Source organism: Urocitellus parryii, chromosome 13 (genome assembly GCF_045843805.1).
Source record: "Urocitellus parryii isolate mUroPar1 chromosome 13, mUroPar1.hap1, whole genome shotgun sequence".
Lineage (NCBI taxonomy): Eukaryota > Metazoa > Chordata > Mammalia > Rodentia > Sciuridae > Urocitellus > Urocitellus parryii.
The window spans coordinates 70,820,259-70,964,437 of NC_135543.1; the positions used below are offsets into that span (position 1 = coordinate 70,820,259).

The 144,179-nt window shown below is 48.9% G+C and overlaps 1 protein-coding gene across 1 annotated transcript; it reads right to left on the bottom strand.

Annotated features, from left to right (window-relative positions):
* Positions 1 to 24,250: 24,250 nt before the first annotated feature.
* On the bottom strand, positions 24,251 to 96,104 carry Ror2 (receptor tyrosine kinase like orphan receptor 2). Its single transcript, XM_077792218.1, has 10 exons — positions 96,086 to 96,104; positions 95,344 to 95,481; positions 68,953 to 69,030; positions 49,581 to 49,868; positions 48,676 to 48,706; positions 33,937 to 34,064; positions 31,988 to 32,302; positions 29,993 to 30,238; positions 26,995 to 27,197; positions 24,251 to 25,835 (listed from the first exon to the last, which is right to left on the bottom strand). The coding sequence occupies exons 1-10, from the start codon at positions 96,102 to 96,104 to the stop codon at positions 24,390 to 24,392; spliced, it is 2,892 nt and encodes a 963-aa protein (XP_077648344.1). The 3' UTR covers positions 24,251 to 24,389.
* Between the last annotated feature and the right edge of the window lie 48,075 nt (positions 96,105 to 144,179).

A 144,179-nucleotide genomic window follows, 5' to 3' on the forward strand; every position in this document is an offset into this window, starting at 1 on the left:
AAAAAAAAAAACTAGGTTCTCAACCTGACATAATGTATTTGCACACATTGGACAACTTAAAATGTAAAACTAAAATATTACAAATAGAATATACTGGTTCTAAAACGTGTTTAGATAAATCAACCAATAGATGAAATAGCCTGGAAACAGACTTCTTCATATGTCATACGTACCAACGATGGTGTGTCACGGAAGTGGCACTGTATGAATTGAGAAACCAACTGTTATTAAATGGTGCTGGACAAATTGGTTGTCTTATAGAAAATTAGGTACAATACAGTTATTTTCCTACCCCACACCAGGCACACAAGAAAGTATTCTAAATGGATCAAAAACCTAACTGGGAAAAGCAGACCTTAAGAATTTTATAAGAGCCGGCATGGTGGCGCACACCTGTGATCCAGCGGCTCAGGAGGCTGAGGCAGGAGGATCACGAGTTCACAGACAGCCTCAGCAACAGAGAGGCACCAAGTAACTCAGTGACACCCTGTCTCTAAATAAAATACTAAAGGGGACGTGGCTCAGTGGTTAAGGGCCCCTGGGTTCAATCCCTGGTAGCAAAATAAATATGTATAAATAATATATGAAAATATTGTTGGGTACTTACAGAACATCAAATAGGGAAAGAATTGTTGAATAAGACACAAAGCATCATGGAACACATGATCAATCCTACTTTAAAAAAAGATGATGTAAGACAGATATTATAAGCAAAGTTAAAAATCAAGCAACGTATTTATTACAAAAGTTATTCATATATTTCTAATTCATCTGGTCAACTAAGATTCGGATCCAGAATATGTAAAGATTTCCTGTAGAACAATTAAAAAGTGATTAACCACTCAGCATGAATGGGCCAAAGATATGGAGACTCAATTCAGGGGATAAACAACAACACCCAGAGGGCCTGACGTGCCTTTTCAAAGGATCCACCTCTTCTCAGTAATCAAGAAAGTGCAAATTATCCATTCATCTATTGAAGGGCATCTAGGCTGGTTCCACAGTCTTGCTATCGTGAATTGAGCTGCTATGAACATCGATGTAGCAGTGTCCCTGTAGCATGCTCTTGTTAGGGCTTTAGGGAAATGGATGGCATTAGAGCAGATTATGCTAAGTGAAGCTAGTCAATCTTTAAAAAACAAATACCAAATGACTCCTTTGATATAAGGGGAGGAAATAAGGACAGGGTAGGGACGAAGAGCTTGTGACGAAGATTTACATTAACAGGGTTGAGAGGTGGGAGGGAAAGGAAGTGAGAAGGGAAATCGCATGGAAATGGAAGGCGATCCTCAGGGTTATACAAAATGCCATATAAGAGGAAAGAAGGGGTAAGACAAGATAATACAAATGGAAGAAATGATCTACAGTAGAAGGGGTAGAGAGAGAAAAGGGGAGGGGAGGGGAGGGGAGGGGGGATAGTAGACAATAGGACAGACAGCAGAATACATCAGACACTAGAAAGGCAATATGTCAATCAATGGAAGGGTAACTGATGTGATACAGCAATTTGTATACGGGGTAAAAGCGGGAGTTCATAATCCACGTGAATCAACCGTGTAATATGATGTATTGAGAACTATGTGATGTTTTGAACGACCAATAAAAAAAAAAAAAAAAGAAAGTGCAAATTAACACCAAATTCAGAACACATTTTAGAATTTCTTTGAGGTGCCCTTCCACACACAGCAGACTGGCCGAGGTGGAGTCTTGCAGGCTAGAGAACGCGAGGAGGTGTGGGGTGGAATCTGTCCCACTCCAGGCTGAAGTCGCCCCTGGGTTCTGGTAAAGCATGGCTTCCGGTCACCACCCTCTACCTGTCGCCCTCAGAGCAGGCCGGTGCCCAGGTGGTGCCCCTCAGCATCTTGTCCTGAGTCCCAGCAGGGACCCACGTCCTGGGGAAGGTCAGTGACCCCAAGGGCTCAGGGCAGACGCTGGGGATGGAACTGGGAAGAAGAATGGATGGAGGAGAGCGCGGTGGGCCTCGGGGGCAGCCTCACCCCTCACAGGCTCCTTCCTCCCCTGCACCTCCGCAGAGAGGAGAGATGCTTCCGTTTGTAAAGAAGAGAAAACACTGGCCCACAGGAACCCCGGGACACAAACCCGGGACACACACAGGAAGATACGGTTGGCTTCAGGGGAGGGGGAGGCCGGACCACAGAACACCCCTTTCCACAGTCAGAAAAGCTGGTTTGCTTGGATGATGGAAGGATGATCTGCAGATGATACGGTTCATGTGCAAAGAGTCAGAAGGGTCCGGAGGAGACGTGGACAGCTGTGGAATCATCCCTGAGTGGAGATCTAGAACATTCCCTCCCCTCAGAAAGCTCCCTCCCCACCCCGACCCCGACAACTTCTCATCCGCCCTGGGACCTCACAGTTGTGCCCCTTCTAGAACGTCACACAAGCAGAGCTGCACAGGGCGTGCATGGTCTGTGTGTGTGCACACACAAGAGCATGCACATATGTCCGTGTGCACACACGTGTGTGCACTGTGGTACTTGTATGTGTGAGGTCCCTCAGGGGGAATGCATGTGTGTGCACATGTGTGTACTGTGGCATGACGCACACATGTGCATGCATGCCTCTGTACATGTGTACGTGTTCCGCCCCACACTTCAGTCCTACCCGCTGGTTTGGTCCTTTGGCGTCAACAGGCCTGTACCCATGGAGGTCCACAGGGTTGAGGTCAGACCTCAGGAAGAGCCAGGCTCTGAAGGGGGAAGAAGCCCCTCAGCAGTCCTCCAGGCAGCCATGTTGCCCACTCCCCCTGGAAAGGCCCAGGGTCCCAGGTTAGGGAGGGGGCAGCAGCGGGAAGGGACAGGAGTGCTTGGGAGCTCTGCCAATGACACGATTCCATTTTTTAATGTTAATTTGTTACACATGACAGCAGAATGCACTATATTCATATCACACACATAGGGCACAGTTTTCATGTCTCTGGTGGAACACAAAGTAGAGCCACCTCCTTCATGTGTTCATACATGTACCTAGGGCGGTGATGACCGTCGCATTCCACCGACTTTCCTACCTGCCTCTCCCTCCCCTTCCCCTTCCCCTATCGAGAGTTCATTTACTCCCCCCACACCACCATGTTTTGAATCAGCATCCTCAAATCAGAGAAGTCATTCGGCGTGTGGTTTTTCAGGATTGGCTAATTTCACCTACCATTATCTCCTCCAGCTCTGTCCATTTACCTGCAAATACCATGGTTTTATTCTCTTTTAATGCTGAGTAAAACTCCATTATGTTTATATGCCATATTCTCTTTATCCACTCATCCACTGAAGGGCATCTAGGTTGGCTCCACAGTTTAGCTATTGTGAATTGTGCTGCTATAAACACTGATGTGGCTGTGTCCCTGTAGTAGGCTGTTTTTAAGTCCTTTGGGTATAGGATGAGGAGTGGGATACCTGGGTCAAACGGTGGTTCCATCCCCAGTTTCCCAAGGAATCTCCATCCTGCTTCCCATATTGGCTGCACCAACCTGCAGTCCCACCAGCGAGGTCTGAGTGTGCCTTTTCCCCACATCCTCGCCAACACTTGATGTTGTTTGCATTCTTGACAGCTGCCATTCAACTGAAGTGAGATGAAATCCTAGAGTAGTTTTGATTTGCATTTCTGTGATTGCTAGAGATGTTGAACATTTTTTCATGTATTTGTTAATTGATTGTAGGGAGAAATACGAGTCCCTGAGGCCAGGGCTGGGAGATGAGGAGGCAGACACAAAGCCACTTTTCTCAGCCACGGAGGACAAAACCATCTCCCTGTCATCGTCACACGGCATTCGCCCTTTAATCCACGTTTTGAATCATTACTTCACCATTTCTTGATATTATTATTTTTCAATTTCAAACATATTGAAGAGTTAAAAAAAGAACAGTCCTTTAGCGTCATCGGCAGATTAACAAATTTTGATAGTTTATAATAATTTTTATCTTATTTCTCGTAAAAAAAGTATGCAGGAATCTATAAAATTCCTTTCCCAGCGGCCCCGCACCACACACCATTTCCCTCCCTCCCTCCAGGGCAGCACCTGGGAGTTATTGTTCCAGAACATGCTTCTATTCTGTGACTATACATGTAAGTTCCCATGACAGGCCGAGTTTCCGGCACTTATATAAATGCTATCATATTGCATGTATCTTCTGTAAATTGCTTTCTTTTGTCAACATTACTGTTTTGAGACTAATTTATTTTAATATTTCAACAATTTGAAATCCAGTTCATTTGTTTCCATGGTTGTGGTAGATAGTAGCTTCCATAATATGAATAAATCACAAATTATCCATCCAGTCTCCTAAATTATACATTGAGGTGCTTGGATGTTTTGCTAATAGTCCATCCATCATCACTGAGTTCCTTTTAGGTGCCAGGAAAAGTTCTGGGTGTTATATCAGTGGGGGGAAATAAAAAGAAAGGAAAGCCCCTGGCCCCTGTGTAGTGTGGGTGGAAACAGAGACCAGCCAGATGGGGGAAGACAGAGGCAATTCATCCAGAGCCTGCTCCGGTGAGGACTTGGGTATCTGCATTTAGCAAACACCCAAGGCAGGCAGAGGAGTGGGAGAGCTTTGTTGGCACTATTCACAAGAAATTCACTATTCACTAAGATCTCAAACCAGCCCAGGTGCCCATCAACAGATGAATGGATGAAGAAGATATGGTACATGTCCACACTGGAGTATCACTGAGCCATGAAGAAGAATGAAGTACTGTCATTTGCAGCAAAATGAATGGATCTGGAGGATGATATGTTAAGTGAGATAAGCACGACACAGACAGACAAGAGCTGCAAGTTCTCTATCATGTAGAAACTGAAAAATCAGTGGGCCTGAAGGTAGAGTGGTGAGACTATTGGGAAGGGTGGGGAGTATGGGAAAAGAGTGGTTGGATATGACGGGTACCACACTGAACCCCATTCATATGGACAATTGATGCATGTTAATGAAGTTATTTTTAAAAACGACTTCAGTGTGACCACTGTGAAGAGGCTAGTGTAGGGGAGATCCCTCCAAGAGGGGCAGGGGATGAGCCAGGGAGCCACTAATGTCTTTATGGGAGGAGATGATGAAGGCCTGTGCTGGGAGACGGCAGCGGGGTTGTGGAAGTGGACGGATTTGTAGCAGAATGAACACGACCTAATGAGACAAGGACGGAGATGCCAGGATCAAAGATGGTACCCGGAGCCACACGGGTAGAGTAGACATTGGCGAGACTCACGGAAACGGGAAACCAAGAGGAGAAGGAGTTTTGGTCAGACTCAAAAGGGGTCACCTTTCCAGGAGACATTTGTAAGTTGGGGGAACAGTGGGACACCCAGGTGGCCATGGTCCGAGGGAACAGTGGGACACCCAGGTGGCCATGGTCCGAGGGAACAGTGGGACACCCAGGTGGCCATGGTCCGAGGGAACAGTGGGACACCCAGGTGGCCATGGTCCGAGGGCACTTGGCTCTCTGAGTCTGGACGTTAAGAATGGATTGGGGATTGCTAGAGGGATGGAGAACTTACTCCTTCTGTCTTGGGCTCTGCCGCTCTGTTGCTGACTCAACCTAAGGTGATTCCTGGCATGAACTCACTGTCTTATCAGAAGCTTCTGGAGCTCCCCATTTCAGAGATCACTTCCAGGGGTCAGGACCAGAGGGAGAGCTTTCGTCTCAGCGTTTCTGGCACGCTCTTCACGGTCTGGACTCACTTGGGCACATGCCCACCCTGGACTGATGTCCCTGTGACCAGGGGCTGGACGCACTGACTGGCTCAGCCCAGGTCACAGGTCCATCCCTGGAGCCACGTGGTGAGAGCCGGCTTCTGCAGAACCCCAGGGGTTTCTAACTGAAACCGAAGGAAGTTGGGAAGGAAATGTTGGGGGTGGATGCTGGGGAGAATGTCAACGATTACCCCCTAAAACGGAGCTCGGGAGAGAGGGCAGGAGGAGCTTCCACCTCCAACTCCTTTCCACTCCCTCTAGAATGAGACCCAGCAGCGGGTCTTATGAAATCTGAGGTTCTATCAGGGTGGTCTTAGTCCATTTGAGCTTCTATCCTGGAGTAATTTATCATCAACAGCAATTCATCTCAAAGTTCTGGAGTCTGGGAAGTCTCAGGCCAAGGTGCCAGAGGAGTGCAAAGTCCAGAATCAAGATGCTGCCCTCCTTCTGTGCCCTCACATGGCAGAAGGGCAGAGGGGCAAACAGGTCTCTCACGTCTCCTTTGAGGAGCACTGATCCCCGTCCTGAGAGCCCTCCCCTCACTGTCCAGGCACCTCTCACCCCTCCCTCAACACCTCTGCACGGGGAGTGAGTTTCCACATGTGAACGGAGGTGGGCACAGTCACCCCAGGGCAGGTCTCCAGGAGGAAGGAAGCTCAGCTGGGATGGTTGCTCAGGAACCAGCAGCAGAGGGGGCCTGGCCTGGCCTTTGAGACTGCAGCAGAGCAGGCTGCAGACCTGAGAGCCCAGCTGCAGAGCCCAGCTGCAGAGCCCAGCTGCAGAGCCCAGCTGCAGAGACCAGCCGCCACCCTGGGGAAGGTTGCACCAGCAGTCTCCTGTCTCTGGGAGGGTCTGCGGGAGGCTGCCCAGGCCCACTCCGGGAGGGGGTTTCCCAGAGAGCTGCAAAGCCCCGTCACTGCTCCTGGGCCAGGGCTGCGACATTCACCAGGGAGACCCCCGGAGCTGGGCAGGTCCTGTGTCTGCTTCAGGTCGTTGGCTGCCACCCACAAGCCCAGGAACTTCTCTGCCTCTCACCGTGTACAGGTCCGTTGTGGTTTCAAGAGTCTTCAGCTTTCCCTGGTGGCTGGTTGTACGCAGCTAGGAGACAGAAGGGAGAGGACAACCGCTTTGCCACCAGAGGGAGCAACCCAAGAAGCAGGGCTCCCACTTGGGCAGATGGAGTTGGGGGTCGGACGGACCTTCACCTGCAGCAGCCTAAGGGGAGTTCCTGAGGGGCTTCACCAACCGCACAACCAACTCCCGCGAGCGTCCTGGTTCCCCAATTCAACGCACAGAGGGGACCCTGGGGAGCTTTGTTCAGACCTTCTACGGAAGGTCAAGATACCGAATATCTCCAGACATAAAGCCAGAATATAAAGAAAAAGAGATTTGAAGGACCGACCCAAGAATGTGGAGCATAATGACAAAAAAGGCGATTTTACAAGAAGCAAAAGGGAAATACAGAGAAGAGGTCATTAAGTAAATAAGAAAAATTTTGCAAATTGGAAGGACTGGCTTTATATTAGGCCAACACTGATTATATGTGTGTGTGTATATCTATCTATCTATATGTTTCTATAATCTATATCTATCTATATCTCTATATCTATCTATCTATCTATATATATATATTTTTTTTTTTTAATTTTACTGTGGTGCTGGGGAGCAAACCAAGGGCCTTGCACATGCTGAGGTCACACTTTACCACTGAGCTACATCCCCAGCCCCAAAACCACATCTTTAAAAGACACATGTTTAGAGTTTATAGGTTGAAGTTCCCCACCAAATATAGATTTATAGGTTTAAATTCCCCACCAAATTCATCAAGTCCTGACCTCCCGGACCTCAGAAAGAGATCTTATTTGAAAAGAGGTTTGTTGCCGATATAATTTGTTAAGATAAATTCCCTAGGGAGTAGGGTGGGCCCTGATGTGATATGATGCCTTTATAAAAAGGGGAAATCCAGACATAGAGGCAGCGAGGGGAGACACTGTGAGGATCGGGGAAGATCCCCAAGCCAGGCAGAATCCCTCAGAGCCTAGCCAGAACCAGCCTGCCAACACCTGGATCTCAGAACTCCAGCCTCCAGAACAGTGTGAGAACAGACTTCTGTTGTTGACCCCCAGTCTGTGGCATTTCCCTGGAGTGACCCTGGAAAACCAGCACCCTGCCACAGCATGACGGAATTCCTGAATTAATGGTGCAAAGAGAAAATTTTCAGACGCATGTTAATAGGAAAAATTGATTTTTTAAAGAAAAACTATAGAGTGAGAGTGTGCTGGATCTTCCCGTCAGGTGTAGGGCGAGCCCTTGGACAGATGGGTCCCTCCCAGAGAAGCCTCCTAGCTCCAGGATTCCTAAACAGGGCTGGACCCCAGGGCTCAGTGCCCAGGGCTCTTCTAGGAAGACACATTCACTCCCTTTGCTCCCGTGGTGACACCTCATCCACCTTGGAACATCGCCTATGTGCTGAACACTCCCAAATGTAGCCTTCTAGCCCAAACTTTAGGCTGAATTTTAGACCTTCGTTGTCACCTCCAGTTAGATATCCAACAGACACCTCTCTCTAGGCCTTAGAAACAGAGGGGGAGACAACTGAGGTGCACTAACTTGGAAAATGAGAGTGAAACAGGGACAGAGTCGGTCCTATTATGTTTTCCGTGGCTATAATAAAATTCCTGAGGTTAGGTAATTTATAAAGAATGGAGGTTTGTTTAGCTTGTGTTTCTAAAAGTCCAAGAGCGTGGTGCTAACATCTGCTCAGCATCTGGTGAGGGCTTTTTTGCTGCCTCATAGCATACTGGAGGGCATCACATAATTCATGTTTGTCTTCTTCTTTTACAAAGCCACTAAGGCCATCAGGGCAGTCCTACCTACAATGACCTCATCTCACCCTAATTACCTCCTAAAGGCTCCGCCTCCAAATATCATTAACATAGGAACCTTCAGATTGCATTCAAATCCTGGCAGAGGGAGAACAAGTGGAGAGACTTGTGTGACTGAGCTGGAGCCACGTGGGTCCAGGCACGATTGGTTGACACTAGTGTGTGAACTGCAGGATCCTGGGCAAGTCTACGTAGAGAGGAGACAGCCGTCTCCCGGGTCAGAGTTTCACCCCACCAGGTGTTACACCCCTGCACCGATGGGCTGTGTCTGTGCGCCTCCATCTTTACAGTGAACCCGGCTCTGGAGTGGGCACGAGGGGACAGACTCTCAGGTGGGCTTGGGGGAGCTAGCTTCTGCACCTGGAAAGACCCAACCCAGAGGGTCCTCTGGACCGTGGCGAGGTAAGGACCAGTGGCTCAGGGCTTAACATGACTCACTCCCCAGCTCTCATCCTCCCCATCTCAGTCCACCGCCACCATCCTTGACAGATTCTGTCAGCTCAGCTGGTTCTTTCAGTTAGACTGTCCAAAAATCCCCTCAGAACAGTGGTTGGAAACGCACACACTCACTCCTTTACCCGTGAGTCTGGGGTACTCTGGGTTCGGGGTCTCCTGCTCCATTGAAGTCACCTGGCCACGGAGGCTGAGGTCACTGCCAGTGTCCAAGGACTGGACTGACCCAGGGCCTCAGCCTTCACTCTCCCATACTCCTCCAAGCTGGAAGGAGGAAGGGTCTCCCCATCCACATAACTGCATCGATTTTTTAAAAAATGATTGCTTCCACTTGAAGGTGAATGCAATGACCTTCCAGAATTTTGTAATCGGCAAGTACAAATCTGCCTTTAAGAACATCAGGAGAGTTCTTTGTATTTTAAAATAAAACATCACCCTATTGTGGTAAGATTAAAGGGTTTAGTCTGATTTGGTGAATTTGGACAAATGCGTACGTCTATGGGACCGTCACCCACACTCGAGCTACATACCCTCCATTGTCCCCACGTCTCCATCTGCATTCCCACCCCCAGCTCCACACTCTAGACCTGTGCTTCCTGCTCCAGAACATCATGGAATCATACCATTTCCCCTGTGTTCTATTTGGCTGGCTTCACTCAACATGTTTTAAGGCTGGTGTGTGTGTGTGTGTGTGTGTGTGTGTGTGTGTGTGTGTTGCTCCTTTTTATTGCTGAGTAGTGTTCCCTTGCGTGGACGTACCACAGTTTGTTTTCTCTTCCCCTATTGGTAGACACCTGTGGTTGGTTCTCACGATCCACCCCTGGGAATAAAGCTGCTCTGAACATTCCTGTACCACTCTGCAGTTAAGTGTTTTAACTTCTCTTGGTTAAAACCCTAGTAGTGGAACTTCTGGGTCACCTGATAGGGTGTACACAGGCAGGATGTGAAAGTCCTGCTTCTCACCTCCTTGGGAACCTGACTGCATACAGCTCTGCCCTGACTCTGTCCTCTAAGGCTGATAAGAGTCTTGCTATTTCCTCTGGGTCTAACCAGGACAGGGTCATTTTCTTTATGTCCAGCCCCGTGTCTAGAGTCAGGACAGGCCCCTCAATAAGCATTCCCAGAATCCCACGCATGGTAAGGAGCTACTGACTGATCTGATTGTGTCAACTCCTTTTTGGAAAATACGATTTACAAATCATAACTGATTTTCAGCCTGGGAAATACCCGTGGATTTCTTCTTTTATGACTTTTACTTTATAGCCTTCTCTGCTTTTCTTGCTCAGGTAACACTAACATTTAAAAAATACCCACTACCCTGATAACTTTTAAAAACTGGAGAAGTTAAACTTTCAAAACCATTTAATTTCTAAAAGTTAAATTAAAAAGAAAACTGGATTTAACTTCTAAAAGTTAAATTTAATAAACTTAATGGCAGTGGGGAGAGAGAGGTTTGTTCTAATTACCTAATGTGCATGCTATCTGGGAGAACTGTACCTAAGATCTTCAGCAAGCTTCCAGAGCACAATTTAACTCTTTCCTTTTCTCCCCATACCAGGTCTGGTTACCCATGATCTCTTCTAAAATCAAGTTTCTAAAAGGCTCCTTCATTACAAAATGCTGGGCCTAGCGCTTCTGTGTTACTCGGGGCTTCCTAATACAACATTGTAAAGAACTGTGATAAGTGTGGTGATAAGACTGATGGTGTGTGATCTGTGCTTCTTAATCACATAAATCTCCCATTTTGGCCTTTAAAACCCAGTGGTACAGCATTTTAAAAAGCAGTAAGCAAGCTGACTCCACTTTCAGAGTAATAGGATCATAAGATTCATTTTCGGTTAGTGGGTGGGTTTCCAGTTAAATTAATATCAAGTAATTGACAGAAAAAAAATGAACCCAAATCTCCAGAAACACGAAGCGAATCCTGCTGGCTCCTGCGCCCTGGGGACCTGCCCTGCGCAGACGCCCTGGGCCGGGGACAGCGGCTCCAGGGTCCCAGGATGGGGGCCAGGATGCGGTGACGTCACGGTTTCTGAGGCTGGGACCAGTCCCGGAGCCAGCAGGTGGAGGGCGCTCGAGGGTCTCCACCCCTGGACCCTGGAAAGGGTCCCTTGGCCCCTCAGATGCCCCAGGACCAGGTTGGAGAGTGCCCGCACCCCATCCCTGAGACCCTGCACCCCGCGCCCTGAGCAGGGCCAGTCCCTGTTGTCCAGACGGACCCCTGCACTTCACCCTCAGAAACGAGTCCAGTTCCCCCGCTGCCCTCGCCCTCCAACCGGAGTCCCCACCCACCTCATTCCTCTGCGCCCCGCAGGAGGCTCACCGCCAGCCCAGGGCCACCCAGCAGAGCCGCAGCCCTGGCCCTGCCTCCTGGTGGTCAGCCACCCCCGGGCTGAATCAGGGCATGGCCCCTGGACAGGTCACCACACTGGTCTAAACCCGGCTTCGCCCTGAAGGACGCGCTGGGTGGTTTGATTGTCCTGAGCCCCCGCTTCTCCGGCTGAACAACGGGAAGGTGCCCCTCCCGGTGAGGATGTGAGAGGCTGGGGTCCGGTTCCTGTAATTCCCGCAGAGTGGCTGGAGCGGCCTGGGTCTGTCCTCACTGACCCTCCCCTGTGTGCTCCTTCCTTAGACTTGGGAGCTGTGGGAGGGGTGGTGGCCACCAGTGGTTGAAAGGCATGTCCCCTCCTCAAAACTGACCTGATGGCTTCAGTGATGAGAAACTCAGAGGAGCTGAGCATCTTCTCCAGGGTCACCGTCTGGGTCCGAAAGGAAAAGAAGAAAGAGGAGGAGACCGAGAACCACGCAGCCCTCTGACTTCGTCATGGAAACTGAGAAACACGACAAAGAAAAATAAGGCAGGGTCCACAACTCCAAATTCTCCTCTGCCCAAAGAAAGACAGAATGACAGACTCCAAGGGCACAGCCACTTTCCATTTGTCCTTGTTCTTTGGTGTCAAGTGCCCGTCCAGGTTGAAGGTGGTTCTGGGGAAAGAGGCCCCCAAGCCAGGCCAGGGCAGTTCCCACCCCACATGAACGGTGGAATAATGGCCCCAGGACAGGGGAGTGGCTAGGGTTTGGATCTAGAAATGCCCCCCTAAAAGCTTTTCTTTGACTGCAGAGGTGGGGCTTTAGGCTGCCAGGAGAGCCCTATCAGTAGGTTAGTTCTCATGGACGAATAATCTGATCTACAGGGGGGTAACTGCAGGCAGCTTATGCCTGGGGGAGTCAGGTCACTGGGCTGCATGCCCTGAACTTTATCTTCTCCCTGGGTCCTCACCCCCTCACCCCCTCTCCCTCTCCCTCTCTCTCTTCCTCTTGGCTGCCATGAGCTGAGTAGCTTTCCTCCACTCTGCCCTTCGGCCATGACGTCTGCCTTACCTCAAGCTCAGAGCAATGAAACCAGCCAGCGTAGACTGACCTCTGAAACCGTGAGCCCAATAGACCTTTCCTGGCTGAAGCCATTCGCGCCTGGTGTCTGGTCACAGAGTGAACAACACAGGGGTCTTAGGCCTCCATTAGTCTGATTTTCTCATTGGTTAGGAAATGAAGGAAGTCGCTCCTTTTTCTTGTTTTTTCCCCAATTTTATTGAGGTGTAATTGACAAGTAAAATTCATATACACTTAAAGGAGCGTGTCTTAAGACTGATTTCTGTGGCTACTAACAGAATACCAGAGACAAAGGAGGTTCACTTAGCTCACGGTTCTGGGGATTCAAGGGCCCACATCTGATGATGTGGCTGACTCCCTGTGGCGCAGGGTATCTAAGCACAGGGATTGTGTGTTTGTGTACACGTGTGCACACACCTGTGTTTGTGTGTATGTGTGTCCCCTTTGGTGTCTCGCCCTCTTACAAAGCCACAGGATTCAATCATGGCGTCCCCACCCTGACAACCTTATCTCACCCTAACCACAGGCTCCATCTGTAAACACCACGGTCCGTCACCATGAGACTTAAACTCTGGCATGAGCTTCTGTGGGCAGGGGAAGACCAAGCCATAGTCAAAGGCAACAGGGTACCATGTGGTTTTTGATAAACACACACACACACTGAAGTGGTCACCGCAATTAAACTAACGCACACATCTGCCATCTCACGTAGAGTGTGGTGGGAACACGCAAGACCTGTGCTCTCAGCCAGTTCCAAGGGCACAGCAGGAGTACGTACCCTCACCATGAGGCACACCGGGTCTCCAGCACGTATTCACCATATCGCTAAAAGTTGTGGTTTTGACCACCTTTCCATCCACTGCCCCATTCCTGCCAACCTGGTACCTTTTGCCCTCTGCTGCTGAGTTCAACATCTTTAGATGCTACGTTTACCTGAAACCCGGCAGTGTGTGTCTGCTGTGCCTGGATTGTTTCACTTCGTGTGTTTTCCAGCTTCATCCAGGTTGTCAGAGATGGCAGGATTCCCCCCTTTTAAGGCTGACTGGTACTATTCTGTCATGTGTGTGTCATGTGTGGAGCGTGTGTCACCTCTGGCCACCCTTCGGGCTGCATGCAGGTGTGGAGGAGGGAGAAGGAAGCACGCATGCATTTTAGGGGGCTTTCTTGTCTTGGTCCTTGCCCAGACTCTATGTATTTTCTCTTGATTTCTTCCTCCATTTTGCTGGGACACATCCTGAAGGGACCTCTTAGGAAGGGTAGGTGGGGACCAAGGTCTGGATCCTTGCTACCTTCTGTCCTGACCCTGACTGAGGGGCCTTTAGACACCAGCAGGACCCCCAGGTGGGGATCACGGGTGACATCCTCACTCCGTCCTCACCAGCTTGTCCCTCTGGCCCCACATTGAAACACCCCGTCCCACAAGCCACAGCCTGCAAGTCACCAGCCCGTCCTCCGTTCCTCCTTCTTCATGGAGTGTCTACTCTCTGCCAAGGGCCTTCAGTGAACACAAGAGGGAGGCGCTCCTCCCAGAGGACGGCCCTTCTCAGTGGTCCACCCTCTCAGTGGTCCATTGAGATTATTAATTCATGAAATGAATAAATTCACAGATAAAACTAGGGTCCCCACGACCCAGTCTCCCCAAAGCCCTACCTCTGGACATTGCTGCCTTGGGGACCGAGTCTTCAAGGTAGGGACATTTTGGAGAAATTCCAGACCCAAATCATAACGTATCCCTCCCCTTTAGTTGGTGACCATCTTTCTGGCTGTGAACTCCAACTGCTTTCAGGGAAGGAGAGAGGCAGGGTTCTCTTTGGACAGACTGATTCGAATCCATTTCCTCACTTCCACCTGGAGGTCCGTGGCCAGAGGGAGTGTGGCAGCGGGTCTGCAGTCCAGCTGCACTTGGGGAGGGCTCTCAGCTCCATCTAGAGGATGCTAAGGTCCCGGCACAGTTGATCATGGGTCCAGACTGACTCCCGGTCTCCCAGGCTCAGCCAGACCACTCACCGCTGATTGCTTTCTCCCACTCTGTATGATGCTGCGTTTCTCACCTCACCAACTAGAACTTCCTTTTTCAAGGCTGTGTTATATGTGATAGTGAAAGCCTGTGCCTTCTGTTGTGTTATTCTCTTGCACAAGTGAGCCTGTGACTGTAACCTGCACATCTCTGTTACCAGGTCAAGGGGGTGAGGAGCCCCATGTAGGCGAAGGAAGGCAGGCAACTTTGAGGACACCTCTCCAGATGGTTCTTAATCTCCATGATTTTTTGAGGGATCTTGGTTGACTAAAAGGACTGGCTTCCCTTATGGGAATTTTTTAACTACCCACCTGGGCCAAGGAATTCCTCTCACTGTGGGGGTTGTAGCCTACACGGAGGCTCCTCACCCCCTTGACCTGGTAACAAATGAGCATCGTGGCACGGTGGGACGCACCTCCCTGTGTGTCTGTCTGTTCTCTGCCAAGTCCCCTGCGCAGAGCGACCCCAGGCTCCCAGTGGGCAAAGATTGGCATTTATCACCCCAAGTAATCTAATCGTGTCACACGGGAGCAGCTTGGAGAGGGTCCTGTTGGGATGTTTGCATTGGGAATTGAGCATTTCACCCACAATTAAACCCATAAGTGCTGTTCTCAACAACCGCATTAGCCACAGCGCATTAAAAACAGGGCTTTCCTAATAAGCACTCTGGTTTTCTGGTACCTATCAGGAAGAGATGGGTCTTTGTATATGTGAGGTTGTTTTAACAAAAGACTTCCCCCAAGGGATCATCAAGTTAATGAAATTTATTAAGAGATACCTCGAGTGTAATGAATATGCATATTTCTAGGAACTACATAATAAACGAAGCACTTACCAGATCACTTTCCCTCATAAAATAAACACGGTCCATGGGATTGGGTCGGAAAGAAGTGTCACATTCATGTTGTGCTAATGGAATCCACATGGAAAAACGATCTTAAGTCACTGGAAGTTCCCTCTAATTGAATAATAGTTAAAATGTAAAGAACATTTACCTGAGGGGGGTGCAAAGGACAAGCGTGTTCCTGGTCTCCTGAGACACGGGTCTTACCCATGGTGCCTGCGCAGCCTGAGCCTGTGACCCTCCGGGCACGCGGGCTCCAGCAGAGAGCAGATGTGAGCACGTGGACAGGAGAGCACCAGGAGACAGAGGTAGAAGTGAACCCAAAATATCGATAGTTATTTCAAAGAAGTTGAGCACAGCTCGGTTTCCCGTTCAGACAGGGGATGGTTCCTGCTTTACACAGCGCTGTGTCACAAGTGTGGCTTGATGGTGGCTTCTTACCAACACCCGGCACCACCCTGTCCACCGCTGAGACTGAAGCCAGTTAAGGTGACGTAGGCCTGTCATCCCAGCTACTCGGGAGGCTGAGAGGCAGGAGGATCACAAGTCCATTGAAAACTCAGTGAGACTCTGTCTCAGAAAGTAAAAAGGGCTGGGGCGGGGGCTCAGTGGTAGAGCACTGGCTTGGCATGCAGAAGCCCTGGGTCCAATCCCTAGGACCCCAGAGAAGAAAGTCCATGATTTGCCATGGGTCAGCCAATTTCTTCTAGGAATCTACCCCAAAGAAATGAGTTAGACTACACAGGAGTCCAGGGGTCTGCACTGAGCCGCTGCACCGGACCCTAGCTGACCAAAAATGGAGTCACTTGTGCTAAAGCGCCACACCGCCATGGTGTCACCTCACCTTGCAAGGAAACAGAAGAGTGAGGGGTGATAGACAAATCCTCAGACCAGCCAGCTTTAGCTGGAATGGTAAGTTCTTCTGTTCGACTCTTTGCCAAGAAGCAAACTTAGAAAGGACCAATCCCTTTTTGTTCCCTTTTCTGACTTCTTCAGCCCTCTTCTGCCTACGAAGCCAAACTTCTCAGTTCAGCTCATGGGAACACTCATCTACTTAGAATGAGTTGTTATTCAATTCTAGAATCACAAATAAAAGTAAATTAGACATTTATATTGTTTGATATATTTTACCTTTTGACAAATGAAAACTGGCTTCCACCTATGGACAGATGCAAGTTTCCTTGGCAGCTTTATTTATAACAGCCCTAAAATGGAAAAATCCACAAGTCCACCAATGGGTGAAATGGTACAGATTGTGGTATATCCATACAATGGAATACTATTCAGTCATGAGTCTCTAACACGTGTACCACATGGATGAACCTTGAAAATATTTTGCTAAGTTAAAGAAGCCAGATGGAAAATACTGTATCTTCTGTAATTCTATTGATGTGAAACATTGGAAAAGGCAAATCCAAAGAGAGAAAGAGCAGAGTAGACTGCCCTGAGCTGACATGAAGAGTAATTTTTTGGTACCAGGGATTGAACCTGGGGGTGCCTAACTACTGAGACCTTTTTGTATTTTATTTAGAGACAGAGTATTACACTGTTGCTCAAGGACTTGCTAAATTGCTGAGACTTGCTTTGAACTCCAGATCCTCCTGCCTCAGGCTTCTGAACCACTGGGATTATAAGCAGGCACCACTGTGTCCAACACATGAAGAATCTATGTGAGAAGTTGAGAATGCTCTAAAATTAGATTGGGAAGGAGGCTGCACAATAGGTAGGTTTACTTAAAATCAATGAATTGTGCATTTAGAATGAGTGAATTTTACAGAAGTAAATTAGTCATGGCTTAGTCTTTAACACAACCAGTAGAAATTCATGATCCCACGGATCTTAATCCTGTGGGTGACCAGGCGTAGGAAGTGTGAGGTGTTGCCCGTAAGAGAAGCCCAGCTGGAATCATGCACACCCACCCGTCGGGACCCATGGCCCTCTCTCTGCAGGGCTGAACACCTGGCTATTCCCACCTGTAAGCCACTCAGGTACTAGTTAATTTAGAGCCCTGGCTGGGGTCAGTCTTTGTCTTTTTTTATGGGAGAAACTCTGTCTAACAAATTGAGAATGGGTATCAGGGAGCCAAGGATGGGAAATCCAATAAACATTCCAGGCAATTTCCGTGTTAGTGTGTTGGCACCTATAGCCTAACTTGAATTATTTTGCATATCCCAAAGTCATGGTGGCTTTTCTTATCAATATTCTGCGATTCCACGTGCCTGTTAGTTTGGAGAGATAGGATTTCCCCAAAAGAAGTAGCTTCAGTGTGGTTTTCCAGTAAAGGTCACAACATGGTGGTGAGGATGTGGGGAAAGGCACACTCCTACCTTGTTGGTGGGACTGAAAATGGGTGCAACGACTCTGGAGAGCAGTATGGAGATTCCTCAGAAAACTTGGAATGGAGCCACCATTGGACCCAGCTCTCCTACTCCTCGGTTTAAACCCTGTTATGGTTTGGATGGGAGGTGTCTCCCAAAGGCTCATGTGTAAGACAATGTGAGAAGGTTTAGAGGAGAAATGATTGGGTTAGGGTAGCCTTAACCCAGACAGTGACTTAATCACTGATGGGATTCACAGAGTGGTAACTGGAGGCAGGTGGGGTGTGGCTGGATTTTTTGGGCTATGGAGTGTATATTTTGTCTGGAGAGTGGAGTCTGTCTGCTTCTAGGTCATCATGTGAGCTGCTTCTCTCTGCCACACTCTTCCTCCATGATGTCCTGCCTGCCCTGAACCCAGAGAATGGAGCCTGCTGTCTGTGGATTGAGACCTCTGAAACCCTGAGCCTTTCTTCCTCTACAGTTATTCTGGTTGGTTCTTTTAGTTAAAGCAGCCAAAAAGCTAACTAAAACATACCCCAAAGACTTAAAATCAGCCTACTACAGTGATGCAGCCACATCAATATTTATAGCAGCTCAACTCACAATAGCTAAACTATGGAACCAACCTAGATGCCCTTCGACAGAAGAATGGATAAAGAAAATGTAGTATATACACACAACGGAATATCACTCAGCCATAAAGAAGAATGAAATCATGGCCTTTGCCAGTAAATGGATGGAACTGGGGACTCTCATGCTAAGTGAAATGAACCAATCCCCAAGAACCAAAGGCTGAAAGTTTTCTCCGATATGTGGATGCTAATTCACAATGGGTCTGGGGCGGGTAGGGAGGAATAAAAGCACTTGGGATTAGACAAAGGAGACTGAAGGGAAGGGAGGGGGAATGGGCATAGGAAAGACAGTGGAAGGGTCAGACATTACTATCCCATGTGCTTATGTGACACCATGACCATGTCATTCTACATTATGTACAGCCACAAGAGTGAGAAGTCGTACTCCACCTGGGTATGATATATCAAAATGCATTCTACCCTCATGTATAATTAATAAGAACAAATGAAAATAAAAAGAAATAACAAAAGACTCCAACAGGATGAAGAGATAATCAAAATGCAGTTGAAAGAAACGACCAAAAAAATTTTTAAAACTCTTGGAAAGCAAAGCCACATGATGGACAGTGGGATACCAGGAAACGGCCACACAGATGAGGTCACAGGCGTGGAGAGCGTGGGTGACATGGGTACGTCCTTCTAGCACAGGGCTGGCACGTCTGGGCCACAGGAGCCAGAGAGGCAGGCTGACTGCTTCCTTCCACAGTGTGGGCCTCCTTTCCCTTGCAGATGACCGGTTCTCACTGAGAGCCATGCGCTGGCATCATCTGGAGGTGGACCGTGGACCGCAGCAGCAGATGGACAGGCTACAGGCCATCCTGGAGTGGGGTGTTGCTGTTGCCGCCCTGGGGATGCCGTTCCAGTCTTTGGGGATGCTGTTCCAGTCTTTGGGGTTAAAGAAATGCTTCTGGAGTTTCAAAGAAATGCTCCTTTCTGTTGGTCTCTCCCCTGGGTTCTAGAAGATTCCCCAAGGGCCTTCCAATGCCCAAGGGATGGTTTTGTGTGTCTCTCTGCCTCAGGGTGACATTTTCACTAAAACCTCAGACTACGGAAGAGAGTGAATAAAACAACGAGTTGAAAATTCTAACCTGGCCTGACTTCATAAAAGTGTCCCTTCAAGGTGAGTCTTGTGGCCCCAGGACCCTTGGCCAGCAGGTGGTCAGGTGTGGGGACACCTGGCCTGCAGGTGAGGCTTGCTCCAGGGCTGAGGGACCTGGCCCACTCCATCAGGGCAGCGGTGTGTGCTGGCCGACCCCCTGGAGGGGTGTGCATGACGGCTCACACCACTACTCACCAGCAAGTCCACCTCCAGGAACCCTCAAACAGAAACAGGCTTGTCACTGGGCGGTCGAAGACAGCAGCAGGGGGACGTCACACAAACGTCTGGCTGCCAGCGATGGGTTAAAGCAAGTAAGGCCCCCGCCTGCCATGGAGCACTCGGGGCCAGAGTGCCTCCCACTGACATCTGGAGGTACTGGCTTGTCTCTGCCTAGGGAAACGCTGGGCAGATCCCTAAGAAATCAGCAACAGCGACTACTTCAAGGTGGAAGGTGGAGGGAAGGCTAGGGAATGAGCGACAGAGATTCCTGAATGACAGGAATGTATCTGCTATTCACTAAGTGAATGAAAGGAAACTGAAAAAGAAACATCGTACTGTAAAAACACTACTGTCCTAATTTTAAATATGTGGCAATGAGGCTTGTGGCCTGGCTGTCACCAGGTCGGCCAAAATTCAAGGGGATACAGCATTACTCTGATTTCCCAGGCTGACTACCGAGCACCCAGTAATTTTGAATATTTAAGGTCTCTGTGACTTTGGGGAATGATGAGGGGGCTGTAGCTGGACGTGGAGAGATGCCACTTGGGAGTGATACCCTTGACACAGCTCCCTTTTGGAAGTTCACCTCAAAGGGAACAAACATGCACCTGGAACTAATGCCTGGGTTTGTTTCCAACATGATCACAAAACCACTAACGGTCCCCAAGTGGCTACCAACATGAGTATGTGAGTAGATTCACTTGCTGGGGGTGTAGCTCAGTGGTGAGCGCTGGCCTAGCAGGTGTGAGGCCCCGGGTTCCGTCCCTAATACCCACCTCCCCCCAAAAAGAAAGAAAATTTCTTTATAGTGTGGCAACTGTGGATAAGAATAGTGTATTGCATATTTTAAAAAGCCAGAAGGATTTGGGAAGTTATTACCATAAAGAGAAATGATAAATGTTTGAGGAGTTAAATGTTTAACCTGATCTAAACACTCCCCAACATACGTATGTGTGAAACGTCACGTGGTACTCCGTCAATACGTAGGATCATTGTGTGATGTATAAAAGAGTAAAAATAAAATTAAAAAATGAAGTGAGTGGATCTCACCATGAGATCACACCATAGGATTTTCCTGAGTCGGTGGGAAGCTCTTGTGACTACAGGGTAGTCACACACCCTAAGTCAGTACATTAAATTCTGTGCAGTGTGACGACAAGGCTGTCTCAATAATTGCTGTTTATCACAAAATCTCATGGGCGCACAAGGTATACGTGGTGTCCGATGCCTCGATTTAAAACTCAATTACAAGCCGGACATGAGTTGCAAGCCTGTGATCTCGGGAGGCTGAGGCAGGAGGCTTGAGAGTTTAAGCCAGTCTCAGCAATGGAGAGGCATGAAGCCATCCAGTGAGACCTGGTCTCTAAATAAAATATAAAGTAGAGCTGGGGATATTGCTCAGTGGTTGAGTGCCCCTGAGTTCAAGCCCTGATACCCCCCCCAAAAAAAACCCCTCAATTACAAGCAAGTAACTCAACAGCTGTGAAAACTTCCCTCTTTTGTGGGGACAAACCTGTTACATTTACTTGAATCATGCAGCTCAACTCTAGAGTCGATGGCTCTGGCGTGTCCCCACTAAGCCACCGTTGTTCAGTCACATCTAAAGATGTCGCGCACTGTTACATTTGGAGTGAGCAGGAGGAGATGTTCTATTGGCATCCCCCACTCCCCAGGAAAAAAACCTGCCCAGTTCCCACTGCTGTCGCTCTACCGTGCTGTCAGAAGCCGGGAGCACCCGGTTAATGTTTGGGGACAGTCAAGGCTGGCCAAAGTGGCACGGAGCCTTGTTTTCTGGCTTTGCTTGTGGAAAAGCAACGGAAGGGCTGATTCCCATTTTTCAACCTCAGGTCTGCACTGAACAGTCAACCCTCCAGGTGAATCAAGTCAGATCAGAGGAAATGAGAAGTCCCTCCATTTAACCCCAGGTCCCTTCCCTATGTAGGGCCAAGGGAGGGCCTCTGAGGGGATGGTTCTGATTCTTAGCCCAGTCGGATTTATTTCCTTCCATCCTGATCTTAGGACGAACAAGAAGACACGGGATTCACTCATTTGTGTGTGGGTGAGTCTGTGACCTGTATCGTGCTGGACCAGCAGAGCAAGGTCAGGACACGGTTCCCCGACGCGGCTCTGTGACATTTGGGGAAACTGCAGAAGCGGGGGGCCTTCTGACCCCCTCCTGCCCCTCTCCCCTGGAGCAAGCCCTGGAATTCCATGGGCTTCCTCTGGAGCAGGTCCTAGGATCCTCATTCCAGAGCAGAGATGCCCCACCCCGCATCCCTGGGCGGAAGGAGCGTCTTCATCTCTGAAGGCACCGAGAAGAATCTAACAGATAGGCCTCGCGAAGTCCCCCCAGTTCATTACCATTGGGTCCTACCCAGGGACCATTCTGACCCAGCAGGACAGCCCTGCCGATGTCCACTGCATTAATTTTAGCATAAAACACCATCTCTCCCTACTGTCTTGGGTCTTCTTTTCTGAAGGCTTCGGGGTCACATAAAACTCCTACCAAATAAACGGTCTGCTTTCCTCTTGCTGATCTGGGTTTTCTTGCAGAGGCCTCAGGCATAAGCCTTGCTCTGGGGGAGGAAGATCTTATCACAGTAGGAGAAACCTTAAGGTCAAAATGATTCAAGAGGCTGGACACCCTGGCACGAGGGATCTGCACTAAGAGAAGGAGTTTGTTGTTAAAAGTGTTTTTTATTCCCCCTAGTGAGCTCTCGTCCTCACCCAGACTGGTGTACAACCCCTGGGATCCATGCACCTCGCCAGACTGAGTCAATCTGACTGTAGGCTGTGAAGGAGAATGAGGGTGGAATTCACCTTCTGAGATGCGCTCCTTGTCCCCTGAATGTGTCCTGAGGTGCAAGGATCCTCTGCCTCAGGAGTTCTCAGTGTGAGACGGCATCCTAGGCCCCTCATCAGAAATGCACATTTGGGGGCCACCGAGTCCTGCCGGGTCAGAATGGACACAGGGAAGGCAGTGACCACTCTGCCAAAAGATCTGCAGAGCACCAGCTGCAGATTAAGCCTACCCTGAGCAGGCGCCCAGCTCTGCTTCCCCTCTCCCACTCCAACAGACGGGGAGGAGCTCTACGAAAATGTCAAGGTCAAGGGCCCAGCACGGTGGCAGCGTGCTGGCTGCCAGAATCACCTCCACGGTAGGGCCCTGGTTCCATAGCCCCTGCTTGACAGGGAGCCCTGGGGCCACTGGCCTGCAGAGGTGTCTTCTGGCCCAGCTCACTGCACCCAGCTGCACTGCAGATGGAAGAGGGGGCGGAGAGCCCCAGGCTCACCCCCTTCCCCACGGTCCTTCCCATATCCCAGCCCTGTGTGGGGGCCCGGAAAATGTCAGATTCCAGGTCGAAAAACGTCAGGGGCCAGTTCAAAACCAACGACCATCATCATCTTCACATCATCTGCTACTGATTCACACTTGAGCTCTCAACAGAAGCAGCAGGAGGAAAAACCAACTTGAAGGTACTGGAGGCTGGGAAGAGGGGTGGGTGAGCACGTGCTGTAGGCACGTGTTCAAATATCCCACTGAACCTCACCAACGTGCACAATGAACACATGGTGATCGAAAATTAATTTAAAAAGAAATGGAATTGATTTCCATCGGTTCTCTATGCTGCGACTACACGGGCTTTAGCATGGAGTCGCCGGTCCTAGGTGAACCTCCCAAATCCACAGAAAGGGCCCAGAGAATCACCCCACGTTTCCTCCATTCTGCAGGCACCTCACACAGCCCTCTCCTTCCAGCCTGGAAGAGCGCAGCCGAAGGTTCTGTTTCACTTTATTGGATACACCACGGTGTGGGATTTACAGACAGAGCAACGATGATGCCGGAGAGAGACAGCGTGCCTGCTGGCCTTTGGTTCTCGGGGTTCTGAAATGAATGGACCTCGCTTCCACATAGTACAACAAGCATCCCAAAGTGGATCATGTAAACAGTTAAATTACTAAGTCATGATTCAAGCTCAAAATACTTCCATGAAAACGGCATACAAAAAAAAAAAAACATATAAATTACATTTAAGGTCTGTACATGATTCTTAAAAAAAAAAAAAAAAAACAATACTGCGTTCTGTACAATATTGCTTCCTTTTGAACATTCTAAACCCAAGAAATATTTTCCCTTGAATTCCAGCAGAGTGGGCAAAATACACATGCAATATAATTAAAGCCATTTCACAAAAATACAGGATTGTGTGGGGTTCTATAAAGGCACATTTTGCTTGAACATCGGGGGCTCCCATTTCAGCAGCCCCTGTTTCTTGGGACCCTGGGAGGTGGCAGTGTGCTGTCCTGCTCATCTCTGGCTGGGAGGCAGCAGGGAGAAAGGGCGCTCCCTCCATCCTTGAACCAGCAGGCTGGCGGGTGAGAATCTCAGAGCCCGAGGTACACCTGCCACCCCTTCACAGGCCTGTCCTCCCCACATTTCTAAGACGTGATCCACATTCCATACGGAGTGAAGACCTTGCTGTGTTTCTGCAGGGACTGCGCAGCTCACTGGTGATGGAGCACCAGGATGAGTGCAGGCAGAACAGGGCTCACTGTGTGTCCTGCTCCTGAAGAGGTCACACTACTGGGGCCCCTGCCCAGCTCAGGCACAGGTGTGGCCTCCAGACAAACAGGAGGACCCAGAGGCAGCTCTGAGCGCAGAGAATGGACAAGACAGGTGCAGGATTTTCGGTCACTGAGTCTGCAAACCAGCCCTCCCGTGCCCGGGCCCTGGTGATCACTGTGGTCTGTGATCTCTCAAAGGGGGTCGGAGTCCCTGTGGGGTCACAGTGGGGTCTCATCTCCTGGTGCCTGGGCCCTGTGTGCCCCTCAGGCTTCCAGCTGAACTTGTGCTTCGTCCATCTGCAGAGCGTCATTGTCCCCGAGGAGCTCCGTCTCTGGGACAGAGCCATCTTCTTCCTCCTCTGCCTCCTGCACGGGGCTCTGGACCACGTCTTCCGGGACGTTCTGAGCCTCCTCGGTGCCCTCCGAGAGCAGAGCGGCCCTGTCTGCCACGGAGGTGTTGGAGGGGGCCGTAGTGACGTAGCCTGTGCTGGTGGAGCCGCTGCCACTGTGGTGTGAGCTGGGCTTGGGGACCATCTGAGGGGGCACCTGCTGTGGAGCCATTTGCATAGGGATCTGGACCGGGTAGAAGTTGGGCAGGTACGCCCCATAGGCGGGCACTGGCTGGTAGCCGTTGACGGGGATGTAGAGCTGGGGCGGGGGCACCATGGGTCTGATCTGGCCCTTCATGGGGATGAACTGGGGCTGGGGGAAGGGCTGGGCCTTCTGCTTGGGGCCCAGGTAGCGGGCGTTGCTCACATTGCTCACGGGGCTGGTGCTCAGGGAGCTGGTCTGCGTGGTGTTGCTGGCCCCCGAGGTCTGCGCCGAGCTGTTGTAGTTGGACAGGTTGCCCCAGGCCCGCAGCCGGCTGTGGATGTCCTTGAAGCGCGGTCGCCGGCTGGGGAACTCGTTCCAGCACTCGATCATGAGGGCATAGACCCAGGCAGGGCAGTCGTCCGGGCAGGGCAGCACCTGCCGGTTGCGGATCATCTCCACCACGTCCTGGTTGGAGTAGCCACAGTAGGGCTGCAGGCCGTAGCTGAAGACCTCCCACAGGACCACGCCGTAGGACCAGATGTCCGAGTCGATGGAGAACTTGCCGTACATGATCGCCTCGGGGGACATCCAACGGATGGGCAGCGGCGAGTTCCCCGTCAGCTTGTAGTAGTCGGCAGAGTACACCTCGCGGAAGAGGCCCAGGTCCGAGATCTTCACGTTCAGCTTGTCGTACACCAGCACGTTGCGGGTGGCCAGGTCCTTGTGCACCACGTGGTGGCCCGACAGATACTCCATCCCGGCGGCGACCTGCGCCACGACGTGCACGAAGTCGGGGGGCTCCAGGGCCGACTTCACCGTGCGGTCGTCATCGGTGCTGCCCACGTCCGAGTGGGGCGAGCGCATGACCAGGAACTCGTGGAGGTCGCCGTGCGAGCAGTAGCTGAAGATCATGCTGAGGGGCTGGTCCTTGGTCACCAGGCCCAGCAGGCAGACGACGTTGGGGTGCTGCAGCCGAGCCCGCAGCAGGGCCTCGTGCCTGAACTCCTCCCGGAGCGGGCCCTCGGCTTTGTCCTTCAGCGTCTTGATGGCCACCACCTGGGTCTGCTCCCCCTGGGTGGGCCCAAACAGATGGCCTTTGTAGACCTTGCCAAACCGGTCCTCCCCCAGCTCCTCCATGAACCTCACCGAGGACAGGCTAATCTCCTTGAGTTTGGCCTGTCAAAAAAGAAAAGCCCCCAATCAAACTTTTTTGGCCATGGCCAACGTCAGAGGAGGAGCAGGGAGAGCGGGAGGGGTCAGAAGCATCCCTTGTGCCACCGTCACCTTGCAGAGGACCCCCTGGTCCTAACTGTCCTGCACGTGGCCACCCACAATGTGCTCTGATGCAGGCTGTCCCAGTCCTCCCACGGCCCCAACCCGTCTGCCTATCAGAATGTGACATGTGACCAAGGTGCTGCTGCAGACCTCCCTCCACCCCCACGTGTGTGTGCACACGTGTGTGTCTGCACGGACTCACACTCAGACACATGTCCCGCAACCGCGCCTGAGCACCAGCTCTCCCACAGCCGCCCTGGACTCTCCCCGTGGGCTGCCTCCACATCCCTCCTGTGTGTGGCCACACCACAGCAAGATCCTCCTCGGCTCCAGCCCCCGGCCGATCCTCAGCACCTCCCTGGCTGAAGAGGTGGGTGAGCCCACTCTCCCTGAGCACCTCGGAGGGCCCTTCCAAGTTGGGGGGACAGCGCTCCCCAGAGCTTGAGACGAAGGTGAACCCCCGCAGGAAGGCGGGCAGGGCGGGCACCTGCTTGGCACCTGCTGCATTTCAGAATTTCCCACCTGCCTCCCTTTCATTTAAGAACATTCAGGGCGGGGACCGTCTCTCAGAGGTGGCTGGTCCCTCCTGCCCCCATGAAAAGACTGGTGTTCTCTGCCTCCCCCAGAACCAATGCAGCAAGACCAACCGGAATGGAAACTGGGTCCCAGGCCCTTAAAAATGCCACCGGCAGCCTCAAATTGTGGAACTGTTTTTTTTTTTTTTTTCCTTTTTCTTAGGTCACCCTGTAGACAGAGTTGAGGCTCCTGAGCAGCCAAGACTGTTTGCTGGGCCACACAAGGGGCCCTGGTCTAGTTGTGGGGGAGAAGCTGTGCACTTCATATTGAGTGAATTCCAAATATGCCTGCCATTCATTTTCTAAAGTCACACACACACACACACACACACACACACACACCGATGTATTTTAGAGAAAAAAAATAGCAAGATAAAATTGTGTGCTGTGTACGGAGGAAATGAAGAAACCGGGGTCTCCCAGGTGACCCACCCTGGAGGACACAGCCTCAAAAAGCTGCCTTGTTAGAAGACAGAAGCAAAGACCTGTTTGTGCTGGTTGATGAGCGGCATCTCCACGTCCTGGCTCGGCGAGGCCATCAGCTGCCGGCGCTGAGGGGTGGACGTGGATGCTTTCTGTTTATTGCGGCACATGCAGACCAGGAAGAAGAGGCAGGCGATGACCAAGGGGATGGCGATGCTGGGCACCAAGATGTACAGAATGCCCATCTTGCTGCTGTGTCGGGGACCTGCGAGTGAGAAAGAGGCTTTGGTGACTCCTGAGAAAACATCCCCCTTTCAGTTCAGTTCTCCACCAACCGCCCAGGCAAAGCACGTGGACGATCCAATAAATCACACAGAGGAGCAAAGCTGTACACCACACCTTAAAAAATATACGTGGCTCATCCTACTGTGGAGACCACCACAGACCACCCCCACAGGGAAGCAAACACTTCTTTCCTGGTGCTTTGGACACCGTGGGAACAGGTATTGGGCAGGATCACATTTGTCACCAAGGTCTCCTCCCCTCCTGATTTGGGTGAGATTTAGGAAAGACATCTGATGTCCTTGACCATGGTGGGTCAAACTTGGCTCAAACGTGGGACTAGAAACGACCTTTTCCTCCTTCAGTATTTTGATTTTTTGAACATTTTTGTATCATGTTAACATTGCCTTTTAGAATACTACTTAAAATGCATTTGATTTAAAAGACCAAGGGAAATCCAGGAATTTGCCCAATACAATATGCAAAAAGGGTAAAGGAATTCTTGAAAAACAGGGGGTACCAACAGTAGGAAGCTTTCAACGACCTTCTGCTTTTCTTTCCCGGTGAAAAGCAGCGCTTTGTCTCCCCCTACAGGGTTTATGGGAAGTGGCAGCGGGGCCCACAGGAGCCAGGCTGCAAGACCACTGGAAGCAGGGGATGGGTCCTGGGGGCTGGGTGTCCTGGGGTTGCTGGCCCAGCCCTCCAGCCCAGCACCTCCTCTGGCCCTTCAAGGCTACTGCATTTAAGAGCCTGTGGCCTGACTGAAGAAGGCTGAGCCCTTCCCTGTATGTGATGAAAGGTGGGCTCTCTCGAGGTACTTCCCTCTATCCCCAGGGAACTATGTGGTCCTATGTTTACCCCTTGGCTTGGTAAATGACTACCCCACACTTGAACAGCTCTATGACCAGGGGCAATGAGCTCCCCATTGGAAGAAAACAAAAAATTTCTGGTCAACATGATCTATGAAAAAATTGATTGGGTCTCAAAATGAGTAGTCTCGTGCTCTCTTAGGAAAAGTCACCATGTCCCAAACCTAGTCTCATCTGTGCCCTCCAAATAAGACAAAAATCAAATAAAGTGAAAGTCAAAACTCTCTTCTGTCCCCACCCAGCAATTTCCCCCACCCCTAAAGTGTCCAGGAGGCAGATGTTGCCGAAGCCTCAGGGCCCATGAACATTAGATTCCAGTTTGTTTTCCATTATTAGGATGAGGAGTGCAAGCTGTCCCTCATGCCAAAATCAGGAGCAAGAACTCTGTCATTGCAATTACATGATCATCTGCCTTGTGAAGATCTTTTAAAAATTACCAACACAACACCTGCTTATTGGGGAAAAAGTGGACTGCAGAAATGTGGCATTAAAAAGTAAATATTCCTAGTAGCCCTGTTCATGTTGATGCTATTAAAAGCTATCATATTGTTAATAGGTTAATACTCCATTTATTATGTATATTTTAATTTCAACCACGTGATACCACTGACATTTAACTATTCTGATATCCAGGAACAGTAGTTTCATATGGTGTTTTACATGAGACCAGACTTCATTTTAAATTGAATTATGTCACCTGTATTTTCCTGCTCCTGGTTTTGGAACAGAATCAAATATTTTGGACAGGTCCGTGGGTTCTTTTATAGCTGTGTACTACTCCCCAATATGGATGCACTTCCACTATCCCATGCAACCTCCTTCTGATAAATTAGTCTATTTTGCATTTAGCTCTCGGGAGTGTTTCTGCAAGAAATATCCTTGCATTTCTGCCTTGTAAATGCAGCTACCTCTGCAACATAAGATTCCAGTAATTGCCAGATCAAACAATGTGCCTATTTTTCTTAATGGGCACTAATAACGTCCTTCCTTGCAGGAAATAGATTTAAAGGGCTGTATCAGGGTTGAGCTCCTGGTATGTTCATTCTAACAGTTTATTCCTACTATGAACACACATTCCTGAAGAGGCGTCTGAGCTGCTCAGCAAAAGCCATGATAAATCTGGAGCCACCGAATCACAGCTTCAAAACCGTGATGGATAAATACTCACAGGTACTCGCTCCTCGGTAGGGTGGGAGTACCTGGGCTTCACAGGAGGGGGTGTCCAGGCACAGGGGAGCCTTAGCTGCTCCACAGATTGACCTGTCCTTCTGCAAGATCCCACAGTCTCCCACCAACCCACCAACTCCGGATCCCAGCTGAGTTCAGTTACTCCACTACCAAAATGTGCACCATTGAAACTCAGAGACAATGACCGCGGAAGTTCCACCATTGACTACACAATCTTTTCCTATTTTTTATGTAGCAGAGATGCTCAGAGGGAACGTTAAGAGACCATGGATTCTATTTTCTCCTTATTCTACCAGTTCTGTGCGTGAAAGCTCAGAAGCAGGGGAAAAGCCCAAAAGATGGGAGTGGGGGACCGGGGGTGGGGGGCAGCATCTTTCTTTATATTGTGTGATAATGTCCGTGGAGGGACAGCGATGCCAGCTGAATTCCAGGACTGGATCCAGGTAAAGGGATGGAGGAAGGGTCCAGAATGCAAACAGTAGCTGCCACTGTGAGCTGAACTTATGGGCCACTTGCACGACATTCTCCAGACTTCTCCCATTTTAAGACACCCCATAAGGATCTGATTTGATGTCACAACCAGCATCAGTTTAGTTTAAAACAATCACAATGGTGAAGATGGGGCTCTGTGGTCCCCTCTGTCCGGAGGCAAGACAGAACATTCTCATCACAGGTGAACTCAACAGTCAACATTTTAAAAAAAGAGAGAGAGAATACATACTACACGAGGGTACGTCACACAGTTCCATGCGTACGTTTTTATTCTGCGTAAAGCACCAGGGGCCTTCCATCTGGCCTCCGGGGTTGCGGCAGTAGGCATGCCCCCCTCCGAGCTCGGGGAAGTCTGCGCTGGACAGGTGGTGGCTGTGGGGGTGCTGCAGGGCCCAGGGCTGGCACTGGTGCCCCGACTTGGTGGTGCTGGCTGTCCCTCTGTAGTCTGAGCCCGAGCCGTTGTAGCACTGATGATCTGAGAGAGGCAGACGCATTAGGAGGCGCGAACACCCGGGGAACTGGCCCACCCTGGGGGTACAGGGTTCACCTCCTTCAACTATTTATTTCAGGAAGGAACAAACCCACTTGGCCGGCATGAGCCCAAATGGGAATTTCCAAAAGACCAAAGGATTTTACATATCGTCCAAGAAAAGCAGCATTAAAAATAAGGACTCAATAAAGTCTTAAGCCCATAAATGAAATTGAGGGCACCTTAGGGACATATGTGAAGGAAAGCTGTCAGAAGTTACTCCGCGGCCCCGAAACCACCTTTGGAAATGTCAACACCCACCTCATTCACACTCATACTAAAAGCAGAATTGAACTGTACAAATCCCAGCGGCTCTGGAGGCTGAGGCAGGAGGATCGCAAGTTCAAAGCCAGCCTCAGCCACGGTGAGGTGCTAAACAACTTAACGAGACCCTGTCTCTAAATAAAATACAAAGTCGTGCTTGAGTGCTCCCAGGTTCAACCCCTGGTACAAAAAAAAAAAAAAAAAAAAAAACTATACAAGCAGCGAGGACAAATCCTAGGCCTGGCCCTGCAACCTGGAGACCACCTCCACCACCCAGGGAGAAGCCAGGCTCGGCCACGGTGAGAACAGTGTCTATGGAGGAGCCAGAGCTAAGGATGTGCGTTTGTTGAACATTTACCCAGTGTTTATCTCATGCCCTCTTCTAAGATTTAATTATTAACTCGCCTAATCTTCATTCCAGCCGCACAAGGTCAGAGCTATTGCCCTCATGGAATATGAGGAAACAGGAGTCTAAGCAACTCCCTCAGGTCACACTGGAAGCCCCGTGGCCAGGAGTTATGAGGGACATGCTGGACCCTGAGGCCAGGCCCTACCTGCCTTGGCAAGGCACCCCGTGCACTTCTGGAAACCCCAGGAGAGGGGGTCTCACCTCTCACGGGGACAACCCTGACGTTCTCGGGGACGTCGGCAGAACTCCCTGTCCCGTGCCTTCTTCCCTGACTGGCCTTGCCGCCTGCCAGGGCCTACTACATACCCGGAGAACACAGGCTGCTCTGCTGCCAGGAAAGGGAGTGGGGAGCAGGGCTTTGTCCTCTACAGACCCCGAGGGGCCACACACACCCAGCCCCAGGTTCAGAAGAATCAAGTGCCCCACTCCGCAGCTGAGGTCCTGTACTGCAGGGGAAGGTGGCTGGGAAGGTGGGAGACCGTCCCTATTCCCTTTTGTAGTGACACAGAGCTTCTGGGTCCTTCTGAGCCCCCACCATGCATCATCTCCACGTCTCCAACTTGTGTGAGGCTGAGAAACCTTCAGGTTTCCGGGCACTGGGCTTCAGAGGTCCGGAGAGAGGGCTGGAGCCCACCTTTTCCCCAAGATGCTGTGGACCATCACAGAAGCTGGGAGGCTGGGCCTCTCCTCAACCTCCCTGCAGGTTTCCATGGCAGAAACCTGGGTCACTCCCCATCTGGAGACAGGAAATCCCAAGCTCCAGGGAGTAAAGGGACTTAGCTCCAGTCCCCCAAGATGGACAGCATTCAAGCAGGGTGTGGATCTGGGTCTGAATGACTTCAAATCCCCAGCTCTTTACCACCAGGTGGCTGCCCTGTGGGATGGGGGACTGGACAGAGAGGCTCTGGATGCTGTGCCCTGCTTCAGCAAGGCAGATGGGGCCCCTGGGCAACAGGCCAGCTCAGAGCCCCCATCTCACGCCCACACACCGCCCCTCTCTGCTCCCGGGGTGGGGCACTCACAGCGGCCCAGCCTCTCCGCCGGGATGCCGATGCGCATGCAGTTGGCTGCGTCCGGGCTCTCGGGCAGGGGCAGGGCCTCGCACTTGGGCAGCTGCAGCCGCATGAGGATGAGCGGGTTGGAGCGCGCGATCGTGTACTCCTGGCGGCACAGGTCGCTCTCCAGGACCTCGCACTCGTCGCGGCACAGCTCCCGCGGCTTGGGTGCCCTGGAGCGGGCGTCGCACAGCGGGAACACGAAGTGGCAGAAGGACGGAATGGCGAACTGCGAGCACTGGTCTGACAGGTGCGTGGAGGTCCCGATCATGGTGAAGGCCGCTGCGGAGAGCGAGGCCCGAGTGAGCGACGGTGGGGGGCTGCACCCCAACCCCCCCCCTGAGCCCGTGTTCTGCACCTGGACACCCTGCCTGCACCCAGCTCCCTGACCTTCGTCCCCAGGTGGCCACTGCGGAGACGCGAGGCCAAGGCCCGAGTGAGCGACGGTGGGGGGCTGCACCCCCACCCCCTCTGAGCCCGCGTTCTGCACCTGGACACCTGCCTGCACCCAGCTCCCTGACCTTCGTCCCCAGGTGGCCGCTGCGGAGACGCGAGGCCCGAGTGAGCGACGGTGAGGGGGCTGCACCCCCAACCCCCCCTGAGCCCGTTTTCTGCACCTGGACACCTGCCTGCACACAGCTCCCTAACCTTCGTCCCTAGGTGGCCCCTGCCATCTGTCCCTCTTCCCCAGGCACCAATCCCTCCAACCCCAGGTGAGAGAAGGAAGGGAATAAATGGGGCCTGGGTGGCTGGGCTTGTGTCCCCACCCTGCTTTCACCTAGGAAAGATTGGTCTATATAAATGACCTGGACAGCTGAAGACAGCGCCCTTTGCCTTCACACCGTGTGGAGACTGTGCCCTCCAACACCGGGAGAGAACTGAGAAGACGGAAGTTAGTCTCTGGGGCCCCCCAGCTCCAGGACTTTTACCTGAAGTGCCATCTGTAGCCAGCAGGTGGCGTTGCTGCCACCCACTTATTCTTGGAAGACCCCCCCGCCCCCCCCAGGGCACCAGCAGCCTGTTCAGGACCTTTGTCAACCTGTGATTGAGGCCTCTCAGTCCTTCTGAGCCCATTCAGTCAAGTGATTGGCTGAGACCCCACTCGGTGGGGTGAAAATGCTCACAGAGCCTATACAAGGGGCCAGGAGGAGGCTGGCAGAGAACGTGATTCCCTATAACCCATTTTAGTTCTGTGACATAACTCAGTGTCCACAGTCCTAGTGCCCCGTATCTGCACAGCTTGGGGACCAGAAGTATTTTGGTTTGGGGATGTTTTCAGATTCTGGAGTATTTGCATACACACAAAGAGACGTCCAGAGGAAACCCAATTTTAAACATAAAATTCACCCACATACACATAGCCTGAAAGCAATTCTGCAAAATATTTTTAATAATTTTGTGCACAAAACAGTTTGTGTGCCCTGAATCATCAAAAGTTAGGTTTGGAATTTTCCACTTGTGTCATGTGGGTGCTCAGAAAGTTTCAGGTGTTGGAGTATTTTGGATTTTGGATTTTTGGATCAGGGATGCTCAGGTTGACAGATAAGAGGTGGTGGGACCTCTAAGAGATGGGGCTTAGTCCAAGGTAGTTCTCTTAGGATTCTGCTTAGATCTCTCTTGTCATAAAAGAACAAGCCTGGGCCCCCTGGGCTGTTCTGGCTTCCTGTTATATATGTGCTCTCATCATGTGATGAAGCCAAGGGGAACTCATCAGAGCTGGAATCATGCACTTTAGACTTTCAGCCTCTGAATCCGTGAGCTACACAGACCTCTTTCCTTTATAGTACCCAGCCAGCGAGAAAAAAGAGAGATTCACTCTCTGAGCCATGAACAATAAAATGTACAAGTGGCAGCTGCCTGCAGAAGGATGACCTTCAAGGGCTTCATGTCTCATGAGAAACGTCTGGGGCTCCTACCTGTGATTCGGTTTTCAATCTCCCCCTGCATCTGGAGAGAGTCCACATAAATGGTCCGGTTCCCAATAAAACGTGCACAGGCGATTCCCCGGTAAGGCTGGCAGAATCCGTCCTCCTGGTAGTCATCCCTGGTGAAAGCACACAAGGTCCGTAAGCGCAGCAGGAGATATCAAACATTCCCAATGATTTGATTTTTAAATCCAGCATCTTACAATCCAAGAATTTTGCCCTTTAGTATTTACCCAGAGCTGAAAACTTAGAAGTCCACACAAAAACTCACATGAATATTTACAGCAGCTTTGTTCAAAATTGCTAAAACTTGGAGAAAACTAAGATGCACTTCAGGAGGTAACTGGACAAACAGAAATGGATGCACCCAGACAGTGGAATAGTATTCAGCGCTAACATGAAATGAGCTATTGAGCCACACGAAGGGAGGAAATTGAAATGCACATTACTGGTGAAAGGAACCAATCTGGAAAGGCTACATACTGTGTGATCCCCACTATATGACACCCTGGAGATGCAGAAGTCTGAAATCAGTAAAAAGACCACTGGTCGCCAGAGGTAAAGTGGGGGGACGGGCAAAGGCATGCAGAAGACTTTTAGGGCAGAGAAACTATTGCCAATTATCGTGGTCATCACGGGGGTCAAAATCCATAGAAGGTAAAACACAAAGAGTGACCCTGAATGTAGAGCAGAGTCCAGTTCACAATGATGTATCAACTGTAATTAATAGGGGAGACTGTGGGGAGGGTGAGGGGAGAGAACAGGAAACTCTCTGACTTTCTGTTCAGCATTTCTGTCCACCTGAAAGAGCTCTCAAATTAATCTCTTAATTAAGAACAAAACCCAAACACCGTGGCATTGTTAAAGGAGTGTGGGACGCAGGAGTGCTCCTTAATGGTGAGACGCGGCTGGGCAGGTGGTTCTGCATAAACACATAAATGCACCTCTGGATAGATCTTCCAAACAAAAGTGAAACAAAGAAACTATAGAACTCAATAATACAATCAATAACTTAAACTTAACTGACATATATCATCCTTCAATGAGCAAATAAATTTTCTTCTCATCAGCACCTGGATCCTTCTCTAAAATAGACCAGGTATTATGCCACAAAGCAACTCTTAGCAAATACAAAAGAGTAGAGATACTACCCTGCATTGTATCAGACCACAGTGGAATGAAATCAGAAATCAGTGATAAAATACAAAAAAAAAGCAACTCTAACACCTGGAGACTAAATAATATGCTATGAAATAAACAATAAATTGCAAAAGGTATCCAGGAAGAGATTAAAATATTCTTGGAGGTAAATGAGAACACTGATATAACATTGAAATCTCGAGAATGCGAACCATTCAGAGTGGCTCCCACACTCTAGGACACTATGAAGGCAGTTCTAAGAGGAAAGTTCATTGCATGGAGTTCACTCTTTCAAAGAAGAAAAAGTCAATAAATAAATGATTTAACATTACATCTCAAACCCTAGAAAAAGAAGAACAAATCAACCCCAAAACAGTCGAAGACAGGAAACAATTAAAATCAGAGCTGAAATCAATGAAATCGAAACAAAGAAAATTTGAAAAAATTGACAAAACAAAAAGTTGGTTCTTTGAAAAAATAAATTAAATTGATCAGGGTTATACATAAGGACTTATAAGAGGAAAGGAGGGGTAAGACAAGATAATACAAATCGAAGAAATGATGTACAGTAGAAGGGGTAGAGAGAGAAAAGGGGAGGGGAGGGGAGGGGAGGGGAGGGGGGATAGTAGAGAATAGGACAGACAGCAGAATACATCAGACACTAGAAAGGCAATTTGTCAATCAATGGAAGGGTAACTGATGTGATTCAGCAATCTGTATATGGGGTATAATTGGGAGTTCATAACCCACTTGAATCAAATTGTGAAATATGATGTATTAAGAACTATGTAATGTTTTGAACGACCAACAATAAAAAAAATAAAATAAAATAAATTAAATTGATAAACCATTAGCCATGCTAATGAAGAGAAGGAGAACGAAAACTCAAATCACTAACATCCATGATAAAAAAAGGAAATAACATGATGGACACTACAGAAATACATAAGACACTTGGAAATTACTTGGAAAATTTGTACTCCAGTAAAATAGAAAATACCAAAGACATCAACGAATTTCTAGAGGCATATGATATACTAAATCAGAATGACATACACAATTTAAACAGATCCATTTCAAGCAAGGAAACAGAGGATACCATCGGAAGCCTACCAACCAAGAAAAGCCCAGGACTAGATGGACACACAGCTGAGTTCTACAAGACCTTTAAAGAATGACTAACACCAATACTCCTCAAATTATCTCATGAAATAGAAAAAGAGGGAGCACTTCCAAACACATTCTATGAAACCAATATCACCCTGATTCCAAAACCAGACAAAGACACATCAAAAAAAAAAAAAAAGAAAGAAAGAAAACTTCAGACCAATATCTACAATGAATATAGATGCAAAAAATTTCAATAAAATTCTGGCAAATCGAATACAAAAACATATCTGAAATATAGTCACCATCCCAGAGATGGGAGGTAGGTTAAACATAGGAAATCAATAGATGTAATTCATCACATCAATAGACTCAAAGATAAAAATCCTAGGATCATCTTAATAGATGCAGAGAAAGAATTTTACAAAATACAGCACCCCTTCATGTTCAAAATACTAGAAAAACTATGGATATCAGGAACACATCTCAACACTGTAAAAGCTATCCATGTTAAGCCCCAGGCCAACATCATTCTAAAAGGAGAAAAATTGAAAGCATTCCCTTTAAAAAAATGGGAACAGGACAGGGATGCCCTCTTTCAACGCTTCTATTTAACAGAGTTCTTGAAACTCTAGCCAGAACAATTAGACAAACAAAAGAAATTAAAGGGATACAGATAGGGAAAGAAGAACTCAAATCATCACTATGTGCTGACAATATGATTCCATAACTAGAAGAACTAAAAAATTCCCCCAGAAATCTTATAGAATAAATGAATTCAGCAAAATAGCAGGATATAAAATTAACACCCATAAATCAAAGACATTTCTGTTCATCATTGACAAATTCTCAGAAAAGAGAAACTAGGAAAATCACCTCATTTACAATAGCCTCAAAAAAAAAAAAACTTGGGAATCAATGAAAGACCTCTACAATGAAAACCATAGAATGCTAAAGAAAGAAATTATAGAAGATCTTAGAAGATGGGAAGATCTACCTTGTTCTTGGATAGGCAGAATTAATATTGTCAAAATGACCCTACTACCAAAAGCACTGTACATTGATTCAGTGCAATCCCAATCAAAATCCCAATAACATTTCTCATAGAAATAGAAAAAGTAACCATGAAATCCATCTGGAAAAATAAGAGATGCAGAATAGCCAAAGCAGTCCTTAGCAAGAAGAGCTTGGAAGCAGGTGGCATCATTATACCAGGTCTTTCCAGTGCCTCACACCTGCCAGGCAAGCACCCTACCACTGAGCCACAACCCCAGCCCCATCTGCCCAACATTTCTACGTTGGTACTGAGCACCACAATAAGAAAAATGTGACAGGTCAGTAAGTAGGTAGGTTGATGATAGGTATTTAGATAGACTTAGGTGATAGATAAATGGCATATAGTTTAGAAAGGAAGATATAAATCTGTCTTTAGTCATAGACAATATCATCATTTACTCAGACTTTTCCAAGGGATATATTTAAAAATAAGTACACCTAATATGGATTTTGCAAGGCCACAGGATAAGTTCAATCTACAAGAAGCGATAGCATATTTATGAGAGCAAGAATTTTCAAATACAATTTATATACCCTTGTACCTATATATTTATATATATAAATTTCATTTGCAAACTGATATTTTAATGTTACTGCAGGTCATATGTATATACACACACATGCATTATGTATATAATATACACAAAGAACTTGCAATAACATTAAAAGCTACCTGAAATAGTGGTCAAATCCACAGAGAGGGAAATAGAATGGTGTTTACCGAGGGCTGGGACGATAGAAGAATAGGGAGTTAGTGCTTAATGGGGACAGAGTTTCAGCTCGGGAGGATAAAGTACTGGAGTTAGATGGATGTGACAGCAGAATGAACCGATCATACCTAATGGCACTGCACTCTACATTGGAAAATGGTACAAATACTTAGCAGTGGATTTAACGAAAGATAACCAAGACTTCCACACTTGAAACTTCAGATCATCGCATAAAGAAAAGGAAACCTGAACACATGGAAACACCTTCAGAGACTGGAACCTCGAGATGTTAAGGTGACAGTTCTCCCCACAGTGCCATACCACCCCAATAAAATGCTAGTAAGATCTCTTTTTTATTTTTTATTTTTATGTGGTGCTGAGAATCGAACCCAGTGCTAGTAAGATTTTTTCATAAATTATTTTTAATTTCACAGGGAAGTAAAACTATATAATGAGAAAGGAGTTGCCCCCAAATGAGTAAAATTAACTTCACTGGTAAAGAACACACCGACACCACACACCCCCAGATGTTATATCCTGGAAGGATAAAGCCACAAAAGGCCAAGGAATGATTCCGGGTTACAAGACGCTAAACCAGCATGGTTAATGTCCTATGCTAGGGAGGAAATCTGAAGAATATTAGGGGGATAATTGGAGAAAGTAGAATATGAAGGGAATATATTCTGAACTTGAAATGTTGAGTTATAAGGCAACACACACTCAAGTATTAGGGGCAACTTTTATTCACTAGGGGATTCAAGGAGAGTTACATTTTCCAAAAAACAGAACCTATCATGACAAGGTAGCACTGAGAAAGAAAATGAGTCTGGCTTCTCTCTTGCTTCAACCTCTGTTGGAACTGAATTGAACTTGATAAAGCGGATGGCCTGATGATTTTAACATCAAACGTGGAGTGCCGGTCTTTTGCCTGGGTCCACTTACCAGCCATGAGGCAGTTTGGTTTCACTTTTAATCACTGGTACGACAGTGGGAAGTTTCAACTGTTGTTGATAGTGCTACTTTTCTGTAATTAAAGATGAAGTTTGAATTCTGCTTATGACAGACAGTTTCCCCCAAAATAGCAAGGGAAGGAGCTGGAGGTAGAAGATGTCCAAGTTCTGTTTAAATGCTCTGGGTACGAGCAAGGCCTTTGAACCATGCCCAGGGAGACGCTCATTATGTGGTTCCATCCAGGAGCCTGGAGATGGGGAGATAAGTTGGAGTTGGACATGGAGATTCCAGGGCCATGAGTCGTTAAGTAGAGAGGGTGGAAGACTTGGAATTGCTGGATGTTTACTAAGAACAAGAGGGATCGGGGCATGGCCCCACAGAAGGTGATTCCCAGAGGCCAAGAATCAGGATGACTTTTAATTGTTCAAAAGGACAACAGGCATTCTAGAAGCAGCATGGTATGCATGCACACACTTGTGGGTCACGGGGTGGGTCCAGGACAACACCGGGAAGGCAGGGGCTGTGATGTCCAGGTTTCAGAGAGCATCCCCCAACCCTGCCCCCTCAGCAGGCAGTACATGTGGACGGGCCCATCCCAGTGACAATGAGCCACTTTCAATTTAGAAGAGCAGAAACAGAACAGAATAAACATCTGAAATGCCACATATGTAGCCTGGTGTTAATTCCCTGGACATTGCCCAAATCTCCACCCGAGTAAGTCATAATAACCCTGTTCTTTGAGCCTGCATCAGTGGGGAAACCACCCTTTCTTAAAGCTTTGATTCTCCATATACACACCCTCCACACCCCCAGATGAACACAGATGGAAGGTAAATTCCTTACCTCCCAGGACACCCAGCCTCACCTCTCCCCACTCACACATGCTGAAGCTAGACTCATGGCCAGCACCCACATGTGGGGGCCTGTGAGGGCGGTGGCGGGCAGGGACAGGGCAGTGTTCCTCTCTGAGAACCAACAGCACTGCGTCCTGTGCTGCCATTCTGTGCACAGGGGTAAACCCGACTCTGTTATTAGTCATGGACTCAACTCTCCAGTTCCACGGACAGGACACACCACTTGACCAAGGATGAAAGAAGGAGAACCGTTGGACATTTGCTAAGGGAATGGCCCCAGAGAGGAGTCACTGCAGAGGATAGAGGGGATGAAATAGAGAATCTGTGGATTATTCAGTGCCATAATTTCCTTATTTTCCCTCTTTCTTCACTTTGGTGAACTTCCAGCCATGTCATAAGCACACCATTATAAGGGAGGGGTCAATCTGCAACGTGATCATAAAAGAAAATCATGGTTGCCGAAAGATGACATCCAATGAGCTCATGTCTCAGACCACAGGGTGTCTAACCAAAGAGGGTCCTTGTGTGATAGAGCCATTTGCCAGAGAGCAGAATGGGTGGTCCCAGGGGACAGGGTGGACCTGGGAGACGTGGGTCAGTGGACACAGAATTTCAGTTTGGAAATTCACATGGAGTAAGTTCAAAAGATCTGCTGTATAACATGGTAACTATAGTCAATAACTATATACCATATACTTGAAAATGGCTGAAAGAGTAGGTTTTAAGTGTTTTCACCATATGCCCATGCAAAAATGATAAGTATCTGAGACATATGCATTGGCGGGGGTGGGGGCAGGTGTTGGAGATTGACCCAAGGCCTTGTGAGAACTGAAGTGCATGCTCTACTACTGAGTTACAACTCCACTTTCACATGTATATATCACATGTGTGTGTGTGTGTGTGTGTGTGTTTATCTGCCAAATAAAAAATAAATTAACTACTCATCGACCAGCACAAAGTCAGTAAATGAATCCAGCAGGGCATCAGAATAATTCAGTCTGAGTGGGTTTTAGTCTAGTTATTCAAAAATAGGAACTCTATTATGTAACAGAACATTAACATCCTAAAAGTGGAAAATCTACACTGTCATCTTTGATTCTGGAAAAGTGAGTGTAAAAATGAAGGGTTCTCATTATTAGTGAAAATAAATATGTAAACAAACTATAAACAGAAGAACAGAAAAAGATACGCTTTGACAAGATGCTGGAAGTCCTAGGCCACGCAATAAGACAAGAAGAAATAAAAGCTAATAGAAATAAAAGCTAGTAGAAAAACCAAATCATATATCTATTAGTTGTAGAAGACTTGACTTCCCCCACGGAGAAAAAAATGTAAAAGATGTTACAGAAAGTTAACGAAATGGAAAAATTCAACAGAGTTGTAGAATACAAGATCAGTACGTAAAATTCAATGTGTTTTTGAGCCACCATCAACACAAAACTTGAAAATAAACTGTGGGAAGGAAAGATAAGGTTATCATTAGCAGAAACAATGAGCCACCTATAACATATAGAAGATATGCCATGTAGAGAAGATGGAGAAGATCATACAATTTTTTTTTAAAGAAACAGAGAAAAATAATCACGAAACCACAAACTACAGAGAACATCAGTTCTCTCAGAGACAACAGACTTCTTTGCAATTCCTATAAAAGTACAAACATAGGGGCTGGGATTATGGCTCAGCGGTAGAGCGCTCGCCTGGCACAGGCAGGACCCGGGTTCGGTCCTCAGCACCACATAAAAATAAAGAGACATTGTGTTGTGCCCCATCTACACCTAAAAAATAATTTAAAAATTTCTTAAAAAAGTAAAAACATAAAACTCTCATGGAAAAGTGGAAGGCAAATAACAGTCCAGAAAATTTAGAAAAATGGTCGAGTAATAAGACAGGTGTATTATTTATCAGCTCAGTGCCGTAACAAATATCATGGTTGGGAGGGCTGAGACAATGCAAATCTGTTTCTCATACTTCTGGATGCTGAAAGCCCAAGGTGCTGGCCATTGTGGTTCCTGGTAGGGGCTCCCTTCCTGCCTTACCCACGGCTCCCTTCTTGCCGAGTTCTTCACGTGACAGGTGTGAGAGGGTTAGATCTGATGTCCTTTCCTCTCCTGTAAGGACACTGATTCTATCCCTTCAGGGCTCCAACCGTGTCTCTAATAGGGAGACACATTGGGATAGGACTTCAACCTAACGAATTTGGTGGGGGGCACAACGTTGCCCTTAGCAGTAGGTGAGGTACCTTCCGTTACCTGTGGCAACATATACTCAATGTCAGAATGTTGAACATCAGTCCATGATCAAAAGCTATAGTTAAAACCAAAACAAAACAGAGACCCTATAGGTAGACCCATACGTACAGAAATTTTACCTATAACCAAAGTGGTGTTAAATTTAATAATACGGATGAGATCATCATTAGATGGTGCCAAGGTATTAAGTCATGTATAGAGTGAAGTATAACAATAGGATACTAGCTTCTATCAGCATAAAAAACTCGATTCTAGATGGAGCAAAAACTATGCAATTTTATCTGGATAACATTCTAAAACTTTTACAAAAAAATAACAAGAAGAGAACTATCCTAATGGAAAAAAAATGGACCAAACACAGCCTATTTTGATTATTTCTGGTAGTTTGTTTCTATAAAGTCATTACAAACACTGAATTAGCAGAAATGGAGCCACCATTCATAGTGGGTATACAGTTAATTTTCTACAAGTCTCTAGTCACAACATTTCCTTCCACCTATCAATGATACACTGCCTTGTTTAATGTGTTTCTGTTTAAAGATACCGTATTTAATATATGTATCATTGACTGGTTAGCATCGAAGTCACAGCCAACAGCATTATACCTCATGCCTGAACAAAGCTTGTGAACACACATATTTCTTCTGAGGCACATCCCAGCCTTCTCAGGCTTCGGATGGCGAGACAGCATTTTGGCACCATGCCTGGGAGCCACTTTAGCCGGGGAAATCACCAAGAAAAAGCATGAAAACATGAAAAACGTGACACTAAATAGACCACAAAAAGGATATCTGTTTATAATCTGAGAACTAAAACAGGGAGTGTTGCCGTGTGACCTCAGCTGGCAAAGTGTGTGTTGCGACTCAGATTTTTTTTATCACTCTGCACATATCCATGAATGACCAGGAAAACACCCGGGACGCTGATTTTGAGTTTCCAAATAAACCACAGTGAGGAAGGAACTTTGCCAACAGGGAATCTGCAAATCACGAGGGCAGGTTTTGTGTGAGCAGACAATTCAGTGGCTATTAAACCAAAAAGATGATGTTCAACCTCATCATTAACCTGAATCTAACATAAAATCATCCTATGGCCCAAGACACTGGCGAAAATATTAAGTTCTGATAATACTATGTTCTAGAAAGAGTCAGGGGATATGATAACTCACTCATTGCTGCAGGACTCGGAGTCCCTCAGCCTCTGTGGAGGCCGTCTGGCTATTCCTGGGGAGAAGGAAGGTGGCCACCTGCGATTCTACCTCAGACAGAGGTCTTGGGAGGACACTCACCCTCAAGGACAAGAAGACGTGGGACAGAGGCCCACTGTGAGACGGTTATGCATCATTGACAAGAGCTGACCTGTGTCTGCAGGCAGTGAACGTGTGATTAAAAGCAGCACTGGCGTAGAGATTTGAACACTGAGTATCAGATAAAATGAGCCATGTCTTATGTGGAATTTTACTTTGGAAAATCGTCCTCTCCAACATTTCCCCCAAATCTAGTTGCATACACTAAACAGAGACCTACACAGAACAGTATGTAAAATGTGATTTTGTTTGAGCTTTTTTTTTTTTTTTAAAGTAGTTCAGGTTAGTAAAATAGATTCCTGGCAAATGCAAAAAAAAAAAAAAAAAAAAAAGAAAAGAAAAGAAAAAGAAAAAAGAAAGAAACAAAGAAAGAAGGAATAGCTATTTATTCAAAACTGAATTCAGGGCAAAAAGTATTAAAAGGAACTGAACCATGTACAGCCAGAGGAATGAGAAGTTGTGCTCCATTTGTGTATAATATGTCAAAATGTATTCTACTCTCATGCATAACTAATTGAACAAATTTTAAGAATAAATATAAATGAAAAAATAATACAACAAAAATCAGAAAGCAATAAAAAAATTTCAAAAGCCCAAATAACTGTTTGGAGGCAGGGAAATGCAGCCAGAATGATGTTCAGGAGAAACTTTATAGGCTTAAATACATTTACATGTTGAGAACTCTTATCCAAAAAATGCTTACCACTGTAACGCTTCAGACTCTGGAGTTTTTTTGGATTTTGGAATATTTGCCTAGACTTTCTAGGTTGAGCCTATCTTATCTGAAAACCGAAAATGCTCCAAATTCTGAAACTTTTGAGCACTGGACAAGAAGCTCGAAAAGCTTGGGATCTTAAAGTATTTCAGATTTTGGATTTTCACATTAGGAATGTTCAACCTGAACCTGAACATTAAAAAATTACTAATAAATATGAGTTTTACAAGATGTTAGAATGATAGAAAAGATCACTTGGACGGCTACACAAGAGAGTAGCCAAACTTAAGAAGACTGACCACCCCAAATGTAAATGACACCTGGGGTGGTCAGTCTTCTCAAGTTTAGCTACTCTTTTATGTAGTGACCAGAGCTTTCAATGCTATTGGTAGAAGCACAAAGTGAGGTACAAGGACTTTAGGAAAAGGTCTAGGAACTTCTTTAAAAATCATGCACACAACCCAACAATTCTATGCCTAGATAACATTAGCAGAAATGAAAATACATGTCCATCAAAATCTTGTATGAGAATATCCCATAGCAGCTGCATTGACATAGCCAAAGACTGTAATAATGTGTGTAGGTGTCCCTCCATGGGAGGTTGGATAAGCCCACTGGTATGTTCATAAGATGGAAACTACTTGGCAATGAACAGCAATCACCCGCTGTCACAGCTACAGTGTAGATGAATCTCAGAAACATGCTAAGTGAAGGAGGCAGGGTGACACAGCTACACAGCTACGGGCTGCAAGATTCACTTCTGTGAAGTTCTAGAATAGGTAAGACTCATCCATGAAAAATAAACAAATCAACAATATGGTGGGTGCACGGAGAGGGGAGTGATTTGCAAGTCCCATGGCTGAACTTTCTAGCATGTCAATGCTCTGTACTGGCACAGGGGTTTACTGCAGAGGCTTGTGTGCCTGTTAGCTCTTATTGGTGATACTGAAAATCTGTATGTTCTATTGTACGAAAACTTGAACTAAAAAAGTAGAAATGGGAATAGGGAACAAATATAAAACTTCTTAATGATATCCATCCTGAACTATTTCAGGGTAGGTGTAAAATAATTGCAACACGTTGTGAAATAAATGAGAAATAAGATGGACTGAGGGTCTGGATGGAGGAGTAGGTGGAAAGAGAAGCAAGAAAGCTAGCAGAGTAAAATGTAAATGTTAGGACGTGTTCTGTATAAAATTCCTTCTGTTTTCATATATTTGAAATATCTCATAATACACGGTTAGGAAACTAAGAATGCTTTAAAACATGAAGTGGTTCTTGAGAGGAAAATTCAATTTAGATTTCAGTTTTCACCAGATTTACAGAGTATTCATTATGATTCCAACCAAAACACCATCAGAATATTTCAAGGGGCATTCTTCTAATAAGGCATAATAAGAAAAAGCCATGAATTATTTACAAGTAACAAGAGTTTTAATTTCTTTATGACTAAGAAATAAGATAGGAATAATTATTTAAAATCATTAAAAGACAACATAAAGGGAAAATACCATGAGGTAAGTGAGAAATGGGAGATGTCAGTGCCAAGAACTTCACATTCACAGGCTCAGCCTCAGCCTCAGTAATGGGGGAAGGGAGAACAAAGTAGGCAAGATAACATTATTTCATCCCTCAAAGGAGCAAAAATTAACAAACTTGGAAATCATCTCATGGAAGATAAAGAGAACCATGTTTTCTTATGTCATGCAGGAAAGTAACCTGTGAACAGTTGTTGTCTGTATTGATTATAGTAGTCTCCCCTTATCTGTGAGAAATACATCCAGAGAATAGCTAAACTTATAAAGACTGACCACTCCAAATGCTGGCAAATAAGTGCAGTGATCAGAACTCTCTGATGTTATAGCTGAATGATGCAAGGGCTCTAGGTAAAGGTTAAGGAGTTTATTTTAAAATTATGCACATACATATACTATGTACACATCCTCAGTTGGTACAATAAACTATAGATAGCACCATAAACTATATATTCTGTTTTTTTTTCCATATACATACCTGTGATGAAGTTTATTTATAAATGGACACAGTAAAAGAATAACAACAATAACTAATAATAAAGAAGGACAAACATAACAATCTTCCATTTCATACTATAATGAAATTTATGTGAATGTGGTTTCTGGCTCTCTCTGTATTTCAACAATTCACTTAAAAAAGACACACTTCTTTTTGGCACATCCGAATTGCCAATAATACTTCTCTTGTGCCATGGGGCTCTTACTAAGTAAAATGGGGGTGACTTGAACCTATGCACTGTGAAACCATGACAGTCAATCTGATAATCAAGATGGCTACTTAAAGTGACCAATGGGTGGGTACAGCGTGGGTGGTGGACAGAGGGGTGATTCATACTCCAGGTGATGGAGCAGGACGGCACGAGATTTCATCATGGTACTCAGAATGACACACGGCTTAACACTCATGAATTATTTACCTGTGGAATCTTCCATTTCATATTTTCAGACTTTAGCTGACCGAAGGCAATGAAACCTTAGAAAGCAAAGTTGTAGATAAGGACTACCATGTACAAACGTGAACAGTGTGTTTCCCTCTTCAGAATCTGTCCTAGAGAAATTCACCCTCGGGTCTCAAGGCACATGGCCAGGGAAATCACTGCAGCACTGTGGGTGGGCACACTGGAAATGCCCATCACTACCGGAATGATCACATGTTGTATGTACAAGTTCAGAAAGAAGGAAAGAAGTTACCAGGGAAATTTAAAATACATTGACATGGAAAGATATCTAAGAATACCTACTGCTCAATAAATAGATCATTTATGTACTAAAGTCAAAAGAAATGAGCAGATGTACTTCTCCAGGTACATTTACATATGCTATCTCCCACCCCCACCCCCACCCCAAAAAAACCCACCCTGGTCTGGTCCACCCTGAGAAGGGAAGCTTTCACCATACCACAAATGCCCAGATTATTGACATGAATGTGCTGATTTAACACAAAATTTACAATGAGAAGGAAATTAACATAAAAATAGAGTGAAATATTTCATACAAATATTTAATTATATAAATGTATAATGTAACCTATAAATGAAAATATTTCACATTTATATAATAAATCAGCTTTATAATTCTAAGTGAAATATTTACATATTTGTTACATATTGTTATAATGTATATAAATCATAACATTTTATATTTTTAATAGTCTGCTATTTTTATTTATTTTTGCAATGCTAGGGATTGAACCCACAGCCTTGCATGTGCTAAGCAAGAAGTGCTCTACACTGAGCTATATCCCCAGTCCCTACTATATATTTATAATATAATAATAAATAAAATATATTCATTGTAAAATATCTAAGTGTAAAGACATAAATTAAAGAAAAAGTCATAACTTCTAGATGACCTATACTTTCCCCAAAGCCCATCATTATGTGCTTGATGCAACCTCTGCTGCCTGATCATCCTGTGTAGGAACGATCACTGAGGATCCGCTCCAGCACGATGTTTCAGCAGAGACCTTCTCAAGTGGGCTGCCCGCACTCGCGACGCGGCCCAGGGAAACAGAAACCAGCGCAGACTGAGCAGGTCATCGACAGCACAGGGTTCATGCCGCTGCTCAGAACATCCCAGCGTGAAGCCACAGCTGTCCAATGTGGCTGCATGGGAAACGAAGGGGACTGAGTCTTTCCTTGCCTCAAACACAGAAAATGAAATGAGTGATTCTCCCTGTCCATCACGACAGCATTTGCGGTTCAGAGGAGAACTCCTGATCCAGTGGCAGTGGGTCAGTCATTGTGCTGGAAGAAAGAGGCCCAAATCCAAAGCCAGATTCAGTCAGCCGCTGGCTAAGGGGATGGGAGCCTGGCTGCGTGCCTCAGCCTCCTCATTTATAAGGTGGGCTTGAGACCCTGGCAGTAGAGAGTGCCCTGCTCTTTATAAACTCCATCTGCAGGGGCTGGGCATGTAGCTCGGTAATAGAGATGCCTGCTATGTGCCAGGCCCTGGGATGGATCCCCACCCCTGCCAAAAAATTAAAAAAAAAAAAAAAGTAAACTGCAGACGGGCGAGGCTGGGATTTCACAGTAAGAACTGGCCCCTGCTTGCAGACATCCTCGTGCACCAGGAGGTCCTGGTAATCTGGTGTGTGTGTTTATACCCGATTCAGTTGTCCTGAAAGGTCAAGATCCCTGAAAGCAATTAACAATCTTTATTTTGGGGCTGGGGATGTGGCTCAGTGGTAGCGCGCTCGCCTGGCATGCGTGTGGCCCGGGTTCGATCCTCAGCACCACATACAAACAAAGATGTTGTGTCCGCCGAGAACTAAAAAATAAATATTAAAAATTCTCTCTCTCTCTCTCTCTCTCTCTCTCTCTCTCTCTCTCTCTCTCTCTCTCTCTCCCTCCCTCCTCTCTCACTCTCTCTTTTAAAAAAAAAAAAAATCTTTATTTTTATGACATTTTTTTCCTTTTCACGAAAACATGGAAAATGGAAAGGTTTCCCAAACCTAAACAAGCACGTTGCTATCCTGGTGTCCTGCCCGGCCAACTTCTGGAATTTCAGCAAAGACAGGAGTCTGTTGGATTGAAAAACCTAGATTCTTCCATAACCAAACCCTCAGAGGATCAGAAAATGGTTGGAGGAAAACAGATACTTACTGAAAGTTATGATTTGGGCTGTGAGTTGGACCTAAAAGGATAAAGCAAAAAGCCAGGTTATTAATACTTCACCCTCCAGAATACAACTGCTTTCAAGTCATGCCGATCGTAAACTCGGTGGGCGCCCCTGGGCTCATTTGTGGCCAGTAGTCCTCAGGCCTTGGGCTCTGCTCAGCTCATGAGGACACCCTTGTGATGCCAGAAATCATTAAAAACAAGACAAAACAAAAAGGGGTGCTTTCTGTTTAGGTGGCTACTTTGGAGGCTCTTTCCGGAGTTGCTGCTGTCCCCTAAACTTCACACACAAAGCCTGTTCTGGCAGTGGTGTGGAACTAGAAGACAGGCCCGGGGCCTGCGTAGCCCGGGACCTCCCCACAACCAGGACTAAAGGAATACCTTCTTTCTTGCCATTTAATTCCTCCACTCCGGGTGACAAGCACACAAGTCCAGAGCTGCCATCTCCCAGTCCTCCTGCCCCACCTGGGCCAGGTGTGCATGGGCAGGGAGGTGCAGACAGTTTTACAAAATCTTGGCACAGACTCTGACAAGCGAGCTGAGACCTGTCCAACACTCTCCCGGCCATCTGCAGTGTGGCCAGCCTCCCCCTGGACCCCTGACCTGCTGCAGTGTGGCCTTTCCACTGAATGGCCTACACCTTGGGTATCTGGGACTCTTTTCTGGGCTCTATGTTTATGGACCACTCCATCTGCGTCTACTTTCTGTGATTACTAGTCAATGGATAAGTCAGGTTTGTGCTCAATGGGGAAGGCTTTAGGGAATGGCTTTATTGACTTCCTCTCTTGTTGATTGGTGTATTGCAGTTTCAAATAGCAAACCCATCTCTCGCTCGGTGGCTGTGAGCATTCCTATCTGCGAACCAACATGCCTTTGCTGTCCTGACTCACCGAGCCGAACGTAGAGGACTCCGGTGGCGGTAATGGTCTTCACCCCATTGGTGGCCACGCACTGGTAGTAGCCAGTGTCTGTCGTGTCCAGGTCTTGGATTCGCAGTCGAGAGCCATATTCTGTCTTCCGGATAATGATCCGCCTCGGCTCTTGCACGACGGGGGCATCGTTCTTCAGCCACCGCACGTTGGGAGGTGGGTTTCCTGCCACCTTGCAGTGCAGAATCGCTGTCTGGCCCTGGACAATGGTGATATTGTTGACTGGCTCTAGAAAATTCAGAAAGTAACCTGCCAAGCAGAGGGGTTACGAAAAAGCCACATCAGTGGGAGATGGAAGGAAGCGGCCCTGGGGCCCTACATGGACTACATGTGAGGGAAGGTTTCCACTTTTTGTTCACATGCACACATACAGTGGATTCCAGTTCTCGTCAGTCATTACATCACATTCCACGGTGTCGCACTGAATGCCGACTTAGGGAATAGAGCTGTTGCTGCCGGGGAAACACAGGGTCAGGTTCCTGGGATTCTCTGGCCACATTCTTGTCAATCAACTGATCCCAAACTCATTTTACACATGTTTCTGTTTAAAGATTCCTATTTTAATACAGAGTGTCGATTCACTCATACTAAACTCAAGGACAACATCCTGCAACTTGTGTGCAAATGAGGCTTCTCTAACGTACATATTCCCTCTGGGGGGCACATGGAAGCTTGATTGTGCTTTTGCACAGTACAGAGCACTTCAGCACTATGCCTGGGGGCCCTTTTAGCAGCAAAATCACCAACAAAAAGTGCAAAACCACACACACACACACACACACACACACATGATAGTAAACAGGCCGAGAAAAGGAAACAAGTCCACAGCACGAGAAGCAGAGCGCCACAGGTACAGCCTCAGCTGGGAAGGCGCCCTGGGTATCTATGTGAGAGACTCCAAGAACAGGAATACTGAGATGGGGGTTACAAACACATTTGAGCCACGAGGTGAACTTGCAGATTTATAATCTGCATGGGATGAGGCTCAACTGTGTCTCCCTTTCCAAACCCTGAATCTCACCAGGGCTGCTCAATATCATGTAAATTTCACACCCGATGAAGCAAAAGGCACAATAATATATAAAGAAAATATGTGACAAAAGACAGAACCCCCAAACCAGATCATGGCTGCCCTGTAAACAGAACAGAAATGACAAGGTTGAGGGCACTGGAGGCTTCCGTGATGCCCAGGTCTGGTACAGGCAGGAGCCAGGCCTGGCTCACATACTTCAGGGAAGACAGGGCCTTAAAGTGCCCTGGCTAGGGGGCAGGAGGTGCATTCCCCAGAGGGGAACTGGAAACACTGCCCTCTAAGGTGGAGACCCCAGTAAAACCAGGGCAGGAGCTCTGGGCTGGCAAGACAGGCCAGAGGGGACAGAAGAGGAGGGGCTCAGGTGTGTATGCGTGTACACATGTATGCATGTGTGTCTTGATGCATGTGTGCATGTGTGTGTGTGTACACACCTGTATGGTGTGGTCTGTGACAAGGAGGTACTCAAGACAAACATGCAAACTAAAACTGCCTAACACGTAAGGAACTCTCATGTTAGACAATTGATCACAAGGAAATGAACCTTAGGTCAAACAAAATTAATGCAATACAGCAATCTGAAGATGCCTTTAAAATAAAGGCAGTCATTCCCTGGTATCTGTTCCAGGATTGGTTCCAAGACTAGCTGGGCTACCAAAGTCCATGGATGGTAAAGTCCCTTCAATAAAATGGGGTAGTTTTTGCATCTAACCCATGCACAATACTCCCATCTTAGGCACAATCCTCCCATATACTTTCGATCATCTCTAGATGACTCATAATACCCAATACAAAGTAAATGCTATGGAAATTGTTATTATATTGTATTGTTTAGAGAATAACAACAACAAGAAGAAAAAGTCTGTATGTGCAAAGCAGACACAGTTTTTTAAAAAGTATTTTGATCTGTGGTTGGTTGGATCAACAGATGTGGAATCTGGGGTCACAGAGGCCAGCTGTGTGTCCACGTTCTGAATCTTTTGGTTAATTTTCTGGATGGCCCTAATCCTTTCTGTTTTAATGAAGCTGAAAGATGGCATTTTCTGTTGTTACTGACTTAACTGGCACTTGACAACCCCCCCCCCCTGTGGGAAGCATGGCTGCCAGCCCCAGGTGTTGGGTGGAAGGAGGGAGCCCAGCTGTAGATTTCAAGATGAGGGTGGTCTTTAGTCACAGGGGCAGTGCCTGTCTGCAGGGGAGTCACTAATTAGCACCAATTACTATTTGCAATTATTCTTAACAACATCATTAGGTTCCACCCTTGACTCTCCGAGCCAGCCTTTCTTAATACACTTGATTAGGTCGTAGAAGATGATTTTTATGAATGGCACAGAGCTGGAAGTTGATCCTAATGCTGTGGACAATGCCAAGAAATGGTCGCCTTAATTTTCACCATAAAATTCTAGATCTATCATCTTCAGTAGCTCACCCACACAACAGCAGCACAGGGAACCCTGCGTTCCCAAATCTCCTGTTTACTGGACACCCCATCTTTGTACCTTTGTCAAACACAAGATGGAATCTGATCTGAACACATGAGCAGATACTCTGGTAGAATCTGGGCTGCCCATCTCAACACATGGTTTCACCGCTTTCTGGACAGAAAAGGTTCAGAGTCGGACTTGAAAAGAATATTCCCGAATGGCTAGCAGTTACACGTGGGGGTGGAGGTACCCATGCAGTGCATACAGAAGGTCTGCCCAGCGAGGCATGGACAAGGCAGAATGGATGGCACCCGAGTGCCAACCTAGACCTGGAATCGGCTACCTGCAAGGTCCACTGGAAAGTCAACAGCACCAAAACCAGGGGTCAGGAATTAGGTAACAATAAATGTAGGTCAGTGAGTAAAACTGAGCCTCTAGGAAGAAATGAGGAAGGTAAATAATGGAGAATGATTTACCCCCTGGTACCATGCTCCTGAAGGAAGAGTCTTGCTCTCCCTGAACCACACCAAGACGGTTACTTGTTGCTCAGTGGGCCAGGAATGGTTTTTCCCTGGTGACCTTTGCCATTTCTCAAGGATCAGGTCTCTCCCCAAATGTCCCCTCCGCAGACAGTGTTCCCCGGCTGTCCCATCTAAATCCAGCTCTGTTCATTTCCCGCCACCATCCTATTAGCCTGCTGCTGCAGCCGAATCCCATCTGCTGGGTGATGATGAATTAAATGTGTTTTGACACCAAGAACAGCCAGCATTACGGGGTGGGAGGCAATTTTCTCCATTGCACAGCCATTTTTCTCTTCTAAATTCCATTTAGGATCACTTGAGTAAGTTCCATTTTATAAACAGGACTTTTGTGGAGCAAGACCTGCATCCACAGATGATTTGTATAAAATGACCCTCTGGACAATACTGGGACTGTCGTACCATCTAGGTCTCTATTCCATACCTTCTTATCTATTCGGAAAAACTTCACCTTAACTTTCTTCATTCAGATCTTCACATTCATTTTCAGGTACATTCTTAGCTATTTTGTATTTTGCCTCACTATTAGGAATTGGTTTTATTTCTATGATTTCTGTCTGCATGGTTTAAGGCTCATAGGCAAACTGTGAGACAGCAAATATTGTACTAAATCTCCTGCTGTAACAAATGACCACAAATGTCATAGAACAGGAAAAACTTATGATCTTATAATTATGGGGGTCAAATACCCTAAAATCCAGGTGTCGGGGGGCTGGTCTTTTCTGCAGGCTCTCGGTGGGCATCTGGCCTGGCCTCTCTCATGTGCCGGAGACTGTCCTTGTCCCTGGGCTCCAGTTCCCTTCCTTATATCTCTGCTTCCATCAGCACTTCTCCCACCCCGGACCCTGGTCCTCCTGCCTCCCTTTGATAAGAATCCTTAGTTTGCACTGGGCGCACCTGGGTAGTCCCACAGTCTTGTCATCTCACCCTCCTGAATCCCACCTACCTAGTCCCTGTGCTGCGTGACGTACTCATGGGCTCCAGGAAGGCGGAAATGGAGAACCTCCCAGGGGGACTTTAGGCTGCCCGTCCCAGACATTTTATCTTCTTTTCCCCAGGCTATCTTCCTAGTTATAATAGCTTCCAGGCTGACTGTCTTAGATTGCTCTACAAAGGGATCACCTGTTTCTAATACCAACATAGCCTTTGGGCTGTCAAAATTCTTACCCTGCCGTATCTCCTTTGGCCTGTTTTATTCAATGTTCTTTGCCATTTGAAAGTTTTACAGGCCGAAAGCTGCGACTGTAAAGAAATTCATGAGAGATACACAACACAAACAATATCAAAATTTCTTGGCTATGTTCTACCATATTTGACTTAGAACACTTAAAATTCTAGAGTGCAACCAAAGCCTTATTTCTCCCTCTCTCCAGAGAACTAGGATGCATCATCCCAACAGATATTTGAATTATTTTGTAGTTTGAGAAATTTTCCCCCAAAGATCCACCTTTCCTACTTGCCTTTTGTCCTTCAAAATCCTCTATACTGAACTAGCTCACATATTTCAGTTAAGGTATAACAGTCCACCATATAACCACAATTTCATTACCCATTTCCCAATCCAGGGATAATAAGTCATTCCCCTGTTTTTGCTAGAACGGTGTTGATGCACCACCTGTAGGCACATGTGCAAGGGAACCTCAAAGGTGATGTGGAAGTGGGAAGCTATGGGGTCTTGAAATTTTTAATTTATCTGAGACTCAAAAGAGTTTAAAACAATTTTCACTCCACCAACAACATGTAATATCACAGTGTTTCCCCATAACTTTGCTAATGCTTGGTGTTGGGGGGTTTTACAATGTCTGCCAACCTGAGGAGTATGAAATAGGAACGCACTGCTGTTTCAGTGAGCACCTTAAGAAATCCTCGTGAGCTTATTTTGGAGAGTTTACTAATCATTGAGACTTTCTTTCTGTAACCATCTGCTGATGTCTCCACGCTGCTGCTCTTTTTCTAACTTCTAGCTTTGTCTTTTTCCTTTTCTAGTGTATGCATTAAAATTGATTTTTTTTTTTGGAAGAACTGGGGATTTAACTCAGGGTCAGTCTATCACTGAACTACATCCCCAGCCCTTCATTTTATTTCACCTTTTTCTTTTGAGATGGGGTCTCACTGAATTGCAGAGGCTGGCCCCCAGCTTGTGCTCCTCCAGCCTCAGGCCCCCACGTGGCTGGGATTAGAGGCGTGCATCACCAGGCCCAGCCCAATAAATAATTAAACCTTCATATGTTTGGTTATACCCAATATCTCATCAATTATCTTGTGATTCTTTTCTCTTAGCTACAAACTATTCATGTGTACTTGAAGTACAGTGTTTTTAAAAATATGGCCAACACACACAATTCTTTGATGAGACTCAGATTGACTCAACAGCCCAATGGATGTCAACTCAATAAATGGTCCACATTTTCAAGGTAAGAATGTGTTTTCTCTAACTGCTCACTGCAGGGCTTGATTGATATATGCCCATTAGATCTACTTGTCCATATTTCTACAAAAAATTTAATATGTTCACATGCTAGTTACACTGAGGTATGTGTTCACTGATTCTCCATTTGTCAAATAGTTATCAGTAATTCTGTTGAGTCGTGCTGATACGTTGCAAACTATGTAGCTCGGTGCATCCAACTTCATCTTTATTACATCATTTGGTCCTTAGATAACCATGCAAAGTTTTTGTCTAAAATCAGATGTGTTTGATATTAAAATAACCACTTCAGGTACTTTGGGTTAACATAGTTCTACTTTTATTTTATTTTTTATGATTGTAGACATGAATTTTATGAGTGGCATACAGTTTTACATGTCAATATATGAATTTGTGAGCTAATCTATGAGGTTATTTTTTATTGGTTGTTCAAAACATTACAAAGCTCTTGACATATCATATTTCATACATTTGATTCAAGTGGGTTATGAACTCCCAGTTTTACCCCGTATACAGATTGCAGAATCACATCGGTCACACATCCACGTTTTTACATATTGCCATACTAGTGACTGTTGTATTCTTCTGTCTTTCCTATCCTCTATGAGGTTTTTAACCAATTAATTTTATTTTTTAATGTTTTCATTTTGCTTTTTAATTCTCCTTTTCTACTTTTTCCTGGATTTTTGTAAATTCTCCATTTCTGTTTTACTTGTTTGACATTTACACTTCAGTGACCCATCTATCTTTTTATAGGTGTGTCTAATTGGAAAAAGCTTCCCAATACCATAACCTTTAAATGCTATGCACTATAATTGCTTGCTTCTCTCTCCCTCTTCCCCAACCCCACACATACACGCTGACTAGCTTTTGAGCTCCTACTTCTCAGTTCTTAATCACACTGTGTTTCAAGTCCTCAGTGGTAATCATTATTGTGGATTTTTTGCTAGAGCTTATTGAGATCTGCCATCTTGTTATGAATTCTTTCCTAATACTTCTTACATCTGCCTCTTTTCTCCTAGGTTCTCTTGAACTCATCCTAAATCACATCTGTTCCTTGGATAAAGGATGAATTTGTGAACATTTTTAGTCTTCCCCTAAAAATGTCTGTTGCTCTCTCATTTGAAGAAGAGATGAGAATACAGAATTCTAGACACAGAATTCTAGACTCACAGTTGACACTAGTGTCTTCTGGCTTCTGGGGGCACTACCCCGAGGGTCTTGCCAGTTACTGTTCTTCTGTAGGTAATCAAAACTTCTCCCCTCAGGCCACTTGAAACATTTTTTTCCTTTGTCTTTGTCTTTCTGAAGTGCCTACCAGCAGCTGTAAGTTCATTTTTACTTCAGCCTCCTCAGATCCTAGGGCCCTAAAGGGGAACATTCACGCTCTTTACCAACTCAGTCACACTCTCCATCCAGATCTCATAAAAATCGCCTGTCCCCCCCCCCTTTACCTCCTCTTTGAAATCTTCCTCTAGGTATGGGCTGATCTCCCCTCTGTGGTTCCTCTACATGACTCACCTACCTTTTATATTCCCTATCCTTTGTTTCTACCTATCGCCTGCGCTGTCTCCTGTCTGCCAGATTTCCCGTTCATGAACTCTATCTCTGGCTTCCAGAAGGTGTGGTTCCTTCTCAATCCCCCGCTGCCTCTCCCTCTGTGCGCTTCCCATTCCCTCCTTTTCCTTACTCCTCCGACTTCATCGTCGACTGGTTCACCACTCTTCCTGGGCCCTCTTGAGTGGGCTTTGTGATTTCTCACGGTCGGGCTGGTTTTTCTGGGGGAACCCCTTGAAGACTGGGTGCCTTCAGCAGGCAGTGCCAAGTTTTATGTTGACTTTCTGGCTTTGGGATTTCCCACAACATTCTGGCCATGTCCATCGAGTTTCCAGAGGTGTGGGCCCAAGTCTGAGTCCTCATGGGGAAGACTTGCCCGGCATCTCCCATCGCAAACCAGGGTCAAGACAAGCCCTCTTGCTCACCTCCCTGGGCTGATAGCTGAAAATGTTCCCAAAGCTCTTCCTGAGGACAGTAGCTCTCAAGGGCCCGTGTTTGCATGGAAGGCTTGTCGACGAGGTCTCAGGACCCTCAGGACTCCCTTCTGGATGGGTGTCAAAACCCAGGGCTCTTGATGAAGCTGAGTCTAGCATAACAGTTTCTGTGGCAGGGATGATACTTCAGAGGCCTTACAATAAGGTGCAAAATGAGGTCGATTCCTTTATTGTCTATAACTCAAACTTGATGTTTAACCTAACCCATTATTTCTCCTTGAAAGAAGCCTGACAAATCCAATTCCAAGCGAAAGCAATAACTTTCAGATATTTTTCTTATTTAAGAATCTCAATCAGATTTTAATATTCCTGCATCACCTCTCAAGAACAGCACTGATGTTCTGGAAGTTATTCCAACTCCAAGGCATGAGAGCGTTTGATCTTTCTGCAGCTAGCCTTTTGCACTGATGTCTATGGTTTATCGGTAGCTGTCCCACCCTGGAGTCCAGTGATGGTCCACATCAGTTCCAGGGCCACATGGTCACGTCACTTCTTATTCTTGGTCCTCACTGCGTGCCACCTGCAGGATCCAACTCCCTGTCTCCTATAAGTTTTTCCTGAGGACCCAGGAAAATCAGGCTCTTCTCTAAGGCTGAAAATGTCGTGAGCTACTTTCAGTGGTCTCTGCCATGGCAGCCCAAGGCTGTTACTTACAGTTCTGTTTCCTTTCTCTTCCTGGCTCCTGGGCATTTCTCCATCTCTCTGGCAAGTTCATATAAAGCATTTACGTCTTCTACTAATATTTTATTGAGCACGTGTAAGTAATTGAAGTGGGAGGGCTGCCAAATTAGTTTGGTTTTAGCCATCATCCATCCTCTCGAGGCCAGAAATGAAAGCTAGAAAGTGCGTTCTCTGGAGATCCAGCACAATATTCCTTTCTCTCTTGTGTTTAATTTACAGCCAGTCATTTAACCTCTCTTGGCTTCATTTCCCTTATGTGCAAAATATGGGGTTTCTACTCACCAATTTCTAAGCTCTCCACTAGCTCACAAAAAAATTCCTTTAAAGCGGCCCCAAACCTCTCCAGACAATTTAACAGGCTAAAAAGGAGCCAGGCACGGCTGACTGAGCGTTTCACTAATGTGAACCCAACGTCAGGAACAGACTCTTTCCTTTTAATTGATCTGAAAAGTTCTCCTTCCAAATAGCGATGCAACTTTGACAACGAGTGTCAAGGGGTCCGTCTCCCCAGTGCCCTGTCCAGCTCTGTGCAGGCACCTCTAAGCTCTGTACGGTGGAGCTGAGCCCAAGCATTAAAACACTCCAGAGGCAAAGGTCACAGACAAGGTACACCCCCTCTCCCACACAGTCACAGTCAGATCAATGACTAGTGATTTTTATATCACAACTGTCCCCCAAAAGCTCAGGTGTGAGACAATGCAGGAAGGTTTAGAGGAGAAATGATGGGGTTGAGAGCCTGAACTCAATCAGTGAATTAATCCCCTGATAGGGATGAGCTGAGTGGAACTGAAGGTGGGTAGGCTGTGGCTGGAGGAGGTGGGTCTCGGGCGTGACCTTGGCATATATATGTATTTGTCATCTGGCAAGTGGAGTCTCTCTGCTCTCTGACCATCACGTGAGCCTCTCCCTGGGCCTCACTCCCCTACCCCCTTGTTCGGTCTCACCTGGAGCCCTGAGGAATGGAGTCGGCCTTCTGTGGACTGAGATCTCGGAAACCGTGGGCTCCCAAATATACTTTTCTTCATCTAAAACTGTCCTTGAGGGGTCTTTTAGCCACAGCAGTGAAAAAGCCAACTAGAGCCACCACCTTCCATCCAAATGTTCACAAAGGTGGTCAAATTGCTTATTCCCCAGGCCACAGTGACTGGTCTGGGAAGGAGATTTTTTTAAAAAAACACAAAAACCTATGTGCTAGGGGTCGTGAGGTCACAGGGCTTGGGTTGGTGGGGAAACAAAACAGACAGATCTCCTGGACGGGCAACTGAGAAGGCGAGCCTGAGAGCTGAAGGGAGGACATAAAGCTGCTCTTCCCAGGGGGAAAGGGTTATGGGTCAATCAATCCGAGTCGGGGAGCCCTGGGTCTCCTCGGCTCAGGCCTCCTGCCGAGCTGTGCAGAGGTCTGCAGAGACCCAGCTGCAGAACAGGAGCATCAGAAAGGAAGGGAATCAGAGAAACGGAGGAAAATGGGAGGGGGGACAAAGAGCACAGGGGCCCAAGAGATGAAGTAAAGTGCACGACATCGGAACCGTGGGGAGAGGGCCTGGCAAGAGGGAGCCGCGGCCAGCTGTCCTGGTGCCCCCAGCCGAGGGCAAGATGTCAGAACACTTCTCCTGGGAGGATGACAGGCTGACAGAGGAAGTGAGAAGAAATAGAAAGAACCCCCCTGCAGAGATGGTGGGAAGCCACCTGGGCCTCTGCACATCTCAGGGTACCCTCAGGTGTGTGTGCCCCGCCCACAGTCTGCGCCAAGCCACCCCGGTGCACGCTCTGGCATCTCCTATTTGCCAGGTGAGATTTTCTTCAACACCATTTAGTTTTGTCCAGGTCCCAGACAGCCTCAAGGTCTTTGCGATTTCATAGCTAAATGAGGAATAACTGTCTCCAGGGTGCACCACGGGGTCTCCCGACCTGGCCCTCGTTCTCCCAAAGGCTGCAGGCTCAGAACCTGGGAACCTTTGTCCCAAGGAAGTTAGGAAACCTTTCAGGAAAAGGTCTGCTTGGGTTGTGTGGCCATGGGGCAGGCTACCCTGGGCCCAGCAAGGACCTGAGATCTGGCCGCAGGGAGGCCTCACTTCCACCTACGCCATGGGCTGGAAGGTCGTTCCCTCCCCGGCTCAGCCAGGGATTTCAGCTCTTGGTCCCCTGCCATCCCCAAAGGAGGGTGACGTGGGCATGGGTTCTGCTCAGTGCCAGTCCACAGATGCCCTGGGGAAGTGACTCTGGGGTCCACAGCCTGGGCAGCTGGTGGCAGCAGGCCCTGCTCAAGCTCCTGGGCTCCTCCTGACTTCCTGCAGGACCGGAGATGGTGGAACCTCAGATGAGGAGTCCTGGGAGGCGCCCTGGATCTGCCAGCCTCTGTGTGATTCCAGGAAGCTCTAAGGTGGTTATTTGAAGATGCTGGCTTTCCAGATTTGGTGGGGAGTGGAGGGAGGATTAAAAAACAAACAAACAAACAAACAAACCTGTCAGGGTTGTTTCCTTGAACCTCGGGGCAGGGCTCACCGTCATACTGTTCTGGAGGCTTCTCTCTCAGAGACCTCTTCCCTGGCCAAAACCAGTTAGAGAAGCCCCTGGGGCTGGACCACCCCGACATGACCCTGGAGCCATCTCCTCTGGGCTCCCCTGAACATCTCCCTCCCCAGGACCCTTCAGTGTGTCTGACCTCCTCCAGAGCTGCCCGGCACACAGGGCACATGGGACACCTGTGCTACACAGGGACAGAAGCCAGGCTCCTGCGGGGCCTCCTCAGGAACAGGGCTTCATGGTCACCCCTACCCATCGTGAGCACAGGTGCTGGGAGCAGGACCCACCTGGACAGCAGCTCTGGGCCACCTGCCCCCTCTCCCACTGACTCTGCCTGTATCCTCCCCCTCCTGCCTGGCGCACCCCAGACTTGGGCTAGCCCGGGACTCCAGGGGGTCCTTTCTGGACTCTGCCCCTATGTCCTCTGCCTCCTGAGCATGTCATCTAGGCTGGTCACCACCTGACCCAGCCTGACCCACCTTCTCTGCCAGCTGAGGTCCTCCTTGGGTCCACGTGTTTGCCTGGGTCTCCTGTCCCCCGCCTCCTCACCCTCTTCGGCCTCCTCACCATCTATTCATTGTCCCTGCCTACTTAGGGTGACATGAAGTGAGCCCCAGGGTGCAGAGACTGAACCGCCTAATATTGAGATGTTGACAACGTTGGGGCTCAGGACGTACCATCCCCAGATATGTTGGGAACCAGAATAGGCCATCCCAAAATATTTTAATTTCTTTGGCATATTTTGAGCTGGTTATTTAAAGAAACTGCAGATCTAGGAGCAACCCTGAAAAGCTATCCTTTAAAAAAAGAAAGAAATGTGGATCTCTAAAGGAAATGTACCCTAGTCAAGTACAGCCCTCTACTGCAGAGACCACCCGTCAATGACAGACCAGACGGTTCCATGAGGTTCCATGGGTGACACTGCAGCCGTCTTAGCTTGTGTAAGGACTCTATGATGTTTGCACAGTGACAGGACTGAGTGCCTAATGGTGTGGTGTGCTTCCTGAACAAAACACATCGGTACCAAAGTCAACCCATTGCTGAGAGTAGGAAAGGGGACCGCAGAGCGTGTGGTGCTCTGGTGTGCCATCATGTTGGCCTGAAGGCGTGCAGGACCTCAGTCCCAGGCAAAGGCTTTCTCTGAGCACCTTATCTGTGAGGATGGTCCTCCAACGGGAGTCTCTTCCCCTGGGATTTCAACCAGGCGAGAAGGCTGGAGGTGGACCCACAGACGGACGCCCAGACAGACACTCGCCTGTGCTTTCTCCAAGTGCCTGTGCCTTTCTCCTCTCTCCCCTGTGAAGCTCCGAGATCTCAGTGGGATTCAGAGCGTCCACTTTGCTTTTCTGTGATGTCCTTGTGGATGTGATACTCTTTTCTGTTGTCAGTTTGGTGTGTCCCGAAGAACCTAAGAGGGTGGAGGTGTCACTGAGGATACACCTACGTAAACCTGCCAGCTTTGCCGGCACTGAGTTGACTCACTGATCCTGGAGATCACACAGCATTTCGTGTAGATACCAGCTCTGGCGTGTGAGTGACGGTGGCAATGGCTGCCCAGGTTATTTCCAGGGACCAGAGGCAGCCTCTGCTGAAACACTGACTCCCCACCCAGGCCTGACACACAGACCACGGGAGACGGGACACTGTGAGAGCGCTTGGCATCCATCTTCATGTCACACCTCTCTCCTTGGTTCCATTTTAACCGTTGGGTCAGATTTCATACTCGGCTCTTTGTGTAGACATGCTGATCATTTGAAAAATGGTTTGTCCAGCACTCTAACATACAGTTAATCTGACCTAGACTTGCCTGGTCTCTCTGTCCTTCAAGGATAAAGACACGGCTGGTGCGGTGGGGCACGCCTGTCATCCTAGCCACTTGGGAGGCTGAGGTAGGAGGAATTGTGAGTTCAAAGCCAGCCTCAGCAACTTAGAGAGGCTGTGAGCAACTCAGCAAGACCCTGTCTCTAGATAAAATACAAAAAAGGGTTAGGGATGTGGCTCAGGGGTTAAGCACCCCTGGTTCAATCCCTGGTACCAAAAAGTAAATAGATAAAGACACAGAACCAGAAACACCAAGCCGAGAAAGGGGTAAAAGGAGGTGAAACCCGAGATCCTGGAAGATCTCCAGCTATTCCCAGAGAAGAACTGCGTCTCTTCCCCTTGATGGGCCTGTCGCTCGCTCTTCCTCGTTATTCCTGGCCTCTACCCATCACCCCTCAACCTCCTGAGTGGACAAGACCTTGGTCTCTCTGGGGGATGAGCTTCCAGACCTGGCTTCTCCCCTACCTCAGGGATTCCCAGGGCCGGGCACTTGGTGGCTTGCAATCCACACTTGCTGAAGAGATAAAGACACCCTCCTGGAAGCCCCCATGTCCACCTGGGTACCCCACCCCCATAACACACAGACGATCCCCTGTTCATTTCCACGGCACTTGTTCTTCCCGACACTACAGCTCTGTGTGTCCTGACTCTGCTTAATCTGCAACCTCTGCAGGGAGATTATTAACAAGTACCAGGGCAGCACGGCAGAGGACGGCCGTGCCATGGCCCTGACTGCGCAGGGTCCCCTGTTCATCCTGATTAGCACTCAAGTCCCCCTTGGGGTCTCTGGTAAATTTCAGCCTTGCCTGTATTTAGTGTTGTCAAAATGAAAAAAAATTTGGGGGATCAGCTACATCCATCAGGGGTGGATGTACCTACGTCCACCCAGCAGGAGAGGAACACTCCTCAGTACCCTCTCTTCTGGGTTGCCTGCTGGGGGTCAGTGCCAAGGCCTGCCTCAGACTCACGTGAGATGAATGGGCACCTCTCGGGCTCTGGTCTGGGTGCTTTGACACGCCCTGTTCTAGGCAGCCCTTTCCTTCCTAGGGGACAACCAGCCCACGGACAGCACTGGGGACTAACATTACTCCTGCCCATTTTGTAGATTAAAAAACTAGAGCTTGGAAAGTTTCAGTGAGTGGCCAGGGGGAGGCTCAGCTGGGAGGCCCAGCAGCCCAGACTCCTAGCTAGAGGCCACACCCAAGTTCCCAATCACAGAGTCAACAGATGTCATGTGAATCTGTTTGCAGTTAGGATCCTATTTTCATTTTCTACCTGGTTAGCCTTCGGAAGACTTCACTCTGTGCTAAGAAACCACCACAATACATGCATGTGCAAAGACACACACACACACACACACACACAAGCGCACACGCTCCAAGAGTTCCAGAATAAACCTGAAACACCCGGCGTATTTGCTCATCAGTCCTCACGTCCTACATGAATCGGGAAACTGAAGCTTAGTAAACAGAGAGCAACAAGCTTTATCTCCATGGCAACCCTGTCCACCTCGGCTGACTGCTTTTCTGGCTCTTGCCAAGGAAGGAATCCTTGTTCAGCACGTCACCACCACCTGTGACCACCCGCAGGGGCAGCCTGGTCAGCAGCAGGCAAGTGAAGCACGGGTTTCCCTACCCTGTTATTTAGAATCCACTTGGGATCACTATAATTGCAACCTGTGCTCACGCGGGGGATGTCAGGAACTCCGCTTGGTCTCAGCATGGACATGACTGGTTCCCCGAAGACAGGCGACACAGTGCACTGTGTGTACTTTAGCTGAGCCAGAACACAGGAGGCCACGCGATGGGCCAGACCAACTCCACACCACCCTGTGGTGTTCTGGAATTATCCACTTCCCACAAACATTCCAAAGTCCTGGTTTTACAGAACACGGGCTGCATTACACATGCATTTAAAATACAGCCTTGGAACATAAGAGCAAATAGTTTCTAGGCTAAAGGTAGGTTTTTGTAGGTAGTATAATAATCATAAATTGCGCCTATGTAAGCAGGCACATTGCATGTCTAACATACAAGATTCCTATCCAACACCCACTCACACGTCAGCCGGCTTTAGTCCTGACAACGAGGAGACGTTGGCGTACGGAAACCTACAGGGAACTTTTCACCTGTAATCACAGCATCCTTACTGGTCATTTTCTCTTCTATACCATTTTTTTTTTTTTTTTTTTGCTCCGGGATTTTCCCCCACCCATCACCTCAGTCCATCTCCTGCCTTCCTTCAGCCCATACTACCTACCAACTACCATCATCCCCTGGCACCTCCAGGGGACTGGTTCCAGGATGCCCCCTTGGATACCGGAATCCATGTCGTTCAAGTCTCTCGTACCCAATAGCCTAGTATTTGCATCAAAACTATGGACAGCCTTCCATTACTTTAAACCACCGCTAGGTCATTTCTAATACAATGTGAGTGCTGTGTTAATAACTGTCATTCTGTCTTGTTTACAGTATGACAAGAGGAAAAGTCTGTCCGTGCTCAGTATGGATGCAACTTTGTGTTTTTGAGGGGCTCAGGTACTGGGGACTGAACTCAGGGGCACATGACCACTGAGCCACATCCCCAGCAAGATTTATTTTGTATTTTATTTAGAGACAGGGTCTCACTGAGTGGCTTAGTGCCTCGCTGTTGCAGAGGCTGGCTTTGAACCTGCCATCCTCCTGCCTCAGCCTCCTGAGCCATGCGATTACAGCATGTGCCACTGCACCTGGCCAGATGCAACTTTTAAAAATACTTTTGGTCCGTAGTTGGTTGAATCTACAAATGCAGAGCCTGCGGATAGCAGGGGCTGGCTGTGTATGCTCCATGATGAATACTGGCACGATGCATCTGCACATGATCACTTTTTACAGCTGACTCTCAGGCTATCCTTGCTGGGGCCAACATAAAGCTGTCGTATCACCAGCAGAGACTGGTCTGCAGGTCATTTTTACCTTCCTGTGGTTTACATATGCATCATAAAGGACAATAAAAGAAATGGCTAATCTTGCATGTTCAGCTATTCTTACTTTACATAGCTGATTTAAGCCATATGGGGCAAACAGTGACATTCCCAGAGGCTCTCTGAGCAAAAAAGTATAAGAGATGTGATTCTGCAATCTGTATACAGGGTAAAAATGGAAGTTCATAATCCACTTGAATCAAATGTAAAAATGTCAAGAGCTTCGTAATGTTTTGAACAGCTAATAATAATAATAATAATAATAAAATAGTTAAAAAAAATAAATTTGAAACAAAAAAAGTTGCCAGGCCAACTCCTGTCACTGCATTAACAGGAAGGGATATGAAGTAAAAGGGAGGGGAGAATGAGTTTCCTTTTGTGCAAGAGCCATAACCCTCGAGGACCAAATATCACACTACAGAACCAGAGAATGAGGTGGCCAGCGGAAGGCTGGGTCCCTCGAGACAACTGGGAGCCACTTCCTATGGATCCTGTCCCCCTGGGGGTGCTGAGGTGCTGATACTTGCAAACTGAATGGAGGTGTTCACAAATGACACCAGCATCCGTCACTGCTGTCCGGTGCTTGTCTGAGCTAATAAGCCAGGCCTTTTGTCCTTCCTAGGGCTGGGGACTCCCATCTGGAGACTGAGCCAGAGCCTGGCTCCAGGACATGATAGAGATGCCACCTTCCACCCAGGCCCATGTCTTTGCAAAGCCAAGGCTGCACTATACTGCAAGGAAGCACAACCCAGCCTTCTGGGTGCTTTCTTTTCTCTTTGTACTTCCTTTTTATAAGCAGGCGTGTGTTCACACACACACACACACACACACACACACACACACACACACACACCTGTTGCCTCCTGCAGTCAGTGTCTCTGCCCTGGAGAGGTCCCAGGATAAAACATCCAAACTGTGATCCCAACTCCTCTCAGTACTGCACACACTGAAGTGCAGGGGCCGCTCACCCCAGTCCCTCCTGGGCTAACAGAACAAAAAGTCAGGAGGCTATCAAATCCCCGTCAAAAAGAACTCGTTAGGAAGCACCTTGATCTGAGCTTGACAAGGTGCTCAAATACCAAAAGGGGGGTGAGGGAAGCCACCCGCAGGCTGTGACTCTGTCTCCTCAGTGTGGAGCTTGCAGCTAGAGGAGAATCAAAATCTCCACTGAATCTTAGCCCAAAGTGATCTCTTCACCCCCATAAGCAAATGCATCCTCCGCCACGTAGGTGAAGCTGAATGAATCCCCTGCGCCGCCCACCAGGCCAGACGCCTTCAAGAACTAACAGTCAGATACAAGGATGAGTCCGGCACTGCCAGGCCAGCTCCTGTCACTGCTGGCAGCATTCACAGGAAGGGACATGAAGTACCCTGCACCCTGAAGGCCTGTGTATGGTGGAGCAGGGGGCTACGTGACGGGCCTCTCTGTGAGGTTGGAATGTTCTAGATCTGTGCTGCCTAGAAGGGTGTCACCACATGTGACTGAGAAGCCAGATCTGTCATCTTCCTGTGACTGCCAAGCTTAAGAGGCCACTGTGGCTGACAGGCGCCTTCAAGAGCAGCACAGGGCCCGGCCCTGCTGACCTCTGACCTCGATGACCACTCTCCCAGAAGCCAGCTCATCTCCCCTGGGTGTCTCCAAGGCACCGAGGCCCAGTCGGTGCCTTTTCCAGGTTCAGGAAACATTTATTGCCTTCTTCACTAAGTGATCAGTACTGGGGACCCCACCTTTCCTCCCAGCTCCCCACCTCCTGACCCCTTCCCTGGGGCTACTCACGAGATAACATTTCATAATGACCGAATGGTTTTCCCTTCAGACGTCAGCTCTCTGCAGTCCTGCCACCTCCTCCAGGCAGGGACCACCACCCCAGGACCTTGTGCAGAGCTGACCACACAGATCCACCAGCCAAGGTGTTTGGACCATCTGTACCAGGAGTGGAGTCGGGCTCTTGGGAGATGAGTTGAACACCTACCCATCAAAACACGATGCTTCTTGGGGCTGGGGACAGGGCTCAGTTGGTAGAGTGCTGGCCTCGCATGAACAGGCCCTGGGTTCCATCCGCAGCACCACAAAAACAAAACAAAACAACTGCTTCTTCCTTGGGAAATGGAGTCCTGAGGCCCGTGGGCTCAACAAGCTCTCGGATCACAGCCCTTTGTTTGTGGGGTGGTGGAAATGCCGGCCAAGGCTCACACAGATGAAGAGCAAATGGGCTGGGTAGGCCGGGGCTCCCTCTTCTAATAAGTGCCACCCCCTTATACACAGCTGGGTCTGCAAGGTGGGCCGTGGCCACTGAGTACGGACCACAAGGGGCGGTGTGTGTTCACCCCACTGAACACCCCACAGCTGGCAAAACCCCCTTGAGAAGTCTCCAATGTCAGAGACCAGCTCTACTCTGGCCTCTGCCTTCTCTCAATTCAGAACAGGCCTGGACTGGGGACACAGCTCAGTGGAGGTGTGTTTGCCTAGCGTGTGTGAGGCCCGGATTTGATCCCCCAACTCCACAAATCACACACACACACACACACACACACACACACACAACTGATCTTATGCAGACAATATGCCCTGGGAAGCAATTGGAGAGCAACAGTGAGGTGCTATGTTTTGGGTGTGTGTACCCTCCCTAAATTTCAGGAATTGACAAGTTAATTCCCAAATTCCTCTGGGGGTCGTATTTGGAGGTGCACCTTTGGGGGTAGGTCTCGTCGTTATTGCTCTGACTCCACAACCTTGGTGGTCTCTCTGGCCTCTCAGAGACGAACAGGTCCCTGGAGCAGAACGGGCTTCTTCAGGTGCAGGGGACTGAGAACTACTGTGGGTCTCAGCGCTGCCCTTAGATAACACAGAAACCATGCAGCTCTCTGACATCGTCACAGGCCGAGTCCTTATGTCCCCTGAGCTCTGGAAGGTGCTGCCCTGGGCTCCCCCGGGTGGTACCTGCAGGTGGGGTCTTTGGGAGGTGGTCAGGTTCAGGCAAGGACATAGGGGTGGGTCCCCATGGTGGCATTAGTGTCCTTATGAGAAGAGAAATCAGAGGAGACTTCCTCTCTGTCCGCCACGTGAGGACACAGTGAGAAGGCTCCCTCCACAGACGGGAAGGGAGCCCTCCCCCAGAGCCAACCAGGAGAACACCTGATGGTGAGACGTCTAGGCTTCAGAAGAGAGAGAAAACCAGTGTGGAATTCCGCCACGGAAGGCCCAGAGACCACGGACCCCTTCCCTGGGGCTACTCACGAGATGACATTTTACCATAACCTAATGGTTTTCCCTTGAGATGTCAGAATCCACGCCCAGGGTGGGAGGTAAAGAGGCAGCACTTTCTCAGATGACTGGACGCCTCGGTCCCACTTGGTCTGTTTTGTCCTCTCAGCTCTCCACACCCACAAGGACTTCGAGGCGTGTCGGGGAGCATGGTGTCACCAGCAAACCTCGGAGAGAGTGTGAGGCAGCAAGGGACGCATGACCCACCAGGACAACAGTGTGCAGAGGGCCACCCACCTCTGGACCGTTTCATTGAGAAAAATTCATGCAGAGGGCAGATGCATTTCAATAGGCTCGTTGGTGGCCAAGACAAGGACCAGCTCCCAAGGCTCGACTCCAGTCCCTCAAGGTCCCCAGGGCCTCTGACTCCACAGCTGACCACCGTCTGCCCACACTTTCCTTCCTTCCTCTGCTCCCTCCCACCTTTGGGCTTCTGACCAGCCCCTATCAGGAATCAGGGTGGGCATTCCATGTGCCAGCCAACAGGGGGCAGCACTGGGCCAGGACACACACACACACCAGCAGAGCTGGAAGGGAAAGCAGATCCACTGCTGTCCATAGGAGATTCTGGAAAACCTGAAGAGAGCCCCTCCCCTCCCCCAAGCTTACCTTTCAGAGTTGGAAGAGGGCTGTCTGGTCCGTCAAGTTGTCCCAAAGGGTCGTTCGGATCTGGAACCTCCACTTCCCCTGGGAAAGCCAACAGAGAGGTTCCTTAAACACAGGGCCACTTGAGGAGGCCAAGACAAAGACAGGTATTCAAGCAAAGCCGCCCACCCATGGTTTGTAGAAAATGTGGAGGGATCAGACGTTAGGCTAAATTCTATGGGGCTTTCACAGAACCAGATCTGATACAGCAGTAAAAGGGATTTCCAAGCTAATCCCAAGAACAGCACAAGCAGTATGAAGCCCTCGGTGTGGCCCAGGGAGAGGGGAGACGGAGAAAGAACCGAAGAAATTAAAGCACTGGCTGGCAAACAAGACACATCTGTAGCCAGATTCAGCAGCCCTGCAGACGGAGTTTCCTGGTAATCAGGGGATAAATTCAGAATCGGAGACTTTCTGAAGTGACTCATTCCCCTCCCCTACCCCAGACCCACCACAAGTAGCCCAGCAAGAATGGATTCCACAACTGTCCATGACAATCTAACCCCAACTGCCCACTCTACAGAGACCAGTGGGTGTGTCTCCAGCCACCCCAGATGCACCCAGACACAGCGACAAGCACAGACTTAGTTTGAACACTCAGCTTCAAATACACACAGTGAGGTGCCCGCGATCCCAGGGTCCCGGGAGAAGGGTGGGCAGGGTGGCGGATGCCCAGGAAGCTGCCACAGGCACTATTCTCCTATCCCACCTGCCCGTGCCATTCACATTGACTTTCTGGCCTTGCCCAGTACCTTGATCTGGACAGGGTCCCACTGGTTGTGGGTGGGTGGAAAGGTTAAAGTCAGGGGTGACGTGACCACACCCAGGATGGACCTGGGTCTGTGCTATGGAAAGCCCGTCTGAGAACAGCAGACACAGGTCATGATGACTGTCTTAAAGTGAAGAGGATCCTCACGCATGCCACAGCAGGGATGACCCTTTAGAACAACACTGGGCACTGAAGGACAGGTGGTGTGCGATTCCACTGCCACGAGGTATCCAGAGCAGTCAAGTCCACCAAGACAAAGAGCCAAGAACGGTGGCTGCCAGGGGATGGCCAGCAGGAACGGGGATCTGTTTAATGGGGACAGAGCTTCATCTGGGGAACAGATGAAGACATTCCTGAAGACAGGTGGTGGCGAGGTGGCACAGCAACACGAACGTACTTAATGTCGTTAAGTTGTACCTTAAACAGGGTTCACGCGGCAGATTTTTTGGGCATGTGTACTTATCACAATTTCTAAAAATATATCAAAGAGAACTTTTTAATTCTATCACAGGTGATTCCATTTGGCTAATAAATGAGAGCCAATAATTAACAACCATCTGGGCATTTTGAGATGCCTCTGTAAGAGGAGGTTTGTAGGAAGAGCTGGGTATGACCATGAGGGCAAAGGGTCTGCACAGACAACCAGGAAGGCACAACTTCAGACCGCCTGGCTCAATAAGGACCTCCAGACTAGTCCCTTAGTCCTCTCTGTGCTTCTGGTCCCTGCCCCATGGGGCTCAAGAAAGTCCACGTTGAGATCTCAGCACCCTCCTTTCTGATGGGCAGGAGGGGATCCGGGACTTTTCACTTCTGGCACAAACATCCCTCCGGGGCCATCTTTAATAAAACATCCCGACCCTATAAATCTTCCTCCAAACCATATACTTCTTCTAGGGCAATCACACCTCTTCCCCCCAACTAAAAGTTGCACACACTTACATCCTACAACAGTTTGAGGAAGCAGGGGCTGCATTCAGGGGGAAGGGCTAGTGTCCTGGTCATTAAGATCAAGACAGAAGTATAAGCTACTCGAGGCAGCCAACCAATTTCTGCTCAAGAAGTAGGACTTGAGTTTAGATTTGAAGTTTTAAATTGGCATATTACACCTACTGGCACTCAGCACTGTTTAAATGTAGAAAGACCACATAAACTCAAACATACTTGCACTATATACACACACAGGTCGAAAAGAGGCATAAAAAGCACTCACTGCTTAGAAATTGACAAATGGTGGGAGGCAGTCAAATAAATATAGGCCCCGAAGAAAAATAAGCTCCAGTATCCCAAGTCCACGGTGGGACAGATTCCAGGCGCTGGGAGCAGAGGCATATTCCCTGTGGACTCTCCTTGTGGATGGGATGGAGGAGATTCACATGCTGCTTTTATTCTTAGCAGGTGCAGCCCCTGCATGCACATGCAACACCACTGCTATCAACCCTGGGAGTCTCTGGGAATACGGTCTGTTGCTTAGCACAAAGCTTTGGGGTCCGATTTTGTTTCTTGCAGCCTCCTGGGCCACCCTAAGGCAAACTATTTTGGTAATTTGAGTAAAGGAGTGTATCCTATTTGGAATGACAGGTTACGTTCCAAGTTGATACCGGAGCCCCACCAGCTTTGGGACTTAGGATGTACAGGCCGAGTGTGATTCCCTGTGCAAGTCAGGTGTGTTTAATGTGATCTTGGTGTGAAATCACCAAGATCCTGAGAACAGAAACCTTGGGTTCTAGCAAAACTGGGTTCTGTTATGATTTGCTCCCTGAAAAATGAAGACACCACCTCACATCTCACATCAGAAGGGTGAATACGGTACAAGAAGATATTTCCAGAAAGAAAAGAGGGACACATAACTTTTATTATAACACATCGTTGTAACTTCCTACTTTATTAGTAACTGTTATTTTCTTATTGTGCCTAATTTATAAACTAAAACTTTATCATGGGTATGGACAAACTGGAAAAACACGTACAAGAAGATATTTCCAGAAAGAAAAGAGGGACACATAACTTTTATTATAACACATCGTTGTAACTTCCTACTTTATTAGTAACTGTTATTTTCTTATTGTGCCTAATTTATAAACTAAAACTTTATCATGGGTATGGACAAACTGGAAAAACACAGCGTCTGTAGAATCCTGAACTACCTGCCATTCCTAAAGGAAACCACTGGGGGTCTTCGAGAGGGTCTTCCTCACATGGGGGTGGAGAGGATGGGGGTTCTTTACCTCACAGGCCACTGGGCTTTCACCTGCTCCAGGAACAGTCACCTGGCTGACGACAAGTTCATGAAGCAAAGCCTGCATCCATCGTAACTGGCTGGGCAGACCTCGAAGAGCTACAGAAAGACATGGATTCCTCCGTGGTGCCAGAGAACAGAGTCTGAGAGCAGACCTGTCTGTCTTAGCTCCCCAGGACTTCTTTACCCATCTTCTGAGAGCAGACCTGTCTGTCTTAGCTCCCCAGGACTTCTTTACCCATCTTCTGAGAGCAGACCTGTCTGTCTTAGCTCCCCAGGACTTCTTTACCCATCTTCTGAGAGCAGACCTGTCTGTCTTAGCTCCCCAGGACTTCTTTACCCATCTTCTGAGAGCAGACCTGTCTGTCTTAGCTCCCCAGGACTTCTTTACCCATCTTCTGAGAGCAGACCTGTCTGTCTTAGCTCCCCAGGACTTCTTTACCCATCTTCTGAAAAGGAGCACACTGCTCTGGGTGAATCACATGCCCTTCATTTTAGTGAGATGCTGATAGGGGACCACATATGTCAACAAGACTGGCAGGTGTATGTGCACAGCATTCCCGACTTCCCCCTCCACTGGATGTGCTGGAAAACCACAGGAAGAGTGACATGGTAACTGGTGGTGCATCAGCTCCTGCTGGCTTTCTGATGTCTAAAGAGAGGAAAACATTTAATATGAAACAAAAATATATGTGCGCCCGGTTATTATGAAGCGAGTGTGTGGAATGTGTAGTTCTGTCCGTGTTGAAAGCATCCATTACAGCCTTGAAGGAAAGACTGAGTGTAATGTGGTATCCAAGATGGGTCAGAAAGGGGATATTAGGTTTTAAAAAAGGAAATATGAGTAGTATGGATTTGGGTCAAGAATAATTTATTAACGTGGTGTGACCCAGGTACCAGGCTAATGTCGCATGTTAACAAGTGGGAAAACTGCACATTCCATCTTCCTGTTCCAACCCATAACAAAGCTCACAGGTAAGAAACAACCTGTCTCCAAAAACCTTACCTCCTAATGACACAGTCATTAGAAATGTCCCCAAAGCCAAGCACGAATGCCAACCAAATAAACAGAAAGGACTCAGACTAACTGGGGCTGGAGACAGGCAGTCAATGATTCACACAACTTTCCAGAAGGGCTCAGAGATAAGATACTCTGGAGAATGTGGGTGTTTCTAGAGCCGAGTTCTATACTGATCGTCATTGGCAAGGCGATATCCGTTCTCTTATTTTATTTGTTCTTTTTAGTTATGCATGACAGTAGGGACTGTTTTGACATATTTGTAAAAACATGGAGTACATCCTACTTTAATTAGGATCTCTGTCTTGTGGACGCACAAGACGTTCATACATGTGCATAGGAAAGTTATGTCCCCTTCCTTCCACTGTCTTTCCTACTCCTATCCCCAGTCCCCTCCTCATTCCCCTGCATCTAATCCACTGAACTTCTATTGTCACCCCCTCCCCCTTATTGTGAGTTAGCTTCCATCAGAGAGACTTTTTGACCTGTGGCTTCTGTGGCTGGCTTATTTCACTTAGCAGGATAGTCTCCAGAGCCATCCATTTACTGGCAAATGCCGTCAGGTCGTTCTTCTTTATGGCTGAGAAACATTCTGTGGGGCGTATGTACATTTTGTTGATCCATTCATCTGACGAAGGGCACCTAGGTTGGTTCCATAGCTTAGCTATTGTGAATTGAGCTGCTACAAACATTGATGTGGCTGCATCACTGTAGTAGGCTCATTTTACATCCTTTGAGTATATACAGAGGAGTGGGACAACGGGGTTAAAGGGTGGTTCCATTCCTAGTTTTCTGAGGAATCTCCATACTGCTTTCCGTAGTGGTTGCACCAATTTGCCGGCCCACCAGCAACGCATGAGTGTACCTTTTCCCCACATCCTCACCAACATTCATTGTTCCTTGTATTCTTGAAAATTGCCTTTCTGACTGGAGTGAGATGGAATCTCAGTGTAGTTTTAATTTGCATTTCTCTAATTGCTAGAGATAGTGAACATTTCTTCATGTATTTGTTGATCGTTCATATTTCTTCTTTTGAGAAGTATCTGTTTAGTTCCTTTGCCCATTTATTGATTGGGTTATTTCTCTTTTTCATGTTAAGCTTTTTGAGTTCTTTGAATACTCTGGAAATGAACACCTTATCTGAAATGCAGGTAGCAAAGATTTTCTCCCATTCTGTAGGCTCTCTCTTCATATTCTTGATTGCTGTGAAGAAGCTTTTCAGTTTGACACTATCCCACTGATTCACTTTTTAAATTTTACTTCTTGCACTTTGGGAGTCTTGTGGAGGAAGTCAGTTCCTAAGCTGACATGTTGGAGTGCTGGGCCTACATTTTCTTCATAAATAGACACTGTATACCATGCGAGCAAAACCCTTAAGGAAACCCTCTTTCAATGTGAACCTTTCATGTGGCATCTTGACTGATGGAATCAATAGGAGAAATTAATATCTGCCAAGTAGCAGGAGAGTGCATCCTGATTCCCAGGCTCATTCTTTAATAATATGATAGTCTCACTCTCATTCACCACAGACAAACAATCCAGTGAGAATTTACCCAGGAAGTTCAACCTATGCCCTTGGGCTTGAATCCATGTTGTTACTCTGTTTTTGACTGATGTTCCTTTTAATCACGTTTTGCTATTCAAACTTTTCATCCATTAATCTCTTTACCTGTGGATCTGAACCAGCGTGCTCACTGTGATGTAATTAGATGCAGTTTGCAGAAGGAACATTGGAAACCTTGAAAGCCATCTCCTTTTAATTAGTGAGGGGATTCTATTCGCCAAAGCTTGGCCTTCTCAGATTTGGTTTGTCCCAAGATTTCCAGGATGTGCAAGAAAGAGCACAGGTCAGGAGGCTGAACCTTTGGAAAACCAGGAGCCTCTTGGGGAGCAAGGAGATCCCTGATACTGGGCAGGGCTGTCTGGAAGCAGCATATCCACCTGTCTACCTGCAACTGAAGTACCAGTCAGGTGTTCCAGAACAACTACTTACCTCAGCATCGTGTCAAATCAAAACCAGCCCTGATGCTGGAAATGCCAGAGTTCAGGGAAAAAAAATAATAATTGTTACCCAGCAGCCTATCAAGTCCTGAAAAGGTGAGTCCATGAGTCTGGGAACTGGGCCAGGCAAAGTGTGTCAATACTAAAGAAACCTGATAATGTTTGGGGAAATACTCCCATTAAAACATTATTCCATGTGTGTTTTAATTGCCAGCTAGAAACCCACGCGGCATTCAAGGTGAGTTGCCAGTATCTAATTGGTAGTGGTCTTAACAGTTTGTAATTTTTTATTTTCATTATGTCTAACTCTGAGTTGAGTAAATATTAGCCTCTGGGTCTATATTCCTTAAAGGGCCATCTTGACTCTGCTTTGGAAATATAAAATGAAATTCAACAACTAAACATGGAGTAACCAGTGCCTCCCGCCGGTTTAACCTTGGCTTTGATCCCGCTGCTACAGCAAACATATTAAAGCTTCAATGAATCTAGGCACCAGCCAACTCCTCCGCTATTGCCCTCATAACGCTTTTCTACCTTCTGCTTCTGGCAGCCCCAGACCCCCAACAAAAGCCCACTGTCAGGGGCCAAGTGAATATTTGGCTGAAGGGGGAGAGAGGCCCCTAAGGCAGCTGAATTGGAGTCTTTCATGGGTTTTCTCTTTCCCAGCCTCTACAGCCCCCCGGCAGCTGACTGCAGTGGGCCTGGCCACCCCCCCACCCCCACCAGCTGCAGTTGGAAAGGTGAGTCCCTCCCGGCGGAGACAGAGGACCCTGAGGCCTGCCTTTTCCAACATGGCTTGCTGACTTCTGCACCCAAACCAGCAGAGAGTGAGCACCCACACCAGGTCAGTACTCCAAGTCCATGGCATCTTTTCATTTGGTTCCATGGAAGATTCTTTTGAATGTCCGAGGTCTCCACTACAGAGAGTCCATTTTTCACCTTGAAGCTCTGGAAGGTTTTCAATCAGTTAAAGATGGTCAGAAAGAAAGATGTTTAAAGAAAGAAAAGATCGAAACTGCACTCTCCTGTGGCAATAAAGCAAGCTCCCTCCATTTGGGGGTGGGGGGTGTTTGAGGCCCAGTGGCCCACACTGTCCCTCTGAACATGGGCCAGCGGAGGGCACGGGGCTGCACCAGCAGAGTCTGAGCTGAGGATGGATGGAAGCCAGAGGGGGTTTGCAGCGGCCTCCTACACCAGGGATCGATGTCACGGCCCTGGTAGTCGAGGCTGTGTCCTCCCCCAGGGGCTCCACCCGTTGGTAGATTCAAAACTCTTGGGCAGCAAACCGTGAGGGATCAGCGTCTGATGTTGTGGAAGGTGGCTGCAGTGATTTTTTAAACATCAAATGGCTTCTGTCGGAGTTTCCCGGAGAGCCATAGCAAAGCACCACAGACCGGGTGACTTGGGACACAGCAATTGGTTCTCTCCCAGTTCTGGAGGCCCAAGTCCAGGATCAGGGTGTCAGGTGGGGCTGGTTCCTTCCGGGGCCGAGGGTGAATCTGCTCCAGGCCTCTGTGGCTTGCGGGTGGCTGTCTTCTCCTGTTCTTTCCTCTCTCGATTCCTGTTTGTCCCTGTGTCCACATGTCTTCTCAAAGGCTTCTGGTCACAGGGGGTCAGGGCCCACCCTAATGACCCTGCTTCAGCTTGTGGAGACCCTACCTCCAAATAAGGTCACATTTTGAGACACAAGAGGTTAGGACTCCAAAATACCTTTTTTTGGGGGGGGGGGGGGTGGGGAGCAGAGGGACAGCACATAATTCACACTGTGGCCAACACAGCCATTCATCCTTAAAATGCCTTCAGAGGCTCGAGTGACAGAATGTTTCCACGAGAAAGGATAACGGGTTCCGTGGATGAGTTAGAAAAGTCAAAGGGACTGGGTTTTCCTGGCGCCAGGGGAACTGCCAACAAGCTGCTCGGGACCCCAAGACCCTCAAACTCCCTTTTCCTGACGCCAACGCCTGACATCAGGAAGACGCCCCCACCTGAGCCCCAGGCCCTCCGCAGACATCAGCCCAGATGCCGCCGTCCTTCAAGCCCCCTCCCTCCCCAAGGCTCCCAGAAGCGGGGTTTCTCCCTCTCTGCGGTCCACATTCCTTTTTCTCATAATATTTACAGCAGGGCCGCTCCCTGCCTCCGACCAGCAGCACCTCAGGCCTGCAGACACCCAGGAGATGGATGTGGAGCTGGACTGCCCGGCCTGCCTGACCATGTTTGGTAATGATCCTGCTGGACGCTTACCCAGGGCTCCCGAATCACAGGCACATGGATCCCACGGCCTTCACCTGCCTGCCCACACCCGGGTCTTTTCCTGCCTCGGTTTCCCCTGAAAGTCTCTCCACGTGGCCTCTACTCTGGAAATCTCTCCCCCTCTCCTCAGCCTCGACCCCTGGGTGACCTGCTTTAAATGACGTCAAAATACTCACGATTCCCACACTTTCTCTCCTTATGACCCAGCCGCCCGCTCCCTCCCCACTCATGTCTAAGAGACGAACCACACTTGACTGTCCACCACGAAGCCAGCCCCCTTGGCAAACCCGGTCCCCAGCATCCACCCGACTTCACAGACGTGACTCTCAAGAAACACTGCTTGCTCGATCTGCCAGATGCTTCCAGAATCCACTCCTTCTCACCCTCACCCCCATTCTCACGCTGGGCCCCGACTCAGCGGGATTTCTGCAGCCACCCCAGAAGTCCTCCCTGGGGACCTGCTCCCCAACTTAAAGCAGCCGAGGAGTGAGACGCTGTCAGCTCCCGCGGATGAGCGTAAGGTCGAGGGGAAGAAGCCAGACACAAGAGCACTGAGGGTGTGCGTCACTTAGATCAAGCTCCACGACAGGCAGAAGCTGGCTCAGGGTGGGGGTCGGACTACATTACCTTCAGGTCACGGCTGGGGAGGAAAAGGAGAAAACCTCCTGACTCGGTGCTGGAGAGGCTGCAGGCACGGTGGGTGCACCCGATGTTAAACTCGCTCAAATCACACACTCACCATGGATGCACATTTGTCAATTAAACCACACTCAGGCACAAGGTGCACACATTTTTTAAAAAGCTCCATCATATGATGCTACTCCCTTGAGCCAGGCCCTTCCCTATTCAGAATGCCAACACTTCCCTCCATAAACATGCTCACCATCCCAGCCTGACCATTCTGACCTGCTTCCCTGTTTGACTTTGTCACACTTTCTAAGAGACCATTTGCTTATCTTTTTATTCTCCTGTCCGCCCTTCACGGCAGCAGGAGTCCTGTCTCTTTGCTCACTGCTCCCTCCCCAGTACTCAGGGCATGGCTCCACAGTTGCTCCCTGCATGAGTGATTGCAGGAACGAATGTCCAGATGCCCACGACCTTCTGGCACCTTCTCACCTACTCAGAGTTGAAGCCAGAGCCCTTCATGGACCCCTGGCCTGGCCCCTGCTCCTCCTGTCTCTAATTCCTGGCCCCTCCCACCCTGGAAGTTTGCATTTCTTTTCCCCTCTGCCAACGAAACTCTTCTGCAGACATCCAGCGGGTCCCCCTCCTTCCTCTGGACCTCTACTCCACCTTTAGCTCATAGACAAAGGTTTCCCCTGGCCACCTCCATTAAGGAACCTTGGCCCACTTACAGCACCGTGTGTGCAGCACCTGTACACTCTCTACCTTGCATCAGAAGAAAGTAAACACCATGATGGCAGAGTCTGGAACTGTGTCCAGCACGCACCAGGCACTTGAGAAACGTCTGACAGATGAGCTAATGCTGGTGGTGACAGTGTACCTACTGCCCAAAGTCACTTCATCTGTGCTGTCACCTCCTCTTTCCAGAGGCACATGGCTATCACAATGCAGAGCTCCTTCCTTCCTTCCTCCCTCCCCCCACTCTCTCTCTCTCTCTCTCTCTCTCTCTCTCTCTCTCTCTCTTTCTCTCTCTCTCTCACACACACACACGCACACACACAGAATGGAAGCATCTCCAATATATTTTGCTCAGTGATCGACACCAGATTCCAATGACAACATACTGGAGAGTGCACTTCCAGAATGGTAGAGTGAAGGCAGGATGAACTCACTCTCTCCCCCTTTTCAAAGACAAAAGTATAGGAAGACACGTAAAATCAACAATTTGATAAGTCTAAGAATTCATTGGAGCTACAGAAGAACATGAAAAGCCATCCATCCAGGAGAAACCAGCGAACCTTGATCAGATGGCAGATCCACGAGGGTCTAACCTGGGCAACTTCTATCACCCCTCCCTCCCAGCTCAGCAGTGAGGTAGCCAAAGGTCACGCGCTTTGCAAGATGGACAGAAGACCTGAGGATTCTGATGCTCTGTTCAAAGTCCCATCCCCACAGCACGGGCAATATTTTGTCCAAACTCATAGCACCCTGGGAAATCTCTATATTTGACTCAGTTCAGCTGGGGCTTGGGAAAGAGAAAGGTGGCAGGTGGCAGAGACCCCTGTGGCATTACCAAAACAGCCACCAACTGCTGGCAACACCTTGGCTGCCTGCTTCTGGGACAACTCCTGCAGTAAACATGAGCCAGGCCCAGAATTTAAAAGGGGGAAGTCTTAAAGAATTAAAGGACAGAAGGAATCTCAAATGCTCTGACACGTTCATGGGGGTGGGAGAGGCTGCACACATGGAGAGGACCCTGCACACCTGGAGTGACGTGGGAGAGGAGGAGCAGCCATTGCTCATCCCTGGTGACCAGAAGGCCCTGTGCCATCAGGAAGTGAAAAGAAAGGCTGTTTTGTAAACTGCCCGAGTCTTATGCAGACGTCTTGGCCAAAGGCTCCAGGCAAGGCATGTAAGGAAATCTGACCGATGACTGGCTAACCAGACAATTACACGGACCCAGATGTGGCCCCAAGGAATCCAGGCTTAAAAATAAAAGGGACTTTAAAAAAATATCTAGCAAGCAGCTCAGTGGTCACACATTACAGTAAATATAGAGACCACAGGACTAGCCCAGGGAAGTGGCAAACACAAAAAACACCAACAACCAAAATGGGAAGGGGAAAAAAAAAGGAAAAGCAAGCACAGCAATTCAATATCCAAATTGTTACTCTATTCATCTAGAGTGTCCCCAAGACATACAGGCAAACAAGAAAGTAGGACGTATCCACAGGAAGGGAAGAAATTTAAACAAAGACCAAAAACTCATGGACAAAAATAATGTCCCCAAGGGGGCCAAGAGTTTGACCTTAACAGACCAAGATTTTAAACAAGCTATTATAAATATGTTCAAAAAACTAGAGAAAAGGATATCAAAAAGAATTATAGGAAATCACAATGATTTTTATCTTCCCAAACAGAGAATATCAATAAAAGGAGTAGAACAGGCAAATAGAAATTCTAAGAACTCAAAGTACAATATCTGAAATTCTTTAGATGGGCTCAGCAACAGACTTGAGCAGGCTGAAGAAAGAATCAGTGAACTGGAAGACAGAGAAATCGAAATTATCCAGTGAAGAGAAGGAAGAAAAATCAACAGAGCTTACGAGATCTATGGACACGGTCAAGAAGTGCCAACACATCCCCCGCTAACCCCCTGCCCCCTCCCTTCCCCTCCCACCCCTCTGCCCCATCTAGAATTCATCTATTCCTCCCATGTTCCCCCTCCCTACCCCACTATGAGTCAGCCTCCTTATATCAGAGAAAACATTCGGCATTTATTTTGGGGGGATTGGCTAACTTCACTTAGCATTATCTTCTCCAATGCCATCCATTTACCTGCAAATGCCATGATTTTATTCTCTTTTATTGCTGATTAGCAAGGATGGTGGAATGTGATAAACATCATCATCCAAAGTGCATGTATGAAGACACGAATTGGTGTCAACATACTTTATATTCAACCAGAGATATGGAAAATTGTGCTGTACACATGTAATAAGAATTGTAATGCATTCCGCTGTCATTTTTTTTTAATTAAAAAAAAGAAGTACCACACATATGTACAGGGACTCCAGTCAGACAAGAGAGAGGACAGAAAAAAGATCTGAAAAACAGCCAAAAACCTGCCAAATTTGAGATAGGTTTTAATTTACACATTCAAGAAACTCAGGGAACTCCAAGGAGGCTAAACCCTAAGATATCTATAACTACATAGATGATAAGCAAAGAAGACTGTTAGAAGACCAAGAGAGAATCTTGAAAATAGCCAGAGAAGTGACTCATCTGGTACAAAGGTTCCCCAGTATGATGAAAAGCTGGCTCTTCACCAGCAACTAGTGAGGTAACAGCAATGAAAACAATAGATTATCAACCAAGAATTCTAGATCCAACTAAATTCTTCTTCAGACAAGAAAAAGAAGAGGAAGAAGAAGAGGAGGAGGAGGAGAAAACTCTGTCATTCACAGACTGCCCTATAAGAATTAGTGAAGAAAAAACAAAAGAACAATGGACAAGGATTGTAACTCCCATGGAGGAAAAAAAGAAGCATTAGTAAAAGTAACTGTGAAGATGCTGTGAAAGACAGCATAAACAGGTTCTCCATAACTCTTTTCTTCATTTATTTGTTTTAAAGGACTCCTACAGTAAACTCTACTTATAAAATTGAGGGTTGATGAACTCATAAAGATATATCGTGTCTGACACTAATAGTTCAAAGGAGAGAGGAAGGGATGAGGATAAAGTGGAGGTTAATTTGTGTGTACTATTAAAATTTAGTATTGATCTAAAACTTTTAAAATCAGACTTAAAATTAAGACACAACCACTAGGAAAATAACAAAACACACAAGAGGGAATTTTAAAAGAAAGTAAAACCAGGAACTATGTAACACAAAACAAGGCAGAAATAGAGGATAAAAAAGACATATCACACACAAAAAAACCAGTGAAAAACACAGTAGAAGGAAAATCTACCATATTGGTCATCAAATTAAATAATGTTAAAGATAAAAACCCCCAAAGATTAGCAGACTGGATTTACATTATCCACCCGTATGCTGCTCATATGTGATAGACCTCAGGTTCAAAAATACCAAGAGATTGACAAGGTATGTCATGAAAAGAGCCACCATGAGAAAGTTGGAGCGGTTACACTAATCTCAGACAAAATAAACTTTAAGGCAAAAAGATGGATATTTTATAATGAGAAGATGGTCAACCATCCATCCATTATAAATGTCTATGAACTGAACAGCAGAGTCCCACAACCGGTGGAGCAAAAAATTCACAGAAATTAAGAGAAACAGATAATCGATCAGTTAGAAACTTCAATATCCTACTCCCAATATCAAAAGAAGCAGGCAGTAGATCAACAAGAAAACTTGAATCACTTAGACTTGACACCAACAGAAGAGTGGACCCCCACAGCAAGATCATGCACTCTAAAGCCCACCTGGAACAGTCTTCAGGATGCTGGACCATAAAACAAGCATGGATATATTTGAAAGGATTAAAAATCACAGAGTATGCTTTCTAAGCACCAGAGTATAAAATTAGAAATCAACAGCAAAATTTGGGAAGTTTTCAAGTAACCAGTGACTCACAGAAGAGAGAGAGAATATTTCACAATGAGTGAAAATAAAACCCAGCCTAACAGAACTAATGAGAACAATTAAGGCCGTGCTTGGAGGAACATTTAAATTGCTTTAAATTTCCTCTACATTAAAAAAGAAGACCTCAAATCAATCATCTAACTTTAGACCTTAAGAAATTAGAAAAAGAAGAACAACCCAAAAGGTAAAAATTGGGGGGGGGGGGAATAGAGCAGACCTAAAGGTGGCAGATGGAAGGTAATAATGAAGACTAGAGGGAGATAAGTCAAATAAAGAACAAAAAAAGAGAGAGAGAAAGTCAAAAAAAAGCAAAGGTTGGTTCTTCGGAAAGATCAACAAAGGTGAGAAACCTTTAGTAGATGAACCAAGAAAAAAAAGAGGAGACGCGAAGTATTAATTTTAGGAATAAAAAAAGAGGACATGTCTATGACATTAGAGAAATAAAAAGGCCCATATCGTAATTCTATGAATAAGTGTGCCCCAACAAATTAGACAGCATAGAGACTAGGGACAAGCTTCTACAGAAACAAAAAATACTGCAACTGACTCAAGAAGAAATAGAGAATCTAACTAGTTCCAGAATAAGAAAAGAAAATATGAGACAAATGATACTGTTCTACTTTGTGCATGTACAAATAGGTAACCACAAATCCCATCAGTATGTACAACTATCATGCACCAGTTTAAAAAAATGTGGAAAACAAAAAATTACAATTATAATGCATTGATTTAAAAAATGTGGAAAAAAAACAACTTAGATTTCAAAAAATTAGTGAAGGAAGTCAATTTGTAATAAATTAAATAAATAAATCCCCAGAAAAGAAAAACGCAGGACTTTTAAAAGGTTTTCCTGGTGAATTCTACCCAACACTTAGAAAAGAATTAACTTCAATCCTTCCCAGACTCTCCCAAAAAGTAGAAGAGAGATTCCCTGCAACTCATGAGATTAGTATCATCCTGATACCAAAAGGAGACAAAGACATTGCAAGAAAACAAAACTATTCACCAATACTTTGATGAATAGAGAAGTCAAAGTTCTGAACAATACCCGAGGCAGAATATCTGTGTATTCCTGCCAGCACATGGATAGACAGGTCAAGAGGATGTGATTTGAAATCCAGAAACAACCCCAGTATATACAGAAACATAAGTTATAAAAAAGGCAATTTTTGAACTAAAAGGGAAAGGAAGGAACGGCTCCATCAAAGGTTGGGACAGCCCCTCAAAAGCAAGGCGCTAAGCAACTCGGTGAGATCTTGGGGATGTGGCTCACTGGTCAAGCGCCCCTGAGTTCAATCCCTGGCATCCCTCACCCCCCCAAAAAAAGATTGGGACAGAGTAGTTGTTTGGAGAAAAAAATTAAGCTAAAATCCTGTCTTACACTTCATGGAAAAAGTGAATTCTAAGTGATCAAAGATTTAAGCACAAAGCTCTCTGCTCATACAATGAGAAAAAGATCAACAATGCAATTCAGAGAGCAGAAGGACACAAAGAGTTTGGATAAAAATAAATTCCAATGGCTGAGAAATACGAAAAGACTCAAAACCGCAGAGCTAAAAAAAAAAAAAAAAGCTAAATTAAAATGAGAGACCCCAGTTTGTTTGGCACCTTGGAAAGGGTGAGAAGCTGAATTTCTCACCTGACCCAGGGCATGAGAATTCCTAAAATCCCCGTGGCACCCTGGGGCCATCTACCCAAAGCAACAAGGTACCTGTGTGCAATTCCAGAGGCAGGAACTAATCTTGCAGCTACTTGGGAAGTATCATCTTAAGGATACTTGTTCCAGTCATGATTGTCAAAGCAAAAATCAGGAAAACACCCAAATACTAATCAAGCCCGAATTGAGTCAGAGATTATGTTACAGACATACAATGGTTAAATGTAACAGATAATGACATATAACAAATGCACAATAATGACAAGAATAATCACAAGTTTTGAGCACTTAACCCACGCTGGGCACTGGCTAAACCACCACTCATTTGTTTAACCCTCAAAATGAAGATGTGAGTTTTGATTGTCAATGCCGGTCACCACTGCAGAAACCACTGTACTTCACTGGGTTTGCAGCAGGATTAAATTAAGCCAGGTGAGGACCCCCTGTCCATGGCATGTCTCTCCACAGCACCCTTGGCCAGGCACGCCTTGACTGTCCCTGCAAGTCCCACAAGAAACGGATCCGCACAGAGGCTCTAGGGAGGCAAGGTGGCAAGCTTCAGTTAGAAAGATTTTAGCGCATTTAGGCATCCCCTTTATAATTGGGTGGTGGGAGGATGGGGGGGTGAATGACACCTCATTTAACTTCTCTGCCACTGAGTTTCTCTACTGTCCTGAGTGTTCAAATATGAATGAATTTTATAACTTAAAACACCTCCTGCACTAAATGAAACCTGCCCCACCCCGTGCACATCTGACAATTTGAGAAAACAGCCCGCGTGTTCCATTTCCTGAACATCTTCCATTCACCATGTTTAGATACCGGGTCCCATTAAGAGGATGTCTGATTTCTGCAGTATGAAAAGCAAAGATTTTTCAATGACAATGTAAGCTTTTGTATTGGGGTGGGGGGTGGAACCTATTGTAATATCAAAGTTGAATGTACGGAACCAATTTAAACCACTGCTAGTTAGTGGTTATCATAAAAATGCTGGTCATTGCTAACTATCAACTTTTTTCTCTGGACCAATGTCTGTCACTTCTAAATGTCTCCTTTGAAAGGAAAAGAATCTACTGAAAGAATGAAGCTGGCAATCATATTGCCAGACACCACTAATTTCCCAGGCCTCTCTGAAAAAGGATATTTTTTCAATGCACTGTTTTACCTAATTGAGACTCATAAACTCATCAATCACGGTGGTTTCCAAGCTTTTCTTTGAGGCTTTTTTTTTTTTTTTCACAGTCAGAAGCCCTAAATTGATCAATCATGGCATCCCGTCACGGGCAATTACCGCAGGGTGGATGTGCCTGCTTGCCTCTCCAGACTGCAGGTGGGCCCTCCGCTGGGTATTTGTAAAGGCACTTTGCCTTGACGACCAAGTGGCCCGCGGGAATCTCAGTTATTATTGCACAAACATTGATGAATGTCCACAGAGGGGCAGCCCAGGAAGGCCGTCCACTCACACCCCACGGACTTGCAGCAAGTTCAGCAGCTGATTCAGAGCAGATGAGCTTCAGCAGGGGCTCACTTGGGGGCACACGTTCCCCACAGGTGATCTGCACCTTTCTAAAACTTGCTCCGTGTCTCCAGCCCTTTCTTTTTAACCCCGAGAACCCACTTACACCCTTTCTACCTTTTCTATCTCCCCGCATCCCCTCATCCCCACCCTGGGCGCCTATCATGGATGCCTGTGATGAGGGTCTGGGTGACCACAGGCTGGCTGGGCTCGGGTGGGGGGCTGATGCCCGGCTCACATTTCCTTGTCTCAGAAACTGGCTGTGAGATGCTTCCTGCCCCTCCTGACACTGTTCTGCCTCCAGGAAACCCCAGCCGGACACCACCTGGGGGAGGTCTCATTTCTGCTATAATATGACACTGTGTCTATGACGCTGGTGGACCTTAGGGTCAGGAAAACAGGAGGGACAGAAAATCACCTGTAGGTGATTCGCCCAGAGAGAACACCATCCCGGCGGCCTGCTCATGAGGACTTTCCAAAGAGACACGAGTTAAGGAGAGAGCTTTCTCTCTCTCTCTCTCTCTCTCTCTCTCTCTCTCTCTCTCCCCCCCCCCCCGCTCTGCAAACCCCTTCCTCCGTTCCTCGCTCCCTCCTTACTCAGGGCCCCTCTGTGGGGATGGAGGAAGCTGTAATAGAATCCTTCTCTGTTTCAAGTTCCAGTTCCCTTCCCACCTCCCACAGGCCACTTCCTCTACTCCAGTGGTTCAGGAGGGGGCTTTGCCCCAGGGCACATGTGGCCATGCCTGGAAGGGAGCCCTTGGCGTCTCTGGGTGGGGGCCAGGGATGCTGGTAAAAGCCCTCCCACCCCGGCAGCGTCCACAGGTCTGGGGCTGCGTAGCTGTGTGGTCCAGTCCACCGCGGGTATCTTCTGCAGAGTTTGCAGTTCACACTCCTCAGAGTTGAAATAAAATCTGGATGTGATTTAGTCCGGTTCTCGCCTCCTGGCTCTATTCTTCTCATTCACAGAGGGAAGCTGAGACCCCAGAGGGTCTGGGGTGTTGGGAAAGTCCCACTTCACCCCAGGAGAGAGGCTCTGTGCCAATCCTGCCTCTGCCACCTTAGCTTTGAGCCCAGGCCCAGGGGTGGGGGTGGGGGGAGTCTCCTTAAGTGCAAAATGAGGATAAAGAGCCCTCACTCCCTGGGGGTCTTCAGTGAAAACCTTCTTGACTGTCTTCACATTCCTTAGAGTTGACACATGCTTATTACTCCTTTCTTCAGTCTGTTCCACTTTCCGGGGTATTTTTCCTCCTGCAACAGTTCATTTGAAAGACACCAGCAAGGCCCCAGGACCCCTGTGAACTTTTTCTGACAGTGGCCACAGCTCCTTCCTGATGGGACATCCAGGGCTGTCAGCACCAGGCACACAACCCCAGGGACGTGTGACCTGCGACCACTAAACACAGGACAACTGTGCCTGAGAAGGGAAGCAGGACCAGTAATTAAGCCCGGCTTTCCCCATATCATCTGCCCTCCTTCTTTTTTAGTTGTCTGTTTTTTGAAGGGGAATCCAACCTGGTGCCCCATGCATGCCAAGCAAGCACTCTGCCACTGGGACACAGTCCCAGCCCTGGATGTTTCTTCCTAAATGCTGGCTTCTTAGAGAATCGCAGGCATCAGCGTCCCCGACTTGACAATAGTCTGACTTATTATTTTTCAACTTTATGGTGGTGCCCAAGCCATCAGAATTTGGTAGAAACTATACTTAGAATTTTGAATTGGGCTCTTTGTCGGTAGCCGTGACCTGCAACTCCCACTTAGTTTGATTGCCAAGGGGGAGAAAAAAAGAATTTATTGCCAAGGGGGTGGGGGTGGGGACTCTACAAGGTGCTATGTTGCTAAGCTCTAAGGCGCTGTAGGTTGATTGTATTGGATGCCTTTCCACTTAATGATATTTTGTTTATGATGGGTTTATCAAGATGTAACCTCTCTGTAGGTTAAACAGCATCTGAATTGGCAAAGCACCTGTAGCTGGTTGGTCACTGGCTGGAAAGAGACTCCAAGTGCCCAGAAATTTGGACTATGTCAAGGATCACAGGGCCTGTAGCCAAGAGGGGACCAATTCCTGTGGCCTCCCCTTTGAGGGTAGCTGAGCTCAACCGCAATAAAATCTGAAACACAAAACAAACAGCCCGCCAGAGAGAGGCACAGCCTGGGTCAGGAAAGAAACAGAGGCAGCGCCAGGGGGTGGTGGGGACCAGGCGTCCACCCCAGGAACAGCCTGATCCAATGCACAGCCTCTGCATCTTCAAGTCCTTGCCCAGCTGGTTTCACATAGTCACTGCAGGACAGTAAAGTTCACAGCCGTGTTTCCAAAGAGACTCATGATTTATGCAAACACGCCATTCCTCCATATGCACTGGATCGAAGACAGCAAGGAGCCCTTAATGGGCCACAGCCCCATTTAAAATATTTACCGAAAGAGATGCCAAGTCTAGCACCATGTAAAAGTCATGGGGAGAAGAGGTCTGGAAAACTTTCATCCTGGAGGGTAGAGTCTCACAGAAAGGAGGACACGGGGCCAAGGCAGCCCACAAGGGCCTCGGGGAACCCCCTGCCTTCAATGGGTGTGTGCACTCCAACACCAGAAGGTGAATCTCACCATCCCCCGCCCTCCCTTTTCCTCCCACCATTATTATTATTATTATTATTTTTAATGTAAAGAATTTTAAGCCTGGAAGAGCTTGGTTTGTGATTGTTACGTGCTGTTTATTTACAGAGCTGGGAATGGAACCCAGGGCCTTATGGGTGCTAGGCAAGCCTTCTGAGCTATCTCCCCAGTCCACCTGGAAAAACTTAAAATCCCTTCTCCATGATTAACTGCCCAGGCCCCAATCCATTGGTCTTGTGCATTTTCACAACCTGGTAGAGGAGTGTTCAGGTCTAACTGCTTTTCTGAAGTTTCCATTTTTCTGGGAAAAGTTCCTGTGCATCTGTCTTATGTCTGTTTAATTCTTAGGCCTGGGAAGGAAGCCCAGGAGGCTGAGGAGCAATAGTCACCCCCATCCCCCCCCACACACACACATTGGGATAAGTCTACTGAACACAAGTCCTGGAAGAGGAGACCCAGCAGTTTCCATGCAGCTCGGCATCTCTGGAACCAGCTCCTAGAAGCTGCTTTGAACACCAATCCACCAGGTCAGGTTTGCAGGGCAGGTTCATAGACCATAAAAAGTCTCCATTTATCCCTTTTCCAGTTTCTTTAGACTCTAGCTAACCCCAAGGCCTTGTGCTCAAAGGGAGGAGTGAAAATGGAAAGAACTCAGGTTCTCCAGACAGAAAAAGGACAAGGAGAAAGAGACATCCACCCTGAAATGGACTATCTCCTCCTGGAGACAGAACCTGGTCCCCTGAGCAAGCCGCGCCCAGCGCCTCTCCACCTGAGAAGGTGGTATCCCCCTCAGGACAGTGGAATGAGCCTTGGAGAACTGGGGTCCTCCTGCCTCGGCCTCTCGGGCCACTAGAATTACAGGCATGCACCACCGTGCCCAGCTCTCACAAGGCCTTTGAAGGCGATTGAACTTGGTGTCTGCTGAGTAACTGGCTCTTTTGTGCAGAACATGAACTTGTGGTGTGGTGGGACCACCGTCTCTCCGTTCTCCACTGATGGACATCCGGGCTGTTTGCAGCCAGAAACTATGACAAATCAAGCACCGAGAACATTTGTGTGCAGGTGTTTGTGTGAGCGTGAGCTCCTTCTCTCTGGGGACCGAGCCCACTCCACAGTGACACCTTCAGACCAGCTCTCTTCCACTTCAGCAAGCACCAACACCCTCTGTGCGGTGGGGCCTGGGTCCTTCCTCCCAGCTCCCATGTGACACTCATGCTGCTGCTGGTCTGCAAACCACTGTGAGCCTGGGGTCTCAGATTCTGGGCACCTGGGGCACGCTCCAGTGTGTCCTATCAGGTCTGGGTGAGTGGGGTCTCCTGGTGAGACCCTGTGGTCGACAAAGGCATCCTAAGTAAGCCTTTTCTTAAACCGGAAGTTTTGAGATGAAGTATCTTTGGTATTCTTGGCCTAATTTGTCCATTTATATTATCCAACAAGCCCTCATGGACATTTGGGTTTGAGATCCCTCCCAAGTCTCAAGTCTAAGCAAAAGAATCGTTTTCAGAGGCACCACAGTTCACAGCCCAAGGATTTGAGGGTGGCTCTTTCTCTGCACAGCCGAGTTTCTACAAAGGCCACTTAAACAGACGACTTCAACTTAGCTCAGCAAAGAGGAGGGAAAGGAGAGGATGGGGTGTACAAAATACCCACGTCAACAGCATGTTTGATGCTTGCCCTTCTGCCCACAGGAAATGGACCCAATCCAGCCTGAAACAGAAAAATAAACTGGAAAGAGTAGGAGAGGCTTTCCTGGTCTCCCGATCCCTGGGAGGTAAAGGAAACGTTACCCATGACTCCCAGAAGATAAAGGCATCTGAGATCCAGGCAGGGACACTCACTGCCTCATGAAGAATTGCAGGAACGGAGCCCAAAATAAGCAATAGATACTTCTCTAAAGACAGACGTGCAAATGGCCAACAAGATAAGAAAAGATGCTCACCATCATGAGTCAATTAGAAAATGTGAATCAAAGCCACACAATCAGATACAACCTCACACCCACTACATGGCTCTAAAAACAAGGGTTGGCAGGGATGCGGAGATACTGGATCCCTTGTGTGTGAAATGGTGCAGGTGTTGTGGAAAAGAGTATGACGACTCCACAAAAATTTTTTTCTGTTCATTATAGATTACCCAGCCTTTGGTATTCTGTTATAGCAACGCAAAACAGACCAAGACACAGCCTTCAAAAGGGAGGAAACTCTTGTCATATGTTCAAGCACAGGTAATTCTTGAGGACATTGTGCTAGGTGAAATAAGCCAATCGTTGTCTCACGATGACAAACTACGTGAATCCATTTATATAAAATATCCAGAAGAGTAAAAGCCACAGAAACAGAAAACAAAGTGGTAGAAGGAGGAGTTACAAGGTAATGGGTAGAATGTTTTAGCTTTGCAAGATGGAAAGCGCTCTGCAGATTTGCTGCACCAACGATGTGAATGTGCTTAAGGCTGTTGACGTGCACACCGAGACCTGAGTAAGATGATACATTTTATGGTTCTTTTTATAAATTGAAACAAACATAGAAACTAGGTGAAAACTCTGTGGAAGGCTAAAGTCAGGAAACCCACATAGAACATGCCCTTGGGGGCCCATCGGCATTTTATGGATGTGCACAGATCAGAAAACACAGCCCCCAAACCACCTGCAGATCTGTATTTTCCAGGGAGCTTCTGTCAATTATTTTGTGCATGTTTTGGTTCATGCTAGACTCTAGAATCTCTGGGCTTTGTGTGACTCGGTGACATCTGACATAACACACTGAATTAAAGGAGATGACCTCACATGTTTTCTGGCATGGTCTCTTCTCTGGGTGAAAACAAGATATTTATTTAATTTATTGTGACCCAACAATTACCAGAGACACACTTGCTTCCGAACTTCTGACACCAGGAGAGCTCGGGGCTCAGTCTGCTGGGCTGATAATGGAACAGTAGCAGCACTGTCCACTTTTCAAGCTTGCTCGGGTGGCTCCCCGCACGTCCACAAGCTCCACTTATCCAAAATCCTCAGGCCACCCAGTCCTGGGCTTCACCAACCAGGGCACATCTTTAAGGATGAAACTACAACAAGGAATTGAGAGTAGAGTCACAGACCTGCGCTTTGGAGAACAGAAGTGTGAGTGGAAAGTGGCTGTTCTGTTCCTGCACAAGCTGATTTCTGAATTGACTGCATCACAGGGAGGCTTCCTTCTGCCTTTTCTTACTACTCCCCCACCCCAGGAAAACGCCTTCGTCTTTCCCTCCTGATTTAAAAGCTAAAACCAAGATGCTCCATAAGAATAAGATGGGACCCCTTAACCCTCCCCTACCCCACTCACAAAAAGAGGATTTATTCCAAGGGTCTCATGACAGTATTCAGATCCTGAGAATTTAACCTGATTAAAGGGCTCCTGGACTCCCAAAGCCACAGGGAGGTCCTGGAGTCCCCTGAGTGCAAGGACCTCAGAACACCTCTCTGTGCTCAAGGACCACTGTCACACACACCTGCTACCCATGGCGCCCACGCAGGGCTCTGGACGCTCATGCTCTGGACCCTGGGTTCTATCCAACTTCCAAGATGCTGAGTTGGGGTGGGGGAGAACAGTCTCGAGGACCCTCACCCAGCACTACTCCCCCAATCTGCAGCCCGGGCACACAGGTGACAATACAAAGACACAGCCTGTGGCTACACGTGGCAGAGGCAGGGCTGCTCTGAGGATCCCGCATTTTCCCATTTGCCTTCTCCTCCTTCTCTCCTTGCTCCTGCCCAGGAACTATCACCTTCCACCCTTCACACCAAGCAAGCGGCCAAGAGAGGCTGGTCCTTCTAGCTAAAGAGATGCCCAATCTCGGGAAGAAAGCAGAACGTCTGATCTGCAGACAGGCAAAAGCAGAGGCAGAAACACTCACGTGCTTTGGGTGTGTCTTCGGAGGTCAGGTGCCTGCACACGAGAGTTCAGGAGAGCATGCACACACATGCAAACGTGCACACACACACATACACACACACACACACACAGGTGAGCATGTAACATGCCAATGTCCGCATGTGTGCACACAGCATACACACACCTATGCACAATCATATACATTGCCAATCCCTAAAGTGCTTGGCAGGAAAAGCCCCCACATGACACCAAGAGTTGAATAGAGAAAGAGGACGCACAAGGTGATGGAAGTCCACTCGACCATCACTGTCCTCCCCAGAGGGGTAAAGGTGCAGGCTACTCTCAGCTGACTTCCTTCGAGGGACATAACTAATGAAAAAGTACAACCTCTAACCACAGCAGAGGATCTTGCATAACTCTGTTTTAATCTGACATGAAGACATACAGGTGCATGCCACGTGACTGTCCAAAGTAGAACCAGCTGCTCAGTGTGATGGTGCTGTGGGCTAGAGAAAGGACCCAACGGTGGTTTACCTACAGAAACAGGGGGAGGGAGGATCTTAGTCCATCCGGGCCACTCGAACAAATCATCACAGACTGGGGCAGCTGCAAGGCCAGGAGTGTCTGGCACAGGGTTCTGGAGGTGGAGGGCTGAGACCAAAGCACCAGCAGAGGCAGGTCCCCTGTGGATTCCCCAGCTGGCTCACAGACCTCCAGGTTCTTGCTGGGTCCTCACATGGTGGAAAGGGTGAGGGGCCGCTCCCTGGGGTCTCTCTTACTAAGGACACCAATGTCATTCATGAGGCTCCGTCTTCTTGACCTCACCACTTCCCACAGGACCCTCCTGCTACCATCACACCAGGGGTGGGGATGTCCACACACAGATTTGGAGGAGGCACACATTCTATCCACAGCCAGGGACCATTGGAGTTTGGAGAAAGAAAAATGGCACATTCCACTGTGGACCTGCTGGGAGAGTGGATGAGTCAGCCATCAACTATGTCAGTAGGGTATGTCAGTCACTGTTCTGTAGCCGGGAACCAACACCGAGAAAATCAACTTCAAGTGGAGAGACCAGAGTCTGCAGGGGCTCTCCCCTGTTGCTTGGGGCCTGGGGCAGTACAGCCATCATGGTGGGAGTGTGCCACGGAAGACGTCCGCTCACCTCGGTGCCACCAGCAAGCTGAGAGAGGCAAAAGGAAGAACCTGTGGTCCCCAAACCCCCTTCAAGTCACATCCCTGCTGACCTAACTTCTTCCTCACCTCCTAAAAATTCCAGCACCTTCCAATAGCACCATGGGTCCTCAACACATGGCTTTGGGGGACATTCAAGATCTAAGCTATAGACCTGGTGACTGACTGCAAGCTGCCTGGCCAAATGACACCAGACACTCTTCAGGAAGGGGCATGGAAGCCTCTCAAACCAACCAAGATCTAGGCTCACCAGGGGCCAGCCGTGGTCCCGGACCTGAATATGACGGTTGTATTTGTTACTATGAATATTTTATGTAGGTAACTTCTGCAGGATGTGATATCGCAGGAGGGCTCACAAGAAGAAACACATCTCCATAGAAAAACTAAGCTGGATTCTTCCAGACACACTGGGGTGAACGCAGTGAAACATCTACCAGGCTCCTGCATTTTGCTAGTGCCTGTGAATCTCGGTCACATTTTAATCTAAACCTAGAAATCACCAAATGTGAATGTGCACTTGGGGCATGGTTCACACCCAAAAGTGACAAAGATGATGTGGTCACTAAACACCTCCTCGATGGAAGTGTTCTAAATTGTTGTACACGGTAAGTTAAAATGGGAAAAGTATTGAACTTGTGAACGATTTCCTGGGGTCACCTCCTTTTCCAATCAATGGCTCTTGCCATACAATACACAAGGGCTTCTCCAGTTCCATCCGCAGCTATCAGAACATTCCTCTGTCGGACACTTGTGTTTGTAGGAATTACGTTAAGAAGTTTACTATCTTCCTTATGTCTTCCCAGGAGTACAAGGCATCATTGTTATTATACCTATCTTTCAGACAAGTGAACTGAGGTGCCAAGGAAGTGAGCGATCTGACCCCATTCCAACACAGCCCCTTAGGCCTGGCAGAAGTTTCTGGGCCTCCCTCACCAGCAGCTGAGGGGTCAGGCCTCAGATCCTCAGAGCTGGCTGTGTCTGTAAGAAGAGGTCACCAGGTTCCAGCTGAAATCACTCAGATGGCAGAGACCACAAGGAGAGAAAGCCTACGGGGCACACAGTCAGCCACAGCCAGACTTTAGAAGTGAACCTGCCGTCTCCATTGCTTCCAAATCACTTGTGAAATCTTTGACTGCTCAGTTACAGGAACGGCTTTGAAAACAAAAACAAAAAAAGATTACCTGGTGACTCATGAAAAGGAGAAACATGACAATAGGGACTGGGCTGGGAACTGTGCAGTAATATGCCCAGAATATTGGGGCGGGGGGGGGGGGGCGGGGGGCATCGTCCAAGTAAGCCAACCCTGCTCTGTGAAGGAGGAGAGAAATTTTGCCAGATTGGCTCTGTCACGTGGCTGGGCTCCATCGGGGACAGAGGAGGAATTCTAGAATTCTACTACAGCCACCTGACACTGAGTCCCTCACAGACGGGAGCGTCTACAGGCCACAGGGCAAGAGGGACGCTGGCCTCCTGCCTCAGGCAGCACCTAACCCGTCAATCCACCAAAACACGCAGGTAGGCTGCGACTTGGAGGTACGGTGGGTAAGACACCCTGCAGAGCTGTAGAAGGTCTATACAGTTATCCTTCAGCATTGGCAGGAGATGGAATCCAGGACCTCCACAGATCCCCAAATCCAAGGATGCCCAAGTCCCATACATAAAAGGGTGTGTCACTCACAGAGACACCCCCCCCCGTATCCTATCTCACACTTTTAATCATCTCCAGATGACTGATGATATCCAATATCGTGTGCATGCTGTGGGCTGCAGTGTTTGCGGAATCATGATAAAGAAGAAAAATCAAACTGCCCATGTTCAGTACACAGGCAACTTATTTTTCAAATATTTACGATCTGTGGTTGCTTGACTCTGCAGATATGGACCCTGCCAATATGGAAGCCTTCTAGATTAACAAAAGAGATGGCAGACACCTCCCTCCGTAATGACACACAAAGTGGTTCTGCCTGTGAACCTTCTCAGGATATCTAAATACCTACCTACCTGGCGGCTCGTCATTTGAGCTCACCCTACGTCTCCCCTTCATGGTGCTAAAAGGAGATGGCAAGAAGCCCACCTGCAAGAGCAGGGCACTGATGATTCCAAGGTCCTCGGTCTCCCACAGAAGTTCCCTGGTCTTCACTACAGGGCAACCATGGACTGAGGAAGCGGTTCTCACCTGATGCTGCTGCACCACGGAACCACAGGGGATTCCCCTCAGTCCTGTGCTCAGCTGCTCATCAGGTCAAGCCCTCCTGAGTAGCCAGTTGTCCACACCTGCCAAGTCCCTGGAAGTCCAAAGGCAGCCAGGGCACAGGCACCACGGTAGCTCCCCAGGCCTTTCAGGGGTCACGAGGCCCTGCAAACTGTCCTGGGTGTGGACAGGGCAGGCTCTTGTGCCCGGAGCATCAGACTCACTGAAGCCTGTTGAATCAGACACCCTGCCCCCACCTGCGGTGCCCACTGAGGGCTGCTCAGGAGAACTGCTCAGGACATTCTGCCCCCATCACCCAGGATCTGAGACTCAGACGCTCCTGCAGGAGCAGCTGCAGAAATCACAGTGACTTGAAGATTAGTCATGACACTGGACTCCAGGGCTCTCCCACTTACAAGATGCACATGCCCTAAAGGGAAGCTTCTTTCACTCCCGGGAGCCTCAAATCCCCCTGGCCTCCAGGATGGGGGTCCCTGGAGTCTGCTTCCTCCAGGATCCCTACAGGGTCCTCCCTCCCTCCGTCTCTCTCACCTAGGAGGCGCCTCTTCATGTTCTGCGGGGTGGGTGGAGGCAGATGCACCGCTCAGTGGGGAGGGCAGATCTTGAAGTCTGTCAAAATGCTCCTGAGCCAGTGGACAACTTAGGTCCTCTTAGCTGTTCCCCACCCTCTGTCATCACAGCCCATGGTGGAGGGACCCCACAGGAGCAAGGGGCACCAGGGCACCACATTTTCCTCTGCTTTCTGCTATTTCTCCTTCACAAGACACAGCCAGCCCTCCCCATCTGCAGGCTCCACATCCTGGACTTCAACCAAACAGGGACGGAAAATATTTGAGAAAAGTTACATTGTTGAGGATGTGTCCCACGGAGCTAGACCTACCATCATTTTACCTGTACTAAACAAGCAGACCTTTTTTCTGTCATTATTCCCTAACAATACAGTGCCACGACTATCTACATAGCATTTACATGGTTAGGCATTAAACTAGAGATGATTTAAAGTATATGGGAGGCTCCGGTGGTAGGTGGCTTATATGCAAATACTCAGCCATTTCATAGGCAGGAGTTGAGCATCCATGAATTTTGGTGTCCTTGGGGTGTTCTGGAACAGTCCCTGGTGGACCACATTCATTTTCTCGGTGCTTGTCTAACCAAAGCAACAATTCTGCTTTACAGGATTGAGCTCGGGGCACTTGACCACGAGCCACATCCCCAGCCCTATTCTGTATTTTATTTAGAGACAGGGTCTCACTGAGTTGCTTCGTGCCTCGCTTTTCTTGAGGCTGGCTTGGAACTCACGATGCTCCTGCCTCAGCCTCCAGGGATTACAGCCCTGTCCCACAGCGCCAAGCTCTGCATCTCCCTTGGAAAGCCATTGACCCCTCTCCACGCTCCCTCTAAAGAGAAAGAAGAGGGGCAGAAGTACCCACAAAAGGAAGCAGCCAGGCCAGCCTGGCATGTGTGTGGCTTTTACAACCTTGGTAGCTACTGGGCCAAAACCTAGCACTGGTCAGTGGGCAGTGGGCAGCGGGCATTCACCAGCGTGATTCATTTTTAGCAATTTGCTGACATGTGGCAACATCTCCCTGTGGTTTTCTAGGCACTAGTGGGCAACAAGAGTGGACGAAAGGTCATGGGCGTCTTCACGGTGCTTGTGCAGAGTGCGTGTGCCCCCAGGCCCAGACCCGGGCAGGAGCCTCCTGTGTGGAAGGGCTCCTATGAACGGGAATGGAAATGGCTTTACTTTCAACCGCCTGGAACGCATTCCTGCCCAAAACGGCACTGAAAGAAGCAGGGAGGACAGCTGAAACCCAGCACCCCTGCAGACACGTCATCTGTGGCAACCTGGTAAAACTGACTTTGTGACATGGACAAGAGGAACACGTTGCTCGGTGACAGAGGCCAGCAGGGCTCTGTTGTTCCCTGCCAGTAACAGTCCCCAGGAACCCAGCTGGGTCCCACCCTCCACCACGGCCTGGGGTAAGAGGGTCCCCTGAGGATCCCGTGCCCCACACTGGCCCAGCTGGCACCCAACTCCAGGCTGCCTGGGTGACAGAATCCAGAAAGGGGTTCCGTTTCCTGAAGCTCATGAGGGTGTTGGCACCACTTCTGGCTTCTCTGAGTTCTCAGAGCTTTGCTATCTATTTCACAGTGAAAACCAGGCAGGGCCTCCAGCGATCCTGCGAGAGGATTTACAATGCAAACATGAGAAGCCATCAGCAAACGCCTTCTTAGAAGTGAGTCTCATGCCCCAAGCGCCTGCGGGATTGACAGATGCGGTTTTGCCTTCTGCTCAAGCAGATGTTTTCCCAGGCATTACCTCCTTGTAATACACGATCGCGGAGTTCTACATGCAGGGGCCCGAACATGCCGACCGACCCGGCACCCTCTGACGCGGCACTTCTGACGGGCTGCAAGCAGGAGCTTGGCGGGTCCAATCCCTTGTGCTTTTCACTGTCAGCCTGCTGAGCTCAGCCCAGGGCTGGGTGTGCAGCCATGCAGGTGACACCTAAATACCACCTCCAACGGCAGAGTCACACAGGCACCTGCCCAGAGGCTCCCCACAGGAGCTGTGTGCTCAGAAACAAAGGCTGCCACACAGATGGCTGGATGTGACATCGGGAGCCTGGTCTGTGTCACCAAATGTGGCCTGGAGGCAGGGGTAGGGTGACCCACATTGACCTTGGCTTCCATCTCTGGGACATCAGGGAGGCCCAGCAACCCCAATGAAGCGGTTTGCCATGAGGGTCCCAGACCCAGAAGGAAGGTGGCCTTGGTGAGGAAGGGACACGTCACTGTGAGGGAAAGGAAGGTGGAGAGGAAGACAGGGCCTGTTCAAAGTGCCCGGCCGGAGCCTGGTGACAGATCAAGTCCCCTCACCCCACAGCACAGAGAGAGGGAGCACTAAGCAACTCAGTGGGACCTGTCTTTAAATGAAATGCAAAAGGGGGTTGGGGAGGTGGCTCAGTGGGTGAGTGCCCCCGAGTGCAATCCCCAACAAACCCCCAGAGGACTCGGAAGGAAGGAACTCTGCAGATACCTGCTCACCTGGGACTTCCAGCCTACAGGGTGGGGTGTGAGACCACCTCTCTGTTATTGAAGGCCCCAAACCTGGGGTACTTTGCCACAGCAGCCCAAGCCGACTGAGTCATTGTCTTATTTAAAAAGCAGACAAGTTAGTGCTTCTGCAGGCTGAGGCAAGAGGATGGCAAGTTCGAGGTCATCCTGTGTGACTTAGCCAGACCCTGTCTCAAAATGAAGGGCTGGGGATGGAGCTCGGTGGTTCCATCCCCAGCAATGATCCATCTATCAGTGAAATGAAAAGCCGCCTAGTCGCTAAGCTCTAACAAGGGATGGTGCAGACAGAAGGCCACCACTGGTATCCGGGTGGCCACCATCCACAGAGGGACAAAGACACAGTGAGGCCCACTGGGCAGCTCCCGGGGTCCTCTACCGCCTCTGTGCCTTGTGAGACCCTGCTCACCACCACGCGGAATCATCCTCCCCACGAAGCCCCCGCCCGTGGTGATTTATCATCTGTTCTTAGACACTCTCTCGGGGTAAAGGGTAAAGGGGAGTCAATAATGCGGAGGAACATGCCAGTAGGACCTGGGGATCCTACTTCCAGTTTCTCTTACACAGGGCACCAGGCACGGTCACCAACATGAGAAATACATCTCAAAACTCCTTCTAAAAACAGGCTCCAACATCCTCCAGGACAGGAATCTGCAACCTTCCTTCCTTCATCCAGCAAACACTAGGAGTCTAGGATGGCCCCATCCCCAGTCCAACAGACACCCCGTCCAGCGTCCACCTACCGAGGTCCCTGCCTGCCTGCACTCACACCCAGCAGGGAAGGAGAAAAACTGAAAACCGTGAAGATGGACGTCTCCAAAGAGGCAGACGGTACCCACCCTGCAAAGGGACAAAGTTGAGGGCGGCCAGGCTCAGGTGTGGGGCTGAGGAAAGGCCCACATGCTGATCCGGGAGGGCCATGATACGCAGGGGTGAGCGAGGGATCCAGTCTGCGGGTGGATCCTGGGGTACAGAGAAGCCTGGACTAGATGGGGAGAAAGGAAGGAGGGGGCAATTCAAATCAGAGACCAACCTCCCCCTGCAGGCTGCTCACTCCATGACCATTTCTTTAGAAGGTTAAGGGCCAGAGCTCACCATCCTGCTGGAAGCAGAACCGGCAGACCTGACTTTTATATGGATATGGACCTTCCATATCCACCAGCACATCAGCTCCTGTGCTAGGAGGAGTATCCGTGCAATTTGTTACTATAATGAAATGACTGAGGATGGACACTCTGTTATTTTAAAAAAAAAAAATGTTTATTTAGCTCAGAATTCCAGAAGTTAAAGGGCATAATACCAGCATCAGCTCAGCTCTAGGGTAGGCTTCTTGGCAGATGGTGTCATAGTGGCAAAAGCACGTTGGACAGGGAGAGTTTGGTGGTACACAGCACACCAAAGAGTGGGGGGGGGGACCAGTAATGACCTCACATTAGGCCCCACCTCTTAAAGGTCCCACCATGTCTCAAACCACACAGAGGACCAAGCTCCTCACACAGGAACCTCTGGGGGGATGCTCCATCGCAGGCGAGGACACAGCAAACTTGAGCCCTGTGTGGTGATTAACATCCACGGTCCAATGACAGTTCTGCTGCGTCCTTGCAGGGGACAATTCCCGAAAGAGGAAATCAAGGATCATAATCACAGCGATGAAACCATGTGCACCGTGGGATCCGATGACCAGGTACACCAAGCAAGGTCTCCCGCGAGGTTCTCACCAGCCTTGGAGAACTGCTGGGTCTAACCCGCTGAAAACAGAAGGCCAGGCAGGAGCAGGGCCTCCAGGCAAAACTCTTGGTCCTGCCTCTCATGTCCTTCCCAAATAAAAAAGTGAGGTAAGGCCAGCTAAGGTTTAAGAAGGAGAAGAGAAACAGAAGAGCCTGTCCAGGTGCCTATCTCCTCAGAACTACCTTAATTTAATAAAAGACACACACGACTGTACAGTACCCACGGCCAGCCACCGGGATCCTATCATTTCATCTCAAAGCCTCTTCCCACCCTGGTTTGGATCCAGCTGGGCCCACACCATGAGAGTGCTCATCGCCCCTTGGTACACTTGGGGTGCACATCTGCAGATCTGCTGAGCCTGGGATTGAAAACATTCAGGGAAAACCCCACATCTCTACTAATCCCGTTCACACATTTGTTTCTCGTCTTTAGTCTCTAGAAACTCATTACAACTACTTACATCACATCAGCATTGCATTCACTATTACAAAGTAATCTAAATGTGACATGAGGTACCTGGGAGCAGGCACTAGGGTCCGTTCAAATGCTGAGCCACTGTAGGTACCGGACTCTGGCGTCGGCAGATTTTGGTATCTGCAAGTGCAGAAAGGTAGCTAGCTAGAATTGAGCATAAATGTATTGGGAGTCTGTGGTTTGGAATTCTTCTCACTTTTTTTCCTTGTGACTTAATTTCATTGCCTTGTTCTTTATATACACATCACACACCTGCAAATCATGACAAATAAATTAGGAAAAAATAGAAGAAAACTAAAATCTCCTGAAATCACTGAGATACCAATAATTGCCATGTTTGAAACTATGCCTGTCTATAAATCCTCTATGTCTATAAATGAGGGGTGAAAGTATATGCACTTTGATGCCCAGTATGATAATACACTCCTAAAATAGTAAAATAAATAAATCCTAAAAATCTGAATAAAATCAATGTATGATTACATACACAAGTGTATAAACGTATAATTAGCCCTCCACGTCAGCATATTCCACATTGGAGGAATATGAATTGTAGATGGAGGAAAAACAATTGTACCTGTACTAAACACACACGAACTTTTTCCTTGTCATTATTCCCTAAATGATACAGTAAAAAAAAATTATTGACATAGCTCTTATATGGTCTTAGGTATTGAAAGTAAACTAGAGATGATTCAGAGTCTATGGGAGGATTGTGAAATTTATATGCAAATTCTCTGCCACTTTATATGAGGGACTTGAGTATCTGCAGATTTCCGTATCCTGAGGGTCTTGGAATGATCCCCAAGTCACTTCCGAGGCGCGACTGTTTAGGGGTGTTGCTGTTGATGTGTGTGGCACACGTACACCTCTCCTTCTCCGGGACACAGCTTCGGTCTCAAGCAGTCCAGCGGCCAGGATACAGCCTGGTGAGCACCCTTGCACACTCTTCTCCAAGAGTGTTCTAGACTTTGACAGAGTGCCACCCCACTGTCTGACAGCAGCGTGACAGTCCAGCTAAGAACACACCCCAGCTGGTTCCGATTGGCCCCTAGCCACACATTGACTGTTTCCTCTTTATTTTTTTCTTTTGCTGCTGCCAACAAGGCTCCATCAACCGGCCTGGCCCATGTGGTCGGGATTTGACATGTGGAACGAGTTTTCTTCTCATAGAGGATATTTCTAGAACAGATATACATGATGCTCATGTCGAGCTTCCTGGATACAGGCAGGACAAGTGGCACTGAGGCTCATCGCAAGCCACCGTGGTTCTGTTTCACGTTGACAGAGAACAGTGACACACAGAGGCATTTCTGCTCCTTTGGCCCGAGGGACCTAGGAGGAATGGCTGTGAGGACTGGGACACGATGCCATGGGATTGGAACAGGAAGCAGATGCTGTGCAGCTTCGTCCCTTCTCACATCTGCCCAGGCCAGGATGGCGCGGTGGTTGGTGACCAGCGGTCAGCTGCTGCACACCAGCCCACCTGCTTACTGTGCTCCCGCACAGCAGTGACCTGGGGAAGGCGGCCAATGCTGTCCCTCAGATACCACTCCAGGGGCACCTGGGCTCTCTCAGTAGGGACCAAGGGAGGAGGCACCCAGGGTCCTGGGGAGGGCGTGATTCTCCTGGGTGTGGCTGGGGTCTTCACTCAGCCGACGGAGGAGAGGGGACTGCCTCCCCTGGGTCCTTCCTGCAGACCCGCTGGAGACCTCCAGCAGAATCTCCCTGCCAAGGCCGTATGGATCATGCTCTTTATGTGGTCTGTGTTTTCTGACGCTCCGTCATCTGGCACATGGCGGAGCAGCCCCTCTGAGGGCAGGTCAATTCCTAGAGATGGCAAAGGAGTCCCCGTGGATGTCTTCCTAGGCAAACCCACCCATCCAAAGCCCCGCTCACGAACTCCCTCTGGAATCCAACTCTCCAGTGACATACGGCCATCGTGCCCTTGCCATAACTACCCCAGAGGCACATTAGCAGCAGCTCCTGCCCCTTGGCCCGGGGATTACTCAAACAAGCCAACCCTAAGCCTGCTGAGCCCCCTGATCCTGCCTGGCCCTCTGCCTCCTTTGGAAGCCACCATGAAGCCACCTGCCCAGCTTCCCTGGCTCTATCTGCCTTTGCTTGACCCTGGTCCTCCCCTGGGGGGCCTCTTTCCAGGGTCCGTGAGTATGAAGCCCTCCCCCTCCTCAAAGACACCTCCGCCTGTGTCTAAGATCTCACCATCCCAGACTTCAACAGATCCCGGACACCTTTATAAACGGGCACCTTTGATCCCAGAGGGATTCTCTTAGCACCTGCCTCTTCTTACTCCAGTTTGGCCTGTCTTGGCACCCGGTTTGCTTGATACTTCATGTCTACTAAAATCTACGCAATCCCTTCAGCTTCTTTCGTGTTCCTGTGAAAGTCCCAGATGGCATCTCGTGGAAGTAAACGGGTAGATTAAGCAAACAGCTAGCTGACATCCCACGATCCTGACATGTTCCCATGTAAGTGATCTTAAAATAAATACCTCCAAACGCGATAGCACGGGGCTAGGCTGAGCATGTGGGTGGCACAGGGCGTCAGGGGAGGCCTCAGAAACTAATCCATGGGTTCAAACTGGCTGTGAAACCAACATTAAATATCGTTTCCAAACATCAGGCAGGATCAGCACCTCTGGGGGTCAGGCATGCACATGTGTGTGGCCTGCCCCCCTCCCACACACACACACACACACACACACACACACACACATGTGGCTCATCCTGCTCCCTAGGGCCTCTCAAACAGGCTTGGACTGGAGTGGGGTATGTATGAACTGCTCAGTTGGTCAACAGAAACCCAGAAATCCTTCATACCCATGTGGTTCTCTGCCTTGCTCCTTGTAAAGAAAACTACTTGATTTTCTGGGGCTTCAGAGGGTTCCCACCTTGGCCAAAAAGAGGAAACCTTCACGCTACCCTTTCACCAAAGAGATACCCCATGAAGGGCTCAACGGCTCAACTTGCTGAGTTTTGAAAGCAGTTGAAGGGTTCGGCTCCACACCGCAGCCAGTGTTGGGGGATCCTTTTCACACACCCAAGGGCCGGCGGCTGCTGCTGAACTCAAGCCTTTGTGGTTTACCCTTCATCGTTTTGCCCATGGTAGGAGAAGAGCCGCTGAGGAACTGGAGTCCTCCATACGAGGTGAATCTCCGTGGCCCACAGCAGTGTTGCCAGGGCTCCCAGGAAACCCAGCCACCTCCAGTGTTGATGTTTGGCAAAAATAAAAAAAAAAAAATAGAAATATTTTCTGGCAGGGGGTGCCCCCTCCAGATTGATTCAGAGCAAAGGAAACAGAACAGACATGGCCTCCTGGCACCATGACAAAATATACATCAACGGGACGCTGGCTTTCTACAGTTTACATCACTCACACCCCTCGCACTACAAGGGCCTACAAATTACAGCTGTTGATGTTTTCGGGTAACCTAAACTTTCACTCCACAGAACTCCTGCTTGTCTAAATGTATTTACACTCTCGGTCACGGAGGGCTCGTTATGTACACCGGTTGTTTAAACAGTAACCAGATTGTTTGGGGCTGTCGCGTCTGGACCAGGACGCGGTGGCCATCTGCAGAACACCGCAGGCCCAGAGAAGCCAAGGGAGCTCGCAGGGGCGGGCTGTGACGTGAGAGGGGTCTTTGTGAACTGTAAACAGGCCCACACTGTGGGACTTGCCTGCCGGGTCCTCGGGGAGCCACACAGCAACAAGATGTCAAAGAACACCAGAAAACCCCATCGTTCCAGTCCCAGCAGCCTTCTAGAAGATTCCACCGTGCCCCGACCCCTGGGCTGCCCGGAGCCAATCAGCATCAGTTCAAGGTCCGCTCTAGAAAGCCCTCTGAGAAGTCTGACTCCCCCTTCATCAGATGACCCACAATAACCACGCGGTTCTCGGGAAAGTGTTTATGGTCCTGGAGAGTGGAGCTTCCCCAGCCAGAAAGGCCCTCAGACACCAGGAAGGAGCCAGCGCCACTGGGAAACCTTAAAATGTGGCAGAAAACTACCAACATGCTGATGGGTCATCCTGGATTCTATGGTATTTTCTCTCCAAAAGGAGAACAAATTGCTAAATAAGACATTCGATCCGGAAGGAAGATGTTGGAGGGGGAAATAAATCAAAAGAAAACTTGATGCGTTTCTCATCGTGGAAGAAATCTAAACAAGCCGACTTTAAAGCTGCTCAGCCCCCTTATCCTGCCTTGCTCATGGTCTCCTTTGGAAGGCGGGCTTCTATAGGACCACAGCTTGGCTCTGTCACCTCCCCAGAGGGGACTCTGGTCTGTTCTTAACCCTGAGCACACACGAGTAAGAAGAGCAGTCACCTGCTCCGTAACAAGACAGGTTCCAAAAGGGCCTCGGCATGACAATGGTGTCCTAGCGTCTAGTGACCTCAGTGACTGCTGTCCACAAGCCGTGACTTCTGAACATAAAATACCACTGAATGAAATACCACAAAAGCAGGCCAGTTGCTAAGTACACACTCGGGAAGCAACCCACAAATTCAAAAGAAAAGATTTTGACTTCAGATCCCTCTAGGTTTATGAATTCCCTCGACAATCAAGTCCTGAGACTTCCATTACCAACACGTGCTCCTGAGATCAGGGTCCTGCCGTTCAGGGATCATGGTGTGAAGACAAGGGAATCATCCAGAAAAGAAGGTGCAGCCGAATAGAGGGGGACTTGGGATTCCACCCACTGCAGATCCCAACTCTAGGAGGGAAAGCGACACTGTTGCCATATGTATCTAGCCTACGACCCCGTGTCCTACTGAACCCAGACTTTTCTCTTGTGAGTGTATTCCCTAAAAAGCACAGTGTAACTACTTATGATATCAAATGCAATGTAAATGCTACATAAGTATTAAGCCGCATTGTTGAGTCAAAAGCTGCTTCCTGGCATATTTTAAGTTCGGCCTAAAGGTTTCTCCCTGCACAGCCAACTGCAACCTAACTTGAGGAGTCAACACACTGACCTCGGGCGGTACAAAGCAGCAGAGGCTCCGCCAATCACAAGGAGCCGGCTACTCCCTGTTCCAAGGAGACGGACCTGAACTGCAACCAACCAGGCTGCCTCTGCCTCACTTCCAGTTTCTCTGTGCATCACTTCCTTTTCTCTGGTTATAAATACATCCTGCACAAGAGGGGGGCGGGGCATGGTGAATTGTTTTGGGCTTGGACTGCAGCCCATTTCTAGAATGGAAACAAAACCCAATCATCTCTGCCACGGGGGTGGGGTGGGGGGGTTGTGGATGTGACTCACAAGCCTAGCACGCTCAAGCTCTGGGTTCAATCCCCAGCGCCTGCGCTCCCCTAACCCGCAAAGGTAGACTTGTTGTAGCTTTGATTTAACGTCAGTCATCTAGAGAGGATTTAAATTATACAGGAGGATGCGTGTAGCTTGTGCACAAATATCACACCATTTTAAATAAAGCACTGGAACACTTGGGGATTTGGGTATACACAGTAGGAACGTTCCGGAGCCAAACCCTTTTGGACCCTGAAGGACAACTGTACACACCCACTTCATGGCTATGAAATAAGAACCCAGGCTTATATAATTTAAAACACAAAACAAAGAAAACTGAGTCCGATCCCAGGTTCCGCTTGGCGTAGCTCAACTCTGGGTTACCCTTCCCTCATCAGCACCCTGGCGGCCACTTTTAGTGACAATCCCACCAAGCACGTAGCCAAATATTTGTCATCAGAAATGTACCCTCTCACCACCTGCTCCAAAAACAGCCCAGAAAAAAAAAAAAAGATAACCGTTCTCAGGCAGCCCCAGGGAATACCAGCAGTTTAACTCTTCTAGTGAATTGTGAAGGTCTCCTTCCATAACGGTTTTAAGAAAAAGTTCACGGTTATGTGGATTACGTTTCAAGAAGGAAATCCAATCATGTCAGCTCCCCTTTTCCACTGTAAATGATCTGCATGACATTTTTAAATGATCTCTGGCTTCCCTCATGCCATATTACAGATTCATGGCATATAGAAAAGGATTTTCCTCTGATGAGCATAATATCTGAGCCCTACAGCCTCCTTGAGTGGCAAAGAAACCAGAGGCATTTTCATTTGTAATAAAAGTTCTCCCATGGTTTGAAAAAAAAGCTCTAGAGGCAATTAGAATACATGGGAGAAAACAAACAAACAAATGAACAAAAGGTGCCCCGAAGAGAACATTAAATATTTGCAGATAAAATGGGAATGAGGAGATGGAAGCATTAACTCAAGTTCCTTTTGCTTTTGACAGGCTCATAGTGAATTACAGGATTTTCAGTAATCCTCAAATAAACAGGGTAAATACTGTTATGTCAGAAATTGCCTACTGGCTATCCAGGGGGATTCTTGGTGACGAATGTGACAGTACCTCTACTGCCAGCCTTTGAGAAACAGGTGGTCTTCCAGGTAAATTCCCAGCAAATGAAAACTAGTTGATGGGATGCCAGAGAAATCCAAAGAGAGCATCCCGCGGGGTAGGGTAGGTCCTGGGGCCCGTCTCTCTTGATCGGGAGACCATCCATCTCTTGGCGACACCCAGATGTCTGGAGATGGGGAGGTTCCAAAAACCCAACAAAACAAAATCCACCGCCCTCACAGGGAAGGGCGGCCCTGCAATTTGACCCTCTGGGCCACGCTAGGTCTGCTTAGGGTCACTCCCACAGCCTGTGTGTCCCTACCTTAGAAAACTCCCCACAGATGGAAAAGGGAACCACGGTCCACCTAGTCGCTCAGGACAAACACCCAGAATCATCTTGGTCCTCCTTCCCCAAATTCCTCCCAGGGAGTGGGCCCGTCATCAATCCGTTCCCTCCCCAGACAGAGGCCCAAACCAGTCCCCTTGATCTGGCTCCCCTCTGACTCCCACCCAGGTCCTCACCTCCATGTAAGGCCAGGAAAGCCACTGGCTTGCCAGCAGCCAGGGGAGGTCCCTTCAAAAGATGGGTCGGATTATGTTGTTTCTTTGCTCTTTAAAACCCTTCAAATCGCCTCCCCTCCCACTCCACCTCAAGCTCCAGATCCTCTCCATCACCTGCAGAGGGCCACTCTCAGGTAGCCTTATTTCTTGCAGGAAGCCCGCCTGTCCCTCCTGCTGGTCTTGGCCCCCAGCTCTCGCCTGAAGATGTGAACACAAGTTTTGTGTCCTTGCCATGGTAGCCAGCTCTATCCCACAGTCATCTTCCCTGCAGAAACCACATCCTCAGAAATTCTACCCTCCTAAAGGACCCTGCACCCCACCGTACTCCACCACGACTCCTCCAGTTACTATGTTACTGGCACCCACATCTCCTCACTGATTCGCTGAGACTTTTTAACCCATCCCCTCTACACTGGCTGGCTCTGCATCTTTTCAGGAAAATGACGTGCTCTGTCCCCTCTAAAGCTCATTCTGGGGCTTGGTCCCTAATGCAGCAGCGCTGAGAGGTAGAGGACCTCTCATCCCTTTCCTGAGGGACTGGATCGGTTATTCTGAGAGCAGGTTCTCATAAAGCGGGTCCACCCCCTCCTGTCGTACATCTCCCACGCACACCTGCTTGCCTTTCCGCTTTCCACCATGAGTTGAAGGCACCAGGCCATCATGAGAAGCCAAACAGGTACTGGCGCTGTGCTCTTGGGTGGCACTTCTGAATAAGGGACACAGAATTCCTGAAAGGAGGAGCAATTGACCGGGCTCTGCCAGTAAGGTGTCTGACCCTATTTATCAAACAGAGTCATGGGGGGAAAGTCGGTACCATCTGTGAAGGACAGAACTCACTTGTCCCCACATCAAGTTCATTCCAGAGCAGTGACATGCCTCCACCCATTGGGGTCGGAGGTGTTCTGTGATGCCGTCATCCCAGCCCCACAGGGACCCATCAGCACCACAGGTCCCCACTGATGAGCGCAGCAGAAGTCAGGACAATGTGTAAACATGTCTGAAAGGAGCCTGCGTCTACCATCGCAGCCAGAGAAAGGGTTCTGCTTGCCACAGGAGCCAAGGCCCGATGGCAGACATCGCCCATCTGTGTCCCTTAATCCCTGTGGGCTCCATTTCGAACACCTGTGCCTGTCTGCTCCCGGGAAGAGGGCCTCCTGTGGACTGCCCTGGTCCAGGACCCCCTCCAGTGGTCACCAGCTCCAGAATGGCACTTGCCATCTGTCAACCATCCACAGGGGTCCTCCTGGGTCTGCTATCCCGTGGCCATCTCACCAAGATGAGGCCCCATCTGGGATCCACCGCCACAAAAAGAAGAGTCAAGTTGGGGTTTCATGATCATGATTAAGATTTACTTAAGGAGTAAAAGAAAAAAGAAAAGCCCAGCTAGTTGTCAGGGAGGGGGAGGGGAGGGGAAAGGGGTGGCTTTGTTTATAGCGGTTCCAGACGACCTTAAAATCATCAGGTGGGGAGAGGGAGCCTCAACACGCTCCGGTCCTCCACGATGCCATTGATGAAGCATTTCCTTTACTCTCAGGCCAGAGCTGCCATCACATGAGCTTTTGCTTTTCTAAACTCCGTGTTTGTTTTTGTAGTTTCTGCCAAACTAAATCAATTCGGCTTGTGGCAACTTTAAAGAATCACGACTCGTTCAAACAGTCGGGGTCTTGACTTCTTTCCAGGAACCTCGACTAACATTTGTATAGGTCTCACGTGCCTGGCCATCAGATCTCCTCATTACTCAAGTCTGTGTCACAGAACTGCAAATTAGCGACTCCTAAAATGACAGATTTCTATTCTTTGATATGCACGGCTCGGTTTCTTTCTTTCATTCAGGTAGGACAGAAACACTTTTCTTGCCACACCGGTGGACAGGTATCTCTGTCGTATCCTCCCCCACCAGTCATCTCCCTGCCTCCAGCCACAACCTGAACTCCCACGGGCCCTGGCCAACTCTCCCAGAGTGCCTCCTGCGGCCCGCGCCCCAGGTGCAGGCTGAAACCCTTCAGGCCCCGTGATTATGGCGACTGCAGCGTTCCTAACAGAGCCTCCTGGGGTAGGGGAGACGGAGCATCTGTTACAGAGGAGCCCTGTCGCTCTCTTGCCCATTGCCAGAGGTGGCACAGCAAGCCCACCGCTGTGTCCATTAAAAACTCAAAGAACCAAGTGTGTTGGGGGTTGGGGGGCTGAGGCACCGCCCCAAAGGGCTTGGAGGTAACTGAGTGAAGATCAACCCACCCCGAGCACTTGGCCCCTGGGGACATCGCCTGGGGCCTCTCCTGTGACCTTTGGCCTTCGGATCACAGGACGCTGGCCAGCCCCCACCTGTGTACAGCTCCAGAGCCAGGACGTTCCTGGACCTCAGAATCCTGCCCCTTCTCTCACCCCTGCTCTTCCCTGGGGTCACACCATTGGCCTTTGTTCTGGTTCCTGAAGCAGGGCCACCCTGAACTGGGGTGCGGCTCAGAGGCAGAGCCTCGGCGGAGCAGGGTTCAGTTCCCAGCACAAAGAAGAAGAACGACTCCGGAGCCCCAGGAAGGACACACAGACCTGAGGCCACCCTGGTGTCTCCCACGTTCCCAGCCAGGAGTCGGGGCGGGGGGGGGGGGTTCTGATTTCAGGCAAGCGCCCAAAGCTGGCCCATCCACTGTGGCATCAGAACCAGTCAGGGACAGTGACCAGTGAGGCCTCATGAGGGCTACCTTTACAATTGTTTTTACTTTTAATTAAAGATCTACCAAAGTTTTGTGTTTTCCATTACATATCCATGTTTATTTTCATTTTTAAAATTCACTCCACACAGCTGGAAGCGGTGGCACACCCCAAGTCCCAGAGACTCAGGAGGCTGAGGCAGGAGGATTGCAAGTTCAAGGCCCACCTCAGCAACTTGGAGAGATCCCAGGCAAATTAACAAGACCCCATCCTCAAAATAAAAAGGGCTGTGGCTGTAGCTCAGGGGTCAAGCACCCCTAGTACCAAAAAAGAAAAAGAAATAGCTTGTCCATTTTCTTGGGTCAGAACAGAATACCTGAGGCTGGGCCATTTACATCAAGGTGAAGTGTATTTGACTCATGGTTCTGGACGTTAGGGAGACCAAAAAGCATGGAGTTAGCATCTGGTGAGACCTCTGTGCCAAATCCTCCCTTGGCAGAGGGTGGAAGGGCAAGAGAGAACCGGGATCACTCTGGAAGCCTCCAGGCCTGGTCACCAACATGCATCCATCCATGAGGTGCAGCCCTCCTGCCCTACACACCCCCACCAGGCCCACCTCCCGACACTGTTCCCTGACAATGAAGCTTCTATGCATGAACTCTGGGGAGCACATTCACACCGTGATGCAGGTCTTTCGCAATGAGCGGCTAGTTCAAAGCAGGGTCTCATCAAAGTCTGTGGGAGGAAAAACCAAGAATAATGTCCGGTGAAGACATAACAGACTTTTCTCCTTTGCACGTTCCCAAGCAATCATGAGCCCACCGCTCCCGCTGCCGGAGAGAACTTGTTTCTGGCACTGATAGATAAGAGGCTGAACTTCAGCAGATGAACAAATGCTTAGAGCCACAAGGAAGCAACAGGGTTGGGGCTGGGCATTCAACCCAGGTCCTTCCGGCTGCAGAGCTGTGAGGGCCCCTCTGCACACAATCCCAGTGCTGTGTGCTTCAGGGGCTGCCCCCACTCTGAGTGTGGCCTTTGGGGACCGCAGAATCTACATCCCTTGGGGGTGGGGGTTAAAGGCCCAGAGAAGCAGGGTAATTGCCAATTCATTAGGAAAACTGAACTTCACTCACGAGTTAGGAACGTGCATACAAAGTCAGCTTTCCGTTGCTATGACCGAATCCTTGAGAAAAACAACTCAAAGAGGAAAGGTTTGTTTTTTCTTGCAGTTTCAGTCCATGGTCAGGCAGAGTCATGACAGAGGGTGGCAGGAGAAAGCTGTCCCCCTGATGGCAGGTGGAAAGCAGAGAAAGAAAGGGGCCAGGGACAAGATACAGTTCCCGAGGGCACACCCCCAAGGACCCACTCCCCTCAACCAGGTCCCCCTCCCACAGTTCCCTCCACCTCTGCCTGATGCCGCAGCAAGTTACGAATCCATCCCGGAGCCCAGAGCCCTGATGACCCAGCACTTCTCCAAAGCCCCACCGCTGAACATGGATGCACTGAGACCAAGCCATCAACACGTGAGCCTTGGGTGGAAATTCTAGATCCAGACCCACTGTGTGCAGCACGTCCCCTCCCCGGGACACAATTCGAGTCTACCTCATGTTGGCAAGCGAAGTCACAGGAGGAGAACGGCCAGGGAGAACTATTTCCAACTCATTGATCAAAAGCGCAGATGGAAGCAGAGGAAGATGAAATGTAACCGAATCCCCATGTTCCAACCGACATTAAAAATGTCCACGGCGGGCACATTGGGGAGTGCCAGGCCTCACCCGCCAGGGGCATCTGGCCTCTGGCCCTGGTATATGACACCCTGGTTTCCTTGATGAGAAACAGGGCAGAGGAGTGGGTTGCACAGGGCTCTCGCAGGGAGGGACGTGAGTCTGTGCCCACGCTCCATTGGAACTAGCCCATGTGTTTGCAATTAGGGGGCAGCCGGCCCTGGCAGCCGGGAGGCTCAGCAAGGCCTCCTGCCAACCGTGATTCCTCCTCTGCCCCAAACAAGGTCCCCTTCACCCAGGGGCCAGCACTGCCCACAGGGCACCCTGGCCACCTGGCCTCAAGGAAATGGGAGAAGTGGAGCTCTTAAACATCAGTCCTGGTCCCCAAGGGCCACACAGCTGGGCCTGAAGGAAGCTAGTGACGCGTCACATGTGTCTTTCAGACATAGGAGCCAATAAGAAAACACACACATCTGTTTCCACCACTGGCCAGGACTCTCACACACAGAAGCGCTTAAACCCAGGCTCCCCTCCCCAGAGGCACACGTGAGCCTTGGGTTCTGGGGGAAGTCTAGTGACCAGTGATAAAGCCAAATTTGTGCCCTGGACCATTCCGCCACTCAGAAGATGCTCCGAGGCGCCAGGCCACGTCCTGTAAGGAGAGGCCATTCCTGGAAGCTGGCGGCATGGGTGAGGCCACTCTCCCACCTGGACACCTGGAACACAAAGGTTCTGTGGTTGCCCAACTTGAACATGACTCACCGCTCATTTCTTTTTGTGGTGAAAACATAAAACAGCCATGGATGGGAGAAACCATCTTAAGATCTTGCACGTGGAGGATCTGGAGGCCTGACACTCCCCTCCTGATCCCCACCCAAGGACTTTTACAGGGACATCCAGCCGGAGACCTGGACAGGCAGGGAAAGGCGCCTGAGATGCTGATGCCGATACTTGGGGACATCCTGAAGTAACAGGGAACCCACCAAGGAATGGGGGCATCAAGCGAATGTCACATTTTACAAATCACAGGACTTTTGAATCAGCTGTGAATTGGCTTCACCACAAAGAAAGGATGCCGCTTAAATCAAGAAGGCGAGTGTACGGGAAAGAGGGAAAGACAGACCTTGAAAGAGAAGCTTCAATTCAGCAAAGCCACAGAGAGAATCCTCAGCCATTATGCACGGCCACAGACTGCTGACTTGGGCACTCTGATTTTTCAGCAAGAACAGGAAAGAGCGGGTCCTTCTGGTAGCCAGTAAATTAAGGAAAGCTTGACTGCTGTTTAAATCAGGCTGGACCCAGCAGGATTCCAGATCGACTCCCTGCGGTTCTTTGAAGTTTTTTTTTTTCTTTTTTCTATTTTTTTTTTATTGTTGGTCGTTCAAAACATTACATAGTTCTTAATACATCATATTTCACAGTTTGATTCAAGTGGGTTATGAACTCCCACTTTTACCCCGTATACAGATTGCAGAATCACATCAGTTACCCTTCCATTGATTGACATATTGCCTTTCTAGTGTCTGATGTATTCTGCTGTCTGTCCTCTTCTCTACTATCCCCCCTCCCCTCCCCTCCCCTCCCCTTTTCTCTCTCTACCCCTTCTCCTGTAAATCATTTCTTCCATTTGTATTATCTTGTCTTACCCCTCCTTTCCTCTTATATGTCATTTTGTATAACCCTGAGGATTTTGTATAACCCTGAGGATCGCCTTCCATTACCATGCGATTTCCCTTCTCACTTCCTTTCCCTCCCACCTCTCAACCCTGTTAATGTAAATCTTCGTCACAAGCTCTTCGTCCCTACCCTGTCCTTGTTTCCTCCCCTTATATCAAAGGAGTCATTTGGTATTTGTTTTTTAAAGATTGACTAGCTTCACTTAGCATAATCTGCTCTAATGCCATCCATTTCCCTCCAAATTCTATGATTTTGTCATTTTTGCTGCGTTCCGGTACGGAAGGCCAATGTCTCGTTGTGCATGACTTTGTAGTTTCTAGCTCAGGCTCCCTGGGTTCAGATCCCAGCTCAGCCAGGCCTAGCAGGACCCTCCTAAGAAGCACAAGGCTTGAGGCCTTGGGTAAATGGGTGATGGCACTTCCCATCTTACAGGATCAGACAGAGAGAGTGCAAAACAGAGTGAGCCTTCAAACGTACTCATATTATCATCATCTCTATTTTTATTTACTTATTTGTATGTTATTTATTATTAGGCACTTGACCACAGAGTGACAGCCCCTGCCCTTATTAGTTTTTATTCTGAGACACGGTCTCAGCTAAGTTGCCCAGACTGGCCTTGAATTTGTGATCCTCCTGCCTCGGCCTCCCGAGTCTCTGGGATTACAGGCCTGCACCACACTCCACCTGTCTCCATGTTCCTATTATTATTTTGTTTTTATACTTGTATGTGTCTCCACACATGCTCCAGGCCCCTATTATTTATTTCATGGTATATCCATCCTTGTCATACTTCACATCTTTATTTGCATTAAAGCCAAAATGTTCCTTTAAAAAGAAAGATAGAATGCATCATGACTAAATGACATGATTCTGCAATTATCCCTGGGTAACCTGCTGTGCAGAAGTTGCAGCTTGATTCTGGGGTTAAGCAAATGATCTTTTGGAAATATGATTAATCGACAACTGTGAGTCTGTGTCTGGGTAACGTTTTTAAAAAGACAGAAGACCACGGGGACTTCCTTTTTAACTTTGTTCTGATTAGTACAACACATAAGCTTTTATAGAAAATTTGGAAAGCACTAGAAACTCTAATGATGAAACACAAATCACTGTCCTACTTATACCCAGACAAAAGCTACCAATAAAATTTTGTGACTACTTTGTTGTTGTTGTTGTTGTTGTTTGTGGTGCTGAGGATTTTGAACTTCTTAAGTTATATATACACTCTACACATTGATGACACCAACACTTTTTGTTACAAGATTAGAGTCATTTTGCAAGCTAAGTTTTTCATGATTATTAATGATAATTCTGTAGTGGTCTTATATTAATCACATGTTATATCCCCCAACCACTACATACTCTTAAGGCAACTTTTCTGTGTAGTCCAGTGTACCCCATGAGTTTGGCCCACTGCCTGGATCATAATAAGCACTCAGTAATAGTTGAATAGATGTGACATTAGATTGTAAAAATGTTCCCGTAGCATTATACATGGGTATTATATTAGGAAAGTTTTGCTACATCATTAATTATTTTGTGCAAATTTGATTTTTGGTGTCTATAAAATATGTCTGTGTGTAGCTTACCAAATGTCCCCTGCTACTGGACACGCAAATCACTTCTAATTGTCAACTTACCAACTAGACCTACAGTCAAGATCACTGTGTGTAAATCCTTCTTTCTCTTTTCTCAGGACATTGGGAAGGTCCTGTTTCAAAGAGGTGGAGAGGTGGATTTTGTATAAATTGCCCACCATGTTGTCTAAACAGACGGGTCCATTTTACACATCTACCAGCAGGATATAAAATTATCATTTTCTTTCACTGTGGTAAGCCAATAAGTAGTTTGTCCTTATGTTTAATTTCTAATTCTAGAACGTGAATGATTCGGAGACTTTATAAATTCCTATACCACCCATAAATACTTTTCTTTTGGAAATTTAGTTGCCTCCTTGGCCTCTTAATGTTAATTATTTTGAGCATTACCGTATTGTTTTAACTTTTGTATCTTTTTAATATATTTTAAAACAGTAAAGTCTCCTTTCATCATGAGTCATACTCAAAATGTTTTACCATTTCTTTATTTTTTCCAGGTGGACTGTAGGGTCATTTTGCCCAGCATCTCCCAAAAGTCTCATCAACATATGGATTAAGGTTATTTTAAGTGTTTGCTACCTGAGGAAGAACTGACATTTTTTGAAATGTTTAGCCTTCCAGAGCATGTGACTAGATGACTGCATTTTTAAAAAATCTTTTCATTATTCTAACCTACTTCTGTATTGATTGGTAAAGTGTCTGAGTGACTCTGACAGTGCCGACCTGTGTTTTGAGGGTGATATATTTGTTTTTGATCTTTTCAATAGAATTTTTCCCCTTTACATCTTTTGATGAGTGGTGATATATAGAGAGAAGCCTTTCCAATACATTCTACGTAAATTTATTGATAAATTCACAAATGAAGTCTAAAAGTTTTTAACTTATTGACTTGGGTTTTAAGGTACACAGTCTCATAAAAATAACAACTGTACCTTGTAAATGAGCTCTCTGCCTTGTTTCTGTTTTATGTCCCAATACATTGCCAAGACTTGCAAAGCAGCCTCACATAGGCTTTTATAATTGGCTTTGATATTAACGGGACTATTTAGGTTACACTACTAATGTTTATTTTGAGTTTGGCAGAGATATTAATTAACATCATAAAAAAAAGTTTTCCTTTTGTCTCTGGTTTCCTATGATTTTCTCTTAAATCAAAAACAGGTGATAAAATTTTTTAAAAGCTTCATAGGCGTCCCATCATCTCCCTGTTTTCAATGTCAAAGTGATTACAGACACCAGAAGTAAACCTGCACCAGGAATGAAGGAGGACTGCATCTGGGGATGACTTCAAGGTCTAGTTTACATGCACATTATTATTAACTAGCAGCACGGCACTGCCCACCTCTGGACACACCAAACCCCACAAGCAGCCCCTTCCACGGAGTGCAGTCATGGCAGACGCACAGATTAGCTCTAGATCCTTCTCAGAAAATTGTGACGGTTTAAATATGAGATGTCCCGGAAGCTCCTGTGTGAGACAATGCAAGAAGATTTAAAGGTGAAGTGATTGGGTTAGGAGAGCCTTACCCTAATCAGTGTACTAATCCACGAGGGGTTAACCGGGGGGTGACAGGTAGATGGTAGGGTGTGGCTGGGGGAGGTGGGACACTGGGGGTCTGCCTTTGGGAGTATATGTTTTCTTCCTGGTGAGGGGAGCTCTCTCTGCCTCATGTTGTCCTGTCCTGAGCCGCTGTCCTCCGCTACACTCTTCCACCACCATGGTGTCCTGCCACACCTTGGGCACAGAGCAGTGGAGTCACAGCCGTCTGTGGACTGAGACATCTGAAACTATGAGCCCCAAATAAACTTTCCCTCTTTAAAACTGTTCACATCAGGTCTTTCGATTGCAAGGGGAAAAAGAGTGACTGAAACAGAAATCTAAAAGCACATTTGACTATAATTGAACACAGACACCCATCCGGAGGCAGCAGGCTGGATGTAACTGGTGCAGAGTTCCATTTCCAGATTCTCTGAAATCGTGCATGGGAAAGAAAGCTTTAAATAACTAGAGCAGGGCATGAGGCAACGACAGGGTAGTAGTAGGCTAGGTGACACCCTCTCATCATGCGACCAGGATTCACAAGTGACAGGTCATTAACATAAGCAAATTACATAAAGTAGGAAGCCTTAAAAAATGATATGCACCTTCCAAAACATTTCCCTTCACCTGAAATGCATGAATGAACCACCATTAGTCTACCAGTGGAGAGCTCATGCCCTTCCTTTTGAGTAAAAAAAAAAAATTACCAATTACTATTCACATTAATTTCTCCATAAATCACCTATATTACATCATATATTTCATGGTTATCTTCATGTGAAGTGTTTAAATATACCTGTGAGCTGGGTACAGTGGTGCATACCTGTAACATCAGCCATTTGGGATGCGGAGATAGAAGGATCAAAAGTTCAAGGCCATCCTGGGCAACTTAGCAAGAGCCTGTCTCAAGTAAAAACTAAAATAGGCTGTGGATGTAGCTCAGTGGTAGAGCACCACTGGGTTCAATTCCCCAGTACAACAAAACTAAGTCCAGACACCTACGGTTCTGGACACAAAACCCTGGTCAGTTTCTATTAGGACCCAAATCTAATTCAACAGAAATTGTTCCAACAAGTTTTCCTCATTCTGTATTTTTAAAGTGTTTAATGTGTATTTCCTTTGTTTTCACCCACTGGACTTATAAGATTGTGTATTTTAGCTATGTCTGCACGAAGTGCACACGATTTCCATATGCAGGTTTGGGAACCCACAGTACTAACACCACACGCCCAACTGCAGAAGCCGGGATGTGGACACGCACTTGGGAAGAGCCCACCAGCCTCCTGCAGCTTATTTACAGAGGGGATGGAGTTTCTGTTTATTTTGCACCCCCTCGGAAAAACAGAAACAGCTTAGGAATGTAGCTCAGTGGTAAAGTGCTTCGGAATGTAGCTCATTGTAAACGGCTTCCAGGTTCCATCCCTGGCACTGATGATGATGATGATGATGATGATGATGATGATGATAATAAATCCATTCATTGACAGAACTTTGTGTTATGATATTTGGTCAGAGAAGAAGGAAGGAATTGACACTCTACGATGTGAATTGTTTTCAATTTTCATATTATTACTTCTGTGACTTAAGCATGTAGTCATATTTAAGTAAAAGCATGCAAGCAGGAAGTCACATTTTGGGGAAAGAAGGGATCAACAGAGTTTGGCAGGAATGAAGCCAAGATAGTATGCTGGTTTTTTTCTGCACCCAAAACCCGGACCAATTTCCATTAGGACTCAGACCTTGTCAATCAACTGTTTTAACAACAAGAGGCAGCTGTGTGCATGATATCTGTTCCCCGTTTACGACCAGAGACATCAGTTGGCACTTCCAGGGGAGACTACCATCTCCCACCCTGTAAGAAGATATTCTGTCAGGCCAAATGCAAACCATAATTAATGTCCCTGGCCCAAGAAAAGGGAAATCCCAGCCAGAAATCTCCAGATCAAAGACGCCTCGCATCAGGATGGGCCACAGGTGTCTCATCCTGTGAGGACTTGCCTGCAGACCTTTGGTGACCTTGGCTGTATTGAGTCACCACAGGACCAGGTAGAGATAGGGTGAGGAATGGAGATGACCTAGGTAAATCTCTCAGAGAGTCCAGGTCATCTGTCAGTCCAGCAATACCAGCACATCCAGCGTCCAGGAGCAAGGGAGAAATTACCTTCTTTGGGTTGACAATGGTACACTTTACACTAGTTTAAAATGTATGGGGCTGAAGGTGTAGCTCATGGGTACAACGCTTGCCGAGTACACACGAAGCCCTAGGTTTGATCCTTAGCACCACAAAAAATAAAAATAAAAATAAAAATAAAAAAAATTCAACCTAGACGTTAGTAATAGAATAAAACTGTTTTTTTTTTTTTTTTTTACATCAATGAGATGTAAAGTAAGAAAACTGAAGGAGCCTTTGTTAACTTCCAGAATGGCCAAGGCAGAACAAGGTCAGCTGTGCTCCCTCCCTGTGATGGTCAGGGCCCACGTGGATGTCCACGGGCCGGTCACGGATCACAAATGGAATCAAAATGGGTCCAGGTGCCACCCTCAGGACCTGCCATTTTGTGACTGCAGTTCATCATCTGTTGACTTGAAGAAAGTCTGTCTTCGGAGATGACCTGAGTGGACCTGGTTCCATCCGGTGAAAGGCTTCAAGGGCACCACAGACACTTCCCTGAGGAAGGAGAAACCCCACCAGGCCCAGCAGCCTCCACCCATGCACAGAGTTCCAGCCTGGGACTCTCACCACCTGCCCAGTGGGCTTGCCTAGTGCTGTGGTCTGAATGTGGCAGGTCCCCACCAAAACTCATGTTGAGGCTTGGTCCCCAGTGGGCAGTGTGGGGAGGTGTTTGGGTCATCATGACGGCAGAGTCTCAGGAATGCCATTCTCAGGCCCATGGTTCTCATGGACCTAGACTGGTTACAAGAGAACAGACTATTGCCAAGCAGGGCAGCTGCTTCTACCTGTGTCCACTTGCCCTGCTGCTTCCCACCATGGGCTGAGGCAGCACAAGGCCCTCGCCATAGATGAGCACTTGGACTTTTCAGCTTCCAAAACCATGATCCAAATAAAACTCTTCTTTAAAAATCACCAAGTTTAACGTAGTCTGATATATCAACAGAAATGGACGAAATCACACTGTCAGGACTTATAAGCACGGAAGTCAATTCCTTGGGATAAATCTCTTCATATTTACCTCCTACTGGTTTTGTGTCTCTGGTTGAACCCCGACGGATGCCCTCCCCAAACCACCGCAACATCATGGGGTAAACAGAAATGTGACTTCCATCATGGGGACCATCGGGAGCCTCCTGTATCCCTGGGCCTCGGTGCAGAAGGAAAGGCTCCGGGAGTGGAACAGGACCAAGGTCAGGAAACGACACTGCAGAGCGGCCCCACCGCTCTCCCCGTGGAGCCCACAAATAACTCCAGGCTTGAACAGCAACAGCAGGTGCACAGTCTCGGCCTCCCTCATCAAAACACTGGGTGCTCTCTGTGCAGAGTGGCTGATTTAACAGCCTGGGGGGTGGCGGTGGGCATGGACCCCTTTGCCACTTAGCCTTGTCACTTCCCCAGGTCCCACTGGTTCCAGCACCCACTCAGCCTGTGTCTGCAAGCTCCTGCTCTCTCCACGTGCGTGCCCATGACAGATCCTCATCCTGCCACCTCCCACTGGACAACGACATGGCGCACGTTGAGAGCACCGTGTCCAGCCCACGGCAGATGTACCTTCCTAGGCGCTCAGGCCAAATCCCTGGAGGTCACTCACTCCAGGCTGAAGTCAATTCCCGGAACTTCTTTATATGCAACCAGCTGTGCACATGCGCACAACTCCCGGGAACCACCCTCGCTAGAAGCCTCCCGAGTCCCAGGCCGGCCTGCAGACCTGCACGAGCTGACCCCTGCCCAGCCTTCCCTGACCAGCTCCACTCAGCCCTCAGGGGGATCACTGCAGCCCCGACTGCTTCTGCCCAACTCTGGGGGAAACTCAGGCGAGAGATGTGGACTCTTCTCATCCGCTATCTTGTCCCCAGCCTCAGGCACCTCAGGGCGAGGTTGGGGGTGGTTCCAGAGGAGGCACAGCCGGCGTGTCCAGGGCTGGAAGGTGCACCCACGCTTCTGTTCCAACTGATGTGTGGAAGTCAAGAACAGGTCTCAGGCTCCAAAGCACATGGATCTCAAGGCAGAGGCCAGTGAATCTTGTTTGCCAGAGAGAATGGCACACCTGTCCAGGGACAAGACGAGGAGCCACTGGCTGCAGGAGCCCAGGTGTTACGTGTCTTTTGGGGGGCCATCTCCAAGGCACATCCCCTGGGGAATCTGTTTGGGGTGAACCTGCTTGGAGCCCTGGTATGATACTTCATGGCCTCACTGCCCAACTCCACAGACACCCCGACCTCAGCTTCCCACCACTAAGAACCTAAGAGTCACCTGACCTCTGCTGGCTCTCAGAGGCGTCCAGCTTGAGGGACAACTATGATTTGTGGCTGTGTGTTCAGCCACAGCACAGGAGTGTCAGCCCTGAGCTCAGCCTGGCCTGAGTCCATCTGGATTTCCCCTCACCTCTAACTCCACCTGAGGCAGAAGGCACACTGTCTGAGCCTCCGGGACAAAAGACCACAGGAGAAGAACCACGTCACCACACTGAAGAGTCCAACCAGAATCCTGAAGGTCTTCTCCAAGGCTCTGGGTTCCCAGGGAAAGTGCTGGGGATTTCAAAGCTGGGCCAAGCTTTTCAGAGGTCCTAAAACCAAGGAAGGCGTGGTCTCGCCTGTGCGCACACAGGTTCACTGGAAAGTTCCATTGGCGCTAGGACCGTGGACTCCCACAGGGCTCAAGATAAACACAGCCCCCATAAAACCCGATAGCGCAGGCTCTGCTCCAGGGAGAGCACTTTATAACCTGACCGAGCTCTCTGCCAGGAAATGATTGCTTTCCCAGTCTGGCCGGGGAATGTGTCCTGCCTTCTGTCTCTGGGCACAGACGTCACGGCGAGTGGGTGGCCTGGAGAAGAGGGGGGCCCAGGGCCAGGGGAGTCTGACAACACAACAACGGAGGGAACGGAGGATGCCCAGAGAGGCCTGTGCATCAGCAGGGGTCTCCACGTGCTGGTCCCTTGTTCAAAGTGGCAAGAATGGGGCCTGGCTCCAGGGACATGGGGCCAAACAATATCCGCGTCACCTCCAAGTGCTTTTCGCCAATCTAGCCCATCCGGAGCAGAGGCGTTTGCTGATGCAAGGAAAGTTGTGCCTCGTTCACTGAACCCTCAAAACAGCCTCCCCTCTTCTGTCTTAAAGCACTCCAATTTTGGTAGCTTCTTTTTAAAGCCATGTGCAATTGCGACCATGGAAGGGTTCCAGGGTCCTCTCCTCCACACACAGCCCAAACCCCCCTCCAGACGCTGGGAATCCAGCAGGAGCAGACGCTGCACACCCCTCCACACACAGCCCGAACCCCCCTCCAGACGCTGGGAATCCAGCAGGAGCAGAAGCTGCACACCCCTCCACACACAGCCTGAACCCCGACTCCAGACGCTGGAAATCCAGCAGGAGCAGACGCTGCACACCCCTCCACACACAGCCTGAACCCCGACTCCAGACGCTGGGAATCCAGCAGGAGCAGAAGCTGCACACCCCTCCACACACAGCCCGAACCCCCCTCCAGACGCTGGGAATCCAGCAGGAGCAGACGCTGCACACCCCTCCACAGCGGGGGCACCTTTCCAGCTCTGCGTACACCAGACGGGGTTTTCCCACCGTGTCAGGTCCTACAGAGGGGGTGAGACCCCCGAGTCCCTACAGTGCGCTCCGGAGCCCGCAGCACCAGCAAGGGGCATCTTCTGATAAGATCTGCAAAGCAACAGTGAACTAAATTCCTCCTGGAAGGTGAGCAGGGCAGGAGAGAAGAACTGCAGGTGGGTTACCTCGGCTGCTGAGGGGCAAAGAGCCCTCCAGCCTGGAAAACCTCGTTCTCGAGGACGTGACAAGCACACAGAACACCGCCTCTGACGACCCCCTCCCCTGCCCCTCCCAAAGCATCCACTTCTTTTTTTTTACGGGGTGGGGGGGGTGAATTCAGGGACACTCAACCCCGGAGCCACCTCCCCAGCCCTATTTTGTATTTTATTTAGAGACAGGGTCTCACTGAGTCGCTGAGCGCCTGGCTTCTGCTGAGGCTGGCTTGGAACTTGCGATCCTCCTGCCTCAGCCTCCTGACCCACTGGGATGACAGGCCTGTGCACCACACCTGGCCCAAAGCCTCCACTCCTGAACTTCACACCACTGGGACAACACTTGTCCAGGCTCCCTGTGCTCCATCTATTTTTACCTCCTACAAAGGTGGAACCCTTTGGAAATGGAATGTACTAGAAGGAAGTTAGGTCATGAGGCCCTTGAAGGGAAGGTTGGCAGCCCGCCCCTCCTCTGGCTCACTTCTTGGCCCACATGAGGTGAGCAGGCCGCCGGCTCCTTGGCTCCTGCCATGATGCCCTGGGCCACCACAGGCCCAAGTCAACGGCACCAAGCCACCACGGAGGGAGTCCTCTGAAACCACGAGCCAAGATCAGCCTTTGCTCCCTTAAATCTGCTGGTCTGAGCTCCTTCATGGTGTGACGGAGAGCTAACCAGTGCAGCCGCTCTGTAGCTCCTGGTCACATGCAGACCTCTGGATCTGTCACCCGTGTCCACAGCCACCCCTGCCGGCCCACACAGCTACCTGAGGAAGCCACTCTGCTGCGTTTTACTGTGGCCCTGCTTTGTGTGCTCACACATCTCACAGACACCGACTTCTGTCCAGTCATGACCACGATCCTTAACCTTGGCCAGACTTCGAAACTGTCTGAGGGCACCTTAAAACGCACATTCCCAGGCCGTCCCCTCGACCCATGAAATCAGGGCGGGAGGGAACTCAGTCCTGGCCCCCGAGACTTTGTAAAGCTGCCTGGAGGAGAACTGCAGGCACCAGGCTGGGGCCACACGGGCGCCTGAAAGGGGAACACCAGAGCCTTTGGCTCTCTCCCACCTGCCTGTCCGTCAGGGCCGCTGCTCTGGTCAAAATAAGAAAAAGAAACGCCATGAGCCCAGGTGTCCTGGCCACCCAGGTAAGGCAGCCAGATACCCGACACTGGGGACGTGAGGACCGACCCGCTCCAGTCTCAGCCAGGCACCAGGGGAGGACACCTTCAAAGGCACCGGCCACCCACCCACGGTCTTCAATACTGCACTGTCCTGACTGCAGGGCTCGAAAAGTCGGTCACTTTTGTTTGCCACCTTGGTCACCAGTATAGGGCATATTTGTCTGTGGAAGAGAGAAATTGCGATGATTTAAGATGATTAGATTTGAGAATCATCCGAGTAGAATTAATGAGATCACTTTTTCAAGGAAAATGTTCAAACAGTCGATCTCAGATTTTTAAAACATTTGTACACACACACACACACACACACACACACGCCTGTTTTTAAATCTTTCCTTAAGAATTTCTGTTCTGATCTGTTCCCTGATCTTAAAAGCAAAAAGCCATGTAATGAAATCACGTCACATCCACTATCACTAAACCAAAAATCATGACGATGAATGAAAATCACCAACAGAATAAGCTGAAACCTAACTGTTTAAGAGGGTAAGGGGGAAACCTCCCTATATTACCCCTCCACCTCTTTGCATTTTATGAACAGTATCCAGAGCGAAGCCATCTTAAGGGGCCTGGGGAAGGGGCCGATCAATTAAAGGGTCAGCTGTTATACTCAGAACTATCTCATAAATGTTTCATTTCCCGGCTGTCTCATTTTCAAGATGTTTAAAGTGTTTTAAAAGGAGATGAAAAATTCCAATTGTGCGCGCGCGCACACGCACACACACACAAATGTCTTTAAGTTCTGGGGTTCTTAGATCATGTAGAAAAAATATCTATATTTCTGAGTCACTGCTGTAGGCTCAATTTCTTTCCCCCACACCCTTCATTTTAACTACAAGGTAGAAGTAGAAGAATAAGAGACGTGGATTAAAGGGCCACGCGCTCACACATTCTAAATGGAACACATAAAAGCAAAAACTTCCCAAATTATAGTTCCCACTGTCAAATTGCCACTTTAAATACATATTTGGGGGAAAAAAACCCAGAAATACCCAGAGTCCCTCCAGCCTCACAAAAATGGTTTCATTTTTTGTACGTTGACGTCCAGCTTTTACTGCCTGGTCCAGGAGTTTATTTTGGGATTTAAAGTTTATTAGGCAGTTAAAATCATCTGGGCAGACCTGACGTGTACAGCGCTCCCTTTGGATCCTGAAGGATCTAGCCATGCCACTCAGAGACCATCTGGGGACAGAGCCAGCCGCCCACAGCACCAGGTGGGTTTGGGGCTGAATAACTCTGAGGACACAGAGGGCAGGCGCAGGGCCCAGTTCTGGACTGCCCCCCTCAGGCTGCAGCCCTGCATGCCCACCCGGAGGCTCCGGAGGCTCCGGAGGCTGGGAACTGAGTGAGGAAGTGCCTCCGCCCACCTGGGAAAGCACCTTTGTGCCTGCAGGCAAGCACAAGAGAAATCCCAGATGCCATCGGAAACACTGACATCCAAACCAGGCCCTTCCTGCCTTAGGACCCCGTGGTGGGCTCCCCCACGGCCGAGCAGACTCATTTTCCCAGCAGGGACCTGGCCTGAGGTCAGACCCTGCACAGGAGGGCTGCTAGTGGGGGTGACCCGGCTCCAGTCACAAAACGTGATCTCTCCCATTAGGGCCTTTTAAAAGAGCACAACGGCCGTTGTGTGTCTCAGATTTAACCAGGCAGAGGTCAGGAGTCTGGTGAAACCCAGCCTTCCTAAAAGCCAGGCTCCCAGAATGAGCTTTAAATGACTGAGCAAGAGAACACCAAGATCGTGGTCCACACAGCGCGAGGGTCTACCTCAGCCGAAAGTAAAGAGGTTTCTCTGTGAATTCTCAAGGAAAACGGGATGCACTTCAGTCGGGTAGAGAGGAGAAAACCTGATAACCGAACCCTGGGCCAAGAAGCAAAAGGACATTGAAATACAGAGACGCAAGGCCCGGTACACCAGGTGCAGATGTGGCCGGCAATGCAGATGTGGAGTCAAAGGCACCTTGGCAACGGACTCGCTCACTACGGACGCAGGGCTCCTGCCAGAGCAAGGGAACCTGTGTGACAACGGGCCGTCAGGATGGACTGCACTCTTCTTCATACTCCTGAGTGGGGCCAGTGGGAGACAAGATGGCGGGCATGGCGGAGGGAGCATGAGCAGCCCTGGGCTCACTTTCTTCATCCAAACCCTCCTCCGGTCCCCCCAGCCGACTCGTGGTGTTGCTCAACCAGTGTGGGGTGTGTGTGTGTGTGTGTGGTTTGAGGTCCAATCTATGTGTCTGTTGTGTTGTGTGTAGTCTTCACATGTCAGTGTGTGTGAATGTGTGTATTGTGTGTGAGTGTGATGAGCACGCACTGCATGTTGAGTGTGTACGTGTACTGTGAGTGGGGTGCAGGTATGTGTGTCTGTACTGTGTGCCATACACGTGTATGGCGTGTGGATGTATATGTATAACACGGGTGTGTGTGACTGGTGTGTGTGACTGTGGTGTGGGAAGGTGTGGTATCTGGCTGGTGTGCATGGTGTGTGTGAGTGGGCAGTATGTGTGTGTCTGTCTTGCAGGGTCAGGGCATGCTGAGGGTCGGGGGCCAGCTGTCAGGTTCCCAGGTGAGACCTGCAGACTCCTTGGAGATGAAGACATGGTTGGTCCAGTTTCCCATTCTCGGCTACCTTTCATTCCAGGCGTCAACACGGAATGGGGGAAAACCCCCTCCCTGTTCACAAGCACATTTCTTTCCATTGCTCACAAAAGGCCTTGGATGATCTGGCCACCTCCACACCGGTGCTGCCCAAAGGCCCCTGGGCATCGTGCGATGGTGCCGGCCTCTCCCCCCAACACACAGCAGATCTTCTCAGGAACAATGTCACCCTGACAAGGCCAGGTCCGCCGAGATGTGTGGATGCTTTGCAGGGTCCTTGAGGAGGTGACGTGGCAGGTAGGGGGAAGGAGATGGTAATAAAGTAATGGAGCTGGCAGGAGAGGCCTCCGGCCATCAGAGAGGATGTGAGCAAACCCCCAGCTGCCCAGGGCCATGCACGCGCGACCTCATTAAAACTCCACAGCGACCCGGGGTAGCATGATCACATTCCTCCTCCTTCATCTAACCTCCTTTTATGAATGAGGAAAGCCAGAGTCCTCCGGCCCCCTGAAAGCCCAGGGCTTTGGAGTGGCAGACCCATGACAAGAACCAAGGCTGGCTGCATATTCCAGAGTCGATGACCTCACCAAACGGTCTCCAGGTCCCTGACGCCGAGGGAACAGCTGACAGTTTCCTTCCAGCTTTGGTAACAGCCAACTCCCCTCCTGAGACCTGGGGCCACCCAGGAGGCCAGGTCCCCAGTGGCTGGATGGGTCCCAGAGGTGGTCAACCACATCCCCTGGCCCTCCAACAGCATCTGCCCTCGACTCTCTATGGTCGGTTGACGTCTGCCGCACACGCCATGAAAGAGATGAGAAGCAACGTGCAACGTGGCTACTCTCCCTCCCGAGCCTCTCTCCGAGCTCCACTAAAACAGGGGAAGAAGCGTTGATGGAGAGAGGGTTCGCGTGGGCAGGGGAGCAGGGTCGGAGCTGCAGGGAGCAGCCAGGGTCACTCGGAGGATTTGGTTGTCCAGAAGAGGAGAGGGTGGCGGGGGCCCGTGAAGGGCTGGGCAGCCAGGGGAAGACCTCACCGTGGGCACAGGAGCTTCAGGGTCCCAGAGCCTCATGTGGTTCCTGGAGAGAGGTCCAAATACACACAGGTCCCATCCAGGGGCACCAAGGTCAATGTAGTCTGGGCCAGCGCCCCCTACCCTCTCTCTGGAACAGGCCAGGTACACAAGCTGTCAAAGGCCCCAACGGGCCACCTCCAGACAGTCCGTTCTGCCCTGGACTTACTTTCCCAGAAACTCAGCAGCCAGTCCCAGACCCACCCCTGCTCCGTGGAAGGCCACTCAGGCACCTGTGGGGCGAGCTGCAACAGCACGTCACAAGCCCACGTTCTGGTGCTCTGGACCCATCGGCCTGCGTGCTCGGCTCTGCTCTGGCTTCCCTTTGAGGGAGCCGAGTTTCCGAAGTGGATTCAGGTTGACTCTGCTTCCTGAGAGGTGCACAGCAGCTTTTCTAAGAGCCTTCACTTGAACCCCAACCCACGCGGCGGCCGCTTCCAGCCCGGGCTGCAGGCCCAGGCTGTCTGCACATCCCACCTCTGATGGCCACTTCCCTGCAGAGCAGGGCCTTTCAACAGCCACTCTCCGGCACTGAAAACTCTCCTTCTTAAGCGTTTTTTCATCCCTGCAGCGGGGCGGATGCAGGGGAGGGGGCCGTCATAACTTGGAGCTGCGCACGTTCCAGCAAGCTGCCCGGAGCCAGGGCATAAATCAGAGGGTTTGAGTGTTTCAGGGCAGAGGAAATGGTTCTCCAGCGAGGTTCCCTACCGTTTCTTCAAGTGATTATTTTGATTTAAACCACTGCCTGGTGGCGAGACTGCTAGCTCCCAGATCCAGTTCGTTTGTCCTGGGAGCCCAGAGCACAAAGAAGCACTGTTTGCTGGTTCCTGGGGGCCTCTTCCAGGGCGCGGTGAGGTGAGCTCTGAGCGCTCGCTGCCCCATAGACCAGCTCCTGTTCCTGGTCTGAGGAGCGGCCAGGCCCACAGACCCCTCCCGCTTCTTGCCAACCGCTGTCTTGCAGGCTGTTTGACTTGAGATCTCTGGGCTGTTTGCAAAATGGCAAGATGTCTTCATGCCCAGAGAGAACACTCAAGTTTGAAGGGGCACCACTCTGACCTGACATTCCCTGTCCCACATTCTCAGTTTTAAGATGAGGAGACTAGGGCTAAGTCTCAGTCCTTCCGAGAGAGAGAGAGAGAGAGAGAGAGAGAGAGAGAGAGAGAGAGAGAGAGAGAGAGAGAGAGAGAGAGAGCCACCAGCAGGGTCCGTGGCCACCCCTGGTGGGATACCGCCATCGTCCGAGGTTTTTTGCCAATAGAACCTAAGCGATTGGGAAGGCGGAAACAAAATCCAGAACCCGGTGAATTCACTGGAGCAAAAGGGCTGCATCTAGGGATGATTTTCCATAACCTCAGCTGCACACAGAGTAAGAAGACCTGCCCTGGGGTCCCCCACGTTCCAGTGGGACAGGGCTGGGGAGGGGGAGGGGGAGGGGTCATTCCTGAATTCTCCACACATGTGTCCTCATTTAAAGTAACCATCTCATGCTTTGCAAAATATTGCTAAATAAAGCAAAATGCATCCCTGACACGGTTCAAAACTATGAAGCCAATCAAATAGAGGGGAAGTTAGCAGCGACCTGCTGGGGTAGGGGCAGCTCCTAAGGCTATCTATCTTCCCAGCAGCCGAGCAACGGCCCCTTACCCCCAGGTGCTCAAGGCAGGAAGAGGAGGTTTCCTCAAGAAGGACCCTCTGTCCAGGGACACAAGAACCAAGGGGACCTCTGGACACACAGCCTACCCCGGGTCAGGTTTAAGCAGCCCACAGTCGGAGCCTGTGCTGGGAAAGCCAGGCTCTGACATTCCCGGGGTGTCTTCTCTGGAGCTGGTGCAACCAGCCAGGGCTACAAGGTCATGCCTTCCCCCAAATCCCAGGCTCAGACAAATTCACCGGGTGAGCCCCCAGGCCAGAAAATGTGCATGGAAACATGTATCCCAGCAAACCATCACCATGCAATCCTTACTCAAAACTCACCCACTCAACTAACACGTGGGAACCAAGCGGGGCATCTCCAGGGGGTCCCCGACGGGTGCCCTTGGCATGCTCACCGCCTCACAGACACCCACGGCTCACACCAAGGCCCAGCTTACACTCAGCTCCACTGGGGGAGTTAATGCACGAATTTTCTCCCATCTTAGGTGTACATTGTGATGAGTTCTGACAAATGTCTACACCAAAGCAACCACTACCCCAATCCCCCAAGGAGCAGCGAGCAGAAGCAGCAACCACAGGGAGACAACATGGTCACGGTGTCGGGTGGCTGCTGGGACAAACAGGCACCACAGGGACACCACTCCCCGGGATTCAGCCTGGCTGGGCTCTTACAATGACAACCCACTAGTGTGATGGGGAGGGACAGTCCCAGTGCACAACTGCTGTTCTCCATCTGGACGACTTAGAGAAGTCAAGTCTCCGTCAAAACTAAGAATGTTGGGCTGGAGATGTCACTCAGTGGTAGAGCTCTTGCCTAGCATTTGTGAGGCCCTGGGTTCAATCCTTAGCAACCCATCGTGTTGCACAGTGGATTTTAGATTTTGGTGTGGATTAAATGGAGTCATTCTTTCCCATCTACCAAAATATGTTAACGCCCAAACTCCCATGTGATTATATTTGAAGGCATGGCCCATAAGGAGGTGATAAAGGTTAAATGTGGCCCTGAGGAGGACTCAGATTCCGTAGGGCTGGTCCCCTTGCTAAACCGGGAAAAGTAGCAGAGTGCTCTCTCCTTGTGCCACGGGAGAATACAGAAAAAGGCTGCCATGTGCCTGCCATCCAGGGAGAAAGCCCCCACCAGACGCTGAAGCTGCCCACACCTTGACCTGGGACGTGCAGCATCCAGAACTGTGAGCCATGAACATCGGTTCTTTACGCCACCCCGTCTGTGGCACTTTATTATGGCAGCCCAAGCCAACCAGGACAGACAGACAGCGGAGAGCCAACACCTTATGCTGTGGTCCCCAGACCTCCTCTGAACGCCAGAGGTCTGCAAAAGACCCCTGGGAAGCCACAGAACTGGACACTACATTTTAATATACTGTTCTGATACCTCCTAAGGGCGATGGAATTGGAATCTCCATCACCTCGGGAACAGAACTGCACCCCCAGAATTCACTGTCGTCCATAACGATGAAAAGTGGCCTTCCGGCACCAGGAGTGACCACAGGGCGTGGTGTGAAGACACCCAGAGCAGAGCTGAGGACACAGCTCCCGTGAGGCCAAAGACACCAACAGCCTGGGGTGGAGCAGGGAGGGGAGGGCGGGGCACGAGTCAGGAAGGGGTCTGGGCTTGAGGTGGGTGGACCCCGTCCTTCCCCCAAAGCAGGATTCAGCAGAGGAAGGAGGCACTAGGTATCGGCGTGTGCCAGCTCTACCAACGGCTGCGAGCTGGAAGAGGCACCACCAAGGCCCAGGCTCCACTCAGAACACCGTCCCTTCCTCCTGGACCTCTCATCAGAGCCAGCGGCCACTCCAGTTTCACACCTGTGATTAAGGCCGCAGGCCCAGCCACCATCCCCCTGACCTCCAGAGTTGGCCTCTGAACACAAGATCTGGCCAAGTCCCCGAATAGCCCCATGCACAATACACCAAAAATAGATAGATTGATTGATTGAAAGAAGCAAGTTTCATGTTAAGGCCACACAGAAGCACAAACACTGTCCTAGAAAGGGATCCCAAATGGGATCCCCCACTTCCCAGGTAGGGGACCGAGGACGCCAGGAGACAGCGCTCCGTCAGCTTCCACCAGACAACTTCAGCCTCTGGAGGTCGGTCTGGACAGACCAGCCTCAACCACGGGATCACGGCCGCTCTCCCCCTCCCTCGGGGCTGTTTCTCTCATTTCCGGACTGAGCGTGCCAGGGCTCGGGGTGGGAGGCCTGGGCCGAGAAGGCCACCCAGCCCAGGCCAGCTGGGGCTGACGGCGAGCAGAGAGACACCCTTCCCATCCCCGTCCACTGCCACCGAATCTGACACTCCCCGGAGTGGAGCCCCAGCTCTGCTGGGCTGGACGGGAGTCTGTGCTTGATCTTGGAAGAGACACCCATGAACTCCCTCCCTCTCCAGGACGGAAGGGCAGGAGCCGCGGGAGCTGAGCTCCCCAGCCAGCGGCCAGCCTCCCCGCCCTGCGCCGTCCAACCCGCCCCGAAATGGAAACCAGATGAGCCCGGGGAAGAAAAGAGTTATTTATACTGTGGAATCTTTCAGAGCAAGCAGAGACTTGAAGAGGTTTATCACCTGGGGCAAAAGACGAATGATCCTTTGAGTCTTCTCTCACTCAAGGGACGGATGTGTTTTCTGGAAAAGGAAGACAAGCGCACGTGTTGGCTGGACGCTCTCTCTTGATTTCTGTTCTAATAATGCATGCATGCCGGTTCCAATCAATCAAGCGAAAATGCTGCTCAATGAGCCAGCAAAGAACTTTCTTCCTGAGAACCCCCTGCAGGTCCAGATGGAGAGGGAACGTACCTGGAGGCGGGAGATTGCAAGGAAACTCTGCTAACTTTCCAGAAATAAGGGATCAGGGCCGTGGACCTGGATATGTAGGCAACAGGCTTCTCCTGGGCCATTCGCTTTTTAACTATCGGGCTGAAGTTTTATTTTTTTTAATGGCAACTGGACATAAGCCTTCGGTTGATGATACTGTGCTGGACCCAGACTGACCTAGAGCTGGGGACATCTTTATCATGATGTCCAGAAAAATGCACGAAGGAAAGAAACGCTCTGCAGTATTTTGTGTTCAAAGCAACTACGAGTCTTTCTTTTCTAGGAAAATCAGAATTCTTAACCCTAGATCTGTGAGTCTGCAGGGCCATGGCGGCCACCTCCACATGCGTCAGATCAGATGACTGGCACTTCAGTTCCTGCACATTCGAACCCGTGTCAGCTGCCAGTCACCTTGGCCGGCCATCCCATGGGGGGCCTCTAGGACTCACACTTGATTCTTCCTTGTGTCAGATCCTGTGTGTTTACGTATGTTTTCATGCATATTTTCACAAGCACATTCTTATGAATATTCACATCTCCCCATATTAATCTTAATTCTCTAACCCTCACCCAGTACAAAATGTGTACTTTCCGTCCCTCTGTATCTAAAACGAGTGTGACTTACATCCATGTACACGAATACGAATTCTGAGGTGTGTTTTGACATTTATTTTCTATTTTTAATGTTAATTTGCATACATATTACAATAGGTCCTATATAGGATTCATACATGCGTCCCCATATTTACAAAATCTATAGTCATAGGACTCACACTTTACTCTTCCCTGTGTCAGATCCTGTATGATCATATACATTTTCACGCATATTTTCAAAAATGCATCCTTATGAATACTCATATTTCCCCATGTTGATCTTGATTGTCTGACCCTGACCCTAGCTCTGGTGGGCTGAGACGTCAGCAGCACCTCAGGAAATGTCCCGTACACTCCTCTCCACAGCGTGCTGTGTCTGCATGCCCAACGCCACCCACTAGGCCTTCATTTTTCCTCATTGCCCTATGGTATTCCCTAGTAGGAATACGACATACTTGGGAGCTTGCTTCTTTCTTTCGTCGCCACATCAAAGACCATAGACATTTGGCTGATGTCTCTTCTCCTCTCTCACAAATAGCACCTTCATGGACATCTCTGAACAGGCTTCTCTGGGCCCAAAATCAATATGCTGGAAGGAGTCTGTGGGTACACGTGTCCATGACGTCAAGAAATTTGTGCCCTCTAAAGTGGATGTACCGGGGCTGGGGATGTGGCTCAAGCGGTGGCGCGCTCGCCTGGCATGCGTGCGACCCGGTTCCATCCTCAGCACCACATACCAACAAAGATGTTGTGTCCGCCGAGAACTAAAAAATTAATATTAAAAAATTCTCTCTCTCTCTCTCTCTCTCTCTCTTTTTAAAAAAATTAAAAAATAAAATAAAGTGCATGTACCAACCTACACTCCACAGTTTATGAAATGCCTATTTCCTCATACCCCACCTTAAACTCTGCTGAGAACCATAATTGCCTTTGTTTCCTGATATAGTATGAGTGAGAGATAGCAGTCTCCAAAAATGCCCAGAACCTACGAGCATCTTTCCTCTAACAAGGTTAAAGGCACTTTGCGGAGGTGACCAGATGGAGGATTTTGAACCGGGCAGACGATGCTGTACTGTCAGGGTGGCCCAGCACAACCACAAGGGTCTCTGTAAGGAGGATGCAAGAACTAACAAAAAGAAAGAAAAAATGATGTGAATCGGAGCAGAGGGCCTGGAATATGCTACGATTTCTATTACAGCTCTTGCCGGTCTAACACCAGAAATAAATCCTCCTCTCTCTGTGTTTCTGGGGACACTGGTGTGAAGCACGTGTCTAACGTGATCTTTTCCACAAAGCGTGCAGGCACGAGAATTCCGACACCAGTGATTAAACCTGCGTTATCTACCCATCGTTGATTGAAAAGACACTTGTCATTTAATGAATCCCCACGTCCCATGGGCTTTCTTGTGGGTGACCCATTCCTTCTACTTGTCTGATTACTGCGTTTTTGAGACTGGATGGAGCAGGGTTCTCATTGTGCTTGTTTGATTTGCTTCACCAAAATTAATTTGGTTTTCCTTGCTCACTCTCAGTTCTATGGATTTTAGAAACAGCAAGCCCAATTCTATAAAGGAACTTACACTGGGGTGCTATGACGGCCTTAAATCCAGAGTGAATGTCAGGAGACCCCATCTCTCTCTGACACGAGTTTCCCATCCAACAGTACCCTCTTCCTCTCCGGGTTCTGATCTGCCTTCAAAGAGTTTGATGAAGTCTGCTGGATCACTCCTGGGTGTCTGATCCAAATGGTCTTGTTGCTCTTGTGAACAGGACTCCCCCGTACCCCCATTACTTGTTCTCATAGTTTACTGCAGGTCTAAAAAAAAATGCCATTCTTATTGTTTTTCCTTTAAAACTTTACATGGATTTACCTAAATTTACTAAATGCTTCTTAATACATATACAACCTATTTTTGCCACTCAATTTCTAAGTAGGCCCTGAATCCGGTCAACTTGTGATCTCCCCAAATTGGCTCTCAGATTTTCAGCTGAATCCCTGACATCTTGTACACAGACAGTGGAATGAACCACAACTAATAGCAGCTTTATCATTTTAAAAATGCATGCTTGGGACTGGGGCGGGGGCAGCTCAGTGAGAGAGCACATGCACTCGGCGAGTGTGAGACCCTGGGTTGAAACGCTTCCAACAGCAACAACAACAATAATAGGAGTGGTGGCCGTGGTGAAGTTAAAATTAAAAAACAAAAAAGAATTTGTTTCATGTAGACGTTCTGACCTATCAAGTCAACTCACTAGGCTCTTGACAGCCCTTTGGTTTTCCTGAGACTAGTTTTATATCTCCTGACAGCAGCTATGACTGCTGTAAAGTAGCAAGTCTGTCCCCCATGGCACAGAGGAGGGTACATCCAAAATACAGTGCAGGAAGTTGGAACTGGAGCTCAGTGGTGGGGCACCTGCCTAGCCTGGGTGAAGCCCTGGGTTCGACCCCAGAACCATAGAGACACATCTGTATTACAGGAGGGCTTCCTGGAAGAGGCATGCAGTGCCCAATTTTACCTTTTCCCCAAAAGTGGGAAATACGAACCCATCTACATGTCGAAGAATACGGTGGAGAGGGCAGGGTTCCAAATAAAAAAATAATACATGCAAGAAGATTTAAGTCCCTAAGATATTGGGGAAAAAAGGGGTCCATGAAATAAATGGAGAAACCATCCTTTGAAAACAAAATCTCCCCTGTCCATCCAGAAAGCGAGGACAAGGAAAGGCTGGTGGGCCAAGGAACTGAGAGTCTCCCTTCTGGGGAGATTTCTGCCCTGCCCCCTGACGCAGGCCTGGCCACCCGTGGAGCATCCATCCTATGGGCAGCTCAGCAGACACCCCCGACACTGGCCACGTGCTCGCTGCCCTTCCCAATGCCTCTGGCATGTCACCTCCATTGGGGAACTTGAGAAAGGCCAGCTGAGTGCCAGGACAAAGATAATCACCAAGGAGACCCGGCTGGGGCACTGACCCAGGGCCTGCGGGGTCTGACCACCTGCCGTGAGGTGCCCAGGCCAAGCCAGAGACCACAGCCAGCAGGGGTCCTCCAGGGCTGGGCTGGCCAGTGGCACCAGGAGGACGGGCAGGTTGAGGGCCCTGCATGTCCCTTGAGCTGGGAGGAGGCGAGGTTGTGCTGGGACAGAGCCTGGGTTCGGGGTGGCTGCACCCAGTGCTGCAGTCAAGTCTGATAACCCTTCCTGCTGGACAGGGCACCGGGGACCTCTCCATCTGGGGCTCAGGGCTTGGGAAAGGCACAAGGGAGCAGGCTGCAGGGGTCACCCACGTAATGGAGCAATGCTGGGGAGAGTGCTGCCCAAGAAAATGCCAAGAGATAAAATCGGAAAGAAGAGGAATTGATCTTCTGTCACAGTTTGGATCTGGAATGGCCCCCAAAGGCCCCCAGGCTAAAGGCTTGGTCACCAGACTGTGGTGCTACTGGGAGGAGGTGGAACCTTCTGGAAGCTGAGCCTACTGGGACAAAGTGAGGTTATCAGATGCATGGGACCTCAGCCCCCTGTTCTTCGCCATTAAGAACTGAACATCTCCACCACACTCTCCCACCACTAGGTACTGCCAACTGACCGTGGACTGAACCTTGAGCCCAGTTAAACTTTTCTTCCTCATAAACTGATTATCTTGGGTATTTTGTTACAGTAATGAAAAGTGACTAACACATCTTTAATCTATAAATATACAGATGACAGTAATAAAACCTTGCAAATTAAGCTACATGTCTGTCATGGGCTAAAATGTGTTTCCCCAGATTCATCTGTTGAAGTCCCAACCATCAGTATCCTCAGAATGGGACTATATATGGACAGTCTTTAAAGAGAAAATATGACGGAATGAGATCACGCGGATGAGCCTCCATCTGAGTCAGCCCGCATCCTGATAAGAAGAGGGGACACAGGGAAAAGACAGCATCAATAAGTGACAGAGGTCCCCCAAGAGAAGCCGACCCTGTTGACCCCTGAACCTCGAACTTCCAGGCTCCACATTTTGAACATCCCGTCAGGGACACTTGGCTGTGGCACCCCAGAACACTAAGCCGATACCCTGTTCTGAGGTGGCATTTCCTGAAACAGTGAGAATTCCCCACGGTGAGTCGATGCTCCCACATTCCACGTGCTGTATGTGCCAGCCCCCACGGTCACCATGGGAGTCCCACAATGTCACCTTTAGCATTTACCACAGAGGGACAAATCCCACCCACCTCAGCTGCACCGCGGGCCCCACACGGTGCTACTGGTAAGTGGGAGGGACCCGACCTTGAGCCTCCAGGCCCCGCGCTCACTCCCACCCCTGAGCGGTCCATGCCGGCAGGGGGCCCGGCACACTGCGGTGCACTGAGGCAGAAGGAGAGCGAGACCACACCCTGGACCCACTGTGTGACCCCACAGGAGCCTGGTTCCACGGGACACCCTCCCTCCCTCCCTCCCTTCCGGCTTCTAGGCCTCCCCTCGGCACCTGACTCTGAAAACCAAAGCATTTTTTTTAATTGCACACACAGAGGAGCAACTTCATGCACGACAACATGGCTGTGTCCCCCCTTTTTCACTTTTTCTGATAGGAGGGATTGGACCCAGGGGTGCCTGACCACGGAGCCCCAACCCCAGCCCTTTTTTATCTTTTACTTTGGGACAGGATCTCACGGAGCCTCCAGGGTGACTGCGATGACAGGCACAGGCCACCTCGTCCGGCTTCACCTTTCTCTCTGCAGAGCCCACCCCAAGGCCAACTTGACAGGGGGCCTCCTGACCGCCGGGCGGAGGCAGGACCCCCACAGCCTTGCCTGGAGGAGGATGGGAGGCACCCAGGCCGCACAGCTCGCTTCCTCGCTTCCGGAACACCTGGTGCAGCTGGCGCTCTGAGGCAGGAGACAGGCAGGCACCAGGGGAAGGGCCTGGCCAAGCCGGGCTGCAGGGTCACCCCCCACGCCCTCGGGGGCAGACGGCGGACCCAGGCTGGAGGGGGACGAGCCCAGGCTGTGCCACCGCCTCCTGCCACCCTCGGGGCAGGCCGGCCAGGGGTGGCGACTTCCTCCCTGGGAGCTTAGGTTCCCTGCCGGCCACAGCTCCCAGCAGATCCGTCTCCCGGGGAGGGGCCGAGAGCAACAGGCGGCCCTTGTTCCCTGCAGGTCCAACAATCTGGTTTTCATTGAGCGGAGTTTTCAGTGCTTTCCCACCACATTTTTCTTTAATTATGATAAAAGAGAGTAACTTAATCAAGCATAAATCCTGCAGAAATGAGCAGGAGAAAATAAAGGGGTTAACGTGCAGAAGGGGGAGGCTGGAAACTTCGCCCACGGTCCCCCGGATTTAGGAGGGAGCCTGCGTGCGGCCGCCAAGCCCAGCAAATAAAAGTGAAGGCTGGTTCCCACCCAGAATCCAGTCCTAGTCCCGAGGAGGGAAGAAGAAACAAAGGTCAGGCTAGACCTGATCCCCTGAGGCACCTGGAACAAAGACCTCAGTTCATCAAGCCATTCCACCTGGGCTCCCCTGCCCCACACGGAGGGCTGGCCAGGGGATGGGTGGGACCCTTGGCAACTCACCTGGGCGATGAAAAGGGCTGGGGACATGTGCACATGTGTGGACACAGGTAGGCACACATGCAGTCATGCACATGTTCGGACATACATGTGCACATGCCTGCACACGTATACACGCACCCCACGAAGCTGCCTAGAAGCCAAAGCAGCAGCGCCCAGGAAGTCCTTAGGAACGCAGTGTCTCAGGCCAACATCACCCTGGGGGTCAGGGTGAGCTGGGAACCTGTCCTTAGACCATCCAGGCTGAAGTTTAGGAGCTGCTGCTTCCTACGGTCTACGTCTTATAGACACAGAGGAAAAACTGTTTATTCAAAAAGTAAGACCTCGATGGTGTCATTTCATTTCAAGAGACCTTTGGTGCGCTCAGTAGAGCTCATAGGAAGTGACAAAATGAGAAGGTTTTGGTGGCAGAGAATACTGGTGCACCGGCTCATCTAATCTCCATCTCATCTCATCTCCACACCAAGGCCCTGATTCATGAGAAACCGGAGCACAGAGTAACTTGCCTCAGATCCCACAGCTAGTGGGGGACAGGCCCAGGAATCAGACTGGGCACGTGGCTCCCTGGCATCTCTTCCATGGAGATGCCAGCATCACACAGGACTGCAGGCAGAGGTGACCGACAAAGAAGGACAAAGGACAGACACTGGAAAAGCCCAAGGTGCTAGGGGCTCAGGAGTCAGCCGGCCTGGGTCCCACGAGTGTGCGGCCAGGCTGGTCCGTGCTTGGGAAGGCCTGGTGGAGAGTGTGATGTGAAGGCCCCAGGCAGGGGTGAGACTCGTCCTGCCTAGAAAGTCTCTGTCCTGCACAGAGTCTAAGGAAGGCCAGGGTATCGCCTGGCGTCATCTAGACTGCGTTCCTCAGATCACCTCTCCCTTGGATACGAAGAGCCCAGGGTCTGACCACATCAGGTGCACACCTCCACCCGGCAAAGCCATCACCAAGAAAATCACACCCAAAACACCCAGAGTCCCCGCCCACTCTGCGGGACACCGGGCACACCTGACCCAGAAGGCCAGGACGAGGATCCAGGGCACACGGAGGCTCATTCTGGAAACTCGTGTGGGAGGCGAGTGGAGACTGCAACTGGGAGAGCTTGAAGAAGATGCAGGAAGAACTGGAACAAGATGAAGAAGAGCTCAGGTTCCAGCCCTCTCCACCGAGGACCAGCGGAAAAGTCACCAGCTGAAGAAGAATGTCACCAGCCGAGGAGAGAAGGGCGAGGAGTCCAGGTGACCCCCGAGTGAAGGCTGTGACAGGCCGGGGAGGGGACAGCCTTCTCGCGGGGCCTTCTGCACGCTCAGACACTGCCTGATGGTGGAAGAAGGCAAAGCCACCAAGGCCAGCTCCTGCTCTCGGGATGAATGGAAGGACCTTCTCAGAAATCAGGGAGAACTAGCCAGGGAGGGAAGGCCAGGCCACCTGTGAACGAGTGGACTACCACACACAAAACCAGCACAAACCAGTCGGCTGGGCTTCTGTACATCCGTGAAATCAAGAAACAACGTCATGGGCATCACAAAGAATGAACTACAGCCGGGCGTGGGGGCACACACCTGGCTCAGGAGCCTGAGGCAGGAGGATGGCAGGTTTGGAGCCAGCCTCAGCCACTGAGCCAGCTCCTAAGCAATTCAGCAAGACCCCGTCTCAAAATTAAAAAAAATGCAAAGAGCTGGAGATGTGGCTCCAGGGTTGAGCACCCTTGGGCTCAATCCCTGGTGCCAAATGAATAAACAGACAAATAAATGAACACATAAACACAATAAAAAATAATATATGCCATTCCTCCAGTACCCACAGCGAAGTGACCCTAGGATCCCCAGTGGGTACCAAACGGGCTCCAGCCCCTTACACAAAATGGAGCAGTGTCACATGTCATTCGTGCACACCCTCCCCGTATACTTCAGATCACCTCTGGACGACTTATGAGGTTTGATACAGTGTAAAAGCTCTATAAATAGCTGTTTCACTCTGTGGTTTAGGGAATGATGATAAGGAAGAAAAACTCCGTATGTGTCTGGCACAGATGTCACTTCTTTTTTCAAATATTTACAATGCAAAGTTGGATGAATCCACGGAGGTTAAAAACCGATGGGTACAGACAGCGGACTGCCCTTAGCGATAAAGTTAATCCTTCCAAAACTAAAAAACTTACACTCTGAAAACTAGAAAATGCTATTGAAAGAAACTAAGGAGAAAAGAACTAAATAAATGGAAGAAAAAAAAAAAGATTCTCTGCTCGTGGATTGGAAGATTTGATTCGTAAAGATGGCAATGCTCCTCAGATCTCTCCACAGACTCACCCTAATGAATCCGAGTGGGTTTTTATTCTTTGTTTGCAGATTGACAAGCCTTCTCCCAAAATTCATGTGGAAATGCAAGGGACACATAACAGATAAGTCAGTCTTGAAAAGGGCTGGAAGACACAGAACTCTGAAAACCTGGAAGAGCATGGCCACAATCCAGGACAAGAAATGGGATTGAGGATCCAGAAATAAACCCTCCCATTAGATCCACCTGAATACTGTCAGGACACGTCATCAGAGGAAAGAACAGCTTCCCAACCACAGTCGCAGGAGTCCCCAGACAGTCACCTGCCAAAGACCCTTCCTCCCAAAGTCCACAGAAATCAACACGGAGACGACTCCATGGACATCGTCAAGACAGAGAAAAGACAAAGTAGGAGGAGAGACTTTCAGATCACACACTGGACGAGGGACTTCCAGGTGACCTGTGTGGGCGAGGCTCTCCCCACCCCCGGGCGATGGCATCTGAAGGTGACCCGGGGAGGTGAGGAGGTGCAGAGGAAGCACCCTCACAAGAAGAGGGCGAGGGACCAGGGCTGGCTCGCTCTCCCGCACGTAGAAATACAAGGAAGACCACCCTGAGCTGGCTGGCACCTTGATCCTGAACTTCAACCATGAGAACTGTGATGGATCAATTTCTGTTGTTTCACGCCCCTCGCTCTGCAGGACTTGGTGAAGATAATCAAACTGGCAGATACGATCGACGGCCAAATGATAAAAAGACAAACGATGGCCCGAATGTGGTCCAAGGATCTAAACGGTCCTTTCTCCCAGGAAGATACACAAATGGAAAACTGGCACCTGCAGCGCTGGTCACCATCAGTAGCCACCCGTGAAACGCACCGCTCCACACTTCCTAGGACAGTTTCACCCGCCACGTGGTGATACGCAGTGGGGAGGACGTCAAGGAACTCAAAGATCCCCTGCACTGCTTGCTGTTGGGAATACAAAAGGCGTCATAGAAACTGCCGAGCAACCCTTCAGACTGTTCAACAGAGTTGGCGTGTGACCCAGTGATTTCGAGAAAATGCTCACAGAGTTGTGGCTCAGTGGTAGAGAGCTCGCCTGGCACGTGTGAGGCACTGGGTGAGATCCTCAGCACCGCATGAAAAATAAATAAATAAAAGAAAGGCATTGTTTCCATCTACGACAAAAAAATATATTTTAAAATACATATATAAAGAAATTTAAACAGGAAATATATGTACATATAAAACAGAGATGCTTATAGCCTGGTGACTCTGCTACCTGCAAAGTAGGCACCCCTGAAACGCTGACGCGCTGATCAATCAATAGCTACTATGGAATATGATCCAGTCACAAAGAGGAATGAAGCAGTGACACAGGTTGTGACACAGAGCAGCCCTAAAACATGATGCTACTTCAAGAAGCCAGTCACAAAAGATCCCATGTGGCATGATTCCACGCATAGGAAATGTGCAGAATTGGCAAATCCAAGGAGACGGAGAAGACGCTAGCGGCGGGTTAGGGCCAGGAGAGTGGGGGGAAGGGGTGATGAGTAATGGGTATGGAGTCTGTTTCTGGGGTGATGAAAATGTTCTAAAAATTGATTGTGGTGGTGATTGCACAGCTCTGAATACACTAAAAACCACAGGGTTGTCTACTTTAAATGGTGAATTGCATGCTATGTCAATTATGTCTCAGTGTAAAAATAAGAATGACTAATATGGAGACGCTGAAAATGGGAAAGGAAGGAAGGGAAACTGGTTCGGGCACTATACAAACTAGAAAGAAATGAAAGCAAAGAAGCAGAAACAAGGCGAAAAACAAGCTGAGTACGGGAGCAGGCAGAGCTCAGCAGGTGTGTTAGTCAGCTGTCCACGACTGTGACAAAATACTTGAGATAATCAGCTTAAAAGGAGGAAAGGTTGGTTTCGGCTCATGGTTTTAGAGGTTCCCGTCCGTCGTCATTTTCCCCTGTGAAGAGCATGGCAGGAGTACAAGGTGGAGGGAATCTAATTATGTTATGGTGGCCAGGGAGCAAAAAGAAGAGAGAGAAAGGGCTCCAAAGTCCCCTTCATGAGCAAACCCCCAATCACCTAACTTCCAACTAGACCCCACCCCCAGCAGTATCACCACCTGCAACCAAGTCTTCAACACACAGGCCTTTTGGGGCACTCCCGATCCAAACGACAGCAGCAGGTGTAGAGGCAAGTTCAAGGCCCCCTTCAATCCACCCACCCTTGTCCTCGCGAGCAGAGTCGTGTCCTTTCCTATAGCACACCTCTGAGTTCTCTGGATTTCCTTTTTCCTGAAAGACCCAATTTATCTAAGTTACAAGACACGGCCCTGGGGAAAGGATTCTTGTATTTATACCTGGATTTGAGCCAGAACAGGCCTGGATCTTGTCATGGAGAAAACTCCCTGTTCCACTCCCTGCCCCAGAGCCCACTGTGACCCCACAGCCACCCACCCCCAGGAAGGTTGGGAACGTGGGCCCTGAACACCAGACAGAGACCAGGGAAGAAGAGGAGCCCTGTGGAGGCACACGGGGAAGGTCCAGCCTTGTAATCAAGAACTCCGGCTTCAATTATGACTCAGACACATCATCGTTCTCCTGCCGGAGTTTGCAGGGAAACTGCCGCAGATCAAAGAGAACAGAAGGCGCTCGGCCTGGTCCGCGACAGTCACAGGGACCAAGGCGTCCACAGGGAGCCAGATACCTGCCGGAGCAGGCGCCCTTGCTGGGCTTCTCCTTCCAAGCAGAAGTCCCAAGAATCGACTGCTTCCCGCGTTCCCCGAGGTCCGGCCAAAGGACTCGACGCAGATGGGCCGTCTTCAGGGCGGGCTCAACTCAGACGACTTAAAAGATAGGTGATTCTCACCACAGCTGAGCCCAGAAGGAAAGGAAGAGGTGAACCATCTCTGGGAAGATCCACGTGCACCCTGTGTTCATTCATGCTGCTGTTCCAGGACCTGGTATGTCTTCCTTCTGTCTGCCCCAAAGGGAGGGGGAGTGGGGAAGACAGAACTATTCTTGACCTACACCTATTCAGAACTACACTTGACCCACGGGCTTCTTCCAGCGGGAAGTCCAAGGCCACCGGACGGCCTCAGGCATTGAGGCCCTCTGCAAAAGCGTCTGGCTCTGCTCAGCAGCGAGGGCGTGGACGCGTCCTCCCTGATCCACCACGTCTCCCACACACTGACTGAGGCTCAGAGGTTTTCAACACAGTTTTCAAATCCAGGCATCACGCTGCACCGCGATCAAGGCTTGGAAGACCCCATGAGTTCTCTCCCAGGACCACAAGGACACACCCCAGGAAGGTCCTCGCTGACCCTCAGTTCATCAGTGGGCACTGAACTCAAGGAACCAAAAGGCTCCATGGTGAAATGTGTTTGTGTTTTAGCTGAAAACCTGTGTGGTGGTTTGGATAAGTGTCCCCCAAGGGCCTGTATGTTGAAAGACGGGTCCCCAGTCCTGGCTGCTGTCAGGGGGGCGTTTCCCCCCACTCCCACCCCCACTGGCTCCTG

Excerpts from the sequence above, each read along its gene's own strand:
- Ror2 (XM_077792218.1), bottom strand. Across the intron at positions 49,869-68,952 it reads CCCTCTTCCAACTCTGAAAG|GTTACTTTCTGAATTTTCTA; the intron begins GTAAGCTTGGGG and ends TCTGCTTGGCAG. Across the intron at positions 27,198-29,992 it reads GTGTGACGTACCCTCGTGTA|GTCCCCGACACAGCAGCAAG; the intron begins GTATGTATTCTC and ends TCTCACTCGCAG.